At 43.4% G+C, this 144,179-nt stretch overlaps 1 protein-coding gene across 1 annotated transcript; it reads right to left on the reverse strand.

The window, feature by feature from the left end:
• Positions 1-461: 461 nt before the first annotated feature.
• Positions 462-97,762, reverse strand: NAT8L (N-acetyltransferase 8 like). Its single transcript, XM_077477917.1, has 3 exons — positions 97,286-97,762; positions 65,815-65,979; positions 462-15,188 (listed from the first exon to the last, which is right to left on the reverse strand). The coding sequence occupies exons 1-3, from the start codon at positions 97,623-97,625 to the stop codon at positions 14,821-14,823; spliced, it is 873 nt and encodes a 290-aa protein (XP_077334043.1). The 5' UTR covers positions 97,626-97,762; the 3' UTR covers positions 462-14,820.
• Positions 97,763-144,179: the final 46,417 nt, after the last annotated feature.

The following is a 144,179-nucleotide window of genomic DNA, read 5'->3' on the forward strand; positions in this document are numbered from 1 at the left end:
TTGTATTTTTTTGTTCTATATTAAAGATATTATTTTTCTACATTGTGTATTGATGTGCCTAAAAATTCCAAGCTCTTTATGCAATTTTCTACTTCAATCCAATTAGGACATGGCACTTCCTACCATATTGAGTATCCACAGCACCGCTCTGTGATGATATTTTATATGTGGACATTTTCATGATACTATTTATTGATCACCTCTCAATAAATAAGCTGCTTATTGTTGTGTACATAAGCACATTCACAGGCTTTCATGCAGACTTTTCCAGAAAATGCATGACCTCATTCCAAATAACATCTCCCCTTCTCTACAGCAGCAGCGATTAATAGCCTGCAATCTAATTTCAGACAAGCTGGGCACTTAAGTTAAGGCTAAGAAAGGTGGAGGCTAATATTCAGTAGCCATTTCAGCAAAAAAATATATGCTGCTACAGTTGATGCCGAGCAGTGAAAAAAAAGTAACCCAACGCTAAGTTTTATTCACAGAAGACATGCATTTTAGTTCTGCAAACATTAATTTACACATTAGACTGTACAGTCCCAATATTCAGAATCCCACTAGCTCTCATTGAGGAAAAAAAAGGCTTTAAAAAAGTTTTCCTGTTCCTGTTCACAAATGTATCTTTCCAGTAAACATTTCACAAAAATACTTAGTAAAAATATAATTATTTAAACAGCTGTGATATTAAAAACTATTTTTATGGTACTCTTGACATTAAAGGGAATCCATAGTGAAATATTTTTATTGCATATTGGTTTATATCAAATGTTCAAAATATATGTACATTTAAGCTTACAGCTATATATACTATCCCAGTGAACCTGTGTTTAATGATACAGTCCAATAATATCTCTCTCTCTCTCTCTATATATATATATCTCTATCTATCTATCTATCTATCTATCTATCTATCTATCTATCTATCTATCTATCTATATATAATCTCTATATATATATATATATATCTCTATCTCTATATAGATAGATAGAGATATACAGAGATATAGATATATAGACATATAGATATCTCTATATATCCCCCACATTTACTAACAGGTGGAAAGCCACTGTGCTCTTTTTCTTCTTGTCTCAAACCCCTTCTTATACATTATCCAGCAGTTGACATAAACTGGTTGAACTACTAACAGTTGATGCAGTTTGGCTGTCTATTAAACACTTTTGGACATATTCAGTTTAAAAAGAGGCATTGTATTTTTCACATTTAAAAAAGATATTATAAAATATTGTAAGTTACTTTAGATAAAAAAAACAAAATAAACCAGCACTTCATTACAGATTCTCAAATATAGAAAATACATCCATACAGATTCCCTTTAACTAGCTTTCACTTTATTAACTTGTAAAGAAAACAGAAAAACTAAGATGCTGAACTGGCACTTTAACTCAGTCTCTCTAGCGCACTTTTGATAAGAGGGGGTGACAAGTAAATTATATATGAACTATTTAGCTTCCTTACACCTGGCACACATTACAGTTTGTATAGTCTACTAACTTTTGGCTCAATGGTGCTAAAATGAAAAAAATCTTACAACCAAAATTGAAACATGGATACAAAACAGGTATGTACATTCAACATCTCAATCTGCTCAGATCTACTGAACATTTGCAAGTTATACAGTGATAATGCTTGACCTGTTCAGCTGTATTTTAGCTTAATAGACCTATACATGCAATCTGTAATGTGCTTAGCCAGCTTTGCACTTGCATGGGCTCTTGATTTACCATATGTCAATGATAATTATTTAGCACTAGTAATAAACACCATGCACAGAGCTAATATATTTAGCCTTCCCTTCCTCTCTTTGTCATATTTTTTTTAAAGTTGGAGACATACAATCTATCAAAACTTAAGTTATATAAAAAATTTAAATAATACATATTAAGAGTCTAATTAACACAGAATACTACCAAGTCTTGTTTACAGGCTGACTCAGGCCTAGGAAGGATTTCTAAAGCACTGAGCTGCTGTATTTGCAAACTCTAGGCTGTGGCCTACCTCCACTTTATAAGCGGCCTGCCTGTGGACAGAAACTCACAAATAGCTTTTGCAGTAACCTCAACAGAGACAGTCAATCCATTGCGGGATGTCTTTAAAGAACTAGGGCCCACAGCAGTATTCCAAGTTAGGATGAAGAGTACTTACATTTACATTTAAACTATGGCACTCTTAAAGGCCACATTCGCTCAAAATTCTAAACCTATTTTAGGTGGACAAAGTTTGTTTTGAAACTTGTGACTACTTAATTTTTTTCTCGGTACTCCAATGACAAGATATTCTCATTGAAGTCTGCATCCACACTTTCAAACAGTCATTATAAAAGAGAAAGTTTGCCAGTTCATATTCCATAGCACAACATAGCTTACTAACTGTAAGCAATGCAGGTTGTGACATCCTTCTAATGAAAGAAGTGGTTAAGATTGGATTGTCTTGCTAACAATATAATCATAACCATGCTGCATTCTTGGCTGCCACATAAGGAATGTGAAAGGAACAATATCAAAAACCTTCAGTGAAATTGGTAATTGCGCAAATAAAGCCTTACAGCAGTGCTTTTTAAACTTTGGTTGTATACCACCATCAGAACTTTGGCAGTATCTGAGTACACCTGTACTAAGAAATGTTACTCTACACTTATAGTACTAAAACACTGTTCAAACCATAGGTTAATGCAGTTTTCTGATGAGACCTATACCTCTGTCAGCCTTTCTATGAGTTTTCCCTGTGTACCACCTTCCCACCCTACTGTTCAGAGAAGAATTACTACTTAGTATGCTGATTTCCTCAAAATGGCCCTGGAATTCTCATAAGAAAATATATATTTTCTTCTCCTTAAGCCACCATAGTCTATCAAGTGCCCGTCATACATACAGTAACTGATACCAGAGTGTTATTTTTTGTGTTCCACAAGGCAGGACTGCATTTAACCCTGAGTGTGGATGAGTACCACTAGTGGTACGTGTCCCCCACTTTCAAAAACAATGTATTGAAGAGGGAGTCGCGGTCTAAGTAATTATACTTTATCAATTAAAAAAATACTCTAACAATGTTGTAAAATCTATAAACGTATCATTTCCTAGTTTACCCTCGTCTTGGCAGCGTTTGAATCAGCCGAGCAGTACCCAATATTAGGCGTGCCTATATACTGGTGGAACAAGCAATAAACCAACTTTGCAGAAGCTTAAGGGAAGTCATATGGGACCTGCCTTATATATGTCTATTCAGCTTCTGTATAGTACTATAATTTGTATTGATGGATACTTTCATGTAGTGCTCAGTAGAACTATGCCCCCATAGCTATGAATAGAACAAATGGTCTCAGGTCAGCTCCTGCATATAAATCACCGTAAATCTTTTCCTATGGCTCTCTGTAACAAGTAATAGGCCTAATGTAAAGAAACTAGAGAAGAAAAGTATTAGAGGAATTGTATTAAAGCACAGATTTACCATGGAGGATTCAGAAATGAAATTTCCATCTCCTTGGTCTGGGAGTCCATAGAAATTTAGAGGTACTTATAACTGCAGGCAAAGGATCACACGACTTTATTCACCATAGAAAACCCAAAACCAAGTAGTGGTGTATAATATGCAGTATCCCATACCAAATGTTGGTTTGTCTGGAATCATGTCGGTGATTGGTTATTTTCCATAGTTTACTGCACTTTATCTTTGCTTTTTGCCTACTTGCATAATACAGAATGTACAGTTTAATTTACCACATTTCTGAGAAGCACCCTTCTATTTTTAAGGCTTACATTCATTGGGTACTTGGTAATGAAGGCATGCAGAAATATATATTTGTGCAGAGCAATTCAGAACAACCAATCCAATTTTGGTTAACTGTAGTCAGATAACATTTCTCATTGCTGGCTATGAGTTACAGTATATTACATATAGTACTTTGCATTGCCTTATTAAATATGCCTGGTGATGTACAGATTGCATACTGAAAAGTTTAGAGAGAACAGTTTGATTTTAACATAGCCATAAAAGAGATTTACAGACAGGACTTTTATTACCAACAAAAGATGTGCATAGAATGTATCTGAGAGACCGCAAAATGCTTCTTGCCATGACACATTCAACTGAACTTTTCCAAAAAAGGTGTGCTACATTTACAATACTTAGGGGTTTATCTTCGAAATTAAATGGGCGTTCCACTTTAAAACTGACTCCCTGCTTAGAAACCTCTGTGCAGCAATCCCCTTGTTACCTTTCAAGCCTCCTTGTTTTGAAGTAACTGTAACTTCTACGATTTCACAAGTAGATGAAAACTGCTAGCAGAACTCATTTTTTTATATGTTATTTTGATAAATAAGATCAGTTACATGGAATGCTAAATATCAGCATTCGAAATGCCTCAAATAATGACAGCGTGCATAAGGAACTGTAAGAGGGCTTTCTTGAACTTGTAGCTTGTGGAGAAGGAGGTTTTCCTAAAGAGTAATTACATAAGAGAGGTTTAAACAAGGAGTTTATTTTTTGTTTAAAATGGAAAACCCTTAAAAACGACCTTTGGTTTCAGCTCTTTGTTGTTTAATGAGTCACTGTCCCACCAGCTGATATGCACATGGCAACTACCATTTTTTTGCACTAAGAGGCTCTTTTGTAAAGCTAAACTCCATTCAATAGAAATATTAAGGTAACAGTTTAGTTTAACACTTTTTATTTTGTTATATTCTTGCAGCAGATCAGACAAAACTGATATTGAAAGAGTTGTATAGGACAGGTGTTTCCAGTAATAAAACCTGGTAATCGCTGCTTTCTCCAAGACCAGGGCAACTGGTCTCAGTACCAGCCCTGGGAACAATATGGCAGCACTTTCCAAATTTGGTGGATCTGCTCAGTCAATACTCTCCGCCTACATAAGCAAACACCACACAGACCCAAAGGATTATTTAAATTTGGCTCTGTTTAGGTCTGTGGGATAAGACACAGGGCACCTCACAGAACCCCCCTCTTGGTGGCAGGAGATCGACAGATTGTGCAAGGACTTGCTGTGACATTAGTAGGAAGTAAATCCCCAAATTCTGGCCACAGAAGTAAGGCTACTTTCACACTGCTCTTTTGAAAAAACGCGAAAAACGCAACTGTGTTTTTATAACATTTCTGGTGCATTGTGTACGTGTGAAAAAAGAACTTTGCGACTCAAAAACGCAACCGGGGGGGGTTTGATACCCTTTTGATGCATTTTCCATTTATTTCAATGGAGGGGTGTGTTTTTGGTACAGTTTTTTACCACACTAAACAAGTACCAAAAATGCAGCTTGTAGGACTTGCAAAGTGCAAGGGACCTGCAACTGACCAGTGTAAAAGTTCCATATTATCCAATGGTCACGAGTTCTTTAACGCAATAAAACAGAAGAAAAACTGATCAGCGTGTCTTTTTTGTTTGCAGCTGCGCATAGGGAGAGGGAGATTGGAAGAAAGAGAGCCTTGATTCTGGAGTCCAGATTTAAATTGCACATGTAAAGCTTATTTTAATGGTAAGACAGTGACTAATACATACCATTTGCACCATGCAATTACTTCTGCACTTCCTAGTATTTAATAACACCTTGGTTTGATAACAATAGTACATTTTTACAGAAATCTGATTTATAAATCCTGAGAGGTAGAGATGAGCGAAATGCTATGGCAAAAACTTTTCATTATATATATATACACAAACAGCCATCAGAGAAAACAACCCAGAGTCCTAAATCTATACTGTTGCGATGCAAATTCAAGCAACTGTAGTATATTCTGCACAAACAGAAAACACATTACTAGGGGTTAGTGGGTAAAATAGATGAATTCCAGTGAAACAGCTTGTTTCCTTATACTGTTCAATAATTGTCCTCCTTAAAAAGATAAAGTGCAGTATTCCATAACAAAATCAGATTTTTCTATTACGTCTAGATTAAAGCCGCGTACACACGGGCGGACTGTATGGCCAACTTAGTCCGGCGAAACACATTTCAGCGGACAGTCCGCTCGTGTGTGGGCTTCAGCTGACTTTTTCAGTGTGCAGTCTGGCGTACTAAGTATTTCGGAATTTCCGTAATACTGTCCGTCATACTTTGGTTTCAGCGGACAATCTGCTCGTGAGTAGGCTAGTTCGACGGACTAAGAATGGCGCATGCTCAGAAAGGATTTACACGGCGGAAGATTGCATTGCTGTGTATTGGACTTCCTATTTCTAGTCCCATCGTACGTGCTGTACACGTCATCGCGCAAGCTTTCGACGGACTGTTTGGCTATCCGTGTGTGGTCAAGTCCGTTCATTCGAAAGTATGACGGACTGTCCGTCGGATTGTATGACGGACTAAGTAGGCCATACAATCCGCCCGTGTGTACGCGGCTTTAGAGTGCATTCAAATTGGTTGCTATGGATTACAACTCAGTTCTGTTTACATTATTCAATAAGCCTGGTGCGGTTTTGAGATCTTCCTTGGCAAAATTTTTGAAAGATGAACTGTCCACTTTACCATAGCAACCAGCCAGAATCTCTCTTCCATAATCCCAGTTTATCTGTATAGCACATTTCAAAATTGGTGTATACCCAAATAATACCAGCAGTCAGCTGATTTGTGGAAAAACTGCCAGTGCCCAGTCAACCATACTCCCCTATAAAATGTTATACTACAGGTACCAAACGTTTATCATCTTTGTTTTCGGTGCTTTCCCTATCATATTTTTATGGGCTGCATCCCTACACAATTGGTGCATTATTGTGCACCCTTCACCTTACTGTGTTAGTATGTTACTCTTTTTTTTCTGTACCAATAAAATATTTGAACAAGGAAAAACTACCAGTGCCCCTGGGGCTCTGTATATGTGGGGCTATGTATACAGAAACTGCTGTCTGCAGTCTTTTCCATATTATGCACATATAGCTAGGTGGTATTACGATAACATAAGCTCCTCAACTGAGACTGACCCTGAAAAAGCAGGCTGTACTGTTTCTTTGTGACTACTTGCCATGCATTATGCTCATCTCTACAGAGGCAGAATAAAATAAAAAGGCACAACAAAATAAATTGTCAAAATGCACCATATTAAAACAGATAGCAAAACGGGGTGCACATCAGGATAATGATGTAAGGAAAAGTGCTAGCATAGGCCAGGAACTACAAGTTTTTTTTTCTAACTAGTATTATACAATGAACATATCATAACTGCCAATTCGTATTGCATGAATTCATACAGTATTTTTGCTATAGAAGACAAATAATTCTTGTAGACCAATGTTGATAAAATTACAGTCATCTGTGGTCACTATCTGGGAAAGAATCAGATACACATCTGTAAGTAGGGCTCTTGTTTTATTTCAGTGAACATTCAAGAAAATATACACTACAAATAGACCAAATGTAATGGAAACCTGCCAAAAAATAAATAAGTTTTAGATATCATCATCACTTTGACCAGATATCTATTAGCCTGGTCAAGTATAAAAGCAGCTTCTCCGGGGATTCCATGATATTCACAGACCCTGAGGTTTACTCTCATATTATCTTTAACAGCTCCAGCAGTAGACTTTCACAGAGCACCCATTGATGGAGTTAGCTTGTCACACTAAACAATAATGATGCATATATTAGACAAACTAAGGCTGGACATCCACTGTACAATTTTCCTTTAGATTTACCAAAACCATATAATATGAGGTCAAACCTAAACACTCTCAATTTGTATACAGTCAGGCAAGCCCTTTCACTACATAGTTGAAGGTAAATCTAAAGGAAATTGAATAAGAAAATTGTATAATGTACGGCCAGCCTAAGACTAGCAATAAAAGCTTACATTTCAGTTAATTTTCCCGTCCAAGCTAAGCAGGGTGAGTAGAGCAATCTTCTCTGCTGACTATTGTATTCAGATGGCGTTAGTTGTCTCAATACCTGAACAGTGATTACAGGTGCTTGGATGCAGTCACTGTTTGTCTGACAATTTTTTATCTGCCTTCTTCAAATTTGAAATATAATTTTGTCTAGCCATGTGGTACCAACAAGGCCACCCAGATCTTGCATTTCAGATGATTTAGCATAAATTGCCCAAAACTTGAGCCATATGTTGCCAGCATAACCATCTGTAAAAATACTGCTGTAGAAAAGTGTTGATCCCTATGCTGACAGAACGATCAAATATTTGTGTGTGGACACCTTAAAATTCTTAAGGCACCTCGATAGATTCCTGTTGACTACAAGAGGCAGTAGATCTACCATAGGGCACGCCAACATTACCAAATGTATGCCCTATCCACATAGTGTAAATACATAACTGAGAAAATGTCTCAATTTCCACTGCTTGTACTTTCAGTCCCAACCTAGAGGTCAACACCATAATCTCTCTTCCTTTCTTTCATTATTTCTACACCTAAAAGAAAATAAGCCCATTTACTTGTCAGTTGTTTACCAAGAAAATGTTTTTATTTTAGTTTCTTGCTCTGTTATGGCCACCCTGCACTACTAAAGCTCTATAGGTCTGCTTGTGTATAAAATTACTGAGGTGGGAGATCTTTTCATACAAAATTTGCAACATACAACAATTGTGCATGACCCTGATTTGTGCATTTTGACTTTGCAAGTAAGTAAGTTTTCTTCTGTTCACTTAGTGAATGTGGTGAAAATTCACTTTGTAAAGAATACCCAATCAGGTGGAAGGAAATAAAAAAAAGCAAAAATCAGGATTTCTGCTTGAAACATGATTGGATAATTGACATAAGCACAGTTTCTTCACATTTACTAAGCTAAGTAAAATTTCCCTAGCAAGGTGACTATATTGTAAATTAGGGTCCAGGTCTCCAGTAAAATCAGATTTTGGTGTGATTTAGTCAGATTTGGCATTGGGGTTGATTTACTAGAGGCAAATAGAATGTGTTTTTTGCTAAGTGCAAGTTGCACTCTACAGGTGCAGTTGCTCCAGAGCTTAGTAAATGAGGTAAAGCTTCACTTTGCAAAGAACACCCAATCATGTACAAGGAAAATTTTAAAACAGCATTTTTGCTTGCACATGATCGGATGATGGAAGTCAGCAGAGCTTCCCCTCATTTACTAAGCTCTGGAGCAACTGCAGAGTGCACAGTCTTTTTGCCTTTAGTATCAACCCCTTTATCTTGGTCAGTTTGGTTCCAAAGGGTAGCCAAGAACAAGAAATATTTGCAGTCAAATTCCAATATGAGTTGAATAAAAACACTGTATTTTAATATGTCTTAGGAACTCTGGCAATAAGATCTACCTACAATCATAGCTCCCACCACCTCTCTCATGCCATGACCATTACAAACCAATCATAGGATGCTCTGTTCTACTGCTGGATTCTGCAGATTGTAAAAAATCTGCAGATTTCTCTGCTAAAAAAATCCCAAGATACAGAAAAGGCCGATGGGTGGTGTAATGCACTGGAATCCACCAAAAACTAAAATACTACTTTGAATAAATTTTCCCTTTAAATAGAGTTAAAAGAGTATAAAAACATATGTAGATGTAAAACAAAAAAATACCCCAACAACAATTCTGAAGCAAGACTGGCCTACCTACAAAATGTGCTCCTCTCCCAGAAATTGGCTAACATTTTCTACAAAATTCAGTCTGACATTATCAGAATTCACACACATTATAAAAATACTCCTGTCCTTGCTAACATTGTGGCCATATGGTAATAACTGCATCTGAATGAAACCCATCAATATTTTACAAATGCTTTTACAAAACACCCTTTCGTCTTCCACACATAAATGAACATAAACATTGGACAGATGTAAGTGCTTCTGTTATCCGATATGCTACCAGTAACGATGTATACTAGCAGCAACAGCAAGCTGTAATCACGTTGCCAGTATGGAGAAAGAACTGCAGAGCAAGAAAGGCACACACTGTTTTCCCACATGTCTCCTCCTGTCTATTTATACTTCTCAGTGACTAAAAGCAACAAGAAAATACTTTGCCAATTTCTATACACTGTACAAAATCCTTACTTGATAGGACCATCTGTACAACATTATATTGTCATCTGGTGAAATGTAAATATACAATAGGCTGACATCAGTGTATTTACAGATTTAGCAATAATATAGCAATTATTATTGCAATCCAAGCATACACAATTATTCCCGCATTTGCTGGCTGTAGCCCTCCTGTTTCAAGGCAGTACTGAATTGCAAGAGTAGCATTTAACGTACAACTGCAGCGGGCATAGGATGTACTTATAAAGAAAAAGTACTGTGCATACTTAACATTATATATATTTGCCAGCAGAATTTGTGTTCTTTTAATAGCAATTGTTTTGATAGTACATAAGTGTCTTCTGTACATGTAATTTATATATATATATATATACACAATAAACGAACAAAGCATAGACTCAAATATGTAAACGCAGATTATACCCATGTTCAGATAATCCATGCAATGTAAGCAAGAAGGCAAATGACACAGCATTCTGCTATCATATTAAGAAACTCGGCTATACAGTATTAAGCAACATTCAGGATAATAAAAACATGTTAAAGGGCCAATAAACCAAAAAATACAAGTTGTCTTAAAGAAAGAAAAAATAAAAATTTTGAAGAACATTTTCAGATGTTTCCAGAGGTTAGTAAGGCAAGATATTTATAGGTTGCATTTAGGAAGTCTTTACATAATATCTTCAGGCTCTGTATAGTTATGGGATCATTACATTTACATTTGTATGTGCTTCTGAAAGTTGAAACTTAAATTTTTAGTTCAGTGGTCCTTTGACATGGTAGTTTGTTATCTATAAAACCCCATTGTTGAAGACTTTGACAAAACGGATGTGCACAATATATTTGTAACTACCTACACCCTACATGTGCACAGGCAAGCGACCTATAGACTACACTGCAGTGTATTCGTTTACAGTAAACCACAGACATTCACTATTTTCATGGTTTCTTAAGGAAGAACACCATTAAGTATTATGATAAAAAAAAAAAAACATTTTGAGCTCAAGTGTTCAGGATTTGTATGTGTTTTATGATCATCCATTTCTTAATAGAGGAATCCTTCTTTAAGAAGGGCTAGAAGTAATTTTGCTAAAATAATGGTTATGCCCAGAAATTGTTCACCTTTCTGTGTGAACATATTTCGAAATGCTCACAACACAAATCTTAAACAGGGCATGGTTTGGATGTTAAAAAGACAACGTTATCCTTTTAGACATACAAAACAAAAAGCATATGGTGAAACATTAAATTGTAAGGCCTGGTACAATCTGCCGTAAGCCCACCCCCAACTAGAGAATAACACTTTCGCTATTGCTAAACCCTAGTCATTGTGAGCCAAATCATTGAGATAGGGACCATTTAGAGGCTTGCAATTATTTTTATGTATTCATTTTCAAATATGGAACTTCTCCACCTCTTATACCATATGACATTTACTTAAAGACATGCAGATGTTTTTTTTTTCCTGCAGTCATTTTCAAATCTATACAATGTACATCAAGTGAATAAAAAAAAATACCGCCTCCCTCTGTTATAAAAAGGTACAACACCAGCCATGAAAATTAAAGTGTAACTTCAGCCAAACATTTTTTTAAGTGAATTTACCTTTTAAGCTGGTTTCATGGTTTGCTAGTTAATTTTTCCTTATTTGCAAAAAAAAAAAAAAAAAAAAGACAATTTATTAATGGTTTCACACAATATTTTCACAACTTTCAACCAAGATTCACACAGGTTTCTAATTGTATTCAAATGGAAAAGTGTCAATCCTGGGTGGAAGTTGTTTGAATCTTAAATTAAACATTTGTATACCACCATTATTGTGGCCCATAGCCACTTTTTGTTTTGGATTAAGGCTGGTATACCCAGTAGTCAAAACTAAATGTAATAGCAGAGACACATTTAGTAGACATAATCTCAGAAAAAAAAAGAAGAATAAAAACTAAATTTAATTGAATTGTGAAAAAATAAACATTTAACTGATGTATTTGGCTGGATCTAGGTTTTACCCACAAAACAAAAGCCTTTTAAATAGATGTGATAGAACGATTTGGCCATGGACAATTCGCAGCCCCAGTGCCAGCAAAATTTGTAACTTTGTGGTATAAGATAAGATGATGTATACCACATAGTAGTCCCGACATCATGAATTTTTTTTTTCACAAACTGTGATGTGAGCGCTTAGTCCTACTAGTTCACTGTCAACATGCATTGAAGGAATCCGACGTGCACTCGAAAGGCAAATTTTAATTTTAAGGTTCCATTCACACCTGAGCGTATTGATTCACTGCCGTTTTTCTTTTTTTAAGCTTTTTTGCAGCTTTTTAAAAGCGTTTTAGAAGTGTATTACAAGTGTTTTACAGTTTCAGGCATTTTTGTTTAGCTGATAGAAAGCACTAAGGGGAGGAGAGGGAGCGGAAACTAGTTTTTCTGCTCAAGTCAGGAGATTCTATTGAAGTCTATGGGGCCAAAAACGATTGTAATCTGCCAAAAAGAAGCCCATGTACTTTTTTGAGCTTCAGGTGTTTTGCTTTAAGCAACAGAACGCTCAGATGTGAACAGAGGCCATTGAAAGTAGTGTCATTTTGCTTGTTGGGCGTTTTGGAGCTTCAGAGCTGAGCGTTTTTACAAGCTGAAAATTGCTCAGGTGTGAATGGAGCCTAATAAGTGCAGTCCACGTTAACACCCTAGAGCTAGGCCAACACACGTGGAGGATATGCGTCACTGACCCAATTGTTTCCTCCAGCGATGTGCATTTTCTTTTCAAGTCAAATGAAAACAGTCCTTCAAAATGTGGCAAAAAACCAATAACATTTTGTGCAGGTGCTTGAGAATTCTGCTATTACGAGGGCTCTGATAAATTCATTTTGTCCTCCAGGTTTTCAAGCTGGGCTCTAGGAAGTGTGTTTTATCAAAAGCTAGTGATTGACAGTAATCTTTTAGCACATGAAGATGCAAAATATTCTGAAGATTTGCTCATCCTTTTTCTACTTTGTGTTTGTTTTGTTTTTTAATTTTGCAAATCATTTTCCTGCAAGTGTAGGGTGCTTTTGCCCAACCATATAAGCAGATATAATTATGTATCAGTCTCAACATACCCATACAATAATATTTACATGCCTGGGCAAGGAAACCAATTGGGTTAAATGACAGTAACCTTCAGACTGCATTGAAAACAATAGGGATATTTAATGAAATATACTTCAAGGTAATAGCAGCCTAAACATTAAGCTTAATAGAAAACTAATATTTCAGCTTTGGATTGATACTGGATTGTTTAATCACCTGTTGGTTTACATTATTTTTCTGTGACTCCAACTATTACAAGGAAGTCACCTTGTAATACTGGATCCACCATTTATTTCTACTATGGAGAATGCAGTGAGAGGGTTCAGAAACCAGCGCACGTCTTAACTCATTGCCATTTTTTCAAAACCAAAATGTTTCAAGTGGACTTGTCTTTTTGTCCACATTCCAGCCTCCATTTGTGAAAATGCAAGTTGACATTTATTATCTAATATAGTCATTAGCATACTATAATATTGGAATGCATTCTAAAAAAAATTAACTATCAAATACTAAGCAACTTAAATGCTTTAACATATATATAATTTTCAAAAGCATCTTATACTCTTTTTTTTTTTTTTTTACAACTGAATATCTACCCAGTGATTCTTAATCATACAACATGCAAATATTCTATCCCCCAAACAATTTACAAAAATTATACAGTTCAAGACAGAAGCTGCTGACTTGGACAGATTGTTTTGGCAGGCACTGTACGTACATACCATGTACAGAAACATGCCAAATTTGCTTTGCATTGCTACTTGCATTATACAAGTCAGAATTCTGATAGATTTAAAGCAGTTATATTTACAAGGAAGTTTGCACCTCCATTATATATGGTATATACACATTACATAGGGAGTTCATTGGTATTAATACATTCCTTCTCTCCCCTTCCTAAAAAAAAAAAAAAAACATTTTATTTTTCACTGATTGCTTTTGTCAAAGATTTGGTGAAGAGAATACAAATGCATTGCTCCTAACTTCTCTTGTGCTCAGTGACATCAGTATGAGACAAACAATTTGAGGAAATTCTTTTAACACTTTGATGCACATTAAGAATTGTGGATCTTGGATCTGCAAGTCCCCTTGCGATAATGCAAGATCTCTAGCTACATGATATATTACAAATGGGCTCAGTTAGACGTAACGGGAAGTTTGCTGGCTTAGAAAGAGTTTGACATCTCTAGGAAGGTCACAGAAGATTGATGTGCCTAAGTTCATTGAGAGGTTTGGCAGAACAGTTGACACATCTATAAAAGTGCAGCCTCAATGCTTCAGTGGCAGTGCTGTGTGAATGTATAGACACTTCCTCTTCATGCATTGGACCAAGCATTGGTATTCACATTGTCTTGAAAATAGGTTAACTAGAAGATCTATTTATACTACACTCTACTGGTATTTTACATTGCATTCACTCTTGATTTTGGAGCCCATCCCCCTTTCCCATATGTCAATATTTACAATTTTAAAAAAAAGACTACATTTACAGCAGGCCAGAATTTCGGTTCCTGTGCTTTACAATACCTTGCTAGGCTTTACCTAACTGATAGAAGAACCATCCTTATTAGAAAGTTAATACTAGACTTGTGAGAGGGAGGACCACACTGCCTCTATCTTACAAAATCCTTGCAAGGGCCTGTTGTACATTCGCTAAGAAGGAAGAAACCGATTGGAATATGAAGGTGATGACAGGCAAATGATGCTATTTGCCATCACTGCGATAATGTGTTAAGAGAGAATGGAAGCTGAGGTGGGGAAATCAGGCAGGGGTTGAATTTTTTTTCTACTCTTCACGTAGCTGTAGACAGTAGCGGTGGTAGCGAAGCTGAAAGAACATTCTCTCTAGCAATGAATGTGTCATCCCTGGGACAGCATGGTTTTCAATGACACCCACATGCTTGAAACCCAAAGACTCATAGAGCTTGTGAGCTGCAATTTTCACAGCTGTAGTGCCAAGCATGATGGAGGAGTAGTGGTTTAACATGGCAAACTCCAGGACTTTGCGGCCTAAAGCCTTGGCGATTCCCTTCCCACGGTAGTTGGAGTCTACAGACATTCGTCTAAGCTCGACTACGTTGTCTTCTTCATTGCCTCTGGCTGCCACTATTCCAACGACTCTGCTGTCCAAGACTGCCACCCAGAAGCAGGAACCTGTAGAACACAAGTACACGTCAGACAAGTGGTGGTCACTAAAAAGTGTTAGAGAGAATATTAACCATTTTAATATTGCATGAAGGGTGATTTATCACCCCAGCTATGGCCTTCAGGTAGCATTAAATATAACACTTGTATTAGGCCATTACCAATTCCACTATATGCAGCTGTAGGTACTACACAAAGGGGGGTTACACATAAATAGAAAAATTATAGTTTAAACAATTCCATCAAGCATTTTAACATTTGAAAATAAAATCCCAATTAAGAGCAGGAACTACAAGGATTCTGCTAACTAGAAATGCCTCTTCTATGCTCCTGTGATTATGATTTAATTTTGTTACTAAATGCTCACCTTACCTCACTTTAAAGCTCAGCTTTCCCCAACAAAGAGACATTAACCAATTGTGGCACACCCTTTAGCTACTGCAATGGTGGGAGGGCCTCAGAAAAAAAGGAATATCTTGTAAACAGGATTAGGAAGGCACACATAAGAGGATTTTCTGGCTGGCAACCATAACTTTGTAGTACCTACTATGAGATAGACCTTTAAAAATGCTTACAGGTGCACTTTGTATGGAATTATTTAAAATCCGACTCTACTTTTCCAGAAAATTTAATAATGGGAGGTACCACAGGAAAATGGTCAACTTTGCAAAAAAGTGTATTACTTGTATAGGAGGGTTTGTAATGAGAGTTACAGTATGTTGTGCTTTTTTATATCTGCCTGTAGTATATACACATTGAAAATCCTTGGTGCATAGATTGTGTTTCACTGCCTTTCTACTTGAGAGTCTAATGGACAGAGGTAACCAACTATGTGACATCTATTTCAAAGCAAGACAATGTAATTTCAGTGATCTGTGCCATTTGATACAGTGGAGAATGTCCCAACCATGTACTTGACTCTTGTATATGGGATGATCAAATTTCAAGTGTAGCTGATGAAGCAGAGAATCAAAATATGGTGATAAGTGGAGATGTGATATACTGTACATATGCAAAAGTCACTAACAAACTTTAAGTATATTACAGGTAGTCTAAAGCATACTGTCTGCAGATTGAACTGCACCCTAGTATTTAGCAGTATCCATGAGCTTCTTATCTGACGACACTTTTAGGAGGACTAAATACTTCACAATAGCTCTTAAACATTGGTCCTTGGGTACAGAACCGAAAGGAAGGCTATTGGCATTTTCCATATCAATGACTTAGCTTCTTCTACCTTTTCATTTTGCAATTTATTGCAGGGAAACTAGATAGTGGTTGCTATATGTCAACAAATACATTTCTTCTTTCAAACTTTATACATGTGATGCACTTGTTGATTAAAATACAGTGAAAGTTGTTTAATCCATCTGAATGTGATGTTACATGATGGTGACACACTGTTGACAATTTTTATCCACTACAAAAGTCCTAAAATGGACAGCCTTGCTCTGCTTTTGATCTGCTAAAATTATTCCTAAAGACAAGACATTTAGGTGGTGCTTTCCCCACCTTCCTTCCTTCTTGTATTCATACAGAGCTGGCTCAACTCTGAGGACAGCAGCCATCAGCCCCTCACCACATGCTTTTTGTGTATAGACTTTATCTTGATTATGGAAAGTTACAGCTCTACCTGTTGTACACCCTCTTGAGCTGTTCTCGCACATACTCCATGTGCCTGAATACTTTGATCTTCAAGTCCATTTAAGTGCCTGTCCCTCTTGAGGATATGAACTGGATAAAAATGGACAGGTCAAAGTCATTGATTCCTCCTTTCTAAGTCCCACCTTTCTGTGTGATTCCACGTGAATGCTGTTCAACAGTTTAACCCCTTGACGCGGGCACATCGTGGCCCTTTAAAGGGATTTCAGATGCTGGGAGGCGGGGTGGGATTGGTCGGATTTCTGATCATGTGACCACTGTGATTGGCTGTCACAGCAGTTACATGAACGGAAAGTTCCCGAACACAAGTAGAGACCATGAGCTTTCCATTAGCCAGTAACTGTGTCGGGAGCACAAAGGGTGTATGCTCTCAGCAGAGCTCCATGTATATTTTTTGATATAAGCTTTGGGTAAACCTTCCACAAAAGAAACACAGGGTTTTTCATTGCTGACCCTTCCTGAAAATGCTAGTTGTCCCATTGTAATGCTGCCATTCTTGCTTCACAACTGAATAGCTGACCTGAAACAACTATACAAACAAGGCCTTCAAACCTATTTTGAGAAAAGGATTGACTCCTAACTGGACTTTTAAGGCACTCAAATGCGTATAAATAGAAAATTATAAATGTTTTATTAATGGATACATGTAACAGGAATAAGAATAGGCATATGAATTGAAACCGTCAATACAGTAATTTATAGATCTTATATTTTAATTAAGGGGGGGGGGGGGGGGGGTTGGCGGTCAGCAAACTGCTAGGTAACAAGGTCAGAAATTGCAACTTCTGCAAAGTAAAAAAAACAAAAAACGGAGAGATATGAACTAAAATATAAAGTAGCCTGAAAGGCTGTGTACATATATAATTGAAAGTTTAAACACAACATAATATTTGCTGTTACTGCATAAATTAACCAGCAATTACATATCCATCCCCATCACTAAGCACTCTGTTTTGGTATAAATGTTTTTGGGTACACTATTTGGCAAGGATAAAGCAGACACATACCCACATTATGCTTTTTTTTTTTTTTTTTGAATAAAGAAACTTACAAAATGAAAAGCTTGTGAAAGTTTTTGATTTTGCAGTGGTCTTCTGGGCTAAATGACAGTTCATCCAATGACACTTAGAGGGTTGATTTACTAAAGGCAAATAGACTGTTCACTTTGCAAGGGAATTTTCTCTAGCATGAATAGGGTGAAGCTCTGCTGACTTCCATCATCCAATCATGTGCAAAGCTCATTTGTTTACATATGATTGGGCATTCTTTGGCTGTTAAAATTATCAGAACTTGTCTACTTATAAAAGTTAATAGGAATGCAGAAACAGCTTGAAGCAAGTTGATGCAACTTAGAAGTTGTTCAAATGCAGGTCAGAAGTAACTGCACTGTTAAACTCATCTGGGAAGCATTTCAAACTGATCTCAAAGGCTAGTGGAATCCATCTGAAAACAAGCTGCATTTGCCGATGGGACACAAGCCCAAAGCTTGTGGACACAGACCCTTAACCACTTGCTGACCGCCCTATAGTAGTTTTCCTACTACAGGGCGGCAGCTGTGCACCGGATCACATGTATATATATGGGATATATGGGATTTGGCATTCCTGCCTGCAGGTGGCATGTGTGCACCATGGGCACACCGCTTCTGTTATGAATATTCAAAAAGTAACACAAAGATCGAATTAACTGCCATGGGCAACTCAAGCATTTAGTCCTAAATGGAAACACTTTGTGACTGACGTCCACTGTTGGTGGTTTGGAACATGTTTTTTTTAGATGACAAACTAGTGCATGCACATTGCTAAAAAAGACCAGTAAATGTACATGTGCTTCGTTTTTCAAGGTTGGCAGAACAATCATGAAGAATCCCAGGGATCTTTTTAGCTGCTGACATCATTCTTATTAACTTGAATGGGAGCTGAGCACAGACCTCTATTTAGCTGTATCACACCTCTATAAATATCATTCCTCTTCTTTCCACTTCAGTGGCTTCTAAGAAATTCTCCACCAGGAAAGGTCAATTGTCTTAAATATTGATTTTCTTTTTTCTCAGATGCAGCATAAGAGGAAACGAAAAGATGTAAAATATTTTGTGCTGTAGAGCTGGGAAAATGGTGGTAATACCAGAATGTAAAGCAACCATAGCCTAATGCCGCGTACACACGGTCGAACTGTTTGACATACTTAGTCCGTCATACAATCCGACGGACAATCCGGCGTACTTTCCACTGAACGGACTTGACCACACACGGATACCCAAACAGTCCGACGAAAGCTTGCGTGATGACGTACGACGGGACTAGAAATAGGAAGTCCAAGACACAGCAAAGCCCTGTAAATCCTTTCTGGGCATGCGCCATTCTTAGTCCGTCGGACTAGCATACTGACGACCGTATTGTCCGCTGAAACCAAAGTACGACGGAAAGATTTTTGGAAAAACCGAAAATCTTAGTACTCCGGACTGCACGCTGAAAAAGTCCACTGAAGCCCACACACGAGCGGATTGTCCGCTGAAATGTGTTTCAATGGACTAAGTACGTCAAACAGTTCGACCGTGTGTACGCGGCATAAGGGTTGGTCAGTTTTGTACAGGCCATTCGCTGCTCAGCATCCTGTATCCATGTTCAATGTAAGCAGTTTTACTACCATGCACCCGTTTGGAAGAGCCTTTATCATGGCGTTATCTGGGTGGCTGATCATCCAGCTTATAAAAGGATGGACTGTATTAAATTGATCAAGTTACCTTTGATGCAATTTTAGAAATTTTTTTATTTTTTATTTACCAAGCTGTTATTTACACTTTTTGTTCTTCGGTGTAGTTGTTTGGACTGTGTCATTCCTCAAACACCAAAGACATTTGACACTCTTAAGCCCCGTACACATGGGGCGAACATTGGGTGGTATTGGCTGCTTCAATAAAACCGGCGAACATTGAGCCCATGTGTATGGCAGCCAGTCTGACAGAAGCCAGCCAAACGTCCGGCTTCTGTCGAAGGAGCATGACCGATAAAGGTCTGCCAATAGGCATTTGATCAGCGCTCCCAGCCAATGGCTGAGAGTGCTGGCTGCTGTGTTCTAGCAAGAGGGCCATCCACCTGTCAGAACACAATAGCTAAGTGGGAGAGATTGCTGTACTAACATCGGATAGTTATCCGGCTCCTTCTGAGATTATCAGTTTTTTTTTTCATTTAGCCCACTGAGTTGAATGAAAAAAAAAAACCTGCTAGTGTGTACTAGGCTTTAAAGTGACCCTGCTACTATTCTGAAGTTACTCAGCTCAGATATACCAATAAGATTGTGCATACACTATCAACCTTTCCCGCTGAACGTGTTCCATTCCAGAGAAGAGGGTCCCCTGAAGCTTTCACTAATTTCTCTCACAGACCTCTACATATTTACAGAGGACAATAGGGCCACCACCATGATATGGAGGTAAAAAAGGTAGCTGGATGGGAGGTTAGAACAGCCAAGTGGGCTTAGGGTGAGTTGGCATGAATTTCCTTGTCCTCTTCTTTAAACTGTTTACACACTGGCATCAGACTGACAAGAAACTGTTCTCCAGATGTCCAAATATACATACCTCAACTTGCACAGGGTGCTGTTCTGTGTTAGGAGTCATGCCTTCTAAAAAAAAACAACTAGAGTTTTCTCAATGACGGTTGCTAATGCCTCTATAGTTATAATATAGTAAAGTAGAGTCACGAATTGAATTATAAACTAAGACTAAGAAAGACATTTTTTTTAAGTTAAATATGAAAAGGTGTACTTAGAATACCCATTACAACCCATGTGACAAAATTGCTGCTGAGCAGTGATACGTGACACAAAGGAACGATTGATATGAATAGCTATGCACCTCCAGAAGGGCAGCTAAGACAAATGTTTGATATGTTTATTTGAGAGGGATTTTATACACACCATTGCTTTCTATAGTCTCCAAGTTTTTCTCAGATATATAAGGCTTTGAGCCGTATTCCCAATTCATTTCTAAAAGCCTCATGGATATACAGATTACAGAGGCATAATTTAACCATTTCTCCTCTCTCATTTGGCTGAAGACTTCTCACATGCAAGGTAATCTGATAAAAATGCCAGCCATAAGTTACACCTCAGGCACAAAATATCTTGTCATCTACAATAACCACCGGAATTACAGTTGTTAGTTTCATAGTGCCTGGATATGAAATATGGAATCTGGAGGCCTGCTATGATCAAGAAAATTCCTCTTTGAATGGTGCTTTTCAATAAGGCCATGCAATGAGCAATAATGGTCCATAGAGTGCTATAATCCATGGCAAGTAGTCAGATTTAGTCTCTTAGCCACTTCAGCCCCGGAAGAATTCACCCCCTTCCTAACCAGGCCATTTTTTGCGATACAGCTGCGTCGCTTTAAATGACAATTGCGCAATTGTGCGACATTGTAACCAAAAAAATTTGTCCCTTTTTCCCCACAAATAGAGCTGTATTTTGGTGGTATTTGATCACCTCTAGAGTTTTTATTTTTTGCGCTATAAACAAAAAAAAGAGCAAAAATTTAGAAAAAAAAAAAACACACACACACAATATTTTGTACTTTTTGCTATAATATCCCCAATTTAAAAAAAAACAACACTTTTTCCACAGTTTAGGCCAATATGTATTCTTCTACATATTTTTGGTTACAAAAAAAATAAATCGCAATAATTGTATATCAGTTGGTTTGCTGGAAATGTATAGCGTCTACAAAATAGGGGATAGATTATTGTCATTTTTATTATTATTAGTATTTTTTTTTACTAGTAATGGCAGTGATCAGCAATTTTTATCGTGACTGCGACATTGTTGCGGACATATTGGACACTTTTTTGGGACCAGTGACATTTATACAGCGATCGGAGCTAAAAATAGCCACAGATTACTATATAAATGCCATAGGCGGGGAATGGGTTAACACTAGGGGGCGATCAAGGTGTTAAATGTGTTCCCTATGTGTTCTAACTGTGGGGGGAATGGGACTGACTAGGGGAGGAGAACGATCAGTGTTCCCCTGAGAGAACCAGGATTTTTTGTTTACACACACAGATCCCGGTTCTTGCTCTGTCATGAGCAATCGCTGGTGCTGAGCACGCACATCGGCTCTGGGGAAACGCTGCAGCGTGCGCCTGCTAGAGCGTCTTAAAGAGCCGACGTACAGCTACCATGGCTTGCACAGGGGAGCCAACCTGCCGGAGTATAACTGTGGTGGCTGATCACGAAGCAGTTAATTAATCACTTGCCCACTGGGCACTTAAACCCCCTTCCTAACCAGACCAATTTTCAGCTTTCGGTGCACTCACATTTTGAATGACAATTACTCATTCATGCAACACTGTACCCATATCAAATTTTTGTCCTTTTTTCCACACAACTAGAGCTTTCTTTTGGTGTTTTGGTATTAAAAACCATAATGCAGAGTAGTCTATTCCAGGCTGCCTAGAAGAGGAGACCCACAAAATATTTATTAATTAGATTACTTGATATTTTAACAGTCCATGTCTTAGTCTAACAGCTAAGACACCTAAGCTAGGTGACCTAGAGAAATCAGTTTTAATATTTTGTGCTTAAAGCAAATCCTCACCCTTAAAACAATCAGCCCTCCTCCCCACTCTTCTTCCAATCCCCTAGACAAATATGGCACTTTTTTCCCTTTATTTCCTTTTTTTTTTTGCCTTTTTTTAACAAAAAGTCTGCAGTCTGCAGGCATCACCCCGGTACCATTTTTTAGAGCCGATGGTTGGCTTTTTTGTAAACTACTGATGCTGCTAATTAACTGCTTGGCTGTTATTACAAGCAGAGGGAGGGGACTTCCTGCCTCCTTCCGTGGCTCGCCGGGGCTCTACCGTCCCCCTGGGAACAGTGCCAGAATTGGCTTTGATAGGGTCTCTGATGTATTAACCTGGAAGCTACATGACATCACTTGGTTTACTGAAGACTTAAAGGTGCCAGATTTAAAAAATAACAGCATTCAAAACAGCCAAACTTGCAGTTTTGAATGCTTTTAAATGCAAAGGAGGGATTTGGGGGCTTAGACCCCAGAGCCCTTCATAAAGAGTACCTGTCACTGCCTATTACTGTCACAAGGGCTGTTTACATTTATTGCTGTCACAAGCAAAGTGATCCGAAATAAAAATATGAAAGGGACAGTGTAAAAAAACAAAAAATGTAATTAAATAAGAAAAAAGATTTTTAAGCTCCATCATCCCTCCTTGCTCACACGCAGATGCAAACGCATATGCAAGTCATTTTAAAGTGTTGCCTATGGAGATTTGTCAGTACTGTAGTTTGTCGCCATTCCACGTATTTTAAACACTTCAACCCCAAAAGTATTTACCCCCTTCCTGACCAGAGCACTTTTTGTGATTTTGCACTGTGTCACTTTAACTAACAAATGCGTGGTCATGCGACTTTCTTTTGGTGGCATTTGATCACCCCTGCTATTTTTTTTTTTTTTGCGCTATGAAAAAAAAAAAAAATAAAAAAAATAAAAAAAAATGGGCTAACTTTACTGTTTTTTGTTTTTTTCTAATTCGTGAAAGTGTATTTGAATGACTGCTGCTGAAATACAGTGTGACATAAAATATTACAATAATTGCCATTTTATTCTCTACGGTCTCTGCTAAATTATATGTATAACATTTGGGGTTTCTAAGTAATTTTCTAGCAAAAAATACAGATTTTAACTTGTAAGCAACAAGTGTCAGAAAAAAGGCTGAGGCATGAAGGGGTTAACCTTACTAAAAACCTCATGGGCAAGCCGCCTTTAAGGCCTCAGTAGAATGCAGATATATATGGAGATATGTTGCTCATGCATCCCAATACAAGAACAGTTTCACATCTCAAAAGCTGAACGGCCTGCTCACCAGCCTACTGTTGGAATCTCTGGTGATTGGCTGTAACCTCAGGAAAAAATGAAAATGCTGCAAATTACTTTTTTGTATTTTCATATTCAAGTAGCAGTTGTAGCATTTATGTTCTTTTAAATGTTTTACAGACACTTCTTAGTTGCTAGAAAAATGTCTGTTTATATAGCTCAAGCTGAAATTTACACAAGTGAATAACTTATCATAGTGACTCATCCTATAAACTGATCCCTCCTTTAGACAGGTCTGTACAAAATTTTAGTCAGACACAGAGAGTCTGAAAGGAAACAGCTTCTGCTATATTCTCTCTATAGAAAACCTATAGTGCTGTGGAAATGATGTTCCATGAGTGCACCTTGTATTAAATGTATGAAACTTCCCCAATACATTTTCTGTTCTACCAGTGTTGGCCAGAGCCATGCTTGCCCAGGAAACATTGTAAAGTTAACTTAGCAAATACAAAAGACTGCCCTGCTCTTGATAATGCATAGGTCTGCCAACTACTCAGGCCTAGGTTACCATGAGATGGGGCGGTGAAGTTTACCAGTGAAGTGAAAACTCTGTGCAATTGAAACCTATTTGTTGTCAGCTATTAGCTAACTCTTTCACCTAAGTAGATTTAAGGAGTTCAAAGTTTTCCTTTAAACATCTGCCCCAAGTGCCAGAAACATGCATAAAACATACCAGAAAATTAAGAAATATAAAATGCAAAGAGCCATACGATTTCTGTTGCAATAAAATCTTATTTTTTTACCTCTTTTCTACCATTCACATGGTCAGCCTATTTTGAAATTTTGGCAGGAGGATAATAGGAATTTTATAGAATTTAGGATTGCAGCTTTTAAAATGATTTTTTTTATTTTTTTGCATTTTGGACTCATTATATTGGTGTTCAGGCTGTCTTAATAAACCTACTTTGGGGGATGCTTGTTTGGGGTTTCCGTCATTAATCTAGTTTACTTTGTAATCACTTTTTGCAGCTCCTCACCTGGGGGAGTTATTTCTTCCATGCTTCCTTCTCTGGGGAAATTAAAGGCAGCAATTTAGCTTTTAACTGAAAGCTCAAAAATGATTTCCTGGTTTAGCTATCATTCTCTGCTAATAAGAATATGGCTAACAATTTCATTAGCAGTACTGCATGCTGTGTTCACAAGTTCTTAACCCCTCCGACACTTTTCTGGTTACCAGATTTCTCCTCCTGCTTCAGAAGGGGAGGCCGTTTCTACATCTCAGTTACCCAGACTATCTGCATGAGAAATCAGTTTAGATCTTCTCTGAGTGTAATAGCAGTATAGATTACTGCAGCGGTCTCAAATGATTTAGGTTGGAGAGCAGAGCTGAATTTTCAAGGGCCCGTGTATGCCTGCAGCAGCTTTTTCTACAGAAAGAGTACTGAAACCCTAGCATTTAGATACATCAGGCTGTTTATGTTATGAAAACTGATACTTCCGTTAATTAATAAATGAAGTGTTGGTAAGGCAACATGAAAATGGCTAAGCCCACAGTATATTTGTGGTAGGTTCACATTAACAGAGAAGCACAGCTGCAGTCATATATTATAAAATGAGCATAGCTGAGGTTTCCATATCTACAATCTGGTTAGAAATTAACAGGCACATTAAGATCAGTAGTTGGGAATGTATAATCTACATCTTATTGCTCCCTAAATTAGTACATAAGATTTCCTGTACAGGTCACTACCTTCACTAAGCAGCATTTGCATCTACACTGAGGGCATGCTATGACCTCAATGCAGTAACAAAAACACAGTCTACTCTGTGACAAAAAACATACACTATTTATTGGTCCCTCATGGCTCTGTTGTACATGGCTAGAGTTAGATCTGAGTTTCCCCACAAAAAATGTTTGGGCAAATACAAGGATACAGCTTGCGATTTCAAAATTTGCAAAATAAGCACTTGTGAGTTTATCCAATAATTTTTTGGTCATGTTTCCTGGTCTCCATAGGGGTGTTACAGGTGTGTGTCCTTTGCCTACATACTTTGTACTTCAATGTGTTCCTCATTCTCCATTCAGAAAGTTGGGAGGTATTTAATGGTACCCACCACCTTTTTTTTTGTGTGCATTTTCAGTCTGAATTTATTTCTGGAAATCTAAACAGCAAGAAAATGATGTATTTTGCAGATACAAATTGGCGCTGATGTTTTGAAAATTCATAAAACACAGTATCTTGTTGCTAATCTTTGTTCAAGGTCATGTGAAGACTGTGCTTATGTATGGTAAATTAAATGCCTCTCTTATATATTTTTTATATGTGTTATTGGCAACAAAGTCTTAAAAATAGTCTGCATATCAGAATGTCATGTCTTAGCTCAGGAAAAGATAGCATAGGTACAGAAGACAATGTGTAGTATTAAAAGGCCGAAGAGTATAGGTGACAACTGGTGGAGTATTCTGGCGGTGGAATGTAGGTTGTACAGGTGACAGCTACTTAATGTGGTTGTAAAGTCAAAATAGGTTTTACTTTATTGCATTCTCTGCATTAGGGTAAAAGAAAAATGTCCAAATACTTGTATGGGCCTTCCCCTCTCTTGATGCATCACTGTACTCATCTGCAATGGCGCTCTTTCCTCTTTTCACAGGACACAGAGGCTCCTGCTGCTACCAATCAAATACTGGGGGGTTCAAGCCACGCTGTGTGTGTGTATGTGTCTATGGAAGCAGCCTGGCTCGGAAGCTTGCCTGCATGAGTGCACCATAGCAGCCGGCTTGCTATGGGGGCACTCAAAAAACAGGGGGTGCAGAGAGTGCTGGCAGGGGACTCCAGAAGAGGAGATAAAAGAGCAGGTAGGTATAACTTTTTATTTTATTTTATGAAAATTTGTAACCACTTTAAGTTTGCAGGTAGCAGAAAGTACAGGTTACCTTTTCCTATAACAGCTCTTTAGGTGTACAGGTGAAAGATGAGCGTTTATATCTGGTGGTGTACACAGGCTGCAAAAGGTAGGCATTACAGATGGCAGCTGCTCAGGTGTACAGTAGGTAGAATGCAGGCAGTATAGGTTACAACAGGTCTGGTGTACGGGTGGCAGAAAATGGGCAGAACAGGTGGTAGTTGGTGGGGTAATTGGGTGTTAGAATGTAGGCAGTACAGGTAACAGCTGGAGAGGTGTACAAGTGGAAGATTTTAGGCAGTACAGGTGATAGGTAGTAGGTCTACAGGTGGCAGCATGTAGGCTGTACATGTATTAGCTAGCTGAGTGTACAGGTTGTAAAATGTAGGCAGTACAGGTGATAGCTGATCAGATGTACAGATAGAAGAATGTAGGCAGTACAGGTGACAAATAATTGGATGTGCATGGGGTAAAAGTAGGCAGTACATACAGGGCCGCTGATAAGGCAGTACAGCCAGCCCTCCAGTAGGGGGCCCGAGCCTCATCAGTCCAAAAGGGGGCCCGGACAAGTGCAGGAGAGGAGAGCTGGCTGTTCTGCCTTGTGACTCCTGTGCTTTATCCCTATGTTCTACTTACTTGCCTACAGTGCCTTTGTTTAGCAAGCTGTCCCATGCTGGCTTTATTCTCGGGCTGCATCCTGATTTTAGTGCAGCAGGGACAGCTGCACACTGTCTCTCTGCTTCTGCCTTGAAATCATTACACTGCCCGTGTTCTGTGGGTCCTTAAACTCCCCCTCCCCTCCCCCTGTGATTAGCAGCGTCATCTTGCAAAGAAGAAAGATTGATGGTAAGAAGTTCTCTGCCTGATGAGTCCTGAGCTCTGCTCTCCTGACCTCTACTCCGTGCTCTGTGAATTGTGGCTGTAGGGTTTTAATGTTGTAGTGCTTCTAATGGAAAGGGGTGACTGAGGAAGGGGGGGGGGTGAAGCTGCAGAAAGTTCAGAATTCCAGCTGACAAATATCTCCACCAGCCACAATGCACCAGCTATTTCTATATGCCACTCCTGAGGCCCCATTCACACTTAGCATAGCGAGAACACATGTTCCTGCATTTATTTTGACTTTTTTTTGTTTTGTTTTTTAGATTGTTTATACATAGGGCAGCCCATTCACTTGAATGGGCACCCTATATTTGACAAACGCACCATAAAAGTTCTAGAACATTTTCAGGCATGCAGCTTTGCAAGTTTGTCACATGACAAAATGCAAGCTGTTTTTGGGGTGCCATTAACAATTAACGGCACCACAAGCACTATGCGAGATTGCAGTGCATTTCTAAAATGCATGCAAAGCATGCGTTTCCCTTACCCTTTGTCACACGGTCAGGAAATACAAAGTGGAAATGCAGCCTAAGAACTCTTTCACATGGTTGGCTGAGCCGTGGATTTATCACCACCCCTAGCTGCACATCCAAATCCTAACAATACCGTCAGACAGGGCTGTACACATTATGTAGTTGCAATGTTTTACTACACAGCAGTGGCATTTTAACACAGGCTGCAGAGTTTGACAGGCAGCACCACCTATCAAACTTCCCATTGAATTCAATGGGGCCACTTTGCAACTGCAAGCCAAACACTTGGCTCACAGTTGCAGCCAAGAGTTGCTCACAGTTGCAGCCAGTCTCACAAAGAAAAATTACCATTCAGCAATTAAAAAAAATTATAAAAAAATACAGATGTCAGGAGGCAGTAGTAGCAAGGGTATAATTTCTGCCATGGCTGCAAAACGGCATTGCTACCATCGCATTTTAGCAAAAATTTTATTTGATAATTTTTTTTTTTGGGGGGGGGGGGGCCCTGTCAGGTAGGCTGTATGGGGCCCTGTAATTTCTAACAGCAGCCCTGAGTACATATGATAAATGGTGGAGTGTACAGGTGGCAGATTGTAGACAGTACAGGAGACAGCTAGTGGAGTGTACAGGTGGCAGATGATAGACAGTAGAGGGGACAGCAGGTGCAGTGTGCAGGTGGCAGAATGTGGGCAGCACAGGTGACTGCTGGTCAGGTATACAGTACTAGTGGAAAAGTGTAGGCATTACAGGTGGTAGCCAGTAGAGTGTACATGTGGAAGATTGTAGGCAGTACAGGAGACAGCTGATAGGGTGTATAAGTAGAAGATTGTAAGAAGTACAGAAGACATCTGGTGAGGTGTACGGGTGAAAGATTGTAGGCAGTGTAGAGACAGCTGGTGGGATGCACAGTTTGCAGAATGTAGGCAGTACCGATGACAGTTGGTGGGGTGTATAGGTGGCAGAATGCAGGCAGTAGAAGTAATAGTTGGGTAGGTATATAGATGGCAGAAGGGAGGCAGCACATAGGTGACAGCTTGTTAATGATACAGTTGACAGAATGTAGGCAGTACAGGTAATAGCTGGCGGGGTGTACAGGTGGCAGTATACAGACAATACAGAATACAGTCATGTGTACTGTGGGAGGAATGCAGTCAGAACGGATGATAGCAGTCTTGGCGTTCAGGTGGTAGAATGTAGGCAGTACAGATGTTATCATCTTGGTGGACAGAGTGTGGAGAACAGAAAATTAGCACAAAAACGAGGATGCTGGCCATAGTGACCATTTAGACCATCTTGTTTCATTTTCCCACAGAATGAACGGTAAAATCTGGTTGGTCACTACAGACAACTCCACTTCTGTTCTTTTCTTCAGTATTAACAAATTAGCTTTAGTGCACCTTGTTTAGGTGGCAATATGATAAATTTTGAAGCTGTAGCATTTTTGTAGTATGGGAGAGTGTATTTTATGAGGACAATTAAAAGAAAAACAGAGTACAGATCACAAAACATGGTGAGGATATGGAGCATGAAAGGTCAGGTAATCTGTACAAGATTAGGTGCAGAATACCGATCACTGAATGTGAAGACTGCAGGTCAAACACTGAACAATACAGGAGGGAAAGAAGTACAGTCACATGTGAAGGGAACAATAGGTGAAAGAATACTAACTGCAGGGGAGTACAGTTTATAAAGCAATAAAAGTAAAAGTGACCATTCAATCCATTAACAAAAAGTATGTGGAATTTTATTGATACATTTTAATGAAAACCCTGTGGCAAAACAAATTAAGTACAACTGTATTAGCACGATCCCCTATAACAAGAAAAACGTATGTAAATTGCTTAACTAGGCTGTCAATCCTGGCTGATGAATTTATGGTTTGCATCTACTATGTATAAATATATAAATATAATGTAAAAATACAATATAAAAAAGATATCCCTGTGCGACTCTCAATCTCCTACTGTGAAAATGTTAAGGGGCTGCTATCACTAATAGTCCATCCTACATACTACATACTACATACTACATCAAATGACATATAATAAATACAAAATAGTGAAGCTTTCCACTTGTCCAACAAATCAATTACAATATATTAATAAAAAACACAAAAGTATATAAAGAATAATCTATAAACTATTAAAATGCTATTTTATACTGTGTATACAAGATTCATAAAGAAACCACACTTTATGTGGCTGCTTTGTGAATTTTGATTATACAGCATAAAAGTAGCATTATATAGCATATATTTTTCTATTTTTATTTTTTATTGTATTAATGGATTGTAATTGATTTGATGGATAAATGGAGTACTTCACTATTTTGTATTTATTAAATGTAAAAAAGGCAGTTAACTTCTAGAAGACTTTAACTTCAACTGTCTCCCAATTGCTGTTCTATGTTGTCACCCTATCACACACACCCCAATGGAGACACAGCTGTGTCATCACATATAGCACAGGCCTGGTCTACCATTAATTAATTGTGTTCAGCCAATGCTAGAACAAGTGCATGAAGACAGGAAGAAGCAGAAAAAGGCTGGAGCTGAGATGCATAAAAAAAAAAAATGTAAACAAGTGAAAACAAGTGATGAAAGAAAAAAGATGCCACTTGTTTCTAATACACAATGCTATGGCAAGCTAAAGGTCACTCAATTAAGGTTCACATCTACGTCAATGTAAGGGGGCACTGCATTTTGAAATTACATTAGACACTTTATTTTGGCACTATAAAGCAATACTTTAACATACTGAACTGAAAAGAAAACTGGAAATGAAGTGGCCAACTTCACAATCCCCAATGTAGAAAGTGGACATCAAAGACAGCAGATCACAATGTGGTCAATGCAAGCTGCAGAATGTGAGGGGTTTAATGAACAAGCCTGGCAGCACTGATCACACAACATTGGGAGTAAAAGAATGTGGGGAGTAGAGAGAAAAAAAAACAATGTTGACAGGAAAGCGGCACACTTATCAGCAGAGAATACCGATACTCCTTCAAAATAAATATAATTTTGTAACATATTTGTCCTTGGGGGTTAGATCATGGCCTTTGACATGTTTAGAGTTTGTAAAAATTCAATGAAAGACAAACTTTATTATTAATTATCCAAGAAGGGATAAGAAGGGAACAGGCATAGGGTTAGAATGAAGGTGAACACCACAAAGAAGAGAATGGAGGACAATGGAATGTGCACATAGCAGCTGCTATAAAAACATAGATGTAAACCCTCCTAACTGAGCGATATGTAGCTTGCTAAAACACTGCAAATAATAAACACATGCCTTTAGTTAAATAAAATACTTATTTTCATCCTTTTTTGCATTTCACTGTTGCTGATCCAATGCATCCTCTTGGTCGACATTTTCAGACTTCATGCACTTCAGCGATGGCTGCATGGGATTTCTCAGGGCGGGTTTCCTGATGTCCACATAATGTGCATTTAAATGGCCACTTGTGGTCTCTATCAAAAGCCTGTGTGACAGGGTGATAACACAGGAGCATAATTGGGAGTGAGGTACAGAGCATTATTGCCCTAGAACAGGAAATACCTGAAAATAAATCTTAATGGCCAGATCACCAGGTATTTTCATGAAAGCTGCAGATTTTTAAACATTAAAAATACTTCTAAAGTTACATTAAAGTGTAGGTTAATGCAAATCCCCCCTCCTTTAAAGAGCCTGCAAGTACAGAAAAAATATGTGTTGATCTGCAAAAAAAATGCACTGTATGTTCTCAGCCTTGTCCTTTTTTATGGGCTAAATGGTGTCAGCCCTGTCTAGTTTCTTTTTTTAAAGTACTTATTCATAGTGACTCTTTGAAGCATAATATCTAGCCCCCCCCCCCAATGATGGAGAAGTTGTAATGGTGACATTGTTCAAGAGATTTTTCTTGATAGGTAAATCTAATAGGTAACCATGTTGCCTGCAAGGGAAGCAAGGATATAGACTTACTTTGTTTTACTCTGGTTTGTTTACTGTTCTTTAATAATGTGACAAATGGGTTTTGTTGACTATGAGGCATGTTTCAGGATATTTTCTCCTTCTAATACTGGTACACTTGTATTTTGTTTTAAAAAAAATCTACATAGTGGATGGATTACTGAGATATATTCTTATGTTCTTCTTTGTACATAACTTGTATGCCTCTTCTGTTTCTTTCCAAAAATAAGTTTAAAAAAATAAATAAAAATAAAGTACTTAATCATGCCCACCGTCTTAAAGCCCTAATTTGGCCCTACTTCACCTGTGGGTCACAGGAGTACACTTAGTTATGCGCTCCTGTGAACAGTCATATCAGTGATATCTGGCCAAGAGCCAGAGCCAGCTGCTCCCTGCACAGCCTGTCACTCCAGTGAGTGCTGGAGGGGCAGAGCAGAGAGACAGTGACAAACAGTCACTGGCACTCCACTCACTAAAGACCAAGGACTGAGTGATCAGAAATCTTTGATCGTTCAGCTCTCAATCTTAAGAGACACATCGGACCAATGCTGCATCCACCTAGGTGAGGGGTAATTATTGGCACAAAGTTTAACCCAGAAATGCAAACAATGTAGAAGAATAAAAGAGGAACCAGTCCATGGGAAATGTATACACAAATTCATGGAAGTTGGCTCATACTATCAGAGTCCATTATTATATGACAAATTCCATATCTAGTCTGAGTGTAGCCCACTGAGGCAGCTCTGTGTAGAAGCAAGAAGTAGCTCTCTAGGAAGCACAGGGAGAAGCACAGGTGCCTTCTAAGTGTAGCTGTAAGACAATATTTATTTAAAAATGTAAGAAAAACGACTCACAAATGTAGCATAACAACAAGCATGTAGCTCATGACACTGGATAGGATGGTCCTCAGCAGCATGGTCCAGGGGATCCACAAAAGACGTGCTCATCTGTCAGGTGTTGCTGGATACCAACGCTTCCTGGTCCCTAGAATGTACTGGCAGAGCAGGGATGACATCACTTCCTGGATGCGGTATGAGCAGGGCTCAAGTCCTGTGGGAACGCATGGGAACGGAGTTCCTGTACTTTTTCCACAACAGGAACTCAGTTCCCATTAGCAGCCGCGTCCTGCAAGACTTTGAAGTATGCAAGCTGTGTGGCAGGTGCTACACCAGCAGCCGCCGACACAGCTCGCAATAGTAAGTGCCGCACACCAGGGGTGGACTGACCATTCAGGCATTGCCAGTAGGGGGCCCCATGACAGCTTCCTCTTCGATCTACCTGTCAATCACAGTTAGCTGATGGGTAGATCAGGTCCCTGCTGCTAAGAGACTGTATTTAGTCAGACCTCTCGTGATGCGCTCCTCTCCGCCGGCCCCTCCTGATTTTCTGTCTGCTCACCCCCCCCCCCCCCCAGTCTCCTGCATACTTGCTCTGTGTGTCCCGCTGAATTCTCCCCTCCTCTGTCTTCAGTGCCATATGATGAGAGAACCCAGAGGAGGAGCACAGCTATTCTGCTCACAGGACATGCAGGGAGAGAGCTGAGGGAGGAACATCAGTTTGGGGTGGTGAGCTGAGCACAATACCTGGCAAAGTTTAATGCCAGGAGGGAAGTTTATGTGGAAATATGTGAAGGGGCGGAATAGCAGCGAGTGTGTGTTGGAGCCCTGCAGAGTTTGCAGCCCCCCAAGCTAACATACATCTCCTAAGAAGGAACACATCACTATCTCCCCAAGCATTCTGTCCAGATAATGTGCAGTTAATTTATGACCTTTCCGTTTAACCCTGTGTTATCCAAACTCTGTTCAATGAAAAGTGTAAACTCATCAAAAACACTCTATATACAAAATAACATTCCCCAATAAAGATCAGAACATGATGTTCACATTTTCATGGAAGCACAATTGAATGAATGCTGATCATTCAGAGAATTGCCGTATTTATGTTTATAGAGGATTGTTTTTTTTTTTTTTTTATGTACTAACAGTTAAGCTTCATACACACAATACGAAAAATTGGATGAAAAATACCACTTTTGAAGTGTTCGTGCATATGAGCGTATAATTTTTTTTTGTGGGGGAATGGATCTAGGGTGGGAGTTCCCACTCTTTTTTTCCCCAGGACTTGACCCCTGGGTATGAGGATGTGGCAGCGACACGTTTGCAAAGCATGAGCTTCTTCTGCAGGCATTCACCCCCACTCTGCCAGTGCATTCCAAGGACCAGGAAGCGCCGGCCTCCAGTGACACCTGACAGATGATCACATCCTTTGTGGATCCCCCAGACCATGCTGCTGAGGACCATTCTATCTAGTGCCATGAGCTACATGCTTGTTTCAATGCTACATTTGTGAGTAGTTCTTACTTTTTTAAAATAAATACTGTTTTACAGTTACACTTAGAAGGCACCTGTACTTCTCCCTGTGCATCCACATAGGTAAGTATAATTTTTTTATTTTTTTAACTCCATACTTCTTTAAAATGGTTGTAAAGTCAGAAGGTTTCTTTTATCTTAATGCATTCATTCTATGCATTAAGACAGAAAGCCTTCCGTGTACAGCAGCCCCCTCAGCTTCTTGAGCCCATCTCGATCCAACGATGTTGAACGAGGGACTTGGCTGTCCGGGACTCTCCCTCCTCATTGGCTGAGACAACGAAGCACCATTGGCTCCCACTGCTGTCAGTCAAAGCCAGTGAGCCAATGAGGAGAGAGGGGGCGGGGCCGGCCATGGCTCCATGTCTGAATGGACACATGGAGCTGCAGCTTGGCATGGGTGCCCCCGTAGCAAGCTACACGCTGTGGGGTACTCAACAGGTAGAGGTTAGGAGTGCCAAAGAGGGACCCGAAAAGAGGAGGATCTGGGCAAACCACTGCACAGAGCAGGTAAGTATGACATGTTTGTTATTTTGAAACAAAAAAAAAAACAAGACTTTAGTATCACTATAGGCCCACCATACCACTTGGTCTAAATTGGGGATTGGCAACCCGTCGGTTGCAGTCTACCTGACAATCGCAGGCAGGTCACAGGTAGACGGTGAACAGGTCCCTGCGCCGCCGACCACCGCCTTCTGGGTGTTGGTCCTTCTCTGTCCTCCCAGCCTCCTTCCGCTGGAACCTTCTAGGTGTCGGTTCTCTCTCTCGCTCCCTCCCCAGCCTCCTCCGCCACTGTCATCAGTGAACAGAGGAGAGCAGAAGGCAGCACAGCTCAGTGCGGAGAGCTGGAGGAGGAGCTGGCCAAATTAACTTTTCAAGTTAACCTGGAGGTAATTGGTTGCTAGGACACAGGGCGGTTCCGAGCAACCAGACAACAGATTGTTAATATGAAAAGTCAATCTGCCAGCTCCGGTTCCCGCCCTCCATCTAGAACTGTGCTGCCCTGTCCTGCTATCCGCTGTGTACACAGGTAAGACACTGCTGCTATAGGAGTAAGGGGGGGGGGGGCAGAGGACACTACTGTGTGTGTGTGTTGCGGGGAGGGGGGTGGTGATGGGAAGGCAGGGCCACCCCCATAGCAGTGTCTTCTACCGCCCTTCACTTCAACCCTCTGAACTCTGCATTCTGAGTGCAACGCACTCCTGAACCCTGCATCCTGAGTGCAACGCACTCCTGAACCCTGCATCCTGAGTGCAACACACTCCTGAACCCTGCATCCCGGGCACAGTGCACTCCTGAACCCTGCATCCCGGGCGCAGCGCACTCCTGAACCCTGCATCGCGATCGCAACGCACTCCTGAACCCTGCATCCCGAGCGCAACGCACTCCTGAACCCTGCATCCCAAACGCAACGCACTCCTGAACACTGCATTGAGTGCAACGCACTCCTTAACCCTGCATTGAGTGCAACGCATTCCTTAACCCTGCATTCGGAACACAGCACACTCCTGAACCCTGCATCCTGAGTGCAACGCACTCCTGAACCCTGCATCCTGAGTGCAACACACTCCTGAACCCTGCATCCTGAGTGCAACGCACTCCTGAACCCTGCATCCTGAGAGTAACGCACTCCTGAACCCTGCATCCTGAGAGTAACGCACTCCTGATAAGCACAGATACTACCTGATAAGAACAGATACTACACTTGATCTTAGCCAAAGGTTCTCACAGCTCCCTGAGCAGAGAGCTGGTGACTGTCAGTCACTAGCTCTCTGCTCTGAGCCCCCCCCCCGCACCCATTGGCGCACTGGGCATTGGAGGGGGAAGCTCGCTGAGAGGCTGAGCCGGTTCCAGATGTGGGCAGATCCCAACTTAATTGTTGCATTCTTGCCAGAGCCTGGACTGGCTCTGCCTGTTGAAAATGGGTCACATGAGTGCAGAACAAACTTTGGCTGTACTTTGAAGCATATGTCATAGTTCAGGGATTGAGTTTACATCTACATTAAGTGAAATCCACCGTTCTAAATGAGCTAATCCAGGAAAAGATACGCTTTTGCCTCTGAAACTCACTTTGCTCTGGAATGTCATTCCTCATTTTACATTTCTGACTTTACTAACCTTGTTCCTACAATACCAGGTACATATCTTCCAGGTAAGGCTTTGAACGTGAAGATGTGTGTGTATATGATACCTTTTCTACTTTGTGGATGTGATAGCAGCAAAAGATAAGTATTTTGATCAAGCTGTCAGTGAGTGCAATTGCCTTGCAGTGCTTAAAGCCATATCTCAGCAGCACTGGCAGAAAGTGTCACCCAGCCTGCAGACCGCTTTATTGTAACCTGTGAGCTTTATGTGCAAAACATCCGGATAACATGCACTCTATTATCTTCTTCCACATCTCCCAGCTCCTCTCCGACATTTGAAATGTTTGGCCATTGATGACAGCAATGAACTTTTCAACCACTGTTTTATCCTTTGCTGCAGTTACAGAAGCAAAATGAAAGAGAATTTCCAGGAAAACTAAAAGTTCCATAATCTTTTAACTGTATTTAAAACAAAAAATTTTATATTTTGCAACACACTAGCCCTTAGATGTGGTGGCCGTATTTATTTTCCTGCTTTTTTCTCCATTATCCTGCAAATAACACACTTCATGACCCTAGGTGGCTACAGTCACTCCTCCAGTGTATCTATGGAGGGAGCCATGGTTGTCACACAAGCAGCTTCCATATTTCAGGATTAGTAAGCTGCAATATATTAAAAGAAGTTTACAAATAATACCGTGCTGTCAAAGAGCAGCTGCTAGCACCGCAAATGACAGTTGCAAAGTGGTGTGTATAAAATATATAATGGTGCAGCGCTAATATCATTTAAAAAGAAATCAAATTAAAAATAAATATATATATATATATATATATATATATAATCTAAACTAAATAAAAACCCATAATAACAGTGTTATGAAATAAAATAAATAAAAAAGTCCACTTAGTGACTAGAAAGTGTTGCTAGATGAATATCTTAAAGTGCATAAATCTTGCTGATGAAAATGTTGATTATTGAACCATCACTTAAAGTGCATAGTGCATGAAGATTGAAAACAGAGCACCGCTACCGATAATACTGAGGCTTACTGGAGTGTATGGATTCAATAGGACATACGCCCCATGAATCATTCAGGCTTTGTCTGTGTTTAATCACCAATAATCGTAGCACCTCAGCAGATACAGACCATTGAAATTGGACAGGTGTCGATCCCACACTCTTCACTATAACCACAGTCATCGCGGGGAAAAGGAGGCTCCAATGATATATATCGTGGTGTGGATTCATGCATAAATGGCCAAAGAGGAACAAAAAGCGCACATAGCGTGAATCCACATAACAAAAGAGATTTATTCGTAAAAAATGAATGGTTACACTCACATTTTCAGAAGTTAAATCATGCGCTTGTCTATCCAATAAGGTGATTGGGAACAGTAGGCTCGATCCGACGTGTTTCATCTATGAAGATATCGTCTGGGGTATTATGTGGATTCAAGCTATGTGCGCTTTTTATTCCTTTTTGGCCATTTATGCATGAATCCATGCCACAATATAAACATCGACAAAGCCTGAATGATTCATCTAGCAAACACTTTCTAGTCGCTAAGTGGACTTTTTTTTTATTTATTTTATTTCATAACACTATTGTTTTTTGGACTTTACAGTTTATTTGCTTCACTGCATTTGCACTTTTCAATTTTTGTATTTTTACAGTTTCATATTTGGTCTATTTGTAACTTTGGAATTTTTGCACTTGGACATAGATTTTTCACTATTACTGTGTTCTCATCTATTATGGGTTTTTATTTAGTTTAGATTACCTATTATATAAAAAAAAAAAATATATATATATATATATATATATATATATATATATATATATATATATATATATATTTATTTTAGGGGTGTGGAATTTAATCGCTGCATCGGTGTATCGCGATTCGGGGGTCCCCGATGCGACATCGATGCATGCGACCTGAAAAATCTATGTCGGGTGACGTCATCCCGACTTGCCCCGCCCTTCCCGGAAGAGCGATCTGAGCGTTTTTGTCAAAATGCCTTTTTTTAATAAATACAATGATCATCCATTAAGTGGTCACCTCTGTGTGTGTGTTTTTTTTTTAAATATATGCAGCTTTAACCCCCCTAGCGGTAATCCCGAGTCTGGCTCGGGGTAGGAATATACTGATAGGAGCGGTAACCCCGAGCCAGACTCAGGATGGCTTCGCTCAATGCAGGGGAGGACACAGGGAGAGTTACTCACCTTGTCCCCTGGATCCAGCGATGTCCGCCGCGCTGTGTGATCGAGCCGTCCTCCGCTCGATTCACAGTGCCGAATGCCGCCGAGCTCCGTTCCCTGCGGCGTTACGGCGCACGGGAGCGGAGAACGGCGGCAAATTCAAAAAAATAAAAACACACAAAACACACACAGCACATACAGATTACAGTGCTGTATTAAAAAATACACACCCCCTTTGTCCCTAGTGGTCTGTGCAATGCCCTGCATGCACTTTTATATTATAAATACTGTTTTTTACTGCCTGGAATTTGGAGATTGTCCATAGCAACCAAAAAGTGTCAATTTTTCAGTGTTTTTGGATTTGATTACATTATTGAATAGTTTTTATTATTCTTTATTATATTATAAACTTTATCATACCCGGGATGTCTGCTAGACTCTGGTTTGAACAGATTTAAGAGCGTTATTCCTAAGAATTACAGGACTACAAAATAAAAGCCAGATTTCCGTGCAAAATAATTGTACAGCTTTCAGCACCTAATTCCAGACTGAATCATACCGCCAGGGAGGTTAAACCTCGTTTTTTAGTGTGTGTATATAACTGTATACACCGCTCATGTGACTGCTCAGTCCGGCCAGCCCCTCTCCTCTCACGTCTCTCCTTGCGTCAGCCCCACCCGCCTCTCTTCTAATCTGATAGCTACAGTCGGTGGGCGGGGCTGAGAACACCCACTGACCTGACGAGAGACGTGAGCCGGAGAGACGAGAAAGGCAGAACGAGGAGAGCAGACAGCAGTCACATGAACGACTTATACAGTTATACACACACACATTAAAGCGGAGGTCCACCCTAAAATGGACCTCCGCTCATCGGAATCCCCCCCCCCCCTCCGGCGCAAACAATCGGCACCTTTCAGGGGGGAGGGGGGTGCAGTTACCTGGATAATCCAGGTAACTGCACCCACTTCCGGGCTAGCTCTCTGCGGAACGGGGCGTACGTTACGCCCCCGTTCCGCAAGCGCCCGCCCCCTTCAGCAAGTGCCCCGCTGCCTGCTGGGAAACACACAGCTCCCAGAGGCAGCGGGGACCGTCCGGATTGCGCCGCGCGGCTCGCGCATGCGCAGTAGGGAACAGGGAAATGAAGCCGAAAGGCTCCATTTCCTGATTCCCATACCCAAGATGGCGGCGGGACCCGGCAGCCGAGCGATCGATCGGCTTCGGGTGCCGACATCGCGGGCGCGCTGGACAGGTAAGTGTCACTATTTAAAAGTCAGCAGCTGCAGTATTTGTAGCTGCTGGCTTTTAAAAAAAAAAAAAAAAAAACGCGGAGTCCCGGTGGACTCCCGCTTTAAGAAGCGAGGTATGAACAGCTGCATATATTTTAGAATGTACATACAGCGGTGGGCACTTAATGGATTATAATTGCATTTATCACCAGTCTCACCACACAGGTATTTTTTAGCAGAAGTATGTAGAGTACAAGTATGTTTGTACTCTACATACACTGGCTCCTACACGTGCTCTGTGATGACATTTACCTGGCCCCCCTCGTTTGCACATTCCACTGTGTTAACTCCTAGTGGGCTGAAAGGTACAAACGAGGGGGGGGGCGAGTAAATGTCATCACAGAGACAGTACAGGGAACCTCCCAGCAGCCGGGTGTGTGTGAATTCCTGTACCCTGTAGTGCATCAGATTAGTGCACTTAGTAAATCGGAGTTCCAGCCGTTTTTTCGTTCATTAAAAGTCAGCAGCTACAAAGTGTAGCTGCTGACTTTTAATAATCGCATTCACCTGTCCCATGGTCCATCGATGTGGCCGCATGGAGCATCGCTCCTCTCCCCCTCCTCTCCTCGGAGCCACCATATCTACTGTGGGCAGTGACACACACCCATGACAGCTTACGGCCGGGAGCGCACTGCGCTCTGCCACTGGCCAGACAATGGTCCCAGAAGATCGCTGGCAGAGAGGACCCGCCCAGTAATTTTTTTGTTTATTAAAAGTCAGCAGCTACAAAAAAAGTGTATCTTCTGACTTTTAATAAAAAGATACTCACCTGTGATGTGTCCCAGAAGATTGCAGAGGAAGGGCCGCCTAGGTGGCCCAAGCGGAAGTGGGAGCATGTCAGTAATCGTGATGCATCGCGGAATTGAATCGTGAGACCAGTGAAGATGCGCACCCCTGATACACACACACACACACACACACACACACACACACACACACACACACACACACACACACACACACACACACACACACACACACACACACACACACACACACACACACACACACACACACACACACACACACACACACACACACTTTTTTTTTTGTTTTGTTTTTTAAATGATACAAGCTGCAATATATTACCTTTTAGTTCTTGGATATAGTTATTTTTTAGGTACTGTTACTTCTTACAGTAAATACCAAGGCAGCATAATATCAAACATATATGTAGTACATATTTACTTATGTTTTCTCCCTTCCTCCCTCTGCACGTACAGAAAAATACCTGTTAATCTGTCAGAAATAAACTCCTGTGGGTTTACAACACAGCATTTTTATGGACTAAATGGTGCCAGCCCTTCCCAACTATCTTTTGCTAATTAATTCATCCTACTGCCTTCATCTCTAAAGTACAGACATTAATTGACCTATAGTCCCAGGATAAAGAACAGGAAGGGATAAATACAATATTTGAGATAACACAGGAAGTGTGCAGAAGATACAGGAGAGCTTGGAATTACAGTCAAAATCAACAGGTATTTATTTTTATTTTTTTAAACAGACGTAACAAAATGCTTAAAGGGGTGTATTTAACAAAATCATAAACCTACCTACTTGCACTTTCTGTTTTACTTATATAAGATGTGCATTGATAATGAAGTTGTATTGTGTCATTTGTCGTTCTGTATGTACAGTCTATAGTATAGTTCACATTCTGATGTCAGCTGTTTCATTTTGTGTTCAAACATGAGGCGTGCAGCATGACACTGCATTGGTTAATACATGACCTCTGTCTGTAGTCTAAGAACTGACACTTCCTATGAAGAAACTATCTATCCCACAATACCTGGGTTTCTCAGTTTGTGTGGGAGAGAGCTAACCAATCATTAGATACACTATATTACCAAAAGTATTGGGACACCTGCCAACTTTAACCACTTAAGGACCGCCGCATGCCATTGTACGTCATCACAATGGCATGTACATGTACGTGCTTGCCTTCCAGCGGGTGGGGGGTCCGATTGGACCCTCTCCCGCTGGATGTGGCGGTCCGTTTCGCTGCAGGAGCGATCCGGGATGACCGTTGGTTTCTGGCCATCGCCTCTCGATCGCTCCTGGCGAATGAGAAGCTTCCTCCCACTGTGTATAGTAAACACAGGCAGGGAGGAAGTGATGTCATTCTCCTCGGGCGGTCTTATTGACCGGACTACGAGAAGAAGTGAAAGTGTGCACCAACACTACACTAACATGTAGGCACACATAGGTACACAAACCCATGATCGCTGCATTAGTGTCGCTAGGTAGCTAGTTATTTTTTTAGGTTCACTGCCAGGTTTTTATAGCGCTGGGTACCCCGATATACTATCCAATAATGGTTTTAACCCCCTGATTGCCCCTAGTTAACCCTTTCACCCCCTTTTGCCAGTGTCACTAAGCAATCGTTTTTCTGATCGCTGCATTAGTGTCACTGGTGCCGCTAAGTAGCTAGTTATTTTTTTAGGTTCACCGCCAGGTTTTTATAGCGCTAGGTACCCCGATATACTACCCAATAATGGTTTTAACCCCCTGATTGCCCCTAGTTAACCCTTAACCAGCGATCACAGTATAAGTGTCACTGGTGACGCTGGTTAGCCAGTTAGTTATTTAGGTTCCCCGTCAGGTTTTTATATAGCGCCAGGGACCCCCATATACTACCTAATAAAAATTTGAACCCCCTGATTGCCCCTAGTTAACCCTTTCACCAGTGATCACCGTATAAGTGTTACGGGTGACTCTGGTTAGTTTGCTTTTTATAGCATCAGGGCACCCACCATTTATTACCCAATAAAGGTTTAACCCCCTGATCACCCGGCGGGTGATATCAATTAGGTTTTAGGGTCAGGGTCTGCGTCGCCCCAGGCAGCGCTAGGTTAGTGCCAGTACCGCTAACACCCACGTGCAAAGCATAAACCTCCCGTAGTGGTATAGAATCTGAACAGATCAATATCTGATCTGATCAGATCTATACTAGCATCCCCAGAAGTTTAGGGTTCCAAAAAAACGCATTGTAAGCAGGATCAGCCCAGATATCTGCTAGCACCTGCGTTTTACCCCTCTGCCCAGCCCACCCAAGTGCAGTATCGATTGATCACTGTCACTTACAAAACACTAAACACATAACTGCAGCGATCGCAGAGTCAGGCCTGATCCCTGCGATCGTTAACAGTTTTTTTTGTAGGGTTTTATATTTAAATCCGGAAGGCAGTGCTTGGTTTTCGTGGGCCCCTGACGTGGCTAGGCTCCCAAAAAGGCCCCCACATGTGGTATCCCCGTACTCGGGAGAAGCAGCAGAATTTATTTTGGGGTGTAATTTGACTTATGCCCATAGCATGTGTGAGCAATATATCATTTAGTGACAACTTTGTGCAAAAAAAAAAAAATTGTAATATTCCTGCAACTTGTGGCAAAATCTAAAATATTTCATGGACTCAACATGCCTCTCAGTAAATAGCTTAGGGTGTCTACTTTCCAAAATGGGGTCATTTGGGGGGGGGGGGGGTTTGTGTTATTTTGGCATTTTATGGCCTTCGAAACTGTAATAGGTAGTGAGGAGTGAAATCAAAAATTTGCACCCTTAGAAATCCTGAAGGCAGTGATTGGTTTTCGGGGTGCCGTACGCGGCTAGACTCCCAAAAAGTCCCACATATGTGGTATTCCCGTACTCAGGAGAAGCAGCAGAATATATTTTGGGGTGCAATTCCACATATAACTATGGCATGTGTGAGCAATATATCATTTAGTGACAACTTTTTGTAAACTTTTTTTTTGTGTCATTATTCAGTCGCTTGGGACAAAAAAAAATAAAAAAAAATATTCAATGGGCTCAACATGCCCCTCCGAATTTCCTTGGGGTGTCTACTTTCCAAAATGGGGTCATTTGGGGGGGGGGGGTTGTACTGCCCTGCCATTTTAGCACCTCAAGAAATGAGATAGGCAGTTGTAAATTAAAAGCTGTGTAAATTCCAGAAAATGTACTCTAGTTTGTAGACGCTATAACTTTTGCGCAAACCAATAAATATACGCTTATTGACATTTTTTTTACTAAAGACATGTGGCTGAATAAATTTTGCCCTAAATGTATGATTAAAATTGAGTTTATTCGATTTTTCTTATAACGAAAAGTAGAAAATATATTTTTTTCTCAAAATTTTCGGTCTTTTTCCATTTATATTGCAAAAAATAAAAATTGCAGAGGCAATCAAATACCATCAAAAGAAAGCTCTATTTGTGGGAAGAAAAGGACGCAAATTTCGTTTGGGTACAACATTGCATGACCGCACAATTACCAGTTAAAGCAGTGCAATGCGAAATTGTAAAAAGACCTCTGGTCCTTAGGCTGACAATTGGTCCGGGGCTGAAGTGGTTAATGGCATCCCAGTCTTAGTCGGTAGGGTTCAATATTGAGTTTGCACACAGTTTGCACCTATACAGCTTCTACTCTTCTGGAAAGGCTGTCCACAAGGTTTAGGAGTGAGTCTATGGGAATGTTTGACCATTCCTCCAGAAGTGCATTTGTGAGGCCAGGCACTGATGTTGGATGAGAAGGCCTGGCTCCCAGGCTTCACTCTAATTCAGCCCAAAGGTGTTTTGTCGGTTTGAGGTCGGGAATCTGTGCAGGCCAGTCAAGTTTTTTCACCCCAAACTCGCTTATCCATGTCTTTATGGACCTTGCTTTATGCACTGGTGCACAGTTATGTTGGGACAGGAAAGGGCCATCCCCAAGCTGTTCCCACAAAGTTGGGAGCATGAAATTGTCCAAAATGTCTTGGTATGCTGACATCTTAAGAGTTCCCTTCACTGGAACTAAGGGGCCAAGCCCAACCCCTGAAAAAAAACAACCCCACACCAAAATCTCCCCCTTCACCAAATGATTTGGACCAATGTACCAAGAAAGATCCATAAAGACATGCATAAACAAATTTCGGGTGGAACAACTTGACTTGCCTGTACAGAGTCCTGATCTCAACCCAACAGAACACCTTTGGAATTAATTCGAGTGGAGACTGCAAGCCAGGCCTTCTGGTCCACATCAGTGCCTGACCTCACAAATGTGCTTCTGGAAGAATGGTCAAACATTCCCATAGACACACTCCTAAACCTTGTGGACAGCCTTTCTAGAAGAGTTGAAGCTAATATAGCTGCAAAGGGTGGGCCAACTCAATATTGAACCCTACAAACTAAGACTGGGATGCCATTAAAATTCACGTGCATATAAAGGAAGGTGTCCCAATACTTTTGGTAATTTAGTGTAAGTTGTATCTGATTATATGCATTCTCTTCTCCAAAGCCTTCCAAAGTACACAGAGATCAGATGTTTTTTATTATCTTCCAGGAGTGAGGGAGTATGGATCCAACCTCACACAGAGCAGAGAGCTCAGTGTAATCCGACACCTGAACAGCAGGAATAATAAGCGGGGTGCAATATTTTACAAGCTCCTGTTTAAAAAAATAAAAATAAAATAATAATAATTCACATTTATTATTTTTCAATTAAAGGGGAACTTCACCTTTAAAGATCACTGAGGAATTGCGCTGGCTGTTATGTGGTTAGACGACATTTTATTCTAAATAAAAGAAGGGTATTGGGTAGAACAGAAGGAGCCTGTGGGTATCCGGTCATATTCATTCACAAACCTTAGGGCAGCATTATCTTTAAAGAGGGATTCCGCCCAAAAAAAAATATTAAAAGCCAGCAGCTATAAATACTACAGCTGCTGACTTTTAATAAATGGAAACTCACCTGTCCCGGGTTCCAGTGATGCCGGCAGCCGAGGCCGATCGGGCCTCGGCTGCTGCCGCCGCCATTCGAGGTGAGGGAATCAGGAAGTAAAGCGAATCGGCTTCACTTCCCGATTCCCTACTGCGCATGCGCGAGCCGCGCCGCGCAAGGGGAATGGTCCGCGCTGTCACTGGGACCCGTGTGTGTCCCAGCAGACAGCGCGGCAGGGCAGGAAATGGCGTAGACTCCCGTGGGAGTCTATGCCCGGAAGTGGGTGAAAATACCTGTCTTTGACAGGTATCTCCACCCCCCTCCCCCCTGAAAGGTGTCAATTGTGACACCGGAGGGGGGGGGGTTCCGATCAGTGGAGGTTCCACTTTAGGGTGGAATCCCGCTTTAAATACGCCGCTGCATGTAGAGAATGTTGCATTATCTCTATATACACCACTGCCTGAAGGGAATGTTTTACATAAAGGTTTATAAACTACACCAGAAATTAGAAGAGGGCAGATGGGACATACAGTTCAACATGCTTACTCTCATATACGAGAGCAGAGGACCATCATAACGCACAGTGACATCTCTTTCCATCCCGCTGTCAATGGTAAATCTCACAGATCTGCATAAATAAGTGTGCTACACTCTAATTATTATGGCCTATGTCATTTTGTCACACAAATGACTTCCACTATTATGCAGACACGAGTGCCTATTATCGCAGATGCGCTGCATGACTTTATGAAACATGAAAGGTCATTATGCTAGGGGAAAACATTATTCATGACTTTACCATGAGTCAAACAAAATGCTTTAGATTAAAGAGGACATGCCTCTTTCTGGAAAACATAATGCTGAAAATGAGGAAGATAGTGAAAGTGCACACTGCTGAATATATACTGATTGGCTAAGGCAGAGGAAGTTATCCACTCACCCGCCTCTCCACCTCAGCTAATCAGGAAGCCTTGTATTAATTAATAAAATGCAAAGCTTTCTGTGAATGGCTGAGCAGCCGGTTTGATTTTGTTACGGGAACAGGATGGGAAGTCTGTGTACCACTACTGTAACACAGAGCTGTATACTCAATGTAGGTAATGCTATATACAATTTATACAGCACCAACAGCAACCACATGTATTAGTAATGAAAACAGTTAGCTTGGGCCAGCTTGACCTAAAGAAACTGTTTACTCTGGTCCGGTCTCATCCTCTCCCCAGCAGCCAGCTTCAGGGGAAAGGAAAGATCACCGACAATGGTTGAAATGCCTGTGCAGTGATGTTATTTACTATGGGGTATCCGTTGTTGGCTGTCCCTCTTCTCCTCTGAAGCCACCGCTGCTAGCCAATCACGTGACCAGACCAAAGCACACTGAAAATAGGTAAGTATACGCTTCTTCCTCTTACAGGGAAGCTAGAATAGCCGTTAGAAGTGGTGGAAGCAGTTTTAGGCTTATTTAGATATAGACTGGAATTCCACTTTAACCACTATCCTACTGGGCACTTTCACCCCCTTCCTGCCCAGGCCAATTTACAGCTTTCAGCGCTGTCGCAATTTGAGTGACAATTGCGCAGTCATGCAACACTGTACCCAAACAAAATTTGTATAATGTTTCTTTAGACAGATTGCTGACTAAATACCACCAAAAGAAAGCTCATTGTTTTTGTTTGTTTAGCAACAAAAAACAAAACAAAACAGAAAATGTTGAAAAAAAAAGTTTCTTACTTTCTGTTATAAAATGTTGTAAATAAGTGATTTTTCCTCCTTCATTGATATGCACTGATGAGGCACTAATACTGTATGCAGCACTGATGATGATCAGTGCCCTGATTATCTGTGCAGATCTGCCCTTTGAGGAAATGCCACTGATCGGCTCTCCTCTCCTCATGCACTGTCAGCGTGAGGACAGGAATGCCGATAACCAGCATTTTCTTGTCTAGCCATATGCTCTTTACCCGCGCTGTGTCCCAGGAACAGAGCACACCACCAACCACTGTGCCGAGAAAGGGAGGATGTCATATGACATCCTCCCAGAAAGAATTCCGCCCGGCCATCATTTGACCATATGATGGGCGGGAAGCAGTTAAATTGAAACCTGGTGTTAGGCTACCAGCTATGCTGTTGATTCTACTTCTTTCCTGTATGATAAATTTTACAGACAGATCATAGCAAAAATAAAGCCTAGTACATGTTATGAGTTTTTTTTTTTTTTTTCCCATTTAACCCAGCGGTCTGAACGAAAAAACTGAAGAGCTCAGGAGGAGCAGCTGTACTATGTGATGTTAGTACATCAATCTCCCCAGCTGAGCTATTGTGTCCTAACAGGGGGACGCCGGGGGAAGAAAACAAACAAAGCCACCACATCTAAGGTGTAATATATTACATTATTTTCTTAGGTTTAAATATGCTTTAATATCTAGAGTACTTTTGTGGATGAAGTAATTCTAGTCAGACGATTAGAATCTCCTCCTCCCCTCTTCCCACCACTGAACATGCGTCATGGGTCATCTATCTGTTCTATAACCACAAGAAAAGAGACATTTAAAATACAGAATATATGTCAAAAGTAACTTGTATAGTATTCTTCCAGACAGATGCTTGTAAAATCACTATTGGCCAGCCTCCCTTCCCCTTTTTACCAATGTATACCTTAAGGCAGGGGTGCCCAACCAGTGGCCCGGGGGCCACGTGTAGCCCACGGAGCACTCTGATGTGGCCCACGACCTCCTGCTCTGGGATGGAATAGAATAGAATACGGTTATTAAAGCTCAGTTCAGGGGCGGACTGACCCTTTGGCCACTCGAGCACTGCCCGAGGGCCCCCGGGCCACTAGGGGGCCCCCATCAGGGTTGCCAGCATCAGTAAAACCAGGGACAGTATGTAAAATTCTGTGGGTTTTTTTTTTTTACATCCGTCTCTGAATTGTCCCTTACCGACATCCTTTTGGTCTAAAAATCCTGAGATTATAGCTGCCCCACCACTCCAGTGCCTTCTCAGCCAATAGAAACATTTCTGTGTATACTGTGTGTACATGTATGTGTATACTGTGTGATGGTATACTGTGTGGCCCCATAATCTGATTGCCTGGGGGCCCCATGAGTTGTCAGTCCACCCCTGGCTCAGTTTATGACTAAAATCACAGTGTATATATGGGCACATCTGTCCTGCGGGGTTACCTGCATTGAGCCATAGACTTCTGTTATTACCTCTGAGTTTGGTGAGATTTCTCAAAGTGCACCACACCTTCAGAATATAATAGAAGTCTATTGCAAAGTGCAGGAAAGCCAAAGGTACACTGCGAGGCACCTGCGATGCGGGAAGACTGCAGTACATCAGTGTGGAAACAGCCTTGGGCCCCTTTCACACAGTCAGTCTGACCCAATTGGACCCTCCCTTTACCTCTAAGGAGTGGCAGATGTAAACCAACTTGTGTCCTACCTCCAGTCCGATTCGCAAAAAAAAAAAGTTTAGTGGGCCGTGTCTATGCAGAGCAGACAGGGACCTGCCATCTGCCTGCTCTGCTCATTGTGGCTCATTGTGGCCTGCGACCGGTTACCAAGTTACTTAAGTGGCCCTCGTGCTTCAAAAGTTTGGGTGGCCCTGCCTTAAGGAATATTGAAACAAAATAACAAAAAATATATTTTGCTGGGCAATCGGAATCCTATTCCATCATCTGCATTTGCCTCTGTATTTGATAAAACAAAGGCTGCTCATTAAAGAATGGAATTCAATTTTCACCAACTCGGGCAGAGACACATTTAAAAGAACAATTTACCATAAATTGTGTTAAACAGACAGTGCGGGTTATTTACTAAAGGCAAATCCACTTTGCACTAAAGTGCACTTGGAAGTAAAGTCACTGTAGATCTGAGGGGGACATGCAAGGAAAAAAAAAAAAAAAACAGCATTTTAGCTTGATAAAATCAGCAGAGCTTCCACTCATATCTACAGTGACTGCACTTCTAAGTGCACTTGTAGTGCAAAATGGATTTGCCTTTAGTAAATAACCCCCAGTATGTACAGTATGATTTCCCATTTCCTATATTAGGATTAGTCTACTCGGACACAGAAAAATATCGACATGGTGGATAAAGCTCGACTTTTAAATGGCGTGGCACTGGGCAAAGTAAAAAAATGTGGTTGGTAATAAATGCTGAACAATTACATAATTCTGGGTACCAAGAATAGATCTTTTTATATTTCGTATTCACATAGTCACTGCTGTTAGTGTTATTGCTTTTAAACAGATTTAGACATATATTTACAGTGTGTGTGTGTATATGTTTTATATGTATTGTGCGTGATCCCTCCAGATCACTGTGCTTGCAAGGGGAATTAATAGTAACCTCTTATTACAGCTTGGGGGAGATTTATTTAAACTGTTGCACACAGAAACTGGTGCAGATGTGCATAGTAACCATTTAGCTTATACATTTTATTGTCAAAGCTTAATTGAACAACCTGAAGTTAGAAGCCAATTGGGCGCTATGCACAACTCCATCAAATTCTGTGTGCACTGGTATAAGAAAATGAATGCTCCCCTTACTTACGCACTACATTCACTTTTATACCTACGACCACTAGAGGGAGTACCTACAATACTGAATATGAAATGCAACAATCAAAATATGGAACAGCTTTTAAAAATGTGAGAATTAATAAGCTGTTAGAATGACGCAAAATATGTTCTTACTGAGACACGACAGCCCTTTCAACAGAAAAACTGGTGGCATCTAAGAAGTTCTAGAGGGGACATCTCTTGATTGAATGCAAGTATTAGAGCAGTATTAAACATTTGCAGGTTTATATTTCGTTTTTACCTGGAGTTCTGCTCTACTTGCTCCCCAGTGCCTGCAGTTACAGAGGAGAGGGGAAGTGTGTTGTAAAGTCTACTTACTGCTTGTTAAGAATATGTAAATATTTGAAGATGCATAGCCTAGTCATGGTTTGTCTTAACCCCCTGCAAACCACCTAACACATGTGAGCGTAAGAAAAGTGGGCTTTAACGCCAAGTCACTGCATATACAAGCCCATGGCAGCCTAAGATTGTGTGCTGAGAGCATGCTCACTGTGCACTCCCAGTACACTGACCAAGCTGTCACCAAAAACTCTCACCCATAGCTTCCCAGACTAGCTCCTGATCATGTGATCGTTGTGAGAACCAATCACCACACCATTAAGGGGTTAAAGGTTAAGATATAACTTAAGCTCCGGCTTATAGTTAGATTTAGGGGATAAGTTAGGGGCTGTGTTTAGGGGGTTCATTTTAAGGTTAGTGTCCCGGATTAGGTTGAAGATAACAGTAGATTACTTTTCAGGTTTAATACCCTGTTATTGTAGGTGTATAATTTGCTTTCTTTTGTTTCTGACATTTCAAGCTGCCAACACTGCAAATAACTTACTGAGTGAGTCTGATTTCTGCTGGGTGATATCTTTTATCTGGAGGCCTTGAAAGATAGATGTTAGCATGTGAATCACCTCCCCAGCACACAGCAATCTAAAAATGCATTTTCTTTCAACCCTTAGTTGTAGACTTTAAAGAGAACCCGCTGAGAGTAGTATTTTGGCAGCTTATTTTGAAAAGTGAAGGCTTTGAAGCTAACATTCCGATCCTGGTACCACTAACTGGACAAGTACTTGAGACAGCAAGTCAAATATTTCATACTTCACATGCTGAGTGCTTGTTCCACAAGGTTGTAAAGCCAGGATCAAGATGACAACCCAGGAGGCCAGACATTTAAAGAGTAATGCAGCGATTCCAATCTTCATATTCCTCTCCTTTATAGGATCCCTTTAATTTGAGTCACTGGGGATTATTTCTCCCTAAACCCCCTTGTGTTCCAGAGCACGGTATTTGTTTTGGTGATGTCTCACACATTATATCTTTTGCTAGGTAGGTTTTGTAGTCCACCCTAACTTATATATGGTTTTAATTTCCCATGGCAGATAGGGCTTTAATTTGGTAGCAAATATTTGTAGCGCTGACTCCTGACGAGCATGCACTATATGTTTTTGAAAATTAATATTCCTGAAACCACAGTTGGGTTTTAGGGCTAATTTTACAAAATTATGATTTCAGTACCAGTCCAGCTGGGTTGCACTGGTTTCTCCTTGGCCGCAGGTGTCGCTGTCACCACCGGCAAGTGGTTGAACGCATTTTTGCTGGGTGTATTGAGTGCCACGTTTTCTCAGAACCAGCCCAGTGGGAGTGTTCTCCTGCTGTGCATTCTGGGAGGTGGTATTTAAGGTGCTGGTATCACATGTTACGGGGGTTCTGTGCCAGAGGATTTTCTGACCAGCCCCCATGGTCCTCCAGGCCTGGGATGCGGTTCCATGCATTTCCAAGTCCTGGGGCTGGATAGCCCAAGGTGAAGCAACTGCAGGGACAGGCCTGAATGGATGTCGAGGCCTTGTGATTCAAGGGTGGTCTGGTGCCGTCTCATCTAAGGAAAGGCCCAGCAACTGGAGAAGCATCCAGGGGAAGACTCTTCAGGAGAAGGCTATGCACAAGGCTGGCTTCTCTGAAGGAGCCTGGAGGCTCAGTTGAAGGACACTTCATGGATCCACACTCATACAGTATCGCCGGACCGGCTGAGAGATACTGGTACCGTATGATAGCTCTATAAGTTTGTCTATGTCCCTCAGTTACGCTCAAGTCTGTGGCAGAGACCTTTCCTCAAGTATTTTACACTCAAGTCTGTGGCAGAGACTTTACTTAACACCCTACCGGCTGCTGGGCCTAGTGAGAGGAGGTCTATCGGGGGGGTTGTGAAAATCCAGCTGTGAAAAGATTATTCTCTGGATTCCTTCTATAAAGACTTTCCATTTTTGACAGTCCAAAGTACCTGAACTTCCTCCTAACTCTCTACCCTAAACTGAGAGATCGTGTTCTTATTCCAAATGCATAACCCAAAAGAAAGATCCAGTGTCAGTTTCTGCATTTCTTTGGGCCATCTACCACGGGAAACCCTAGACGGAGACAAGGTCAAGAAGGTAACGGTAAGCCCAATAAAACCAGAAGCTCCTTTGGTGGTCAGTGCTACATATAATTTTCCTATTTTTGTATTGAGAATAAAATGTTAGAATTTTTCTGTACACCCCCTATATTTAACACAAAATATAAAACAAAAAAGTGTGCCGATTAAAATATTATATTAGTTTGACTTTTATGTAACCTAGCGGAATGGTAAAGCTCAGAGTGCACCTATGCTATTTACTTTAGGAGAACCTTAATCCCTTTTGATGCTACATTGTGCCACCCTCTGGGTTATCTCAGGTTATTAATGTGACATTAAAAAGATTAAGTCGGGTTGATGTCCCTACATTGCAGATGTACATACTATGCCGTAGTATATTCTTTACATTCTCGTCTACAGCTTGCTACTCAGGATCAATCTGTCGAAGCATCAAATGAAATCAGCTCCTGAGCTCAGTGCTGAATGGCGGCTGTCAATGAAAGTAGGTGGCTCCAGCCGAACCCTCACCAGGAGCCATTGATTTTCATTGCTGTTTAAAACAGTGTCTGGACAAACAGCTATTCTCTCAGTGCCTTTAAGGCTTGGTTCACACCTATGCACGTGGCTGCAGCTGCGGGAATCACAGCGATTCCTTCATCCGCAACCACCCACAGTGAGAATGCACATGGCTGCCATTCATGTAAAATCACAGTGCATGTGCAGGAACTGCAAGGAAATCGCATGGTCATTACTATGCCATTTATTGTGCTTTGAAAAAAGTATGTGCACCTTTTTCTGCAGGAAATGCAAGCATGGCAGCCCACTGAAATTAATGGGCCACACTGTCAGCGTAGTCACGCCACGCAAAAATGCAGAGATGTAAACCTAGTGTTAAACATGCAAGTCACCAGTGCTGTTATAAAAGTTGTACTCTAGGTACACTGTATATAAAAAGACACAAAGTAATGCAGCTTTGTATTTATTAAAATATCATTAAATTTATTTTTTTCAGATGCAAGCAGTGCAAGTATCGGAATTGAAGTTGGTATTAACAACTTGCAATCCCCTAAACTGCAACACTGGGAGGGGGAGAAGCTGCACAATAGCCAATCTGGTGTGCTGGGGTGCCCATGTCACCAACCAGTCATGCCCTGTGGGAGGGAAAAGACCTAGTGGTATTACTTAACTGCAATAAAGAAAAGTCAGGTCTCCTGTCCCGACCGAGAGGGCTGTACTATATAGTTTTGCTGTGTAAACCTCATAATTGGATGAACAGATATTCAAATCTTTTGGCAGGTAAAAGCAGTTCCTGTATAGTATAGGTTTCATTTGTGTATTTAGCAGTTTGCCTGGAGGTCAGCGTTAAACAAGCGGTGTTGGGACTGTGCCTGCTGTGGTAAGCACTAGTCTGATAAGTTCCATCTTGATCCACTCAGAATGTGATGAGTGAGAAAGAAAATGGCTATCATAGGTGTGTGAATCAATGACAATCCTTTCAGCTTACAGCAACATCTATAAAACAGAGTACACTCACTATATAGAGGAAAGATCATTGTTTTTACAGGGACAGTAGACCTGTTTGGTTTAGGAGCCGTAGAATGTGGAGTGTGTGTAGATAACATGGCCTACTCCTGGTTACATGCCAGGTTACTAGAAATAAACACTTATACTATGTATCATAGTGGCTGGAATGCACAGACCTCTGTGAATCTAAATGGAGAAGCAACAATGTTACCCTAGCATGCTCTTTTAATTTGTACAAGAGAGACCTCCTGTTGGAAGGCAACATGATTTATTTCATAATACAAGAGGTGGTTGAAATATGAACTATGGCTAGACCAAGCCTCCACATTCTTGGGGGTTGTCTGGAATGTGACAAGTTGCACATCAAAGCTTTGTAACATATCAGAATCTTGATCTGAAAGAAGAAGTCAGGCCCGCTATCAAGGCTGAACAAAAGCTTGGCTCCTGACCGACTGGTGTCATAACGCTCTGCAAGAGAGCTTCAAAGAAGGCCATGGCTGCCAGGATGATTGATGAAGGTGGGTTACAAAGATCAAAGTATCAACAGGCAGTGAAGATGACCCGGGGCACATAGACATGATACATAGACAATGCTGCCCCTAGAGGCCAATACAGCAGGACAGACAGGAATACAGTAAAACCTTGGATTGTGAACATAATTTGTTCCAGAAACATGCTTGTATTCCAAAGGATTTGTATATCAAAGCAATTTTCCCAGAACACATAATGGAAACTCAGATGATTCATTCCACAACCATTTATTCATAAGTTCTTCAGTTTATAGTCCATATAAAAAGATTATAGCAATGTGATTATAAAATGTCCATCCACAAATTAAAGCATCCACAAGGGGATTAGAAGCAAAATACAGCAAGAGCTACAGTGTATAAAAGAGAAGAGAGGCGCCTCTAAGTGTAGCAACATGGTTATATTTAATGAAGGTACAAAATTTAGCAACTCACATGGTTGACGATTAAAAGAAGGACACCTAAGTATGCCGGCATCCCGGGTAAAGCTGTCCGGATAGAACTTCCTCCGCACTGCCGGCTCTCACCGCTGTCAGTTTGCAATCATGACCAGGAAGACTACCCTGCAGTAGAGCTATCTGAAAGCGAGGCTTGAAGCGCTCATGAAGCGCAGAGAGGAAGAGATGACATTGATCTATGTGGACAGCTTTACTCCAGATGCCTGCATACTTAAATGTGCCTTTTTTAATCATAAACCATGTGGGCTGCTAAATGTTGTACCTTCATTAAATGTAACTATATTGCTACACTGAGAGGTGCCTCTCTTCTCTTTTATACTCAGACTTTATCAAGGCAAACTTTATTTAAAAAATTGCTTGCTTTGCAAAACACTCTCAAACCAAGTTACTCTCAATCCAAGGTTTTACTGTATAATATATTGAGGAGGACTGCTCCTGGAATACTTTAATTCGTCAAAAGTCTAGATGGGCTGGCAATGGGGTTGAGTCTGGACGGTGTATGACTGAAGTTAAAGGGCTGACTGAGACAGAGAGCTCTCTCTGTTACCATCTTGAGCCCAGCTGATGAGACCGGGTCTAGGGGACAACCTTGCAATAAGTACCTTTGATGTTCTTTTGTTATATGCTCTATAGTATTTTCATGTTAGCATATTCCTATTTTCTTGGGAAATAAATAAGACGTTGTTTTATTAAGTAGTGGGTTTGTTTTCATAGCTAATCTTATATTATTGTGCTATCAACAGTAACATTATCAGAATTTTAATAGACTAGCTAACTATAGGAATAGACAAATTAATACATATATTTAATATAGGGAATCCATAACCACCCTCGATTAATATTTATTTTAAAAGTTATTTCAATTGGCACCCCAGAAGGCATGTGGAATTTATTTCTGCACAGAACCCAAACCCTAATGCATTTTTGTCTTGAGTCCCTATAAGTTAAGGAATCATCTACATCTAGAACTGAAAGCCTTCTCTACTGTGGACAAGATTTGCGCTGGTTCGTGAACTCTGAAGTGCTGCTTGAGTGGCCCTGAATGTTCTCTAAAATATTTCATCAGTGAGCGGACACGCAAAACCTGGTGAAATTTTTGACTGGTATATGTGTACGTGTTAATGTTTATTGTATAGTTCATTCAAATTGTTTTAGGCCTGTGTAGCTGGTTAAGTGCGCCGGCGAGTGAGGGGCTGATCACCCTTGGTTATCTGATGTAGCCTGCAGATTGACAGGATAAACCACACATCTCTGTGGAGAAAGTGGGAGAAATCGATTTTTCTTTATTTATTTTTTATTAATTTGTTTATTTATTTATTTTCCCCACGTGAGAGTGAAATAGCTCTCTGTTCCAATAGAAGTTCAATGTGGCCTGTGTTCTGAGATAATAGGGCTAAAGTTAGTGGTAATAGTAAAGCACTGATTAAGAGTGTGCTCTGCCTTGTGTGATGTAGAACTACAAGTAAAAGTTAACTTTTAAACAGCTTTCATCTGTGTGCATTGTCTAAGCAGCTGCTGTGTATAGACTAATTGAGCAACTCCAGTGTAGACTAATTAGAAACATCAATGAAGGTCATTGAAGATTTTCTTAAAAAAACATGCCTGTGTTAAATTTAACACTATGCCAGAAAACACTTTAACACACTAATTGAATAATCTTTTGAAAAAATGTAATTTTCATAATGATGAGACAAAACAAAAGTCTTTGAAAAAAGGCAGGAAAATGAAGATGGCCAATGTTGTATGCATGTTATTGAAAATGAAAGACATTGCTATAGCGAAGTAAGAAGGCCAATGGTGTACTGAGAGAAAGCAATCATTGGAGCAGGTGCAAAGTGTAACTAAGAATATATTAACAATGGTTGCAAAGGCAGATGCAAATGTTTGTGATCACATTGAACAATTAGTGATTGAGAAAGGTGTATTGGAACAGAAAATGAATAAATTAGAGGAATCGTGTAAACAAAGAGAAAGTTGTATTGCCTCTTTGAATTAGAGAGTGGCTGAGAATGAGTATTTATAGTACTGCTTAGGAAGGAATTACATGAAGCCCAGTCTGCCATGGAGTTCTCCTCCGCACATGCTCAGTGCTTAGCAAAGATAGAGGCTCTGGAACAACATGTAGAAAAGCCAAATGCTAGTGTTGCTGCAAGTGATGTTGCTATGGTGGGAATCAATGTTGGAGATCTGAATGAGGAATATTTAAATAAAAGTGCGGTAACTGCGCTTGAAATTGATTCAGGAGTTGAACTAGTGGAGACTTCTGACAAGTCCATTGCTAGTGACTCCTCAGACAATGGAAGTGTAAAGTCTGTTGATTCCGATCATAGTAATGTTATGCAGCAATGTGAGTCTCCATCGCCATATGCTGAGAGAAGGGCCTATGCAGGGAGACCAGCTCCCAAATGCTTTGTTTGTAAAAGGGGGGGGGGGGGGGTCACATAGCTCACTACCCGAAAACAACTCCAAGGCATTATGAAGTTTATTCTGTGAGATGGGGTAGCAATCCAAGGCATAGAGGCCACAGTAATCAAACTCATTTTCCCTTTAAAGACCCAAATGCTGAGACTGTAAACCGAAAATAGTCATTTAAGACAGAAAAGGCATCACCATGTAGAACAGTTGCATAAACTCAAGATGAAAGTAGTTACATGTTCATTCAAAAATAGCACTGGGTGAAACAATGTTAGCAGCCCTTAGTGAGCTGCATGGATGGTAAGAATTTTCCGGCTAATGTCTCTTTGCTATGAATAAGGTTTAGATGTGAGTTTCAGAGATTTGCCCTTCATGTTTGGAATATTATAGAGGACCTTGATATATTTTTAATATTTTCAAGTATAAGCCTCTGGATTGTTATTTATTTTAAAATACTGTTATGATTATTATGGGTTTTTTTTCTTCCTCTTATTTGTAATTTTTTTTGTTATTTGTTTATTCCTTTATTTTATTTTTGTTTTGTTCAGGTGGAAAAATTGTTAGGTTTAGTCCACCTGAAAGGGGGGTCATTGGCTATGCCCTCAATTAGCAGCTGAATATATTTTGTTTAAGACAAGAGTTGGTAGGAAGCCATTCTAGCCGCTGGAGTTAGTAGTTTTTTCAGCGTTTTTTATTTTCATTCAGGTGGAAAAAGTTCGAAAGGTTTAGGCTTTGTCCACCTGAAAAGGAGAGTTAGTGCATAGGTCTTAAGGCACAGATAAATGCATTGGTTTTTTTTTGTGTTTAACCACTTGCTTACTGGGCACTTAAACCCCCCTCAGTCCCAGACCAATTTTCAGCTTTCAGCGCTGATGCACTTTGAGTGACAATTGCGCGGTCATACAACACTGTACCCAAATAAAATTTTTATCATTTTTTTTCCCACAAATAGAGCTTTCTTTTGGTGGTATTTAGTTACAGCTCGGAGTTTTATTTTTTGCTAAACAAACAAAAAAAGATGCAAAAAAAAAAAAAAAATATCATGTTTTAATAGTTTGTTATAAAATTTTGCAAACGGGTCATTTTTCTCCTTCATTGAAGTGCGCTGATTAGGCGGCACTGATAGGCTGCATTGGTGGGCACTGATGGGCTGCATTGGTGGGCACTGATAGGCTGCACTGGTGGGCACTGATAGGCATAGTTAAGGCGGCACTAATAGGCACAGATAAGGCGGCACCGATGGGCACAGATAAGGCGGCACTGATGGGCAAAGATGGGCACAGATAAGATGGCACGGATGGGTGGCACGGATAAGTGGCACGGATGGGTGGCACGGATGGGCACTGATAGGTACCACAGATAGATGGGACTGATGGGCACTGATAGGTGGCACTGATAGGTGGCTCTGATAGGTGGCACTGCTGGGCACTGATGGGCGGCACTGCTGGGCACTGATGGGCGGCACTGCTGGGCGGCACTGGGGTGCAGCACCTTTGAGGCAGATTTTGGGTGGCACTGTGGGTGGCACTGCTGGGTGGCACTGTGGGTGGCACTGTGGGCACTGCTGGGTGGCACTGTGGGCACTATGGGCACTGCTGGGTGGCACTGACAGGGGGGCACTTACTTTATTTCAGGATGGCACTGCGGGTGGCAGGTGGGCACTGGCAGGGGGCAGGTGTCCGCTTGAATTGTTGGCCGTGATCGGGACTGATGTCCCGAACACGGCCGCCGGCGATCGGCTTTTTTTTTTTCTCCTCGCGCTGTCAGCGCGAGGAGGAATACTAGCCGATTACCGGCTCCGTTTTATCACATGATCAGCTGTCATTGGCTGACAGCTGATCACGTGATAAGGGGTCGGGATCGACCCCTTACACGGATCGGTGATCAGGCGAGTCTCACGGACTCGCCGATCACAGAGCGCGCCCCTCAGGGGGCGCGCAGGCCGCTCGTAACCGGGACGACGTCAATAGACGTAGTCCCGGCAATCTAGGTCCGCGCTAATGCCGTCATTTGGCAATAGCGCGGATCTGTAGTGGTTAAAATTACGTTTTTGAGAAGCAACATTCATGTTCATTTTTTATTTTTTTGTTCTTACCATGGGGATCCATTTTAGAGTGGGTTCAGCCTAAAAAAGCATGGTTGTTTTGATAATTTGTTTAGAGTTGTAGAAAGCAGGAATACTAAGTTCCTGGGTTCCAAGGAGGGAACTATAAGTAAACATAGCAAGCGAGCAGATATTGTGCATAAGAACTTGATTCTGCTCTTGATTTTCACTTCCAGAGTCCTGGTGGAGCGAGATTGGAGGAGAGGTTTCTGGAACAGAGATGAAAGATGTTCATCTCTTGGCAGTGTGTCTGTGCCATACCACACCGCAAATTTGTTCTGATAAACATTCAGGGGAGAAGGGACAAATAAAAAGGTTCAGATTAATACTTGCAATATAAGGTTTCTTTTTCTTATGGACAATTTAGTACTAATGCTGAATCTAAAAGACTGTGCCCATCAACAAGACTTGTGAAACATTTTGCTGGAGTCTCTCCTGTCATTTATGGATGCAAACATACTGTGAATACAAGTGCAATGGGCTGGAGGATGGGGAAGGAATATAACCTATCCAATCCTTCAGAACAAGAAATGTAAAATCAGTTTTTTTTTGTTGGAGGGAGAAATTGAAAGAAGTAAATCATGTTTTTAATGTGGGACATGTATTGACATAACTGAATTAATATAGTGCAGGTCCACCAAGTTTCCTTTCACCCATGGTGGAAGGAAAGAAAATGGAGTCATCTATGGGCCGCTGTAGAATAGAAGCTTCAGGAGGAAGCCTTCTGGAGCAAGGAATAAGGTAAGTATTCCACCTTATTCCACCACCCCAAGACTTTAAAGCTGAATCCACTTTTTAGACCATGTTACATGTTTACACTCATATTTAGGGTGTAATTTGGTTGCAAGCCGACCCCCCACCTTCCCCCTGACAGTGTGCAGGGGTTCTTCCCCATGGCAGCTGTCACTTTAGACTTTTGTGCAGCTGTGCACAGCAGCGGTTGTAATCCTTTGCAGATTCATTTTTAAAAAAAATTGGAAATGCACGTATATTTTTTTTTCTGCAAACATGGCTGCATTTGTTTTGGCAAAAGGTAGTGTTAGCCTTTAACAAGCATTTAACCCTTCCATTTAGGGAGGATAGAAGGGTTGTGGCACTACAAGGCTTTTGTTATTTCTGGTGCCTGGAGCTTGGCTTTAAGAGTACATTTCTATTCACTATATCCTCCACAGCAACAATGAACTGTCCAATGAGCTTGAAGAAACTGTCATCTGTAAACAATTTTTAATTTCAGGAATGTTTACAAACAAAAAACAAATTCCTGGACTTTGCTTTGGTCACGCTCATGTATGCTCCTGCATCAGTAAAAACTCACGAACACCTTCCTAGTGTCTTTAAATGTTTACTTAATATAACCTTTCAATCTGTCACTGTGTATCACATGACTTACAATGAGATTAATCAGTACCTTTATATTTTTGTGTAAAGTTCAAACAGTGCTGAGATATTAAACCAATGTACTTTCTGAACCTGTCTGGGTTTGGTATGCCAATCAATCAACCCTATATGTCTCTGACCCAGAAACGGATCCAGGGGGGCAACGGGGCAGATGCCCTCTCCAAGAAATTAGTGATTAGCAGGCCAGTCAGTGAATGAGTGAGCGGGCCTGTGTGCATGCGTGTTAACGAGCGAACAGGCCAGTCAGCGGGGGTCAGCAGGTGACAGAGAGCCTGAGCGGGCAGGTCGGCAGATGAGTGGGGGGGGGGTCACCAGGTGAGTGTGTTGGCCAGACAACGAGTGAGGGGGCGGGCTGGTCTGTAGGTGAGCAGAGAGACTGGCCAGTCAGTAAGCCGGTGGGTGGGGAGCAGAGAGATTACATCATCTCTCACCACCCGCCCTGCATCACTGCAGTTCCCCGCCTCACTGTACAGCCACGGGCAGCAGAGAGATTACAACATCTTTTGGCTGCCTGCCTTCACTCTGTCGTTGGCCTTCTAAGGTGCAGATTGTCAATCAGCAACATGTGGCAGGTGACGTGGCAAGTGTAATCCGCAATGTGTGGTAGGTGACGTGGCAAGTGTAATCCGCAATGTGTGGCAGGTGACATGGCAAGTGATAATCAGCAACATGTGACAGGTGACGTGGCAAGTGACAATTAGCATCTGGTAGCAGGCAAGTGACAATCCGCACCTTGTGGCAGGGACGTGGCAAGTGACATGCTGCATCTGAAGGCAGGTCGACGTGGAAACTGACACACTCAGGGCTCTTACTGATTCTGCATTATGGTGAGTTGAACCACGTCATTTTATATTCCAATGTAATAATAGAAATAATGCGTTTCACTCATCCTGACACCATAACAACCATGGTGCAGTGATGATGAAAGTGCCAACACCAGCCATTGCCCCGATAAATTGGCCGCAATAAAAAGTTTTTTCTGGCAGTGCCCCTCCCGAGACTAGACTCTGGATCCGCTCCTGCTCTGACCCCAACACATCACAATCCAAACACTCAAACCCAAACAGCCTTAAAATACCACTTAACTATTAAAGTGTATGTAAACGCTAACAGTAAATTCCTCTTGTTTGCTTCCTTATGGTCTGTTAAATATACCCTTTCGGCAAATGCAAAATATATATACCGTATATACTCGAGTATAGGCCGACCCGAATATAAGCCGAGGCCCCCAATTTACCCCCAAAAAAACTGGCAAACTTATTGACTCGTGTATAAGCCGAGGGTGAGACATGCCTGTCCATCCCTGTGTGTGTGTCCGTCCATCCCTGTGTGTCCGTCCATCCCTGTGTGTCCGTCCATCCCTGTGTGTCCGTCCATCCATCCCTGTGTGTGTGTGTCCATCCATCCATCCCTGTGTGTGTGTGTCTCCATCCATCCATCCATCCATCCCTGTGTGTGTGTGTCTCCATCCATCCATCCCTGTGTGTGTGTCTCCATCCATCCATCCATCCCTGTGTGTGTGTGTATCCATCCATCCCTGTGTGTGTGTGTGTGTCTCCATCCATCCGTGTGTGTGTGTGTGTGTGTGTGTGTGTGTGTGTGTGTCCAGCCTACCTGTGTCCCGAGCCTTTGTCCCGAGCCTCCGTCCCGTGCCTTGCCTCCTTGCCTCCGTCCCGTGCCTTGCCTCCGTCCCGTGTCGTGCCTTGCCTTGCCTCCGTCCCGTCCCGTGCCTTGCCTTGCCTTGCCTCCGTCCCGTGCCCTCTTCGTCGGCCATTGTAAAATTCAAAAGCCGCGCCTCCGCCTTCGCCTGTGATAGGCGGAACACTGAATTTCCCAGCAGCCTGTGTTCCGCCTATCACGGACATCGTATCATCCTCGTCCGTAGTACGAGGATGATACGATGTCCGTGATAGGCGGAACACAGGCTGCTGGGAAATTCAGTGTTCCGCCTATCACAGGCGAAGGCGGAGCCGGAGGCGCGGCTTTTGAATTATAGAATGGCCGCTGTCTGTCTGCTCGACACGCTGATCGAGCGGGCAGACAGCGATGACTCGAGTATAAGCCGAGGGGGGCACTTTCAGCCTCAAAAAAGAGGCTGAAAATCTCGGCTTATACTCGAGTATATACGGTATGTATCTGTGCAAATGATAACACTGCTCAAGTATAGTTTAGTCACTCTAGGACAGGAAGCGAGTTAATGGCAGGATTACAGGTTAAAATAGAGGAAAACTGATCTGAGAAATGAAAACGAATGCAGCTATTACATCTATGGACCGGTAGCTGCAATACTATCAGTTTTTGGGTTTAGATACACTTTAAAGGGTTTAAAGTACATGCATTTCCCCTGGAAAAGACAATTATGTTTGCAAAAGTTTAAGGCAGAAGAAGAGGGGTGCCAGCAATAATGTAAATGGACACAGTCTCAGAAATGATGATGCTGCAAAGAATTAAGACAAACAAAAGACAGCTCATTCTGGAAAAATACTGTTCAATATGTTGCCAAGAGCTGACATCTACTTGACAGCACTTGATCATTTTTATAGACAGGACAAAGAAAAAGAAATTAAAGGTTTAAAGATTTTTTTTTTAGGCAGATAAATACAAAATATCCTGTATGAATTTTATGTAGTCTTCTGTGCAGTCAGCAGGTGGAGATCTAGTCCTATTTTCACATGATTAGCTGTGTAGGCAGGCCATAGACAATGAATTTCTTTTCTGCAACCACAGGTTACACAAAAGAAATTTGCAGGATTCCCCCATCAACACAGACAGTGCTGACAGGAGAATCCCCCCCCCCCCCCCCCCGCCGAGACACAGTGATTATTGCAAGTAAATCCGGCAGGCTGGCTGTACCCAAGTTGATAGATTTGATCGATCAACTTGGTACATTGAGCCTGCCCTTACAGGGTTCAAATCTCTGACATTTCCTGATGTCTTAAGCTTTCAGTTGTGCAAAAAAGAGGCTCATTGTTTACAGAGCTCAAGCTGAATGAGTTAGATGCTGGCTGCCTCTGATGTAATGCCTTTTTTAACCAACCCAAAATGCTCTGGGATTTCCTTTAGGAACAATTTATACATACAAAAGCAAACCCCAATGCTAGCATAACCTTAGTTTTACAAGCAATTATTTACTGTAACAGCTCTTCCTTCAGCTTGTGTATTTTCCTGCATGTGGCTCAAGAAGAAGAGACTCATTTGATAGTAAAATATTAAAGTGGATGTAAACCTGATTCATGAAATCTGACCTGGGCACATATATCTGTAGTGTTTACTCATCTCCCTCCAAGGCACTAAGTCCTGTGTCTTTCTGCCATTTTGTTCCTCTGTTATCAGTAGGATAACTTCTGACAAGCTCTCCGAGATGAGAGATAAAATCAGCCTGAAATTTGTGTTGGGGTGGGTGCTATAAATAGATTAACAGAGAGCTTGTCTTGTCACAGCACAGCTCTGCACATTCCTTCCTTCTGCCTATTTTTGAGGGGGTTGTGTGCCTTTCCTCCAATCAGCTCACACACAGTGTATGCCAAGACACCACTCCTACTGTTAAATGAGGAAGTAAAAATGCTAACACACTGAGAATTCTAAAGAATATAGCAAGACAGCAGATATACACGTAAAAAAACTTACATAGGAAGATTTGTTTCATCCCTGTGTCATCATCTGAGGCTGTTCAATTCACTGGGTATAGGAGAGGGTTTACATACACTTTAAAGGGCAAGTTCACCTTTACCAAAAAACTGCCTATGCAGATAAGGAACGTCTGTAGATAAAAAAAAAACTGTACAGCTCTGACTAAAGTTGAATATTTCTCTTGCTAAAGGTGTAGGCCATTTACGTACCTCCTGAAGTCTGACTGAAATACTCTGAGGACATTGCTAGGACTTTGCTAAGTGTTATCTGTTATGGTTTGGTTCTGCCAATGTCTATGTGTATCATTACAGTCTACATTTATCCATGAATGTTTGTCTACAAGTGGCAGTGTGTATCCTTTTAATAAGGCTACTGAACCCAAAAGTAAATCCTAATATTTTTAGAATTTACAAAAATATGAATGACATAATACATACAATTAAACAAATATTAAAAACATGGTAATATAAATAACTGTGTACAGCCTTGAGACCAATATAAAAGAAACATGCCTACCTTTACCATGCATTGCTCTTCCTAGAAATATCATCTTCAATAGCTTAATCTTCAAAGTCAGATATACATTTAAAAAGCATAACCACAAAAGCAGGATTGGTATTTCTACCCTAGACAAAGCAGCATGCATGGATATTTCTTAGCTTATTAAGTGGGAATCTATGATTTTTAATATTTATCTGGCTGAGAAGCCTTTGATTTTATTACCTTCTCCAAACCCTGGGTCGTATACCAGTTCCAAGATGATATCACCCATAGTGAAGCTGTACAGGTGCTTTAATCCTCCAAAAAAAAACTTATACAGCCGAGGGATCAGAGGATGGGCCGATTTCAGCTGGAGGCTTCTCATCCAGTTAAGCGTTGAGGTTACAGATTTCCAAATAAAAGGTCAGTCCTCCAAAACGAATATTTCAGTTTGGGGTTGAACCACCCAACAGCTCCTTATATCTCTTGTAGACTTCAACAGTGATGTTCTATGGCTGAGTTCCCAGTTCTAATGGTTTTAGCTGGTGGGTCTCACTGGGCTGAAGGAATGTTGGGGAGGTTTTACACCCAAAGAATCGAGAGGGTGGTTCATCTCACCGTCTTCCACTTCCAGTTGAAATCATATATTTATATTTTTTGGCTGGACCGACCTTTTAAAAGAATTAATAAATAGTAGGACAGTGCCATTTTCAGCAATCATCTGAAGCAAGAATTAAATGTCTTGTTTAGTGGTTGATATGTGAGGGGGGTTTAGCAGGGGGAAATCCCTTGAAGGGGTTATACTCACCTGGCTGTTTCATGTAATATTTCTCAATATCAGACATGTCCGTGCGTAGAGTACCCTCCAGATGATTGAGGATAATTTTCCTACTGTAGTAGTACCTCATGCCCAACAGAAAGATGGGCATACAGCACGCCAGCATCAAGGAGTTGGTCACAACAAAGCATATTACTATGGAGATAAGGAAGAAAAATAAACGATACCTGTCAGAAAAGAGAATTTAGTGTTGATTTCGGAATAGAAAAACCCAAACAACAAGAATCAGAACATATTAGCTATCAGACAAAATATACACAATCAATAACGTATCAATAAAAAAAGGGAGAACATTTATTTTAACAGCAACTTCCCCCTTTGGCTCCATTTTGTGTGGAGTAAAGCAAGATCAAATTTTTTTCATTTTTTTTTACTCCTTCTCCTGTCAAAATGTTTGCTTTGGATCATGTAGGAAAGCTTAAGAAACTGTCAGGTTATTATTGCTGTCTATAACCCCATTGATGAGACTTCCCCTCGCTTCCTGTTGGACCTATCAGACAAGTAGTGAGGAGAAACCTTCTATACAAATCGTTTTTGCAGAAGTTGAACTTTAGGGCCTATTTACACCAACCTAGTCTGCAGTAGTATGTTAAATGGACACTTAAAGTGGTTGTAAAGTAATTTTTTTTTTTTTAAATAACAAACATGTTATACTTACCTCCACTGTGCAGCTCGGTGCGCTGTGTCATTGGATGTGATTGACAGCAGCGCGAGCCAATGGCTTCAATCCATCCACTCTAGCCAATCAGCGGCCAAGCTGAGCGGTGAAGAGGATGTGAGAGGGGTCAGGTAAGTAAAACAGGGGGGCTGGCACTATCAGATGTTTTTTCACCTTCATGCATAGAATGCATAAAGGTGAAAAAATATATACCTTTACAACCCCTTTAAGGTGCGTTGTATTAGGGCAACATTCATTTGAATGAGCTGCTCAATGCACCACCAAAATTGTGCATGCGCTCTTAGGCTGGCCATACATGAGTTGAATCTCGGCTGGTTCAGCACGGACCGTCCGAGATTCAAACTATTAATGAGTAGGCTGAATGTACCAAGTTGATCGATCAACTTGGGTACAACCAGCCTGCCAGATTCTCTGACAATTATAGCTAGCGGCTGCTTTAGTTACTAGCAATAATCACCGTCATCTCCCGGTGGGGGTGACTTCCCCCTCCTGCCCACCAGGAGAAGACAATGGCTGATTCCCTTGTCAGCACTGCCTGTGTTTATGAGGGAATCATGCAAATTTCTTTTTGCAGGAAAGAAATTTGCACCATGTATAGCCTGCCTGGAAGCACAACGCACCACTCTGTAATGCACATTTATCAGCAAGGTGCATGAGAGTGGCATTCAGAATGACCATGGCACCAAATAACACCAATGAATGTAACGTGCATTGCCATGCTTCATAGTTCCCAACATTTTGAGATGGGAATGAGGGACACCTGCTAGCAAACTTATATAGACATAGAACACGCCCCTTTCCACACCCCCTTAAAAAGGTGAATTAACCAAAAAAAAAGTTCATTAAATCCACAAGGGCTTTTTCACCACTACTATTCCTTTTATATTGGCTTTTTAAATGTACAAATGCAACAATTTAGGATTTGGATGAAAGGTTTATTACTGGGAAACACTTTTTGAAAGATAAAAAGTGGATTTTATATACAACTATATAGATCAGACCAAAATGAGGGACAATGAGGGGGAAAGAGGAACAGAGGGACATTGTTCTAAATCAGGGACAGTTGGGAACTATGATGCCTTCTGGCAACATTTTAGTGTGAATAGGCCCTGGTGCTCTCTGACTGCAGTGGTAACATATCCTCCTACCTTCAGTATGGCTGTGGCAAGATGATCTTGGCTGTTCACAAATACCATCACCCTACATATTTACCTTAAGAATCCAATAGAGAGAGCATAATATATAACTGCTGCCCTGTGGTGAGTTTTTGATAGGAATATATGGAAAATGCACTGTAGCTCAAGTGAAAAACCATGCTGTGCCTGTCACAGCCATGCTGTGAGTTGAGGAAGATCTATACACTTGAGTCCTAGACTAAAAAACCCAGTGGAGCAACAAATTCTGCCATTTTCCACCCAGTATAGAGATGTATGCACAGTCTTGCACAGAATTCTGCTTTTAACTGGTTTTGCTGTCTCAGGTTAAAGTGTGAGGTTCTCTTGTAAAAACAACCCCCTCCTGCTAATGCTAATGCAGTCCTTGTTCTTCCATCAGGAGACCAAACCCTGGGCGATCTGTGTCAGAGCTTACATTTGGTAAGTTTGCTCCTCATGGGACAGTGTCTGGGTCTGGCAACTGGCTGCCCACGGAATGATAAGGTGGGAGGAGAGCAACAAAGTTAAATCTGTAGCCAAGTAGCAGTTCTTACAGGAGAACCTGTCATATAGTTAAACAGGCTAGTTTAATTACCAGAATTTATGGGTACTTAAAGTAGAGCTAAGGGCAAAACGTATTTCTTTTTTTCCCCCCTGATTCTGGATATAGCAAGGGAGGGTTATAACCTTTTGTCTGTTTTTTTTCCACCATCTGTGTCTCATTTTGTAGATTTCCCTTCACTTCCTCTCCCATAGCCAAACAGGAAGTGGGTTCTAATTCCTCCCCACTCTATCCAAAATGGAAAAGAAAGTTTTGCCTTTAGTTATACTTTAATAACACCACTGCGCTCAGCAGAAAATGTTTACATACTGCTGGTGGCAATGTTTTATTTTACTGCAGTCTATATTAAAATTCCATTGTAAAGTGTAAACAATGAGGGTGCCAGCAAAATGCAAACATTTACCTTTGGGCAGAATGGATAACGGAAGGGCTTGCAAAATAGCACAGAACCAAGCTATGAAATAAAGACATAATACAATAAAACATACTGTAAAACACAACAAACGCAAGGTAACCCATAGCAAACAAACAAACAGGAGACTTTTAGTTTTCAAGCTGTGCTATAAAAGTGTCACCTGGAATCTGATTGGCCATTAAAGTAAACCTGTGCCCAGACTAAACACACTAAAGCATTTGCCTATTCTAACTAAGCAGAAAACACAGTTTAAGAAGAGCAAACACTGACTGATGTAGCTATTGTCATTGTGGAGTAATTAATATTCATAATTCACAACAGAGACATTAAAGTGGTTCTACAGGTAAAAAAAAAAAAACATGTGGTCCCCCCCCCCAATACTTACTGAGCCCCATTTCCATCTCAATCCAGCAATGTGCATGAAAGCTTTGGCTCTCCAGGTACTCTCCCTCCTCCTGGCTAAGACAGCAGCGGGAGCCATTCGCTGTCATTCACAGCCAGTGAGCCAAAGAGAAGGGAGAGGGGGCGTGTCAAGCTGGGGCTCTTTGTGTGAATGAACACAGAGCCGCAGCTCGGAAACGACCCTGCTTGGGTGCCCTGATTTCAAACTGTTTGCTATGGGAGCACTCAGCAGGAGGGAAGGGCCAGGAGCACTAGTGGGGGACCTGAGAAGAGGAGGATCGGGGCTGCTCTGTGCAAAACCACTGCACAGAGCAGCTGTGTATGACAGGTTTATTATTTTTAAACAAACAAGAAAAAAAGAAGCCCTTAATATCACAAAATAAAAATAAAAATCACAGCTACTCATTATTTTCTATGGAAGCATAATCTTGGCAGCCTGCCAGCCTTAAAAATGCACACAGCATGCAAAGAGAGGTTGGGTACTGCTTATTAGGAATATGTAAATACGCTGATAAAAGTAAAACCTTCCCTTGCAGTGGGACCGGGCGAGGTTAAAGCGGGAGTCCACCGGGACTCCGCGTTTTTTTTTTTTTTTTTAAAAGCCAGCAGCTACAAATACTGCAGCTGCTGACTTTTAAATAGTGACACTTACCTGTCCAGCGCGCCCGCGATGTCGGCACCCGAAGCCGCTCGCTCGTGCCGCCGCCATCTTGGGTATGGGAATCAGGAAATGGAGCCTTTCGGCTTCATTTCCCGGTTCCCTACTGCGCATGCGCGAGCCGCGCGGCGCAATCCGGACGGTCCCCGCTGCCTCTGGGAGCTGTGCGTTTCCCAGCAGGCAGCGGGGCACTTGCTAATGGGGGCGGGCGCTTGCGGAAAGGGGCGTAACGTACGCCCCTTTCCGCAGAGAGCTAGCCCGGAAGTGGGTGCAGTTACCTGGATTATCCAGGTAACTGCACCCCCCTCCCCCCTGAAAGGTGCCGATTGTGGCGCCGGAGGGGGGGGGATTCCGATGAGCGGAGGTCCATTTTAGGGTGGACCTCCGCTTTAAATGCTCCCTTATGTATAGGGCAGGGGTCTCCAAACTATGACCCTCCAGTTGTTCAGGAAGTACAACTATTGCCCTATAGTTGTTCAGGAACTACAATTCCCATCATGCCTAGTCATGTCTGAATTTCAGAGTTTTTTAACAGCTCATGGGACGTGTAGTTCCACAACAGCTGCAGGGCCGTAGTTTGGAGATCCCCTGGTCTAGGGGATGGGAAAATAATTTTTACTTACCTGATCTAATGCTGGCATGGAGGAGCCTGCAGGAACAGAGGATGGGGTAGGACACAAGTAAAACTGCTCTTTCATGTCCATAAACAAGCATATAACTCTTGCAGTGCTGGTGCATCCCCACTGCAAGAGAGGGTTTATATTTTACCTGGGGTTCGGCTTTATTATCCATAGTCTGGGTACAGCTGCTCTATAAAGATTTGGAAAACTGCAGAACTAAAGATGTATACCAATTTCCCTCTTTTGTGAATTTGAGCTTCAATATCATGCAAAACATTTGCAGGCCCCTGCAAGTCAAAACAGAAAGCCTCAAGAAAAAAAAAAAAAAAAAAAAAAAAAAAACCCTGCATAAAAGCAAGCCTTTATAAATGCAAAATGAAATGCAATACTCTAGAAATACATTTTTATTCAAATTTCACAACAGCTGGTTTATTCATAACTACAGCATATTTTATTTTTATTTACATGCTGAAAAGGTTGAAGAGCCCTCCGGCATATTATTCCTAGAGGCTCGGATGGGGAGCGTTGTGCACATTGATTCCCTGGTCAAGAGAATTTTATTATTAGTATTTAATATTTTTAGGTTGAAGCATAGGTAAATTAAAAAAAAATTTCTCTTTTTCTGGAAAACATATTTATTTTTACCGTGTAAAGTCCGATCCAATCAAGATGCCAAAACATAACATTTAGGCAACTCAGTTTTACCTTCATACAAGAAACTAAAAATGTAGGTTTTTTTTTAGGAAAAATACCTTCCAACTGAAAACTGTAGAGTGTCTGGCCATCCCCTTTAGTGCCCTTTCATTTGAACTTTCCCATTGGGTCTGCCTGTCCGTTTTTCAGGTGGACCCAAACAGATCCCCCATTCTTCTCTATGGAGCGATGGGTGTAAACAGACATGTGTCCGTTTACACTCGCCAACATCCAATACGATCTGATCTGCTAAAAACAGACAGATGGGGATCAGTTTGCCTTGTGTCCAGTGGATCGGATTGGATGGCAGTCAGGTGTTAATGCACATGGGGTCCGTTTACATCCGATTGCCGATAGGAGAGCAGGCTGTGCCAGCTCTGCATAAGCAGGGTGGATATGGCCCTATCATCTGACTGCTCAGTGGGGATCAGAGGACAGATTCCACTGCTGAGCACGTGGATCGCAGCCAAAGTCTGCCACGTATAAAATGACCCTAAGCCCTAGTTTACACCAGTGCAGCTTTGAAATCACACTACATCCGTGTAATTTCAAAGCTGGCGATCAGTGTAGTTTTGATTTTCCATTTCCTTGCGGCTTGAGACTTCGTTTAACAGAAGTCAATGCAAGTCACAATGAAATCGCAAAAAAATAGTGCAGGGACCTTTTAAAGTTGCTGCAACAATATGAACTGCCAGCAATGAGGTGTAACTTGTCATGTGATTTTTTTGAACTGTCAAATTGCACTGGTGAAACAGGGCTAAAGCTTAAAGTGGATGTAAATTAATTAAGGCTTGCACAGTATAGGATTTCATGTCATCTGTGCCCAGTCTTGCCACAAAGAGTTAATCCAGCTCTGAGCAGTCCTCTTATCTTTTTTCATTAAGATAAAAACTGACACACAGAGAAATAGGAGTCAGTTCTTCCCCTTGGCTGTGAATGACAGGTGATTTACATATCTCATGCACTAGTGTAAGAGCCATTTCACACAGGGATGACTCAGATCCGACTTCAGGTCGCCCCTAGTCGCCTCAGGTCGGACAACATTTAAAAATCAATGTAAGTGAATGAGAGCCGTCTTCAGAAAAGGTTCCTGTACTACTTCAATCCGACTTGTAGGCGACTGGTACCCATTGATTTCAATGGAGGTCACCTACAAGTCGGATCTCCGTCTATACGGAGGCGACTGACAGAATTATCAGCTCTCAAGAGGGAACTCCACACCAAATTGATGAAAAAATTTGGCGTGGGTTCCCCCACCGAGAGCATACCAGGCCCTTAGGTCTGGTATGGATTCTAAGGGGAACGCCCTACGCCGAAAAGACGGCGTGGGGTCCCCCCCCCCAGATCCATACCACACCCTTATCCGAGCACGCTACCCGGCCGGCCAGGAAAGGGGGTGGGGACGAACGAGCGCCCCCCCTTCTGAGGCCGCGTGCCCTCAACATGGGGGGTGCCTTGGGGAAGAGGGGGCCGCGAGGCCCCCCACCCCAAAGCACCTTGTCCCCATGTTGATGAGGGCAAGGGCCTCTTTCCGACAACCCTGGCCTTTGGTTGTCAGGGTCTGCGGGCGGGGGGCTTATCGGAATCCGGGAGCCCCCTTTAATAAGGGGGCCCCGGATCCCAGCCCCTTACCCTATGTGAATGAGTATGGGGTACAATGTACCCCTACCCATTCACCTGTGAAAAAAATGTTAAAAAAAAAAAAAAAAAAAAAACACAACACAGGCTTAAAATAGTTTATTGCACAGCTCCGGGGGTCTTCCGTCTTCGGGGGTCTTCTCGCCGGACTCCTCCGCTATCTTCTGCTAGCTCTTTTACTAGCGGAGGAGCCCGGCTTTCTTCTTCATCGCCGCCCTCTTGTCCCCCTCTTCGGTTCTTCTTGCCGGGCCACTGCTTCTTCTAGCTCTTTTACTAGCGGTGGCCCGGTCTTCTGTCGCCGCCGCCGCCTTCCGTTCTTCTGGAGATGTTGACTCAACGCTCTCTCCAGCCGCAATGCCAGGGACGCGGTGCGTGGCAACTTATATAGGGACAAGGGGCGGGGTCACCGGTTGATGTCACATGGTGACCCCGCCCCCTTACGATGTCACAGTCCCAGCATCCTCCGGGACTGTGACATCGTAAGGGGCGGGGTCACCATGTGACATCAACCGGTGACCCTGCCCTTTGTCCCTATATAAGTCGCCACGCACCGCGTCCCTGGCATTGCGGCCGGAGAGAGCGTCGAGTCAACATCTCCAGAAGAAGAAGAAAAACGGAAGGCAGCGGCGGCGACAGAAGACCGGGCCACCGCTAGAAAAAGAGCTGGAAGAAGCGGTGGCCCGGCAAGAAGAACCGAAGAGGGGGACAAGACCCCCGAAGTCGGAAGAAGAGGGCGGCGACAAAGAAGAAAGCCGGGCTCCTCCGCTAGTAAAAGCTAGCAGAAGATAGCGGAGGAGTCCGGCGAGAAGACCCCCGAAGACGGAAGACCCCCGGAGCTGTGCAATAAACTATTTTAACCCTGTGTTGTGTTTTTTTTTTTTACATTTTCTTTTCACAGGTGAATGGGTAGGGGTACATTGTACCCCATACTCATTCACATAGGGTGAGGGGCCGGGATCCGGATTCTGATAAGCCCCCCGCCCGCAGACCCCGACAACCAACGGTCAGGCTTGTCAGGAAGAGGCCCTTGTCCTCATCAACATGGGGACAAGGTGCTTTGGGGTGGGGGGGCCGCGCAGCCCCCCCTTCCCCAAGGCACCCCCCATGTTGAGGGCACGCGACTCAGGAGGGGAGGGCCCTCGCTCGTCCCCACCCCCTTTCCTGGCCGGCCGGGTAGCGTGCTTGGATAAGGGTCTGGTATGGATCTGGTATGGATCTTTTTCGGCGTATGGGTTCCCCTTAGAATCCATACCAGACCTAAGGGCCTGGTATGCTCTCGGAGGGGGAACCCACGCCAATTTTTTTTTCATAAATTTGGTGTCGAGTTTCCCCTTCAGAGCTCATTCTCTGATTGGCCACGGCATAAGTCGCCTGGCCTGGGGCGACTTAAAGTCGTGTTATAAGTCGCCCCAGGTCGTGTCTAAGTCGTGTTCAAGACGTCTCCAAGTTGCCTCACTAAGTCGTCCTGGAAGTCGTGTCGCCCCTGTTTGAACCGGCCCTAAGAGAGGCATTCTGTGTACTTCAGATGCCCTTCTCCTTTCTTCTCCAGCTCTCCCAGGATTGGCTGCTCTACACCTCAGCATGATTGGGCATGCTGAAGTCACGTGGTGACTTTTCTGGGTTTTGATGTTAGTGATCATAGCAGAAGTTCAGTGTAAGAAATACCAGGAGAAAATGTATGTTGACAAGGGGAGTGTAGAGATGGGCGGGGAGTCTACTGACATCACAACTCCACCCACCGAGCTCCAGACAACAGACCCACCCACAGAATCTGCAGTTTTTCGGGTCTCATGACAGGTAAGGATACATGCAGGAGGCATCCTTATATCCATCTATAAAATCTCCTTATAGATAACCACTATGGCAGTAGTTTAGAAAGAATGAGTGTAGGTTTAAAGCCACTTAAATTCCAGGTTTGCCTATTTTTTAATTGTACATTAGTACAACATGGACCAATGTAACTATGCATGTGTCATAACTGGAAGATTCCTATGAAAGCTGAAAATTATTGCAGTTGGCATCTATACTACTGTGATCATCACAGGCTTCTAGGTTCTGTGTCGAGCAGCTGCCCTTCTGCTTAGTGAACAGAGGAGATAATTTGCTCGGTATGGGGACCATTCAGAGAACACTCTGCATTTTCCCAATAAATGCAAAACATTCTCCGATTGAACGAGGTGGAGCTTGTCATGTCATTGCCCCGCCTGTCCACCTCATTCAATCAGAGAATGCTGTGCATTCATTGAGAAAATGCAGTGTTCCCTGAATGGTGCCAATGCTGAGCGAGTGTTCTCTAAGCAGCAGAGCAGAGGCTCAGCATGGGACCCAGAGGCTAGCTCTGATTGCTCTAGTGGCAGTGCCTAGTACAGTGGCTTCCAGTTTCCATGGGGATGTCACAGACATACTTACATTGGTCAAAGAGGCTAATGTAACTATGGAAAACAGGTTTAATATTTTGTCATTTACCACTAAAATCATTATCAAGAAAACAACTGACTAATACTCATAAGTCAATGCATATACATTGCCTGCATTATTGGAGCCCTCTGTAGCCCTCTGTAGCCCTCATTTTCCCTTAAATGCAATGAAGCCACTAGATGCCCATTCATCTTTGTCGTCCACATCTGTGTTTAACAGCAGACATTAGACACATACAACCTACACCCTGCAGACCTAACCTTCTGTCATCATCAGCTTTGTACAGCCAACACTTTAATCTAGAAAAACTGAAACCAAACTGATACAATGGTGATCCCCATAAGAGTACATTTTGATGCCTCAAAAAGTAATTTTAAAATAAACCTGGTATAAACTGTAACAATTTGATAAAGCATGCATAGATCACCTGTAGTGAAAACCAAATGACAAAATGATCATTACATGCAGAGATATAGGCAGCCAATGTTATATGCAAAAACCCATGTAAGGGCCCATTCACACCATATGTGTTGTGCTGTGTTGGGCAGCCTTACCTGACGCAGACCCAATGCACCAAGTAATCTGCCTGGTATGTGCTTTGGTGTGCGCTGAGAAAAGACAGACAGGTTGCATTTTCTGTGCCATTACCGGAATAGAGGTGAATAAAATGCAAATTTGTGACATTTCGATGAAAAAAAATTAAAAAATAAAAAGTTAAGTTACAAGACACCACCGCTACGCAATTTACACAAGTGGGCATTATAGGAAGCATAACATAACTGCTACTGTAAATGGGCCCTAAAAGTTGAGCTTGGCCCAGCTGTTCCCATCTCCCAAACCTACTTTGAGGGAGTTTAACCTATAATTAAAGTAGGCAACTTGAAGATTGGGGAGCAGGAAGGGGCAGGGCTAAACTTGACTTCTGGAGGAGTCAAGATTTGCATAAACATTTATCTGCATATATCTCTGTCTATACATTTTTTATTTTTTTGCCTTCAGTCTGCTCAGCATAATTTCTTGAGTCTTGCCAGGCTTACTTTCAAGCACAACTATAGTCAATACTTAGCAATAAAAAATCTGGAAGAGGTCTTTTATTTTTGTTTCTGTAGCCATAACTTCCTGTGTGGTCACCATGACTGGAAGCAAGTAAAATCTCTTCAAAAGGGGGTACGCACAGTAATAAAATATTGTTTTAAAAATAGTAAAAGTAAATCTTGGACTTCTGTGACCCTAATCGAGGATATTTTACCTTCTGTGCAGTCACCAGGACTGGAAGTTAAATCCCCAACGGGGACACAAAAAAACAATAAAAAATAAAAAAACCGACTGAGGTTAAAAAACCTTTCCTGCTCTGTCCAAAACTAGAAAATATGTATTTGCTGCAGTTGAGCTATCAGCCAGTTCAAAAATGTATTTCTAATTTAAATCGGATGCAGTATCTTCAGAAGACATGGGCAACTGCTACTCAAGGCCCTGTAAATCGGGCCCTGTTATAGTAAGTCCCCATCTAGAGTACAGAGCTGTGATTTGCAGATTGCACTGAAAGCAAACATCCAGCATTTTATCCCCAGAAGCATGAAATCATAACTTCTTGCATAATCACTGTATATTTTAAATATCTACTGTACCTTATTTTCAAACCTGTGTTACAATCTTACATTATTGCATGTACAATTTTCTGTGGGCCTGGTATGGGCAGAACTTCGGTAAACGTCAACTAAACACTAAAGAGCTGTTACCGGAATGCATTCTATGCATTAAGGTAAAAACAAATGTTCCTCTCCCGCCACCCTCAAAACACTTAGCTGGTACCTCTCGCTTGATCCAGCGCTGTGCCCATCTACAACTTCGCTGTTCTCTCTTCCTGGATTCACTGGCATCACTGAAAGCAGTGGGAGGCATTGGTATCCTTCTGCTGACAGTCAAATCTTGTCAGGAGGGTGTGGGGCATGGCCAAGCTATGCTATGCATGTCTATGGACACACACAGCCCAGGTCAGGAGGACACGGGTGCCCCCTATAGCACACTTCTTGCTGAGGGGGCACTGGGAGAAGAGTAGGAGCTTACTTATGGCAACAAGAAAAATTTGGAAAAGATGGAAGGTCACAGCACTGTGAAGAAACATGACTGGGGAATAATTGAGTACAATAGAGAAAACGACGATTGACAGAATTATTTTATATATAGAGTAGGAAATATGAAAATGGTTAATCAATGGTCTAGAGGGAAAATTTCAGGATCAGTCAAGTGGGAAATTGCATCTAGGGGGGGGAAAAAAATGGGCCATTTCCATTAATGTCCCTGAAAACAAATAGTTACATATTCTAGGATTGTTATGAGACCCTGCTAGCGTGCAGATTTGGCTCTTCAGTCCTATATTTTTTATTACGCTTGTGTAGTATGCAATACACTGAGCAGTGTTGAGTTGGTAAGTGCAGTAATTCCGAAGAAACAAAAGTCAAACACAATACAGATCTGACTACAGTACAGATACTAATCATTTAACTACTTACCTGCTTAACGACCACTCGGATTTACGACCAGCTCTCCCCACCTGAACGACGTGCTATAAATCATTGTATTGTACAGAATTTGTGTTCTGTACTTATACAAATTAACCACTTACAGACCGGAAGATTTAGCTGCTTAATGACCAGGCCATTTTTTGCGATACTCACTGCGTCAATTTAACTGACAATTGCGCGGTCATGCGACGTTGTACCAAAACAAAATTGACATCCTTTTTTTTCCCCACAAATAGAGCTTTTTTTTGGTGGTATTTGATCACCTCTAAGGTTTTTATTTTTTGAGCTATACATTTTGAAATATACTATATTTTTACTTTTTGCTATAATAAATATCCCCAAAAATGTGTTTTTAAAAATAAATCTGTTCATCAGTTTAGGCTGATATATATTCTTTTATATATTTTTGGTAAAAAAATAAATAAATAAATAAATAAATCGCAACAAGCGTATATTGATTGGTTTGCGCAACAGTTATACTGTATACAAACTATGGTTTGCGCAACAGTTATACTGTATACAAACTATGGAAAACATTTATGGCATTTTTATTATTATTCTATTTTCTAGTAATGGCGGTGATCTGTGATTTTTAGCAGTACTGCAACATTTGCGGCAGACACTTTTGACACATCTTTTGGACCACTGACATTTATACAGCGATCACAGCTATAAAAAATGCACTGGTTACTGTGTAAATGTCACTGTCAGGTAAGGGGTTAACACGAGGGGGCGATCAAGGGGTTAAATTAGAACTGCCAGTCTATTCCAAAACAAAAAAACTTAAACCCTTTTGAATACACATTGAACAATCCAGCACTCCACACTGCCTGAAGACATCTGGAGGCTTTTATCACTGTCTGTGTCCCTGCTGGAGAGAATTCCCCAAGTGGAAATCACATAGAAGAGAAGTGTTGATCAAGTACAAAATAATACTAATCACTGCACATGGTATAAATAGGGCCTAAAAAAATGGCACATGGAAGGGCAACACATGTCAAAAAGCAGCAAACAAAAATTTCCAGCTTACTTGCCAGCCAGCAATACACTGAATTACCCTGTCTAACAGTTCACATAAAACAAGGGGATGGCAAACACATGAGCAAGCTGCAGGGGCACCCCAGTATATCTGCACTCCTAACTCTATAGAGAACCTTCACTGCCATTGTGCTCTTGCTGAGTGTCCGGTGCATTCCTACACCTTTAAGGAGGGATGGGCTCACTCCAAGACTACCTGCCCTTAATCTATCCATTATTATATGTACTGTATTACCAAAAGTATTGGGACACCTGCCTTTATTTTTTTTATTGAACTGGCTCACCCTTTAGGCTTAATGTGCACAGGACGTTTTTACAACCTCTCCTGAATGATTTAACTTGACAGATAAAACCCCACATTTAAAAATGTCTGTTTTGCCGCGTTTGCGTTTATAGGCTTTTGAAAAAAATATATATATTTTTTTTCATAATAGCCAAAAACAAAAAACGCCTATAAACGAAACGCAGCTAAACGGCGGTACTGAATTTATCGGCGTTTGGCGTCTGAAACACCAGGAACTTCGGCGTCTGAACAAATTTTTTTGCCTTCAAAGAAAAGCCTCTAAACGCAACTGTCTAAAAATGACATTAAAAGAACCTGTGTACATGTACACATAAGATAACATTGGATGAGTTCAGGGGCCGGTGAAAAAAGCAGCCAACTGCCTCTGAACGTCCTTTTACCAGCAGCAGTGTACATGAGGCCACAGCTATAATGTCAACACTTCTGGAAGAATGGTCAAACATTCCCATAGACACACTCCTAAACCTTGTGGACAGCCTTCCCGGGAAGAGTTGAAGCTGTTATAGCTGCAAAGGGTGGGCCGACTCAATATTGAACCCTACGGACCGAGATTGAGATGCCATTAAAGTTCATGTGCGTGTAAAGGCAGGTGTCCCAATACTTTTGGTAATATAGTCTATGTGCCCCAACTTTGGAGGCTCTCAAAATGTATACAGTTAGGACTGTGGATAATAATGGGGTTCCGGGACGTGGTCTCTGCAGCTTACACATGTATTTGCAAACGTGTGCAAACTAAACCCTTTGTTTTAACACAAAATGTTGGATAGGGTAATTTGGTTTGTTGCAGGGGGGCTGGCAAGTGAGCTGGAATTTTTTGTTTGTTGTTTCCTACAAAATGTAAACCATATGAATAAACGCTGACCATTGTCAGCCCTCTTGTTTTTTTTTTTGTTTTTTTTTCCCTCAACCCCAGTACTATCACTGCTGTCCAATGCTGTAATCCAGAGGCATTATCTGCATAGAGCTTCCTCCAAACCTTACTGATAAAATAAATAATGTCTCATTAAAATGGCCATGGGTGTATAAAGGTAATGAGGAAATTAGACTGTAAGTTCCTTTGGGGTGAAAGAACAGAACTTCTCTAAAGAACTGCATATTACAGCTAGAAAAAGATAATGGTTCCTCTTATATAGGGAATCGCCACAGGCAACTTTTGATAACTGCTGGTCAGCAGCACCAACAATTCTCAACAACTGTTGATAAAGACGCATTAGTCATGGTCCCAATCTTTGCAGCAGTAGAAGTATATCCAATTTGATCATGCTGTGTTGCTAGTCCTACTCGTTAATGGGATGAGTGGTAAACAGAAAAAATAAATAAAAGGTCGTTAAAATAGAAATGTAAGCATCTTGAGCTGGATCAATACAGCGCAGAACTGATTAGTCAGAAACACTGGTGCATTAGATACTAGGATCTACTGTATGCATAACCTAGGGATATCACATTTTAAACACTCGTGAATGAGTACATAGTATTTAGGGCAGCATTAGTCGCTTAGCGTTTCTGCCTTACAGCATTGGGGTCCCATGTTATTTGCATGATCTCCCTGTGCTTCCATGGGGTTTCTTCCATATACTCTTGTTTCTTCCCACACGCTAAAGACATGCTTGGTAGGTTAATTGGCTCCTGTCTAAACTGGCCCAAGTATGTGTTTGTACAGTTGTGCTCATAAGTTTACATATCCTGGCAGAATTTATGATTTCTTGGCCATTTTTCTGAGAATATGAATAACACAAAAACTTTTTTCACTCATGTTTAGTGTTTGGCTGAAGTCATGTATTATCAATCAACTGTGTTTACTCTTTTTAAAATCATAAGAAACTACAGAAACTGCCCAAATGACCCTACTCAAAAGTTTACACACCCCAGTTCTTAATACCGTGTATTGCACCCTTTAACATCAATGACAGCTTGAAGTATTTTGTGGTATTTGTGGATGAGGCTCTTTATCTTCTCAGATGGTAAAGCTGCCCATTCCTCTTGGCAAAAAGCCTCCAGCTCCTGGAAATTCTTGGGCTGTCTTGCATGAACTGCATGTTTGAATGCAAATGTTCCTCCAGTATTATTTGATAACATACTGCCATTCATTTTGGCCAAATTTCCTGTGCTTTTGTAGCTCACACATCCCTAACACATCAGCGATCCAGCTCCGTGTTTCACAGTAGGAATGGTGCACCATTCATCATAGGCCTTGTTGACTCCTCTCCAAATGTAGTGTTTATGGTTGTGGCCAAAAAGCTCAATTTTGGTCTCATCGTTCCAAATGACTTTGTGCCAGGAGGTTTGAGGCTTGTCTCTCTGTGCTGTTTGGCGTATTGTAAGTGGGATACTTTGTGGCATTTGCATAGTAATGGCTTTCTTCTGGCGACTGGACCATGCAGCCCATCTTTCTACGAGTGCCTCCTTATTGTGAATCTTGAAACAGCCACACCACATGAGTTTAAAATGGTTGTAAACCCTTACAAACCACTTTGACCTACAGGTAAGCCTAGATTAAGGCTTACCTGTAGGTCCAAGAAATGTAGGTTTAGGAGATATTTACCAAAAGACAGGCACCGCTGTCTACGGCGCATGCTCCGTAGACAGCAGCACGCAGGCGCACTGAGTATGCCGCTGCTAATGGCGATATGCCGTTAGTGGCGGCTCCCGTGACGTCATCGCTGCTCCTGCGCTGTGAGTGGCCGGAGCAGCGATACCCAGGAGGAAGATGGATGCTCCGTGCTACAGGGGACAGCAGTGACATCGCTGGCTCCTGTGTCAGGTAAGTGACACATAATGGGCTACTATGCACATAGTAGCCCATTATGCTTTACCTTTGCAGGGAGACAAAGAGGAAGTAAACCCATCAGGGTTTACTTCCTCTTTAAACACTGCCGATTGGCATTCTCAATTCCTTGGATATTTTTTTTATATCCCTTTTATACAGTTCAACTACCTTTCTCAAAGATCCTTTGAAAATACTTTTGCTTTCCCCATGACTCAGAATCCAGAAACCTCAGTGCAGAACTGGATGAAAAATGCAGGGGCTGGCAGGAGTGCAGAAACTCTGACCTTTTATACTCACACACTAATTACAAGCAAACAGATCACAAGTGAGGATGGTTAGCCATTCCAACCCCTTTGTGTCAACTTGTGTACATGTTATCAGGCTAAAATCACCAGGGTTTCTAAACTTTTGATCAGAATCATTTGGGTAAATTCTGCTGTCATTATGATTTAAAAAGAGTAAACACCGTTGATTGATAATAAATGGCTTTAGCAAACAGAAAATTGTTTGCGTTATCATTCATATTCTCTGAAAAATGGCCAAGAAATCATAAATTCTGCCAGGGTATGTAACTTATGAGCACAACTGTATGTATATGAGGTAGGGGGCCTTAGTTTGTAAGCTCCTTGGGGGGGCAGGAATGGATGTGAATGTACAATATGTAAAGTGCTGTGTAAACTGTCAGCCCTATATAAATACCTGGAATAAATGATAAACTGCCATTCTGGCTTTAAGGGATAAACATAATACTGGAGAATAGATTGGCTGCATATTGCAAGTCTTAGCCCTTGTACACACGTTTCGGACATTCCTACGGAAAATGTCCGATCGGACCGTGTTGTCGGATAATCCGACCGTGTGTGTGAGCTTCATCTGACTTTTTCTGTCGGAATGTCCGACCAAAAAAGTTTGAGAGCTGGATACAAAAATTTTCCCACAACATGATCCGATCGGACAAAGTCCGATAGTTTGTAGAGAATTCCGATCGGACAAAGTGCCATGCATGCTCAGATTAAATTCCTAGACCAAAGCTATTGGCTACTAGCCTGAATGTAGTCCCGTCGTAACTAAATAACGTCGTCACGTTCCGAACGATCGGATTTTCTGACAACTTTGTCGGACCGTGTGTATGCAACACCAGTTTCGGACAAAATCCGTTGGAAAAAAAAAAATCAGACGGATTTTTTAGTCCACACCTATGTGTTGACATCCAATGCAACGTGCAGTGCAACACAGGTTGACATGCATATTAATTCCATTACAATGATTTCCATGGGAAACACATCAGAGGGAAAAGTGCATGTGTGTAATCCCATTTATAACATTGACCTATGGACATTCAGAGAGTTCCCTAATTTCCTGTCTGGTAAAACATTTGCCAGCAATGGGAGTGTAAGGCCCCTTCTACATTTCATGGGCTCTGGTGGAGTGCGCCTGCTCAGCGGGGAATCTATCCGCTGATCACCGCTGAGCAGGCGGATTGCTGGCCCATGTCCGCTTTGCTTATGCAGAGCAGACACAGACACAGCCCACTCTTCTCTATAGGTGTCGGATGTAAATGGACAGCCTGTCCATTTACTACCAACTGCCATCCAAGCCGATCCGCTAGATGGATGGGGAGCGGATCCCCAGCTGTCTGTTTTTAGCAGTTCGGATATCGGAGGGTGTCAAAATATGTCCGTTGACACCCACCACTCCAGAGGAGACTGAAATGTCCGATCAGGTCTGCCTGAAAAACTGACAGGCGGCTCAATTGGTCCACTAGTGTGAAGGGGCCTAAAAGTGAAAGTAAATCTCTGTAAGAACCAATTCACACTAGTGCTGTGAATGGCGTTTTTTCGCTCTGTAAGACACCAGTCACCACACTAAAACAATTGTTTTCTGTGGATCCTATACAAGCAGCCTGTAGCTGTGCTGCAGTGATCTGTGATAAAATGCAGACATCCGGCCCTGGTAATTATCACATGTAAAGACAATGGCGTCACCTTTCGAGCTATACAATGTGGCGGGGATGTGCAAAATTTAAGTCCACCCCCGCCCCTCCTGCCTTTCAGCCAATTGGTCCTTGAAAGTTCAGGATCACCTCACTGACCAATAGGCATGTCTGGATCTATTGATGGTTCTAACATGCTGGTTCCACCTAGTCTACAGTCTCAGCTTAGTCATGTTTCATCACAAGCTCAGTTGGTGTCAGGTTTATGGGTACAATTAGTACTACACTAGACATGTAATCCATGTGTCAAAGAATGACCCCCTGTGCCAAAGAATGATAAGAGCTCAACAATGTGATGAGAATCCATATTATGCTGAAAGACTTCTATAAAGGAAGATTAACATTAATAAGAACAAAATAATGGAAGCAATCATTTAGGGGTGTTCAGTAAAACATTAGTGAATGATTTGCTTTCTGGCTTCTTGGCTTATTCTATGGCTTATCCGGTGGTAAGATCTTCCCAGTTATTCCCATGCTAAAACCATTGTGAGGCCAGGAAAGGGAGTGCTCAGCTTTCTGCACTGTTCTGCATTATGAAGTGAAAATAAATCTGAGAGCCATCTGTGTTAGGCACCTGTATCTCAAAACTAATTGTAGCTAAAAATTAACTGTTCTGGGCACCTGTAGTGCTAAAACTACCTGTGCTGAGCACCTGTAGCTGAAAACTACCTGTCGGGCTCTTGTAGATGAAAACTACCGGTGCCAGGCTCTTGTAAGTGAAAACTATGGGCTCCAGTAGCTGAAAACTACCCGTGCCGGGCTCTTGTAAGTGAAAACTACCCGTGCCAGGCTCCAGTAGCTGAAAACTACATGTGCCGGGCTCCAGTAGCTGAAAACTACATGTGCCGGGCTCCAGTAGCTGAAAACTACATGTGCCGGGCTCCAGTAGCTGAAAATAGATGTATTGGATTCAAACTGCTGGCATCTGTCCAGAACTGAAAGCGTCAAAAAAGAAAAAAAAAAGAAAAAAAAAGACACAATCTGAAATCTGTCATACCCTGCAAAATTCCTTGAATTCCCTGAGTCAGCAGCCTAGACTCAGATATTGTAGATCTTTGCTATAAGCCATCGATGGGAAACATTTAACTTTGGAATCAACACCTACTGTAGACCATGACATGTGCAACTGAATTTTCTCACTGGCCCATGCAAAGAGCTTTATCCAAAATCAAAACATTTCAAAGATTTAACACTGATATCAATTCTGATTGGTTGCCAAGGATTACTGCACTTTACCAAGTAGAAAACTTTACCAACTCATAGTTACATGGTTAGTAAGGTTGAATAAAGACACCAGTCCATCCAGTTCAACCTGAGTGAGTGTGGGTGTGTGCCAACAATTGTCCCTGTCCCTATACATTGTGTCTCATTAAGATGCTCATCCTTTTTTTTTATTGTTTATTTTAGGTACCCATATATCGCTGTCAATTTACGCAGCGCTCCACACATAAATCCCACACTCACATTGGTCCCTACCCTCAAGAAGCCCACAATCCAAGGTCCCCAACTCACATTCATATACCGTATATACTCGAGTATAGGCCGACCCGAATATAAGCCGAGGCCCCCAATTTACCCCCAAAAAAACTGGCAAACTTATTGACTCGTGTATAAGCCGAGGGTGAGACATGCCTGTCCATCCCTGTGTGTGTGTCCGTCCATCCCTGTGTGTCCGTCCATCCCTGTGTGTCCGTCCATCCCTGTGTGTCCGTCCATCCATCCCTGTGTGTGTGTGTGTCCATCCATCCATCCATCCCTGTGTGTGTGTGTCTCCATCCATCCATCCATCCATCCCTGTGTGTGTGTGTCTCCATCCATCCATCCATCCATCCCTGTGTGTGTGTGTGTCTCCATCCATCCATCCATCCATCCCTGTGTGTGTGTGTGTCTCCATCCATCCGTGTGTGTGTGTGTGTGTGTGTGTGTGTGTGTGTGTGTGTGTGTGTGTGTGTGTGTCCAGCCTACCTGTGTCCCGAGCCTTTGTCCCGAGCCTCCGTCCCGTGTCGTGCCTTGCCTTCGTCCCGTCCCGTCCCGTCCCGTGCCGTGCCTTGCCTTGCCTTGCCTCCGTCCCGTGCCCTCTTCGTCGGCGGCCATTGTAAAATTCAAAAGCCGCGCCTTCTCCTTCGCCTGTGATAGGCGGAACACTGAATTTCCCAGCAGCCTGTGTTCCGCCTATCACGGACGTCGTATCATCCTCGTCCGTAGTACGAGGATGATACGACGTCCGTGATAGGCGGAACACAGGCTGCTGGGAAATTCAGTGTTCCGCCTATCACAGGCGAAGGCGGAGCCGGAGGCGCGGCTTTTGAATCATAGAATGGCCGCTGTCTGTCTGCTCGACACGCTGATCGAGCGGGCAGACAGCGATGACTCGAGTATAAGCCGAGGGGGGCACTTTCAGCCTCAAAAAAGAGGCTGAAAATCTCGGCTTATACTCGAGTATATACGGTACTAAGGCCAATTATTTGGACAGAAGCCAATTAACCTACCAGCATGTCTTTGGAGTGTGGGAGGAAACCAGAGTACCCGGAGGAAACCTACACAGGCACAGCGAGAACATGCAAACTCCAGGCAGGTAGTGTCATGGTTGGTTTTTGAACCAGCGACTCTTTTTACTGCTATATGAAAATGCTACCCACTACACCACTGTACCGCCCAACTCAACATACACTATATTATCAAAAGTATTGGAACGTCCGCCTTTACACACATTAACTTTAATGGCATCCCAGTCTGTAGGGTTCAATATTGAGCCAGCCCACTCTTTGCAGCTATAACATCTTCAACTCTTCTGGAAAGCCTGTCTATGGGAATGTTTGACCATTCTCCCAGAAGTGCATTTTATGAGGTCAGGTACTGATGTTGGACGAGAAGATCTGGCTCGCATTCTCCTCGCTAATTCATCCTAAAGGTGTTCTAACAGGTTGAGGCCAGGACTCTGTGCAGGCCAGACAAGTTCCTCCACCCTAAACTAGCTCATCCATGTTTTTATGGACCTTGCTTTGCACACTGGTGCACAGTTATGTTGGAACAGGAAGGGGCCATCCCCAAACTGTTTCCACAAAGTTGGGAGCATGAAATTGCCCAAAATGTCTTGGTATTCTGACGCCTTAAGAATTCCCTTCACTGGAACTAAGGGGCCAAGCCCAATCCCTGAAAAACAACCCCGCACCATAATCCCCCTCCACCAATTGATTTAGACCAGAGAACAAAACAAGGTCCATAAAGACATGGATAAGGGAGTTTGGGTTGGAGGAACTTTTTTTTTTCCTTGCTTCCTTCAGCCCACTAATTAAGGGGTGTGGTTAATTGGTCACAGGTGCCTGAGGCCTATATAACCTTCTGTAGAACTCATTGTGAGCTTGCTCATCTTCGAGCTTGCTGGAACTTAAACCAAGTTGAACTGGACTAAGTGGCGATTTAAAAAACGAGAGTTGAAAACAAGCCGTTGTAATAGGGGTCAAGTACCTGTGTAGGGCGAGTGTGTACCTGTGTATTGTAAGTACATAGGTGCTGCGAGTGCACGTGGGCTGTATTGAGTATTAGTGTCAGGTAGTACCTGTGTATTGTGAGTACCTGAGTGTTGTCTGAGTAGTGTGTGTGTGTTTGCATGTAGGTCTGCGAGTGCCTGTGTATTGTCTTGTTGAGTATTAGTGTCAGAAAGCGAGTTGTTAGGTAATTTGGACAGTGTATAATCCCCAATCCTCATTAAATTAGTAGGTCCTATGCCCGGTGGGTGTGGAGATGCGACTCGGTGTATATCTTGCAGCATGTATGCGTTCCCTGATCATCCGATCGAGGGTGAATACTGCTGTGCAAAATGTAAGCACATTGTTTTCCTGGAAGCCCAGGTTCTGAATCTGGGTAAGCAACTGTCAGCACTAAGAAGTCCCTCCATACTAAAGGAGAGCCAGGAACACACACAGCAGATGCCGTCAGGGGCTAGCACAGAAGCGGGTGGAGACAAAGAGGTGCAGGCACTAGGAAAGAGTAGATGGGTGACCGTCAGGAATGGTAGAGAGGGAAGTGCCAGGGAGACCGATCCAGGGCTGAAGCATGCCAAGAAGTATGCTCCATTGAATGACATTGGTGAAACCAGTCAGGGAACAGCACTGCTGGAGTTAAGGGACTCTCCTAGCTGCTAGGGGAAGCACTCCTTCATTGAGAGTGTGGGGGGGGGGGGGGCGAAGGGAAAGGAAAGACAGATTTTGGTGGTAGGGGACTCAATTCTTAGAAGGACAGAGGGCAATCTGTAACAAAGACCTGAAGCGCCAAACTGTATGTTGTCTACCGGGTGCTTGGGATTAGCACATTGTGGATATTTTGGACAGATTACTGGGAGGGGCTGGGGGAAGATCCAGCTGCCATGGTGCATGTTGGCACAAATGACAAAGTCAGAGGCAGAGGGAGTGTCATAAAGAACGATTTTAGGGACTTGGGAGTTAAATTGAGGAAGAGGACCTCCAAGGTAGTATTCTCAGGAATACTACTGGTATATTAAGCCACACCAGAAAGGTAGAGGGAGATTAGGGAAGTAAACAATTGGCTGAAGAGATGATGAAGTAAGGAGGGGGTTTAGGTTCCTGGAGGACTGGGTCGACTTCAGTCCATCACTATAGAAGGGATGGACTGCGCCTAATGAGGAGGGTGCAGCTCAGCTGGGAGTAAAGATGTCTGAAAAGTTAGATTTTTTTTTTAACTAGGCGAAGGGGAGGGGCCCCAGAGGTAGAGATAGTTGGCGCGGAACATATTCCAGAGGGTAGTATTGGGGGCATTAGTGGTAGGTTGACTAAGGCACATAAACCCAAGGTAAGTATAGTAACAAGTCTAGTTGAAATCTCGGAACACCCAATAAGAGGATAGTATGCAACCGGTCTAAACTACGTGGCATGTTCACCAATGCCAGGAGCCTGGCGGACAAGATGGGTGAGCTAGAGATATTGTTGTACAAGGAGGATTTGGATTCTGTGGGAATTTCAGAGACCTGGTTCAAAAGTTCTCATGATTGGCTGGCAACCATTCAAGGGTATGCCCTTTATCGCATGGATGGGGAGGGGTATGCCTATATAGCAAGAATAACGTACAAGTGAATGTGAAAGATGACATCACTAAGGGAGCTAGGGAGGAGGTGGAATCCTTATGGGAAGAGCTCCAAAGGGATGAAGCTAAGGGGAAAACATTACTGAGAGTATGTTATAGGCCCCCTAACCTGAAGGAGGAGGGGGGAGACGGATCTCCTATCACAAGTTGGATTAGCAGCAAGGATGGGAAGTGTTATCATAACGGGGGATTTTAATTATCCAGACAGACTGGGCGGAGGGAACCACGCATTCGTCTAAGGCTCGCCAGTTCCTAAGCGTCTTGCAGGACAATTTCATGGTTCAACAATACAGACCTGATCACCAATGTGGAAATATACAGCGATCACAAGTCAATTGGCTTCAGTATAAATCACACAAATAGGAAACATAAAGGGGAATACAAAGACACTGAATTTCAAAAGAGCCAACTTCCCTAAAACACAAACCTTGTTAGAATGCATGACTTGGGATAAAACCTTAGGAACCAAGAACACGTAGGAGAGATGGGTTTGCTTTAAGAGCATATTAAATAAGGGCATTAGCCAATGCATCCAATTGGGTAATACATTATAAAGAACGAACAAAAGTCCTGGATAGCTTAACTCCAATGTAATAATGCATATAAAAGCAAAGGAGAAGGCCTTCAAAAAATACATGGTTGAGGGACCATCATCAATATTCAGACTTTATAAAGAATGCAACAAGAAATGTAAGGGTGCAATTAGGGCAACTAAGATAAAACACGAAAGACACATAGCGGAGGAAAGCAAAATAAATCCCAAGAAATTGTTTACGTATGTAAATAGTAAAAAAGGAGGACAGACCATATTGGCCCCATAAAGAATGAAGAAGGACATCTGGTTACAAAGGATGGGGAGATGGCGAAGGCATTGAATTTATTCTTCTCCTCAATCTTCATGAGGGAATCAGGGGGCTTCAGTAACCAATACTGTAGTGTTTATCCTTATGACGCATCACAGGAAGCACCTCCATGGTTAAGAGAGGACAAAATTAAAATTAGACTTGGGAAACTTAAAATTAATAAATCAGCGGGAACAGATGGATTGCATCTGAGGGTACTTAGGGAACTCAGTCAAGTAATTGCCAGACCATTGTTCCTAATTTTTGCTGACAGTCTACTGACTGGAATGGTACAAGCTTATTGGAGAAAAGCCAATGTAGCACCAATATTTAAAAAGGGCCCAAAATATATCCCTGGGAATTACAGACCAGTTAGCCTAACATCAAGCAAGCTCTTGGAGGGGGATGATAAGGGACTATATACAAGATTTTAGTAATGAGAATGGCATCATTAGCAGTAATCAGCATGGATTCACAAAGAATCATTCTTACCAAACCAATCTATTAACCTTCTATGAGGTGGAGGGGAGTTGCCATCTAGATAAAGGAAGGCCCGTAGATGTTGTGTATCTGGATTTTGCAAAAGCATTTGACAAAGTTTCATAGTTAGTAAGGTTGAATAAAGACATCACTCCATCCAGTTCAACCTGATTGTATGTCTACAATTGTCCCTATCCCTTGCACACTCACATCAGTCCCTACCCTCAAGGAGCCCACAATCCAAGGTCCCCATTCATATACTAGGGCCAATTTTGGACAGAAGCCAATTAACCTACATGCATGTCTTTTGATGGTGGGAGGAAACCAGAGTAGCCGGAGGAAACCCACGCAGGCACAGGGAGAACATGCAAACTCCAGGCAGGTAGTGTTGTGGTTGGGATTTGAACCAGCAACCTTCTTACTGTTAGGCAAGAGTGCTAACCACTACACCCCTGTGCTGCCAGCTCCCCATAAACGTTTACTGTACAAAATAAGTTCCGTTGGCATGGACCATAGGGTGAGTACATGGATTGAAAACTGGCTACAAGGGCGAGTTCAGAGGGTGGTGATAAGTGGGGAGTATTCGGAATGGTCAGAGGTGGGTACTGGGGTCCCCCTGGGTTCTGTGCTGGGACCAATCCTATTTATTTTGTTCATGAACGGCCTGGAGGATGGAGGAAACAGTTCAATCTCTGTATTTGCGCACCTAGAGTATACTGTCCAGTTCTGGGCACCAGTCCTCAGGAAGGACTACTGGAAATGGAGTGAGTACAAAGAAGGGCAACAAAACTAATAATGGGGTCTGGAGGATGCCAGTTATGAGGAAAGATTGCGAGGCTTGAACTTATTCTCTCTGGAGACGCTTGAGAGGGGATACGGTTTCAATTTATAAATACCATACTGGTGACCCCACAATAGGGACAAAACTTTTTCATGCAAGGAAGTTTAACAAGACACGTGGCCACTCATTAAAATTAGAAGAAAAGAGGTTTAACCTTAAACTTTGTAGAGCAGGGATGTGCAATTAGCAGACCTCCAGCTGTTGCAGAACTACAAGTCCCATGAGGCATAGCAAGACTCTGACATCCACAAGCATGACACCCAGAGGCAGAGGCATGATGGGACTTGTAGTTCTGCAACAGCTGGAGGTCCGCTAATTGGATATCCCTGATGTAGAGGGTTCTTTACTGTAAGAGCGGCAAGAATGTGGAATTCCCTTCCACGGGCGGTGGTCTCAGCAGGGGGCATCGATAGTTTCAAAAAAATATTAGATAAGCACCTGAACGGCCGCAACATACAGGAATATACAATACTGACATATAATCATACACAGGGGTTGGACTTGTGTCTTTTTTTAACCTCACCTACTATGTAATTGAATGGCTTGCAAAGAGTCCTGACCTTAACCTGTTAGAGCATCTTTGGGATGAATTAGAGCGGAGACTGCGAGCCAGGCCTTCTCGTCCAACTTCAGTGTTTGACTTCATAAATATGCTTCTAGAACAGGGATATGCAATTAGTGGACCTCCAGCTGTTGCAGAACTACAAATCCCATGAGGCATAGCAAGACTGACAGCCACAAGCATGACACCCAGAGGCATGATGGGATATGTAGTTTTGCAACAGCTGGAGGTCCGCTAATTGCATATCCCTGTTCTAGAAGAATGGTCAAACATTCCCATAGAGACACTGCTAAATCCTGTGGACAGCCTTCCCAGAAGAGTTGAAGCTGTTATAACTGTAAAGGTTGGGCCAACTCAATATTGAACCCTACGGACTAAGACTGGGATGCCTTGAAAGTTCATGTACGTGTAAAGGCAGGTGTACCAATACTTTTGGTAATATAGTGTATGTGCTCCAACTTTGGAGGCTCTCAAAATGTACACAGTTAGGACTGCGGATAATAATGTTGTGCCGGGACGTGGCCTAGTGTATTTGCTGGCATGCCTGTGTTTAAGACTTTTTACTTATATAAGGACTATACCATTTGTTCTCTTTAAGGAAGAACGATCTGTCATTAACCAGGGACGGCAAGAGCAGTGCATGATTCCTCGATCTGATGGAGTCCCGCATGTCGTATCTGCCGAGGTGCGAAAGATACTGCTTTTGTGCATCTGCATTGTATTACAGCATGAAGGGTGGGAGAAGGGGCGAGGCCCCAGCAGGCTTGAAGTCTCATTGGCCTACATTCCATTCTGTAACTAGGTAACTGTTTCAGGAGATGGGGCTTGCAGGCTTGACGCTTCATTCTGCTTCGCTATCACATTGCTGGGGCTAAAGACTGCATCTGCTGCACATTATCACGCCCAGATAACTGAATTTCCTGACTGCTGCATCAGAAGGGGGGAAACCTAGATTACACTGCAGTGTTACTGCAAGGTACCCTCCCGGTCACTGCAGAACATGCTGGGATAGCCTCTGTACTCCCAGTAACCATTCTCCTATATGAAGGGGCTAGGAAAAAAATAAAAAAAAGGAAGAGAGGATGGCAGGAAAGTGGCAAAATGCTGTGCCAATGCTGTGAAGTCCTTATGACTATGAGAAACTTCCGGGGGGCACACCCCCTGGCACCACCTTTGCATATCCCTGAGGTCATCAGGATTTATTCAGTACTGCTATGCAAAGGGCAATGAGGATGCGAAAAACAGCAGTGATAACCAGAAACGCCTTGCGATGCACTACACTAAAATGTGATTGGTCGATACCAGCTATGGCACTAATTTCACTTCACACTTCTTTATTACATAAACGCAATAGTCTACTGCCAACCAACCATTACAGAAGCGATGAAGGACCACGGCCAATCAGGTCCCTTCTGGTGCCCTCCAGCTCTGGCAAACCTCTAATTCCCAGCATGCCCTGCGTAATAGAGGGCACTAGGTTACCCAATCTGCAATCTGACTGGTTGACATGAAATTTGCAGCCGACAGGCATCAGCCAGTCATGCCCAGCCCTGATCCCCACTGCAGTGCCTGGGACTCTCTGAACTTAGGAGTGCTGCTGTTATTAAGAGCAAAGTGCACTCATTCATAGCACAGAGGTGCTGATTTATCCATTTAGAGCTGAATGCTTGCAGCAGATGGCTGCTGAGTGTTTGCAGCAGGTAATCAAACAAATGTGCTTTAGCCCCCATTCGCATTGACGCAATTTGACAGGTCAAATCACAACCTGATTGCCGGCAATAGGAGCGTCCCAATTGGTGCAACGCCGCATCGATTTCCAAAAGTAATTCCTGCACTACATTTGGTGACTTCAATAGACATCTGTGCATGAACCTACACAGATGTCGCACCGATTGACTGAAATGTGGCTTTGAAATCGTGCAAGTTCAGATAAAGTTGCACAATTTCAAAGCTGTGCTCAGTGTGAATGAGGGCTAAAGCTCACCATACATGCTACAATCTGGCTATACAGTCTCTCTTTCTATGATCACCTTGAAGCTTACCACACATATTGAAATCTGATTGCACAATCACCTTAAAAATCTACCAACAAGTATGTAATATAAAGGCCTACCTGGTTGTAAGCAGATTGATTGGATACTGTCGGTAGGTCCAAATATTACATAGCTTTGGTAGATTTTAAGTTGATTTTACAGAGATTGTATGGTAAATTGCAACACGCATGGTGAGCCTTAAGCTGATTGTACGGTCTCCTTTAGATCTCCCAACAACTACGTAGTGCAAGGGTCTGCCTAGCTGGATACAATAGGTAGGTCCTCATATTACATAGTTTTGGTACATCTAATGCTGACTCTACAAGGATTATATGATCAGATTGTAACATGTTAGGTGACCCATAGATTTACCAAATGTAACGTGAGGACCTACCTAAACTATCCAATCAATCTGTATACAACCAGGCAGGCCCTCATTGGTAGTTCTAAAAGATAATCTGACCATACAATCTTTGTGCAATCAACTTTACCAAATCTAGGGAATACAAGGGCCTATCTCAACTATCCAATCTCTATTTGATCAGACAGGCCCTTGTACTACACAGTTGTTGGTAGGTCTAAAGGAGGTTATATAGTCAGATTTTACCATGTGTGGTGAGCCTTAAGCATAGTACACACTGAGTTTTTTTTTTTTTTTTTCAATCCAGCAGCCTAAATGAAAAAAAAAAGCTGAAGAGCTCAATAGGAAATCATGTACTAACAATCTGATGTTAGTACAGCGATCTCCCTTGCTGAGTTATTGTGCTCTGATGAGGAGGACAACCCCCTGCCCCAGCCAGAACCCTCCGGTCAGCACTCACAGCCATTGGTGGTGATTGGATGCCGATCGGCAGACCTTTTTTGGTCATGCCCCTTTGATAGAAGCCGGACCAGCTGCCGTACACATGGGCCGAATGTCGGCTATTTTCTATTAAACCGGCTGATATCATCCGATATTTGGCCTGAGTGTACGGGGCTTTAGAGTCATCATACACATTATAATCTGACCATACATTCTCTGTACAATCAACTTTAGATTTACAAAAAAACGGTAAAATGTAACATGGGGACATAACTAATGTACGAAATTTGTATCAGACACAGTCTTGTACCACACATTTGTAAAAAGACTAATATAGTATATAATTTAGCAACACTTGCACTTTTGTATCACTTTCACTGTGGATTTTGTATTGCTATAATTTTTACTTTTCCATTTTTTGACACGTATTTAGTCATTTTTGCACGTTTGAGCACTTAATAGTGCGAGGGTCCATTTTTCACATTTTAATATAGTATATACTTCGGTTATCTGTAAACTGTATGAATGTTTTCTATATTTGGAAAACAAAATAAATAAATTGAATGTTAAAATTAAAGTTTGTAAATGTTACAGTGTTGCCAAACCAAGTGATCAGAGCAATGATAAACCCCAATAAAAACATCCTAATATAAAACATTCTAATCATTTCACAGGCGGTTCAACTTTTCCTTGTGACACCGGAGATCTGATATAGAGAAGACCTCCTTCCAGGAGAGCCGTACTGCAGCATTGTCTCTTCCATCAGAGGGATAGGTGTGATCCAGTACTGCACCACCAGAGGTACCCCAGCTTAACCGTACATGACTAGAACTTCCCAAGTGCCCTACATATAGTACGTACGATTAAGGGCTCATTTACACTGCAACCCCCGCGTTCACTGTGCGGTCCTACGGACACATTTGCAGTGCATTTCTTGCCTTTTTTTCTAACTGCATATTCTGGTGCAAAAAATGCAGCATGCTGTACTTTATTTTAAGCGCACATAACACCGCAATAATGTAATTCCAGGCTTATCAAAATACATTCATTTTTCTTTCATATGCGTTCAAAAAAGCGTTCGCTTGCATATGGTGCAAATGAGCCTTATGCCAGCAAAACAATCGAGTACTGTCCATGATATAAATTTTTTTTTTTTGCATTAATTGTTACATTTTCAGGACAAGCCTTTGGGGTGTTGGCAGAGAACACCCTGAATTCTTGTCCTGCAAATGTAACTGTTAGCACAAATAAAAGAAAGTATCACAGACAGTACTTATTTTATTATTTTGTTGCAAGTGCACCGATACGGCTGCAATCCCCCCCCCCCCCCCCCCAAGCGTGATTAACCCAGCACAACTTTCCAGATAACCCAATGGGACGCTCTGCTCACTGCAGCAGCCCTGAAAGTGAGAACAGACCAGATCTAACTGGTTCATACCCAGGCAATCTGATACCGTAATGCTCATTCTCGGTATTCAGGACGCATTAAACCGCTGAAAAGTGACAAATGATTTGGAGGTTCTGCTATTCTCGATCAGTGCGCCGCCAGTTCTGCATAGCAGCTGAAGTCACTGACACACACACACCCCCTTCACACGGTCATGCAGAGAGCTCACAGATGATCATTTCACATCCCTTGCAGCATCCTTGCTGTTCTTTTTAGCAGAGTACAGGAGGATGAGTCCCAAGATCTGGGCCAAGACACTATCTGCATGGACTGTGCATGTTCTCCCTGTGCTTGCATGGGCTTTCTCCAGGTACTCCGGTTTCTTCCCACACTCCAGAGACATACTGGGGGGTTGACTGTCTAAATCGACCGTTGTCTGTATGGGAGGTGTGAACTTAGATTGTAAGCTCCTGAGGGCAGGGACTGATGTGAATGTGCAATATGTAAAGTTCTGCATACATTTTTGACATTATATAAATGCCTGTAATAAAGGATTAGCTCCCAAAGGGGTACTGCACTTTGCTCAATGCCCCAGATCCTGCTACAAGTACGTGAATAAGTTAGTTTGTATACCTGATACACATACTGCAATCAGCTTGTACAATTTCTGTTGGATTGTATAGACAACTGAATGTCTATGGAAGCAATTACGATATACCCCCTGTATGTCAGATTGTACAGACATCTCAATGTCTATGGAAGCTATTGAGATACAACTCTTTGGATGAATAGTACAGAAAACTCAGTTCTAGGGAAACAATTAAGATACAACCCTTTCCGCCTGAATTGTGCAGAAACCCCAATGTCTATGGAAGTGATTGAGATGTAACTCTTTGGTTGGATTGTACAGCCATTGTAATGTCTATGGAAGCAATTGAGATACAATTCTTAAGATTTTACAGAAATCTCAAGGTCTATGGAAATTATTGAGATACAACTCTTTGGTTGGGTTGTACAGAGAGCTCTATGTCTATGGAAGCAATTAGGACTGCTTAGGCTAATTTGGGGGAGTGGGATAACTTTACCAGATGTGTTTGATCCAATTGTACAACTAATAATGAAAAATCTGGATGTAAATGGAGCCATCCCATCTTTTTTTATGGTTACCATTTTTTCCACCCAACTCTTCCTGCAATCATTCATGGTGAGATGGAAAAGACTGCAGTAGGTGACCACACTAATGCAGTCCTCCAGTGAACCTGAATTGGGGGGGGCTGCTGATTGGACGCTGGTGGCATCCGATGACAGCGGGCAAGCATGTGACCCAGCAAAGTGTACCCTTCCCTGAGTGACAGCATGGTGCCACCCATCCTCTATAAACCAGACACTGTCATCCTGCCATAGCACACTGGAAGGGATGGGGGGGGGGGGGGCCTGTACTGCAGTCAGCAGAGGTGCAATAAATTAATGAATGGATGGGTCAGCATCATCAGAGCCATCATGGCCATCCTTGGCATCTGTTACTTACTTGTGAGCACTGCATAGACGCACTGGAGCACCGGCTGGTACTTTAACCCCCTAAAGGCCGAGCTGGGGATCCTCTCTTTAATCCCTTCGTAGAATATTCTCCTGGCCACCTCCTGGTCCGAGGCTTGGAATTCACGAATATACAGCTGCTGCTCCTTGATGCCATCCTCGGCCCTGGAGCCAGGGGGCGCCAGAGAGGAGGTGCTGCTGCAGCTGGGCAAAGGGGGCCACATCTGGGCCGGGGGGACAATCAGGGGGTCCTTCTGGGGCGCCGCTATGGAGCTGGGATCGTCTGCCAGGATTCCCGTCTCACAAACCATCTTTGGAGGCAGAAAATGCATGCAGATGGGGGGTGCGGAGGGGGTGCCGAGGCTGCACAGGGCGGGTGGCAGGAGCTGCAGAGTGGGGATTGGGATGGAGAGCTGGGCTGGCTGGGGACGGTGTGCACTGAGCGCCCGGGAAGCGGTAAAGAATGTGCTCTGCATGTTACACCACTATTTATATTGCAGCAAAGCCGGTACACTGTGCGAGCACCGAGCTTCCAGGGCCCTAGCACCGACCACATTGGCTGCCAGAGCCCTCCATGTGATGCCTGGGAGGAACCATCACCCCAGCTTACACCCCCCATCCAGGCGATGACAAGGGACGAGCATGACGCTGCAGGTGGAGCCCGGGACCGAGCTGTCACATTACTCAGCGGGGGGATAGGAGAGAATAGTGGACCATCACCCGGCATATGACAATGCAGCCAGTCATTATTCACTGCACGGAGGGCTGAAGTGCACACAAATTCTATTAATTACCGCACACTCTTTATAGTTACACTCACTGCAGGGAGGGCAGAAGTGAACCTAGAGCCAATACCATCTACCTGCGACCAATGCCATCTATCTGCAACTAATGTCCGACCGTGTGTACAGGGCATTATAGTTATACTCACTGTAGTGGGCAGAAGTACACCTAGGGCCAATATCATCTACCTGCACATACATACAAGTATTAAATACTACCCTCTCCTCTACATTGCTTCATTACAATTATATTCACTGCTGGGATGGCTGAAGTGCACATATCGAGTTATATTAATAACTGCAAACTCTTTATAATTATACTCACTGCAGGCAGGACCAGTGCTACCACTAGGCAAACTAGGCAGTCACCTAGGGCGCCCGGCCACTGATGTTCCTACTCTCTGCAGTCTCAGCATCAGCAGGCAGCCGCCGCTCCGTTCGCAAATAGTGTCAGAGGAGCAGCTTTGACAGAGGACTGTGCCTGTGTCCAGACTCCCGAATGAATGGAAGCAAGCAAACATTTATTGATGGGCGCTGGTAGGGTTGCATTTGATGGGCGCTGGTAGGGTTGCATTTGATGGGCGTTGGTAGGCTGCATTTGATGGGCGCTGGTGAGGCTGCATTTGATGGGCGCTGGTATGTTGCATTTGATGGGCGCTGGTATGCTGCATTTGATGGGCGCTGGTAGGCTGCATTTGATGGGCGCTGGTGGGCTGCATTTGATGGGCGCTGGTGGGCTGCATTTGATGGTGCTTCATTAAAAAGGTGGGTTATACTTGGGCAGGGCACATATCCCGTTATATTAATTACCGCACTCTTTATAGTTATACTCACTGCAGGGAGGGCAGAAGTGCACCTAGGGCCAATATCATCTACCTGCACATACATACAATTTGTATTAAATACTGCCCACATGACCTCATCATAATTATAGTCACTGCATGGAGGGCTGAAGTGCACACACTAGTTATATTAATAACCACACACTCTTTATAATTATACTCACTGCAAGGAGGGCAGAAGTGCGCCTAGGGCCAATATCATCTCCCTGCACACACATACAGGTATTAAATACCGCCCTCTACATTGCTTCATTATACTTATATTCACTGCCCGGACGGCTGAAGTGCACATATCCAGTTATATTAATTACCGCACACTTTGGCCTGATTTACACCTAAGCCAGTTGCAGTTTACATATTCCAGGTGCATTTTGCATTTTTCAGTACACATTTTTGATCCATTGAAGTCTATGGAACCAAACACCAGAAAAAAAGTCCCTGGCCCTTTCCATAAAATGCACAGATGTGAACTACATCCATAGGAAACCATGTTACATAGACGGTAGTGTGTTTCTGCAAAACTGAAAACGCACTAAAAAAATGCATAGGTGTGAATCCAGCCTAAGTGATCTTTTACTTGCCCTGCACTGAATATAATTATAATGAGGCCATGAACTGGGCAGTATTTAATAGAACTTGTATGTTCAGTATGCCTTCCCTGCAGTGACGTATAATCATATGGCTGCATATAGTTTCATGTGCAGGATGATGATAGTGGCCCTAGGTGCACTTCTGCCCTCTCTGCAGTGAATATAATTATAATGAGCCCATGTATTGGGCAGTAATTAATACAACTTGTATATATTTGCAGGTAGATGATATTGGCACTAGGTGCACTTCTGCCCTCCCTACAGAGAATTATATTCCTATGGTTTCATATACTGTACTGTCATGTGCAGGATGATGATAATGTCCCTAAGTGCACTTCTGCCCTCAACGCAGTGAGTATAATTATAAAGAGTTAATTTATTGTGTGGTAATTAATATAACTGGTATGCGCACTTCAGCCCTCCATGAAGTGAATATAATTATAATGAGGCCATGTAGTGGGCAGTATTTAACCACTTGCTTACTGGGCACTTAAACCCCTCTCCTGACCAGACCAATTTTCAGCTTTCAGTGCTGTCGCACTTTGAGTGACAATTGCGCTGTCATGCTACACCTTACTCAAATTACATTTTTATAATTTTTTTCACACAAACATTTCTTCTGGTGGTATTTAATCACAGCTGGGGTTTTTATTTGAATTTTTTATTACAAACAAAAATAGACAATTTAAAAAAAAAAAACACGTCTAATAGTTAGTTATAAAATTTTGCAAACGGGTAATTTTTCTGCTTCATTGATATTCGCTGATGAGGCTGCACTGATGGGCACTGATAGGCTGCCCTGATGGGCACTGATGGGCTGCACTGATGGGCACAGATAAGGCGACACTGATGGACACTGATAAGATGGCACTGATAGGAACAGATAAGATGACACTGATGGGCACTGATAAGAAGGCAGTGGGTGGCACTGATAGATGTCACTGATGGGCACTAATATGTGGCACTGATGGGCAATTGTAGGTGGCACTGATGGGCACTTGTAGGTGGCACAGATGGGCACTGGTAGGTGGCACTGTGGGCACTGGTAAGTGATATTGATATTGATAGGCAGCACTGGTGATGACACACTCTGGGCACTGATAGGTGGCACTGATAGGGGGAACTGTGGGAACTGATAGGTGGTACTGTGGGCACTGATGGATGTCATTGGGGGCACTGGTAGGCACTGGTAGGTAGCACTGGTGGGCACTGGTAGGTGAGGCTAGTGGGCACAAAAGCCTCTCCATGATCGGGACCGATGTCCCTCTCGCAGCCGCCGGCGTTTGGCTTTTTTTAGCGTGAGGAGAAAAAATAGCCGATTACCAGCTCTGTTTAGGTCACATGATCAGCTCTCATTGGCTGACAGCTGATCACGTGGTAAGGGGTCGGGATCGACCCCTTACTCAGATCTGTGATCAGACGAGTTTCATAGACTTGCAGATCACAGAGCGCGCCACGTGCGCCCCGCAGGGGCCGTGTAGGCCACTCATGGACATCCTCCTGGCAAATTAAAGAGGAAGTAAACCCATCAGGGTTTACTTCCTCTTTGATTCCCTGCAAAGGTAAAGCATAATGGGCTACTATGCATCGCATAATAGTCCATTATGTGTCACTTACCTGACACAGGAGCCAGCGTTGTCACCGCTGTCCTCTTGTGTACGGAGCCTCCATCTTCTCAGTGAGTCTCGCTGCTCCGGCGCTGTCATTCGACGAAGCCGCGATAACGTCACTCCTGCGCAATGCGCATGGGAGCCGCCACTCGCGGCATATCGCTGTTGACAGCGGCGTGCTCAGTGCGCCTGCGTGCCACTGTCTATGACGCATGCGCCGTAGACAGCGGTGACTGTGTTTTGCCAAATATCTCCTAAACCGTGTAGGTTTAGGAGATATTTCTTGGACCTACAGGTAAGCCTTAATCTAGGCTTACCTGTAGGTCAAAGTGGTTTGTAAGGGGTTACAACCACTTTAAGTCCTTGCTGTAGCCGTCTTTCGGCAAGTAGTTAATACAACTTTTATGTGTGTTGTGCACGTCTGCACTCCGTGCAGTGAATTAATATAATCATATGACTCAGGGCTGTCTTTAGGGCAGGGCCAAAGGGCCCAGTCATTGTTGTCTGACCCAAAGCAGCTGCCCCTTGAGCCTACACTGCCTGAAAATAGTTGACAAGTGGAAAATGTTTGCCCAGGGTCCAATCAATATTAACCACTTGAGATTCGCGCTATAGTCAAATGACGGCTACAGCGCGGATCTTGAATGCCGGGACTACGTCTATTGACGTCGTCCCCTTTAAGGGCTCCCCGCGCGCTCCCGGGAGCGCGCATCGGGGAAAATCTGTGTTGGCCGTGTCCCCTGGACACAGCCAATCACAGATCGCTGTAAACGGCCAATCACAGCGGCCGTTTACAGCGGGATCGCTGCCTCCAATGGGTGATGATCTCAAATGTAAACAAATGAGATCATCACCCATTGCCGAATCTGTCTCCTCACACAGAGATAGCGTGTGAGGAGAGAGATACCGTGAGTTAAAAAAAAGTGTTTTGTGCCATCTGTGCCCGCCAGTGCCCATATCTACCCTGCCAGTGCCCATCTCTACCCCGCCAGTGCCCACCAGTGCCCACCTGTGCCATCTGTGCAACGTCAGTGCCCATCTGTGCACCGCCAGTGCCAATCTGTGCCCATCTGTACCAATCGGTGCCCATCTGTGCCACCTCAGCAGTGCCCATCTGTGCCGCCTCAGTGCCCATCTGTGCCGTCTCAGCAGTGCCCATCTGTGCCGCCTCAGCAGTGCCCATCTGTGCCCATCTGCTGCCTCATCAGTGCACATCTGCAATAAATCTGCACATCTGTGCAATAAATCAGTGCCCATCTGTGCCGACCCATCAGTGCCCATCTGTGCTGACTCAGCAGTGCCCATCTGTGCCGACTCAGCAGTGCCCATCTGTGCCGACTCAGCAGTGCCCATCTGTGCCCATCTGCCGCCTCATCAGTGCACATCTGTGCAATAAATCAGTGCACATCTGTGCCGACCCATCAGTGCCCATTTGTGCCGCCTCAACAGCGCCCATCTGTGCCACCTCAAAAGCACCCATCTGTGCCACCTCAAAAGCACCCATCTGTGCCACCTCAAAAGCACCCATCTGTGCCACCTAAACAGTGCACATCTGTACAATCAGTGCACATCTGTGCCGACTCATCAGTGCCCATCTGTGCCACCTCTGTGCTGCTTCAACAGTACACATCTGTGCCACCTCATCAGTGCACATCTGTGCCACCTCATCAGTGCCCATCAGTGCAGGCTTAACCAGCAACCATGGCTAAACGAGTCTTTTCCGCCGAGGAGGCGTACCAAATTCTTTCCACGGCCGACGAGAGCAACGGGGAGCTCTCCTCTTCAGATTCCTTTTCAGATTCTGAAGCCGACAAATTATGAGCCAGTCCTCAGCAGTGAAACACTGACTGAATCCGAGGAGGAAGATATCTGGCCCATCAAACGAAGGTGTTCTAGTGAGGCAGTGCTGTCCACCAGCACCGAAGTGCCGTCCACCAGCACCGCAGTGCCGTCCACCAGCACCGCAGTGCCGTCCACCAGCACCGCAGTGCCGTCCACCAGCACCGCAGTGCCGTCCACCAGCACCGCAGTGCCCCGGCAAGAAAAGCCAAGTACCAGTGGGGTGTCATCTCAGCCCCAAAGGGTTAGGAGCCATGCCGGCCTTCCCTATGCCCTTCAGAACCCCTTGTAGCTTCCTCCTAATTCAGGAGAGGCCAATGTTCCCCCTTTCACTGCCCAGCCAGGAGTCCAGGTGGACACGGAGAATTTTACCCCAATAGATTTTTTTAATTTAATTTTTACGGAGGATAAGTTGTCGTCAATTGTGGCCCAGTGCAACCTGTATGCACAACAATTTATTTTGAAAAATCCGACATCTTATTATGCCCGTCCCTACGAATGGAGAGACCTAACGGTGGAGGAGTTCAAGGTTTTTTTAGGCCTTACATTTAACATGGGACTCAACAAAAAAAATCAATTGCGTACCTATTAGTCAACCCACCCCCTCCACCACACACCGCTCTTCTCCGCGGTAATGCCCAGAACCAGGTATCAGATGATCCTGAGGTTCTTACATTTCAGCGACAATTCCCAGTGCCTTCCACAAAATGATCCAAATTACGACAGGCTTTACAAAATTCGACCAATACTTCATTATTTTTCAGAAATATTCCCCAAATTGTTTACCCCGGACCAACACATATGTGTGGATGAGTCCCTTATTAAATTTAGCAGCAGGCTTAAAATGAAGCAATTTATGCCCAGCAAAAGGGCCCGCTATGGGGTGAAGGTCTACAAATTATGCGACCGAGCCACAGGGTACACATATTCATTCATAGTGTACGAAGGGAAGGACACCCAGCTGCAGCCCCCTAATTGTCCGGACTACTTGGGATCCAGCGGAAAAGTTGTTTGGGACCTCATATACCCCCTATTGGATAAAGGCTACCACCTGTATGTAGATAACTTCTACACATCTCTGCCCCTGTTTCACAACCTTCACCGGAAGAAGACGCCAGCATGTGGCACCGTAAAAAGGAATTGGAAGGGCTTTCCTCAAAGTCTTGTGAATAAGAAGCTGTGAAAAGGAGAAACCGCAAGTCTGAGAAACAAGGAGGTTCTGGCAGTGAAGTGGAGGGACAGAAGGGATGTGTATATGTTGTCTTCTATCCACAATGATACCTTCGTGGAAATCCCCAGAAGGAATGGCCCCGTAAAGAAACCAAAATGCATTTATGAATACAATTTGTTCATGGGGGGAGTCGACTTCAACGACCAAATGATGGAACCATATCTTGTCACAAGACGGACATACCATTGGTACAAAAAAGTAGCAATTTATTTTTTTCAATTGGCCATTTACAATTTCTATGTCATTTACCGCAACTCCACCCAAAACCCCAAACGTTTCTTTGGCTACCAGGAGGAAGTTTTCACTGCCCTTATTTTCCCCAAACGGCCCACCAGAAAATATCCGATCAGATGTTATTAGACGACTCTCCGAGCGCCACTTTCCCGATAAAATACCTTCCAAACCAACAGGCCAAAGACGTCAAAAAAGATGTAAGGTGTGTACCAAAGCAGGAGTCAGAAGAGACACATCTTATTATTGTGCACAATGTCCTTCCCAACCAGGCCTCTGCATAGGTGACTGTTTTCGGCGTTACCATACTTCAATAAATTTTTAGTGAAGTATGGTAAACATAATCCTCAGTTCCTGCCTTCATACACCTTCACACCCCTTATGCCACTGCCTGCTCTGTAACTGACCCTGGCTTATTATTTGACCACTCTTATGCCTGCCGATTCTGTACATACCGCTGCCTGATCTGGAACTGACCCTGGACTGTTATTCGACCATGCTTCTGCCTAACGATTCTGTACATATCTCTGCCTGATCTGGAACTGACCTTGGACTAGTTGACCACGATATTTGCCTGCCTCTTGGACTGATCTTGTATTCTGCAACTGGACTAGTGGGATTCAACACGGGGTCTCACATATGTGAGGGGCTCCAGTATAGTTTTTCTGGAAGAAGAAAACAATTTTCTTTGTTTTCTTATTCCTAGATTAGGGTCTGGAGACTCGGAGGCTTCAAAGAGATTTGGGAGGGAGAAGCCTCTACCCCTATCCCCATTCTGTCCCGAACGAGGCTCTACTTCTGTCTGCTGCCTGTAGGACTTACTGCCGTCATGCCGCACTGACCACACCACAAGGACCTGCCTACTACCAGGACCAATATTTTTGGCACTGCTGACATCTCTGCACTGACCCTGGACTGTAATATGGACAGTATCCCTGCCTGCTGCCTGAAAAACTGTGTTCGCTGTTGCTGACCAAGTCCCTGCCTGCTGCCTGGACCAGTGATATCCTCCTGTGGACAACTGCGCTTCTAAAACCACAGGTAATCTTTTCTTTACCCTTTGCTCAGCATAATGTTTTTCGGGGTGTAATTCTTGGTATGTGCAGGCTATGTGTCCCTGGAACGCCGACGGTGTTCCTTGCATGTTGCGCCTCTGTATGTGGCCAGGCTGTGTAAACGTCTCACACATGTGGTATCGCCATACTCAGGAGGAGTAGAAGAATGTATTTTGGGGTGTTATTTTTGCTATGTAAATGCTATGCATTGGAAATATCTTATAAACGGACAACTTTGTGTAAAAAAAAAATGCGTTTTCATTTTTTTCCACATTTTCCAAAAACTTCTGGAAAAAAATGAACCATTGAAAAGACTCATTATGCCTCATAGATTATACGTTGGGGTGTTAGCTTTCCAAAATGGGGTCATTTTCTGGACGTTTCCATTGCCCTGGTGTTCCAGGGCCTTCAAAACTGTAATAGGTGGTTGAGAAATGAAATGTGTAATTTATGCTCCTAATTTATGCTACTTCAAAATTAGGCCTCTGTATGTGGTCAGGCTGTGTAAAAGTCTCACACATGTGGTATCGTTATACTCAGGAGGAGTAGGAGAATGTATTTTGGGGTGCCATTTTTGCTATGTAAATGCTATGTGTTGGAAATATCTTATAAATGGACAACTTTGTGTAAAAAAAAAAAATGCGTTTTCATTTCTTTCCACATTTTCCGAAAACTACAAGTCCCATCATGCCATTGCCTTTGGGAGTCTCTCTCTTAACTGTCAGCCTTGCAATGCCTCATGGGACTTTTAGTTTTTAAACAGCTGGAGGGCCACCAGTTTGAGACCTCTGACCTAGGGCCATTATCATCACCCAGCCTATGGCACAATCACATGACATTATAATAATAGTTCACTGCAGGGAGGGCAGAAGTGAACCTAGTGCCAATATCATCACCCTGCCCATACTGTTCATACCAGTTATATTAAATGATTATAATTATATTCACTGCATGGAGGGCAGAGGTGAACATTGTGCCATCATCATCACCTGGCACATGACATGGAGTCATTGTAATTAGATTGACACATTGCACAGAGGGTAGAAGTGCATATTCTGCCATTAAAACCCTGCACATGGCACTACATGGAGTCATTATATTTCGATGTTATCATATTAATGGTTCACTACACATAGAGAGCAGAGGAGTGCCATTCACCACCCTGCACATAAATATCAGTTATATGTAATTACCGCACACTATATTGACTCATTATAACTATATACATTCATTGAACAGAGAGCAGAAGAGCGCTCTATAACATTAGCACCACTCTGCTGTCTTCATATTACACTACATGTAGTCATTATAACGATATACAATATATTAATGATTCACTGCACGGTGAGCAAAAGTGAACATTGTGTCATTATCATTACAGGCACATTCATACTTGTTTTATCAATTATCACACAGCATCATTCATAGGGTACAGAGGGTAGACCTGCTAAGGATCACATTGTACTAGTGCTACATGCAGTCCTTGTATTTCCATTAAAGACCACACACAGGGCAGGAGTGCACATTGGCCATCATTACCTTGTGCATACTTACCAGTTATATTATTTACCACACAGAATCATTCCTGGAGTACAAGGGGAGACCTATACTGGATTACATTGTACTTTATTCAATGCCTACACATGGTTGCTCATAGGGCAGAAGAATATTAGGGCAGAGTCACTCTGCAAATTACATGGTACCATAACAATTCTATATACGCATTCATTGGGCACTGTGAACAGAATAATATTCGTACAGGTTCACACTGCACAGTGCACTGCATGTGGTCATTATAATTACAGTAATTACTGCACAGAGGGCGCAAGAGCACATTGTGCCATTATCACCCTTAACATACAGTAGCCCTTTATAATAATCGTTGCACTGAATCTTTCATGGAGCACAGAGGGAGAAGTGTACACGATCACAATGCACTGCATGCAATCATTAGAATTACAATAATGCCTGAACATGGGGCACAGAGGCCATGAGGATTATTATTGTAGGATCATTCTGCAATACATGAAGGTATTCTAATTATATTAATGACTACACAGAAGGCAGAACAATATTGTTGTAGGATGACTCTACAGTCTACACATTACACTGCATGTGGTCATTATAATTATATTGAGTGATTGCACATGTGGCATAGGGCACTGATGTACTTTACAGCATGAGACTGCCCATTACACTGCATGCAGTCATATAATAAATTACATATTAATGACTACAAATACTCACTGCAGAGGGGCCATAGAAGGCAGAAGAGCACATTATGATATTATCATCCAACACATAAATATAGAATTATTTAAGACGCAGAGGGGGCAGACATGCATGGGATCATACTGCACAACATGCAGCCATCATAATTACAATAATGACTGAGGGTAGAGAAGTAGACTCACTCTGCAAGTTACTCTACACACATAAATAAATATATATATATATATACAGTATCTCAAAAAAGTGAGTACGCCCCTCACATTTTTGTAAATATGTTATTATATCTTTTCATGTGACAACACTGAAGAAATGACACTTTGCCACAATGTAATTATATTCTGTACTCCTACTTCTAGACCTTTCAGCTGCCTTTGACACGGTTGACCACCCTCTCCTCCTCAAAAAACTTTACTCCCTTGGTATCAGTGACTGTGCTCTTCAGTGGCTCTCATCCTACCTATCCCAATGCACCTTTCAGTGTCACTTACAATTCTACTTCCTCCACTCCTCTTCCCTTCTCCGTCGGAGTCCCCCAAGGTTCTGTTCTTGGGCCTCTTTTATTTTCAATCTACACCTCTTCCCTTGGCCAGCTGATAGCCTCTCATGGCTTTCAATATAATTTCTACGCTGATGACACACAAATCTATCTCTCCACCCCTCAACTCACTCCATCAGTCTCCTCACGCATCTCTTACTAACAGACATATCTGTATGGATGTCACACCACTTCCTCAAACTCAACTTGTCCAAAACCGAACTTATAATATTTCCTCCCCCACGTGCCTCTTCCCCTGACTTATCTGTCAAGAGCAATGGCACAACCATCCACCCATCCCCACATGTCAGGGTGCTAGGTGTTATCCTGGACTCTGAACTCTCCTTTCAGCCCCACATCCAATTACTTTCCAAAGCTTGCCGCCTCAACCTCCGCAACATCTCCAAGCTACTTCCCTTTCTAACCAATGAAACCACAAAGCTCCTGATTCACTCCCTGGTTATCTCTCGCCTTGACTACTGCAACTCCCTCCTCATTGGCTCACCTTTAAATAGACTATCTCCCCTTCAGTCCATCATGAATGCTGCTGCCAGACTCGTCCACCTTACAAACCGCACAGTGTCTGCTACCCCTCTCTGCCAATCCTTCCATTGGTTGCCACTTGCCCAACAAATTAAATTTAAAATACTAACATTAAGTTACAAAGCCATCCACAACTCTGCCCCCAGCTACATCACTAGCCTAGTCTGAAAATACCAACCTAATCACCCTCTTCGTCCTCCCAGGACCTCCTGCTCTCTAGCTCCTTCATCACCTCCTCCTATATCCGCCTACAGGACTTCTCCCGAGCCTCGCCCATCCTCTGGAATTCGTTATCCAAATCTATCAGACTGTCTCCAAATTTATCCACTTTTAGGCGATCTCTGAAAACTTTCCTCTTCAGAGAAGCCTACCCTGCCTCCATCTAACAACTGCACTATTTTCTCCATTAGCTCATCCCCCACAGCTATTACCCTTTTGTATAACTTGACCCTCCCTCCTAGATTGGAAACTCTAACGAGCAGGGCGCTCTGATTCTCCCCTGTATTGAAATTGTACTGTCTGCCCTTATGTTGTAAAGCGCTTTGTAAACTGTCGGCGCTATATAAATCCTGTATAATAATAATAATTATTATTATTATTATCATATAATATATATATATATATATATATATATATATATATATATATATATATATATATATATATATATATACACACACACACACACAAAAGTCCCTCACAATTTTGTAAATATGTTATTATATCTTTTCATGTGACAACACTGAAAAAATGACACTTTGCCAAAATGTAAAGTAGTGAGTGTACAGCTTGTATAACAGTGTAAATTTGCTGCGCTCTCAAAATAACTCAACACACAGACACAGTCTAAATCACTGGCAACAAAAGTGAGTACACCCCCCCTAAGTGAAAATGTCCAAAATGGGCCCAATTACCCATTTTCCCTCCCTGGTGTCATGTGACTCGTTAGTGTTACAAGGTCTCAGGTGTGAATGGGGAGCAGATGTATTAAATTTGGTATTATCACTCTCATTCTCTCATACTAGTCACTGATCCGGTCTCTGAGGATCTGAATAAAAAAATATTTGTTTCTACATAAAGATGGCCTAAGCTATAAGAAGATTGCCAAGACCCTGAAACTGCTGCAGCACGGTGACCAAGACCATACAGCAGTTTAACAGGACAGGTTCCACTCAGAACAGGCTTCGCCATGGTCGACCAAAGAATTTGAGTGCACGTGCTCAGCATCATATCCAGAGGTTGTCATTGGGAAATAGATGTATGAGTGCTGCCAGCATTGATGCAGAAGTTGAAGGGGTGGGGGTCAGCCTGTCAGTGCTCAGACCATATGCCGCACACTGGCCCAATAATGGTATTATTAGTGTAGGGCCCGACCCCTATAGGCCTAATGGTGATCTCCAGAGTCAAGGGGAGCTGACATCCTTCTTGGTAGAGTGGGTTACAAGGCATGGTGGTTGTAATACAAGCTGAAGTGATGGACGCCAGACACTTTTTGAATGCAAAGAGATTTATTGTCTCTTGAACGAGAATTGTGGGAAAGAGGGTTAGGACCAGGACACCTTTAAGTAGATGCCATTATAATTGGCAGTCTCTGAGACTTCTATAGGTAGACAGCCATACAGTGGAAGACCTCCAGCCGGACACTACTTCTGTATGGGTAGGACCACTTTCTCCTATGGCAACAAATCTTGTAACAGTCACTAACGTTACTTGTACTTAACTATTGGTAACACAGAATAGTTCTCCTTGCACGCTACAGTTGCTCACTGTAGGTCTTCACTCACTGAGCTCCCAGTCTCTCATTAGACTCTCAGGCCCAATCGCCACTGGATCCCCTGAGCTCTTCCATTACTCAGTATCTTTCTCAAGGGTCACCCCTGCTTCCCTGCTGGGTTCCTGGCTTAGCACTCACAGATACTCCTCAAACGTCACCCCTGTGGCCCGCTAGGTCGCTGGCTTGGCACTCACGGATGCTCCTCAAGTGTCACCTTTTCTTTCCTGTTGGGTCCCTTGGCACTTGCTGAAGTTTTCCCACTTCTTCACTGTCCCCAGCTGGTGAGAAGACTGCTCTGGTATTGACTTCAGCTTACTCGCAATGGTCTCCGATAACAGGGTGGATGGTCCCTTAGTGGCGACAGCTTCCCCTTTACCTCCGACCTCAACTAATTCCCCATCCAGCTGAACTGTTATTCTTGCTTGGGTTCCTGCAGTCACAACCCTGCGCTGCTTCTCCTGCTTCTGGATAGGCCCTCAGGCTTCCAGCCTAGCAGCCCAGGGCAGCATAACGCACGTCCACCCAGACAGCCATCCAGGTGGCACAGAACCCCCGATCACCTGGCTCCACCCAAATAAATAGGCCCTCCCAGCTTGCTAAGCCCTTTTCTATCTAATGTCACCAGCATAATGCCACCTAGCGACAAAAGAGGGAAGGTGCAGCAAGTCCAGAACTAGAGCGGAATCAGTGGATCTATTAACAATTAACCAGGGCAACTACTGCCTGGCAAACTAAATGTACTTAGCAAACCTGCCTAAACACCAGGGTGTTACATCAGTAACAGATTACTAAGGTAATTTACTGACTTCAATCGCAGATTCACAGTGTAAGGTTGTCAATTGACTCTGGCTCCTCAAAAGGCCCTCTCCAAAGCTTAAAATGTGTTGGACCACTGGCAGGAGTGTTTTGGAGAGAAATATGCATCTGGTGGACTCTGGTGTGGGAAGAATGATGTGGCAGTGTAATGGTCACACAGAGGTCTGTCAAAGAAGGCAGTGGGCATTCGGGTACCATAAGGCTCCTCTCCTTATTCTTGCAGTGCACTGGGCCATTATTATGTAGAGTGCTGCAGTGCACAATATGGTCCTGGTGATTGGGTGAGCCGCAGCTACACGGACTCAATAAATGAAAGGGTTGGATGAGAAGGAAATCGTGAGGTCAATGGCCCTCCTCTCCACCTTCAACCCCTTAAGAAATCTGTGAATGGGGCCTAAGTCAAGTAGGTTACTATACAGCAAGGTAGCCAGAAGACAGGATCTGGAAGACAGTGGCAATTACTGAAGTAGCAGTGACTACTACAGCGATTTCCAGCTTCCACAGGGATCCATATTTATAGTGGTCCTAGCTATGCAATAAAATCAATACCTGGAATTAAGCTATATTGATTTTCTGCAGATGGGGTACAGGGAGAAGACAGATATGATTGATGATCAATGACTAAATGGACTCACAGCACATGGGTAGAGAAGGCAGATGAACATTTTATTTCTCTATAACTCTACTGAACATAGGTGTGCACAGCCCTATTGCATTAGGGTGTGCACCCCAAAGCTCAAACACACATGACTGCAGCCTCAGATGCACTGGACAGTGAATGAATAGGAAGTGCTCTGTGCTGAGAAGCTTCCTGTTCATTCACAAACTAAAGAATAGTAAACACAGTTTACTGTGCTTCAGTTATGAATGAACATAGTGAGTGAGTGTGTTCATGTAGAAATAGAAGGCTCTGGTAAATTACACAGTTGCTAGCCCCTTCCCCCACTCTGTGGGCGGGGGGGGGGGGTGTTAATGGGGTAATCTGCACTGCACGTAGTGTTTATAGTATGCCCAGGAACATCTGGGACACCCCCCGCACACGCCTATGCTACTGAATGATGTGTTCAACACATACTGAATGCAATGCAGCACAGAGGGCAGATCTCTTCACATGGATCATACAAGACTTGACAGCGGATTACTGAAGGACAGTGTTGTACTTTAAGCTTCATGCAAATCTACAAGTATACTATTGACTCGCTGTGTATCATTGCATGTGGACCGGAGAGGGCATAAGAGACGAACATTACGACAATGTCACACTCAGCATTATGCTACTTGCAGTAAAAAATTTGATTATTGACTTGGTGCACATAGATCATATTGGGTATGGAAGAAGAATATTGCAGGACCAATGACAAATTATATACTAATACTGCACTATCACGATAGAGGGAACAGCTGAACCACAAATCACGCTTTAGCTACACCTCTAATTTAAAGGCACAGTCTTTGTTTTTGTAAAATAAAATAAAAATAATACATGCTCCCATATTGCAAAAAGAAAAAAAGTACATTTAGTTATTTCCTACTTTGGAGTCTGCAAAGTATAGCAACCATGATCAGTGGCTTGTAGGTTCAATGCACAGGTTCCTGCAGACTAGTCCTCAAGCCCAGGTCCATACAGAGGTATGGACCTTCTGTTGTAGAACTGGAGGAAATATCAATAGCCCACTTGTGCACCATTGAGAACTTGATGTCCCACCACTGCAATGACAAATTGGACTTGTACCTATCCCCCGCCTTTTGTTTAAATGTTTTCCCCCTTTAGCTGCTACATCCCCTACTACGCAATGGTGGTCATTGGTGTGAACAATGTTAATGTTAATATCAATGTAAATAGCGAAAAGCTAGGCACGTGCCTGTTTTTTTTTATCTTTGGGTGTTCATAATGATTTTTCTTCTTTTTGATGTTTGGTTTTATGTATTATCCTAAAGTGCATTAGACTGACACACTAACGTAATGTTTTGCTAATGTAGACGATATCACCTCTCATGAGGATGACCCCAATTCTCCTTTTCAGCATTTAAACATGCCTATGTGTTTAGGAACAGGGTGCTACATTATACTAAGAAGTTTGTGCTCCCTTGATTGCTATTAACATTTTGGAGTGTCACGGGACCCTAAATCCCTCTCCTGTTCAAGTTCTTCAGCAATAAATTCTAAAAAGACAGCACCTAGCCTGAGCCTTTATTGTCGGTGTGCATGGAACTATGCTTGTGGAAGCCTCGGTACTAGGAAGGTAGATCTGGGTATATTTTCAGCGGTTCCTCTGGAGGTAAGTGCGAAATTAGTTATGTGGTCCTAAGTCTTGTGGACTCCATGACCTTCATTGGAAAGATAGTCAAAATTAATTATTGTCAGTAGAGGTAGGATTAAGCCAGTATTACTGCAGTAAAGGTAGAGGTTAGACTTTAGGCTGGGCTGAGTGTCAGGAAGGAGAGAATTACTATCATGAAATAGAACATTAACTGGATATCACACAGATGTCACACTGGGAGCAGCACTGTGTCCCAATTGACAGCAATGGGACTGCCTGCATGGGGATGCACAAAACACTTGTGCATCCCTATGTGGGTAAACACAGCCCTCCATTGGGGTATGCTTATGTCTCCTCTGTGTGAACGAGGCTTTAGGGAAAACTTGTATTACACTTTATTTTGTATACACAGGGCCGGTGCCAGCATAAGGCAGCCAAGGTGGCCGTCTGAGGGTGCCAGGAGGGGGGGGGGGCGCCAAAGGCAGAGGTTCCCCACTCGGTCCTTATACTAGCGCTGGCGGCCAGCCCTGCTCGCACCTGTACACCACTTAACAGATACTGACATTCAGGTGGTGCCGCATACCCCCAGCCTTGCGCCGTTAACTATAGCCACTCGCCTCTCCTGACTCTAGTCCTGGTGCTACTACAATCTGGTTATACAATCTCTGTACAATTTCCTTTAGATTTACCAAAACTATATAATAGGAGGACCCACCTGAACAATGTATTCAATTTGTATCAGGCATGCTCTTGCACTATATAGCTGATGGTTGATCCAAAGTAGATTGTAGAATCAGATTGTACAGTGTATGGCCTCCCCGAAGGAAAAAGTAGGAAAGTGGGTGGAAATAAAAGAAGAGGTGGTATTTTAATGAGGACGGTGTGGTCTAGAGAGGTAAAACACGCTCTATTCTGTGATGCAGTAAGGCAATGCATGATGGGACATGAAGTTTCTTGCAAATTCTGAACAGGGAGGTGCAGACTCAAAGCTGGACTAGGTATGGGAGAGATGAGCACGTTGGGATGGCATGGGCAGAAAGACATTAGAAAAAGCTTCTGTTTATTACTAAAATTCTGCCTGAAAATGTGAACTTAGCTTTTAACTATAATAAAAACCCCTAGATGCATCAATAGTACCCCACTGGCTGAGAACTCATGTCCTTGAGCCTTGATCACTGGAAATGAACTTCTCAAGCTGTATCCTGCAAATTATCACAAGACATTAGATCAGCCAAATCCTGACAAATGACAAATAAACAGAATGCAGCTTCAGCAAATGTCACTAGAGCACTCAAGATGATGTAGCTGCTATCTAAGGCTTACTGCTGTGCCCCCACATGTACATAACACATCCCGACTCAACACTTCATTTACAAAAATAAATCTATCGTCTGGATGCTGAATTCTCTTGTTATGGTAAGTGTCTTTTATAAAAAAAAAAAAAATCCACTTTCGGAAAGAAAAATGAAAAACCTCTACAAGGTCTCAACACTGCTGATTTGTAGGAGTGTCCTGCTAAGTACTCCCTGGATTAGATCTTTTACAATGGCGGTTGAGCAACTGCTGTGCAGCCCGTACCTCATGCAGACTGAACACCTGGTTTCAGGGCTGCCATTAGAAATCACAGGCCCTCATAAGCCTACCCGAGGGGCCCCCCACCCGACCACCCCTCATCATAGCCTGAAGGCCGCCAGCGTAGAAGAAGGAGGCGGCGTGCACTTGGCACCGTGGAGAAATTTGGGTATAGCAAAATTGTGCTAACAGTGGGAGGGGTTTACATTTTTTACAAATCACAGGGGTCAAAAGTATGTAGCATACAGAGTGCAAGTGTCTGGAGCATGTAACATATAGAGTTTAGGTATCAAGTGTAAATAATGTATAACAGTACAGAGGTCAGGAGTATGTAATATACAGAGTCCAAGGGTCATTGCCAGTAATGTACATAGTTCAGGGGTGAGGAGTATGTATAGTACAGTGTGCAGGGGTCAGAAGTGGATAATGTACATAATCAGGAGTGTGCAATTTACATAGTGAAGGAGTTAGAATTTGTTAATATACATAATTTAGGGGGTCAGGAGTGGATAATGCATAGATTGCAGAGGGGGCAATAGTGCATAATGTACATAGTACAGGGGTCAGGGGTGGGTAATGTACATAGTACAGGGGTCAGGGGGGGTAATGTACATAGTTCAGGGGTCAGGAGTGGATAATATACAAGATTCAGGGGTCAAGAGTGCAAGGGTTAGGTGGGGGTATTACAAAGGCAAAGGATGCAAAGGCAGCAGATGGGGGTGTACACACATGGCAGCTGCAATTCTCTGCATTGTGGCACACCAAATATTATCCCCTCTGTCATGGCTGCAGCCATTGATCAGTGTATTCTGATAGCAGCGGGAACTGTTGTCAGAATATAAAGTCCTGGCAGGGAGTATTCCTCCATCCATCTCGCTTGTGTGGATGGAGGAATAGGTTATTTTTTTCTACTGTCCGAACGTAAAAAAATATATATATATTTTCCTAGCCTTAGATGGTCTCACACTGCAGATATATGACTATATGGCTAAAGGCACAGAAAGTGTGCTGATATTTATAAGAAGAAATACAAGACAAAGGGATAATATTCCAGGTTACTGCTTAAGTACAATGTACAATTAACATTTCTAGATGTTCCCTATAAGATAACAAAGCTTCATTTTTGAGTTGAGATCTACTGTAGACTCTTCATTCACAGATTCCTGTCAATGAAAGACGGGGCCCTAAGGGCAGCGCTCCGCACAGCTGTGTCAGTTTTGAGATGTTACAACGGACAAGGAGAGTAGGTGGGTTGCTCACCGGAAATTACAGTGGTGTATGTACCTCTGAAGAAGTCCCACTTGAAATTTGGAATATGTGTGGAATCTGAATGTCGGCCAGTCCCCTGGTGAAGTCACCTGGGCATGACGCTATGTGTCGGGATTGAGCGATAGGTAAAACCGGAAGTGATGCAGGAGTACGAACTCACTGCTCTGGGATTGTTTGTGAGTTCTTTTTTTTAAAGTGAGTGCATCAGCTAAATTTTACTTTTAATAAATCCTTTATCATACGTCATTACACTCTTGGCCTGGGAACCTCAGACAACTTCTGTCTAGGAGAGCAAAAGACTGATGCCGCGTACACACTACCAAACTCTCCAGCTGAAAAGGTCAGACGGAATCATTCTGTCAGATATTACGATCATGTGGGGGCTTCATCTGACTTTTTTCTTCAAAAATCCTGATGGACCTAGAATTAGAACATGTTTTAAATCTGTCCAACGGAATCAATTTCTATTGGGAAAACCATTCGTCTTTATGCTGATCTGACAGACCAAATACAACGCTAGGGCAGATATTGGCTACTGGCTATTGAACTTCCTTTTCTAGTCCCATCGTACGTCATCACGTTCAAAACAAACGGACTTTGGTCTGTTCTTGTGTGGGCAAGTCCGTTTGGACGGAAGTCCATCATAACTCCGTCGAAAGTCCGTCGGAACTCCGTCGGGAAGACCGTGGGACCATTTCTGACGGAAAGTCCAGTCATGTGTATGCGGCATAAGAGTAAAAGTAATGGTGCAGCGCTAGTAACAATTTTAAATTTAAATAGGAGATCTAAGGAGCATAGATACACATGTAAATGTATCAAAGTTAAAATAATTGTGAAGATGTCAAACTAACAATATAATATGCAATATTGAAATATTATTGATATCAGGCGATTAAACCAATGTACAAGAAAGGAAGCTCCAAGGTATATAAAACGTCATGTGGATTCAAACATATAGGGGGCCAAAAAGGAATGAAAAACGCACATAGCATGAATCCGCATAATGCAAAATGTATTATTAACCACTTGCCGACCGCCGCACGACGATGTACGTCGACAGAATGGCACGGGCAGGCATAAGGGCTTACATGTACGTCCTTGCCTGCCCGCCAGTCGGGGGCCCGATCGGGCCCCCGCCCGGTGCCTGCGGCGGTCGGTATTCGTTCGGGAGCGATCCCGGACGAGGGGACAGCCATTCATTCATGGCCACCCCCTCGCGATCGCTCCCGACGAATGAAAATGTCCCGTGACATCACTTCCTCTCCTGTAATGTAAACACAGGAGAGGAAGTGATGTATTCTCTCCTCCGTGTCGGTATTTTTCGTTCCGGCACCGAGGAGAGAGCATCGGTGAGTTGCACAAGCACTACACTACACAGTAGAACATGCCAGGCACACTCACACCCCCCCTTTACCCCCCGATCACCCCCCAATTACCCCTGCCCCCCCCAGTCACAGTGACACCAATTGCATTTTTTTTTTTTTTCATTGGTGTCATTTGTGACTGTAATAACTGTTAGGGCAGTTAGGGTTAGCCCCCTTTAGTTCTAATGTGCCCCCCTAACCCCCCCAATAAAGGTTTAACCCCGTAATCACCCCCCCTCGCCAGTGTCACTAAGGCTGGGTTCACATTGCAGCGGTTTATGAGAACGAATGTGATTCGCACCGCACTGCAGTGCAAATCACATCCGATCTCTGTGCGATTCGAGTTCAGCCATACAGATAGTATGGCTGAATTCGTGTCGCACCCGCCGCACCCGCCGCAAACTCGCACGGGACCCTTTTTTTGGTCCGCAGCAGAATCGGATCGCATGGGTGTTCACACCATGCGATCCGAGTTTGCAGATCGCACTGCGATATGCGAACTGATCTGGGGGTGTCATTAACATTTCACTGACACTCCCAGCAGTTCGCATAGGGCAGTGTGAACTGCCGCCGGGAGGCATGCGATGCGGGAACCCGCCGCGGATTCATGGCGTTCCCGCATCGCTCCAGTGTGAACCCAGCCTAATAAGCGATAATTTTTCTGATCGCTGTATTAGTGTCACAGGTGACGCTAGTTAGGCAGGTAGGTATTTAGGTTCGCCGCAGCTTTTTATAGCGCCAGGGACCCCCATATACTACCGCATAAAGCCCCCTGATTTCCCCCTAGTTAACCCTTTCACCAGTGATCACCATATAACTGTTACAGGTGACGCTGGTTGGTTAGTTATTTTTTTATAGTTTCAGGGCACCCGCCATTTATTACCTAATAAAGGTTTAACCCCCTGATCACCCGGCGGGTGTCATTTGTGACTGTAATAACTGTTAGGGCAGTTAGGGTTAGCCCCCTTTAGTTCTAAGGTACCCCCCTAACCCCCCCAATAAAGGTTTAACCCCGTGATCACCCCCCGTCGCCAGTGTCACTAAGGCTGGGTTCACATTGCAGCGGTTTATGAGAACGGATGTGATTCGCACCGCACTGCAGTGCAAATCACATCCGATCTCTGTGCGATTCGAGTTCAGCCATACAGATAGTATGGCTGAATTCGTGTCGCACCCGCCGCACCCGCCGCAAACTCGCACGGGACCCTTTTTTTGGTCCGCAGCAGAATCGGATCGCATGGGTGTTCACACCATGCGATCCGAGTTTGCAGATCGCACTGCGATATGCGAACTGATCTGGGGGTGTCATTAACATTTCACTGACACTCCCAGCAGTTCGCATAGGGCAGTGTGAACTGCCGCCGGGAGGCATGTGATGCGGGAACCCGCCGCGCATTCGTGGCGTTCCCACATCGCTCCAGTGTGAACCCAGCCTAATAAGCGATCGTTTTTCTGATCACTGTATTAGTGTCACAGGTGACGCTAGTTAGGCAGGTAGGTATTTAGGTTCGCCGCAGCTTTTTATAGCGCCAGGGACCCCCATATACTACCGCATAAAGCCCCCTGATTGCCCCCTAGTTAACCCTTTCACCAGTGATCACCATATAACTGTTACAGGTGACGCTGATTGGTTAGTTATTTTTTTTATAGTTTCAGGGCACCCGCCATTTATTACCTAGTCTCACTAGTGTACCCCTAAATTTAGGGGTGTCTACTTTCCAAAATGGGGTCATTTGGGGGGGGGTTTGTGCCATCTTGGCATTTTATGGCCTTCAAAACTGTAACGCCCTTAGAAAGCCTGAAGGCGGTGCTTGGTTTTCGGGGCCCTGTACGCGGCTAGGCTCCCAAAAAGTCCCACATATGTGGTATCCCCGTACTCAGGAGAAGCAGCAGAATTTATTTTGGGGTGTCATTTCACATATGCCCATGGCATGCGTGAGCAATATATCATTTAGTGACAACTTTGTGAAAAAAAAAAAAAAGTTTGTAATTTTCCCGCAACTTGTGGCAAAATATAAAATATTCCATGGACTCAACATGCCTCTCAGCAAATAGCTTGGGGTGTCTACTTTCTAAAATGGGGTCATTTGTGGGGGTTTTGTGCCATCTTGGCATTTTATGGCCTTCAAAACTGTAATAGGTAGTGAGGAGTGAAGTCAAATATTTACGCCCTTAGAAAACCTGAAGGCGGTTCTTGGTTTTCGGGGCCCCGTACGCGGCTAGGCTCCCAAAAAGTCCCACATATGTGGTATCCCCGTACTCAGGAGAAGCAGCAGAATTTATTTTGGGGTGTCATTTCACATATGCCCATAGCATGTGTGAGCAATATATCATTTAGTGACAACTTTGTGAAAAAAAAATAAAAAAAAATTAAAGTTTGTAATTTTCCCGCAACTTGTGGCAAAATATAAAATATTCCATGGACTCAAAATGCCTCTCAGCAAATAGCTTGGGGTGTCTACTTTCTAAAATAGGGTCATTTGTGGGTGTTTTGTGCCATCTTGGCATTTTATGGCCTTCAAAACTGTAATAGGTAGTGAGAAGTGAAATCAAAAATTTACGCCCTTAGAAAGCCTGAAGGCGGTGCTTGGTTTTCGGGGCCCCGTACGCGGCTAGGCTCCCAAAAAGTCCCACATATGTGGTATCCCCGTACTCAGGAGAAGCAGCAGAATTTATTTTGGGGTGTCATTTCACATATGCCCATAGTATGTGTGAGCAATATATCATTTAGTGACAACTTTGTGTAAAAAAAAAAAAATATTTTATTTTTTGTCATTATTCAATCGCTTGAGGCAAAAAAATAAAATATTCAATGGGCTCAACATGCCACTTATCAATTTCCTTAGGGTGTCTACTTTCCAAAATGGGGTCATTTGGGGGGGTTTTGTACTGCCCTGCCATTTTAGCACCTCAAGAAATGAGATAGGCAGTCGTAAACTAAAAGCTGCGTAAATTCCAGAAAACGTACCTTAGTTTGTAGATGTGACAACTTTTGCGCAAACCAATAAATATACAATTATTGACTTTTTTTTTACCAAAGACATGTGGCTGAATACATTTTGGCCTAAATGTATGACTAAAATTGAGTTTATTGGAATTTTCTAATAACAAAAAGTAGAAAATATTTTTTTTTCAAAATTTGCGGTCTTTTTACGTTTATATCGCAAAAAATAAAAATCGCAGAGGCAATCAAATACCATCAAAAGAAAGCTCTATTTGTGGGAAGAAAAGGACACAAATTTTGTTTGGGTACAACATTGCATGACCGCGCAATTACCAGTTAAAGCAGCGCAGTGCCAAATTGTAAAAAGACCTCTGGTCATTTACCAGCAAAATGGTCCGGTCTGAAGGTGGTTAAAAATTAAAGGTTTACACTCACATTTTGGAAGAGATAAAACAAGCGCTTATTAATCGATAAAATGACGCAATACAAACAGAAAGCTCGACCCGCCACGTTTCATCCACAAAGATATCGTCTGGGGTAGATGAAATGCTTCGGATCGAGCCTGCTGTTCCATCATGTTGCATAATTTTATTGATTAACCACCTTCAGACCGGACCATTTTGCTGGTAAATGACCAGAGGTCTTTTTACAATTTGGCACTGCGCTGCTTTAACTGGTAATTGCGCGGTCATGCAATGTTGTACCCAAACAAAATTTGCGTCCTTTTCTTCCCACAAATAGAGCTTTCTTTTGATGGTATTTGATTGCCTCTGCGATTTTTATTTTTTGCGATATAAACGTAAAAAGACCGCAAATTTTGAAAAAAAATGATATTTTCTACTTTTTATTATTAGAAAAATCCAATAAACTCAATTTTAGTCATACATTTAGGCCAAAATGTATTCAGCCACATGTCTTTGGTAAAAAAAAAGTCAATAATTGTATATTTATTGGTTTGCGCAAAAGTTGTCACATCTACAAACTAAGGTACGTTTTCTGGAATTTACGCAGCTTTTAGTTTACGACTGCCTATCTCATTTCTTGAGGTGCTAAAATGGCAGGGCAGTACAAAACCCCCCCAAATGACCCCATTTTGGAAAGTAGACACCCTGAGGAAATTGATAAGTGGCATGTTGAGCCCATTGAATATTTTATTTTTTTGCCTCAAGCGATTGAATAATGACAAAAAAATTTTTTTTTTTTTTTTTACACAAAGTTGTCACTAAATGATATATTGCTCACACATGCTACGGGCATATGTGAAATGACACCCCAAAATAAATTCTGCTGCTTCTCCTGAGTACGGGGATACCACATATGTGGGACTTTTTGGGAGCCTAGCCGCGTACGGGGCCCCGAAAACCAAGCACCGCCTTCAGGCTTTCTAAGGGCGTAAATTTTTGATTTCACGCCTCACTACCTATTACAGTTTTGAAGGCCATAAAATGCCAAGATGGCACAAAACCCCCACAAATGACCCCATTTTAGAAAGTAGACACCCCAAGCTATTTGCTGAGAGGCATTTTGAGTCCATGGAATATTTTATATTTTGCCACAAGTTGCGGGAAAATTACAAACTTTTTTTTTTTTTTTTTTTTCACAAAGTTGTCACTAAATGATATATTGCTCACGCATGCCATGGGCATATGTGAAATGACACCCCAAAATAAATTCTGCTGCTTCTCCTGAGTACGGGGATACCACATATGTGGGACTTTTTGGGAGCCTAGCCGCGTACGGGGCCCCGAAAACCAAGCACCGCCTTCAGGCTTTCTAAGGGCGTTACAGTTTTGAAGGCCATAAAATGCCAAGATGGCACAAACCCCCCCCAAATGACCCCATTTTGGAAAGTAGACACCCCTAAATTTAGGGGTACACTAGTGAGACTAGGTAATAAATGGCGGGTGCCCTGAAACTATAAAAAAAATAACTAACCAATCAGCGTCACCTGTAACAGTTATATGGTGATCACTGGTGAAAGGGTTAACTAGGGGGCAATCAGGGGGCTTTATGCGGTAGTATATGGGGGTCCCTGGCGCTATAAAAAGCTGCGGCGAACCTAAATACCTACCTGCCTAACTAGCGTCACCTGTGACACTAATACAGCGATCAGAAAAACGATCGCTTATTAGGCTGGGTTCACACTGGAGCGATGCGGGAACGCCACGAATCGGCGGCGGGTTCCCGCATCGCATGCCTCCCGGCGGCAGTTCACACTGCCCTATGCGAACTGCTGGGAGTGTCAGTGAAATGTTAATGACACCCCCAGATCAGTTCGCATATCGCAGTGCGATCTGCAAACTCGGATCGCATGGTGTGAACACCCATGCGATCCGATTCTGCTGCGGACCAAAAAAAGGGTCCCGTGCGAGTTTGCGGCGGGTGCGGCGGGTGCGACACGAATTCAGCCATACTATCTGTATGGCTGAACTCGAATCGCACAGAGATCGGATGTGATTTGCACTGCAGTGCGGTGCGAATCACATCCGTTCTCATAAACCGCTGCAGTGTGAACCCAGCCTTAGTGACACTGGCGACGGGGGGTGATCACGGGGTTAAACCTTTATTGGGGGGGTTAGGGGGGTACCTTAGAACTAAAGGGGGCTAACCCTAACTGCCCTAACAGTTATTACAGTCACAAATGACACCCGCCGGGTGATCAGGGGGTTAAACCTTTATTAGGTAATAAATGGCGGGTGCCCTGAAACTATAAAAAAAATAACTAACCAACCAGCGTCACCTGTAACAGTTATATGGTGATCACTGGTGAAAGGGTTAACTAGGGGGCAATCAGGGGGCTTTATGCGGTAGTATATGGGGGTCCCTGGCGCTATAAAAAGCTGCGGCGAACCTAAATACCTACCTGCCTAACTAGCGTCACCTGTGACACTAATACGGCGATCAGAAAAATGATCGCTTATTAGGCTGGGTTCACACTGGAGCGATGCGGAAACGCCACGAATCCGCGACGGGTTCCCGCATCGCATGCCTCCCGGCGGCAGTTCACACTGCCCTATGCGAACTGCTGGGAGTGTCAGTGAAATGTTACTGACACCCCCAGATCAGTTCGCATATCGCAGTGCGATCTGCAAACTCGGATCGCATGGTGTGAACACCCATGCGATCCGATTCTGCTGCGGGCCAAAAAAAGGGTCCCGTGCGAATTTGCGGCAGGTGCGGCGGGTGCGGCGAATGGCTGAACTTGAATCGCACAGAGATCGGATGTGATTTGCACTGCAGTGCGGTGCGAATCACATTCGTTCTCATAAACCGCTGCAATGTGAACCCTGCCTTAGTGACACTGGCGACGGGGGGTGATCACGGGGTTAAACCTTTATTGGGGGGGTTAGGGGGGCACATTAGAACTAAAGGGGGCTAACCCTAACTGCCCTAACAGTTATTACAGTCACAAATGACACCAATGCAAAAAAAAAAAAAAAAAAAAGCAATTGGTGTCACTGTGACTGGGGGGGCAGGGGTAATTGGGGGGTGATCGGGGGGTAAAGGGGGGGTGTGAGTGTGCCTGGCATGTTCTACTGTGTAGTGTAGTGCTTGTGCAACTCACCGATGCTCTCTCCTCGGTGCCGGAACGAAAACTACCGACACGGAGGAGAGAATACATCACTTCCTCTCCTGTGTTTACATTACAGGAGAGGAAGTGATGTCACCGGACATTTTCATTTGCCGGGAGCGATCGCGAGGGGGTGGCCATGAATGAATGGCCGTCCCCTCGTCCGGGATCGCTCCCGAACGAATACCGACCGCCGCAGGCATCGGGCGGGGGCCCGATCGGGCCCCCGACCCGCGGGAGGCAAGGGACGTACATGTAAGCCCTTATGCCTGCCCGTGCCATTCTGCCGACGTACATCGGCGTGCGGCGGTCGGCAAGTGGTTAATGAGGGCTTGTTTTACCCCTTCCAAAATTTAAGTGTAAACCTTTCATTTTTAATAATAAATTTAGCGTTATGCGGATTCACACTATGTGCGCTTTTTATTCCTTTTTGGCCCTATATGTTTGAATCCACATGACGTTTTATACACCTTGGAGCTTCCTTTCTTGTTGACTGGTGGTCCTTGTGAGAAGATTATTTTATCCAATTGTATCAACGCCTATATCTATCCAGGCTCTACTATTTTTGGTGAAGAATCACCGACAAGTCTGTTTGATTCATAGGGCGTATGTCCTATTGAATCCATACTTTCCAGTAAGCCTCAGTGTTATTGGTGGAGGTGCTCCATCTCCCTTTTTTCATGCACGTTCGGCAGGGGGCTTGAAAATTACCATTTGGAGTGCCAGGATATTTTTGGGACATTTCCATTTCATCAAACACTCTTTCTCACTCAGTGGACTTTTTCCTTTATTCATTTTTTCTATTATTGCTTTTGAGTTTATAATAAGTTGTTCACTGCATTTTATGTGTATGGTTGAATATTGGTTGAATCACCTGATATCACTGTATTTTATATGTATTGTATACATTGGTTTAATCACCTGATATCAATATTTCAATATTGCATATTATATTGTTTGTTTGATATCTTCACAATTGTTTTAACTTTCATACATTTAGATGTGTATCAGGTTATCTATGCACCTTAGATCATCATCACATTTAAATTTCAAATTGTTACTAGAGCTGCAACATTACTTTTTTACTTTTAGAGCCCATTCACACAGGGGCAACTCCTGATCCGACTGCAGGTCGCCCCTAGTCGCCTCAGGTCGCCTCAGGTCGGACAACATTTAAAAAGCAATGTAAGTGAATGAGAGCCGTGTTAATGCACGCTACTGAAGTCGCTCCGACTTCAAAAAAGGTTCCTGTACTACTTCTATCCGACTTGTAGGCGACCGGTACCCATTGATTTCAATGGAGGTCGCCTCCAAGTCGGATCTCCGTCTATACGGAGGCGACTTTGACAGAATTATCAGCTCTCAAGAGGGAACTCCACGGCAAATTTCTGAAAAAAATTTGGCGTGGGTTCCCCCTCCGAGAGCATACCAGGCCCTTAGGTCTGGTATGGATTCTAAGGGGAACCCCCTACGCCGAAAAAACGGCGTGGGGGTCCCCCCCAGATCCACACCAGACCCTTATCCGAGCACGCTACCCGGCCGGCCAGGAAGGGGGGTGGGGACGAGCGGGCGGCCCCCCCCCTCCTGAGCCGTACCAGGCCGCGTGCCCTCAACATGGGGGGTGCCTTGGGGGAGGGGGGGCCCCCCCACCCCAAAGCACCTTGTCCCCATGTTGATGAGGACAAGGGCCTCTTCCCGACAACCCTGGCCGTTGGTTGTCGGGGTCTGCGGGCAGGGGGCTTATCGGAATCCGGGAGCCCCCTTTAATAAGGGGGCCCCCGGATACCGGCCCCCCACCCTATGTGAATGAGTATGGGGTACAATGTACCCCTACCCATTCACCTGTGAAATAAAGTACAATAAAACACACAACACAGAGAAAAAGTATTTTATTGCACAGCCGGGGGTCTTCCGTCTTCGGGGGTCTTCTCGCCGGACTCCTCCGCTATGTGTGTGTAGCTCTTTTGCCAGCGGAGGAGTCCGGCTTTCTTCCTCCCCGCCGCCGGCCTCTTCTCCCGACTTCGGGGGTCTTGTCCCCCTCTTCGGTTCTTCTGCCGGGCCACCGCGCCTGGTCCGGTGGCCCGGTCTTCTGTCGCCGTCTTCCGTTCTTCTGTCGCCGCCTTCGGTTCTTCTGCCGGGCCACCGCGCCTTCTTATAGCTCTTTTACAGGCGGTGGCCCGGTCTTCCGTCGCCGCCGCCGCCGCCGCCGCCTTCCGTTCTTCTCCTTCTTCTTCTCCTGGAGATGTTGACTCGACGAGCTCTCCGGCCACAATGCCAGGGACGCGCTCCGCTGCCTCTTATATAGGGACAATGGGGCGGTGTCACATGGGTTGATGTCACATGGGTTGGTCACATGGGTTGATGTCACATGGTAAGGGGGCGGGGTCACCATGTGACATCAACCCATGTGACCAACCCATGTGACATCAACCCATGTGACACCGCCCCATTGTCCCTATATAAGAGGCAGCGGAGCGCGTCCCTGGCATTGTGGCCGGAGAGCTCGTCGAGTCAACATCTCCAGGAGAAGAAGAAGGAGAAGAACGGAAGGCGGCGGCGGCGACGGAAGACCGGGCCACCGCCTGTAAAAGAGCTATAAGAAGGCGCGGTGGCCCGGCAGAAGAACCGAAGGCGGCGACAGAAGAACGGAAGACGGCGACAGAAGACCGGGCCACCGGACCAGGCGCGGTGGCCCGGCAGAAGAACCGAAGAGGGGGACAAGACCCCCGAAGTCGGGAGAAGAGGCCGGCGGCGGGGAGGAAGAAAGCCGGACTCCTCCGCTGGCAAAAGAGCTACACACACATAGCGGAGGAGTCCGGCGAGAAGACCCCCGAAGACGGAAGACCCCCGGCTGTGCAATAAAATACTTTTTCTCTGTGTTGTGTGTTTTATTGTACTTTATTTCACAGGTGAATGGGTAGGGGTACATTGTACCCCATACTCATTCACATAGGGTGGGGGGCCGGTATCCGGGGGCCCCCTTATTAAAGGGGGCTCCCGGATTCCGATAAGCCCCCCGCCCGCAGACCCCGACAACCAACGGCCAGGGTTGTCGGGAAGAGGCCCTTGTCCTCATCAACATGGGGACAAGGTGCTTTGGGGTGGGGGGGCCGCACGCCCCCCTCCCCCAAGGCACCCCCCCATGTTGAGGGCACGCGGCCTGGTACGGCTCAGGAGGGGGGGGCCGCCCGCTCGTCCCCACCCCCTTTCCTGGCCGGCCGGGTAGCGTGCTCGGATAAGGGTCTGGTGTGGATCTGGGGGGGACCCCCACGCCGTTTTTTCGGCGTAGGGGGTTCCCCTTGGAATCCATACCAGACCTAAGGGCCTGGTATGCTCTCGGAGGGGGAACCCACGCCAAATTTTTTTCAGAAATTTGCCGTGGAGTTTCCCCTTGAGCTCATTCTCTGCTTGGCCGCGGCAAAAGTCGCCTGGCCTGGGGCGACTTGTAAGTCGTCCCAAGTCGCGCTTGAAGTCATCACAAGTCGTTTTGAAGTCGTCCCAAGTCGCCGCTGTCAAGTCGTGTCCAAGTAGCCTGATCAAGTCGCCTACAAGTCGTGTTGCCCCTGTGTGAATGGGCTCTTACTCTTTGCAATTGTCATTTGCGGTGCTGCCAGCTCCCCCCCCCTCCCTTTTTTTTGGGCAGCGTGGTATTTAGCACATTTTTTTCAGAGGAAAAGACTTATGCCCTATACACACGGTCGGACATTCCGACCACAAAATCCGTCTGATTTTTTCCGACGGATTTTGGCTGAAACTTGTGTTGCATACACATGGTCGGACAAAGTTGTTGGAAAATCCGATCATTCTGAACGCAGTGACGTTCGTTGCGTACGACGGGACTACGTAGAGGCCAGTAGCCAATAGCTTTCATCTCGTAATTTATTCTGAGCATGCGTGGCACATTGTCCGTCGGAATTCTCTACAAACGATTGGAAAAAGTACGATCGGATTTTGTTGTCGGAAAATTTTAGATCCAGCTCTCAAACTTTTTTTCTGAATTTCCGAAGGAAAAAGTCTGATAGAGCCCACACACGACCGGATTTTCTGACAACATAATCCGATCGGACAGTTTCCAATGGAATTTCTGACCGCGTGTACAGGGCATGAGAACAAGAATCACAGACGGGCGGCGGCGGCGACAGAAGACCGGGCCACCGCCTGTAAAAGAGCTATAAGAAGGCGCGGTGGCCCGGCAGAAGAACCGAAGAGGGGGACAAGACCCCCGAAGTCGGAAGAAGAGGCCGCGGCGACGAAGAAGAATGCTGGGCTCCTCCGCTAGTAAAAGAGCTACAAGAAGATAGCGGAGGAGTCCGGCGAGAAGACCCCCGAAGACGGAAGACGCCCGGAGCTGTGCAATAAAATATTTTAACCCTGTGTTGTGTTTTTTTGTACTTTTTTTCACAGGTGAATGGGTAGGGGTACATTGTACCCCATACTCATTCACATAGGGTGGGGGGCCGGTATCCGGGGCCCCCTTATTAAAGGGGGCTCCCGGATTCCGATAAGCCCCCCGCCCGCAGACCCCGACAACCAACGGCCAGGGTTGTCGGGAAGAGGCCCTTGTCCTCATCAACATGGGGACAAGGTGCTTTGGGGTGGGGGGGCCGCACGCCCCCCCTCCCCCAAGGCACCCCCCCATGTTGAGGGCATGCGGCCTGGTACGGCTCAGGAGAGGGGGGCCGCCCGCTCGTCCCCACCCCCTTTCCTGGCCGGCCGGGTAGCGTGCTCGGATAAGGGTCTGGTGTGGATCTGGGGGGGGGCCCCCACGCCGTTTTTTCGGCGTAGGGGGTTCCCCTTGGAATCCATACCAGACCTAAGGGCCTGGTATGCTCTCGGAGGGGGGAACCCACACCAATTTTTTTTCAGATTACATAAGGGCGTGGTTTATGAGAAGTGGGAGGGGCCAAAACGATGGGCGGGGTCATGATGGGCGGGGTCTGCCCCCCCCCCATCCAAAAACGTCACCAGTCGCCACTGATAGCTGGTAAGCCTTAAATTTATGTGATGGTGGATTCACAGTGTTCTTTGAATATAGAAGATTCCTCAGGCCGCGTACACACGCGGGGACTGTTCGCCCAACTTTGTCCGTCAAACAGTTTCGGCAAACAGTCCGCTCAAAATTAGCATGGACGGACATGGCCACACACGACGAACGAACAGTTTGCTGAAACCGTGCGCGATGACGTGAACGGCACGTACGACGGGACGAAAAATACGACGTCCTATACACTGCATTATAACTTTCGGCGTGTAAATCCTTTCTGAGCATGCGCGGAACTTAGTTTGACGAACAAGCCTACACACGGGCGGACTGTTCGCTCAAACAAGGTTTCAGCGGACAGTTTTACGGAATTTCCGAAAAACCTTGTTCGTCAAACTGTCCGCTGAAACTGTCCGCTGAAAGCCCACACACGAGCGGACTGTCCGCCCAAACACTGTTCAGCGGACAAAGTTGGGCGAACAGTCCGCCCGTGTGTACGCGGCCTCACAGGGTGTTTTCATCATTCGCTCCCCGTTGGGAAGTATTATGGAAGAGACTTTCATTTTTATATTCATTCAAATTTTTTCATTTTCTATTTAAGTTTATACATTTTTTGGTCGTATTTGTTGGTTCATTTACCATTTTTTATATATATTCTATGATATTCACATATTCGCTAATTTGGTTGCCTCTGTATCACTCAATAGGATATTTTTGTTTGTCACTACATAGGATTAATTTGTTTATTGCATTTAACTGCATTTGAATTTTTGTTCACTTTTTATTAGCTCATCATTATAGGGTTTTCCATTTTGTTAATATAATTCACAGGGTCATCTTTTTATTAGATCATATTAATTTGTCTTTTTACTAGCGCAGCTTCTTTTTTGTTTCTTACATTATTACACTATCTGGGATCTTTCTTTTACTTCTATCACTGATATCAAGGCGAGCATATAGGAGGCTTTATTCATCATAAGAAACCACCGGTCAGACCTGCTGAGAGGGACCCCGAGAGGACCCTCGGAGGCAGTTAAAAGTATCTGGCTTTGTTCTATGCTATTACCTTACAGCAGTAAGGTGAGAGGCTAGTGCACACTGAGGTGTCATCGCGTTGGATTGACTAGGCATCGGCCTTTTACTCACTGTTCTTGGTTAAGGGATTCATCACTTATCCATCATCCTTTGATTGACTTAGTTATTACTCTTCGATTGTTATCTGTGCCTAGGGTGGCACATGGGACATTTGACTTCACAACGTGTTTACTTACCTGTCTTTTTTGCACCTTATGATTTTACTTATTTATTGTAAAGTTTATGTTCATTGTGTTTGTATTTACTTGTTTTATTGTGGGATTATTTACACATCGATGCTATTTGCACTTGCACTTTAAACATAAGATTTTTATTTAGCTTTATTTAGATTTTTATTTAGCAATTATTTAGCAATTATCGCCAGTCACACCATTTATTTATTTTTTTTCACTTCAGCCATTCCATTCAAGGGTCTTACTGGATTTTGAGCGTTGATGACCTTATATAATCCTATATTATATTTCTGATGTTCATATCATATATGCACAGTGTGGAGGTGAAAGTAGTAGAGGATCGGTTGTTTGCTTCACACAATTATTCACTGGTAGATTTCTGTTGTTTCAGTGACTTCTTCACATTGGAATTTATGGTGCACGGTGAAACTTTATGACAGAAGGTGAAGGACAGTGAAATTTGATGATAAAATCAGGATTGGACACCATTTATTGATTGTTGCTATTTGTTTTTTGAATATTTGTGCACATCATGAGGCATTGATTTACAGCTCACAGTTTATGAATGTGTGTTTTTAGTGATTCACAGATATAATTATAAGGCATTTATGCACATAGGTGGTAAGTACTCATCTTTTATCTTTATTGTTTTTCTTCTCAACCAGCATTCAGTGGTACCCTAGGGTTCCTTCTGAGGTCGCTATGGGCTCCTCAATATCTGCCTCTCAGATAAGTAACCACTAACATCCATGGTGCATTATTTCCAATAACCACTAAAGTAAGGTATATTCTTCTTGCTGGCCACCAATGTAAGGGGGCATACTGACCAACAATTTTTGTTTCATTCGTCCTACTGACCACCATTGTAGTTGGCCCATCTAACCACTGACCGTTAGTATAATTGGCCCTTGTATCCACTGACCATCAGTATAATTGGTCCTTCTATCCACTGAGCACCAGTATAATTGGCCCGTCTGACAAGTCTGACAAGTCAACCCGTGCAAATAATGGTTGACTTATGACTGAAGAAATCGCATAAAGTGACAAATGCCAAAAAAAAAAGGGGGGGGGGGGAGTGAATATGTGCAAGTGTCCTATGTGGTAAAGAATAGTATCAGCTAAATACTATCATCGAACACAACAGAATATTAAATCCAAAGCAGAACAAAATAGAAAAAAACACATACATTAATCTTGGTGTTAGGGGAAAGGAAAGAACCTTCTAAAAAATATATATATAATCCGAACAAAAGAAGGGGGTGTGCATAATGTTTTAGACTTAGTAAATGACCGCCAGTGTAAAGGGGTCTTTCCCCCTCCCCAGTGACTTTCCTGGACTGTGCAGGATGGACACAAATAAAAAAGGTGGTCCTTCTGCACTTTAAGGGGACATTTGTTCACTAATCACCAATGAAAGGGATAATTTCTGCACTGATCACCAACATAAGGAGCATTTCTGCACTGGAAAATCTGGCCGGAACAGGTTAATAGGTACACTAGGCTCTCAAATAATTAGGTAATAAATATAGTATCGTTCGTCCTAGAAGGTGCTATATAAGAACATAAAAGCCAATATGTGTTTGAAGAATAATGAGGAGCCCTCACAGCTGTACCGTAATAATATTTTGAGTAAAAATCATGTGAATGTTCAGAAAATTTCAATAGTTTAAAACATAATTCCCAATGCGATTTTGTAAGGTTAGCAAAGTTGCATAAAGTGGCAGTGCTGGATATAAAGAAGGTCCATGCAGGTAACTACTACATCATATAGTGATTTAAATAATATATATAAAACAGTCGACAAGATATATAGTGATTCCCAATGCGATTTGTTCAAACTAATAAAGTCGCATAAAAGTGCTAGTGCCAGACAGAGAATAGATCTGTGAAAATATCTATTACATCCAAATATGAAAATATAATGTGCAAAAAAACAGTCACTAACTAAATAAAACAATGGTGCAAATAATGGTTGACTTGTGACTGAAGAAATCGCATAAAGTGACAAATGCCAAAAAAAAAAGGGGGGGGGGGGGAGTGAATATGTGCAAGTGTCCTATGTGGTAATGAATAGTATCAGCTAAATACTATCATCGAACACAACAGAATATTAAATCCAAAGCAGAACAAAATAGAAAAAAACACATACATTAATCTTGGTGTTAGGGGAAAGGAAAGAACCTTCTAAAAAATATATATAAATCCGAACAAAAGAAGGGGGTGTGCATAATGTTTTAGACTTAGTAAATACAAAAAAATTGAGCAATAATCTTTGTTAAAAATGTCCATTCAACTTGTGCGACACCCGATAGCGATTATCTCAAAAATCGCATATAACGAAGCAATCGCATACAGTGCTGGTGGTTTAAATATCTGTGCACTACAAAATAACAGCTTAAGCGGTGGTGGTAATAGTGATGGTGAATGTATCCCACGTGGTCCTGTGTGATCGAAATATGGGTGTCCCCTTACCTTACGGCTGTAAGGTAACAGCGTATGATATATATGTCCTCAGGGTTCCTGATGATCGTTATCCTTCGAGGTCCTGTTCCTATGTCCCCGGGTCGTGGCGTCTCCTGCCGTCTCCTGCCTATTCTGCCGTACTGGACTCTTTATGTGGTCGCTCAGCAGTACTTCAGCGTGGGGGGGGGGGGGTACCTCAGCGGTGGGTGTTTATGTAAGGGGTTAAACACATAAGGAAGGGAGCCCCATAGTGTAATAGTTTTTCCAACAATATTGAAGTTTATTCATAAAAACGGATTGAATACTCACAAACAGATAGGTTTCTTATATGAGATATAAACGAGCCTCGAGCTCGATTGCGTCACTTCCGGTAGCGTCCCGACGCGTGTTCGTCACGGTCACGTGACTTCATCAGGGGATGCCTAGTGCTCAGGGAAGTGTCTTTAAATAGAGACATTAATTTGCTTATTTGGCGGCCATTTTGGGGGAGAACCGGAAGTGTCCCGGCGGCCATTTTGCGGTGTACATGGTCGCCGGAAGTACACGTGTTTTTTGCCTTCGACTAGACCAACTATAGTTTTAAAGCCCAACTCCAGGAAATAGATAAAATCTACCTTTGTAGTGGGACCCCCACCTTGCAAGGGTTAACTGCTTGTTCAGTCTTTGGGTATAGGGATAAAAAATAATACTTACCTTATTTCACACTCCAACAGGGTTCCTCCAGCGATGTAATTGGTCCTATGAAGCTCCTTTTTAAAGTGCTCCTATCTGCGGTCGCACTTGTGCACCTTGTACAATGCAGGGTTAATAGCATAATTATAGCATAGATCATTTCATCTTCGACATTTTTTATATTATCTCTACTTCAGTTTCTCCTCCAAACTGAACATTACAATTATCACCAGTCAGAAGCCGACATCATTTTGTGAAGTACAAATCTGTGTGCCCATTTTTGTGACCTGGCTCTTGAAGTAGAATTTTGGGAAAAAAACTAACCTTAAAAATACTCCCTCTCTCCCCCCTCCTAACACCTACAGTGGTGTGAAAAAGTGTTTGCCCCCTTCCTCATTTCCTGTTCCTTTGCATGTTTGTCACACTTAAGTGTTTCGGAACATCAAACCAATTTAAACAATAGTCAAGGACAACACAAGTAAACATAAAATGCAATTTGTAAATGAAGCTGTTTATTATTAAAGGTGAAAAAAAATCCAAACCATCATGGCCCTGTGTGAAAAAGTGATTGCCCCCCTTGTTAAAACATACTATAACTGTGGTTGTCCACACCTGAGTTCAATTTCTCTAGCCACACCCAGGCCTGATTATTGCCACACCTGTTCACAATCAAGGCATCACTTAAATAGGAGCTGCTTGACACAGTAAGGTCCACCAGAAGATCCTTAAAAGCTACACATCATGCCGAGACCCAAAGAAATTCAGGAACAATTGAGAAAGAAAGTAATTGAGATCTATCAGTCTGGAAAGGGTTATAAAGCCATTTCCAAAGCTTTGGGAATCCAGCGAACCACAGTGAGAGCCATTATCCACAAATGGCGAAGACATGGAACAGTGGTGAACCTTCCCAGGAGTGGCCGGCCGCCCAAAATTACCCCAAGAGCGCAGCGACGACTCATCCAAGAGGTCACAAAAGACCCCACAACAACGTCCAAGGAACTGCAGGCCTCACTTGCCTCAGTTAAGGTCAGCGTTCATGCCTCCACCATCAGGAAAAGACTGGGCAAAAATGGCCTGCATGGCAGAGTTCCAAGGAGAAAACCACTGCTGAGCAAAAAGAACATCAAAGCTCGTCTCAATTTCTCCACAACACATCTTGATGATCCCCAAGACTTTTGGGACAACATTCTGTGGACCGATGAGACAAAAGTGGAACTCTTTGGAAGGTGTGTGTCCAAGTATATCTGGCGTAGAAGGAACACTGCATTTCATAAAAAGAACATTATACCAACCAGTGGCGGCCCGCCCATAGGGGGCGCCCGGGCGCCGCCCCCCCTCTCCCTAGGTGTAAAAAAAAAAAAAAGTAAAAAAAAAAAAAAAAAAAAAAAAAGTTAAAAAAAAAGTAAAAAAAAAAAACGGGCCCTTTAAGACATTTAAAAAAAAAAAAAAAAAATGTCATTTAACAATTTAACATAGTGTACTGTGGCGCCGGTCACAGTGCACTATGAGAAGCGCCACGTCCATGCAATCACAAGATTGCATTCATGGCGCTTCATTTGCGGGTTAAAAACCCGCCTTGCGGCGCACAGCAGAACGCCGACTAGCTTCCGCCCGTAAAATCACTGTGATTCTACGGGCGGGAGCATTGTCACTCTTAGACAGGCAGTCACTTCCGGCTTTCGGCTGCTTCACGAAACCCGGAAGTGACGTAGGCAGCTCCGTTCCTTAGCCCGAGCGGAGCTGCCAGACAGTGAGAGGTGAGTCACCGCATAAAGGCTTTCTAGCCTCTACTTTGTGGAGAATGTTCGTGCATTTAGCTGAATGAATGCAAAAAGCTTTCACAGCCAGAAAGGTTTCCCCAGGCCAGGCGACTTTTGCCGTGGCCAATCAGAGAATGAGCTCTGAAGGGGGAACTCCACGCCAAATTTCTGAAAAAAAATTTGACGTGGGTTCCCCCTCCGAGAGCATACCAGGCCCTTAGGTCTGGTATGGATTCCAAGGGGAACCCCCTACGCCGAAAAAACGGCGTGGGGTTCCCCCCCAGATCCACACCAGACCCTTATCCGAGCACGCTACCTGGCCGGCCAGGAAAGGGGGTGGGGACGAGCGGGCGCCCCCCCCCTCCTGAGCCGTACCAGGCCGCGTGCCCTCAACATGGGGGGGTGCCTTGGGGGAGGGGGGGCGTGCGGCCCCCCCACCCCAAAGCACCTTGTCCCCATGTTGATGAGGACAAGGGCCTCTTCCCGACAACCCTGGCCGTTGGTTGTCGGGGTCTGCGGGCGGGGGGCTTATCGGAATCCGGGAGCCCCCTTTAATAAGGGGGCCCCCGGATACCGGCCCCCCACCCTATGTGAATGAGTATGGGGTACAATGTACCCCTACCCATTCACCTGTGAAAAAAAGTACAAAAAAAAAAACACAACACAGGGTTAAAATATTTTATTGCACAGCTCCGGGGGTCTTCCGTCTTCAGGGGTCTTCTCGCCGGACTCCTCCGCTATCTTCTTGTAGCTCTTTTACTAGCGGAGGAGTCCGGCTTTCTTCCTCGCCGCCGGCCTCTTCTCCCGACTTCGGGGGTCTTCTCCTCCTCCTCCTCCTCCTCCTCCTCCTCCTCCCCTCCCCCAAGGCACCCCCCCCATGTTGAGGGCACGCGGCCTGGTACGGCTCAGGAGGGGGGGGGGCCGCCTGCTCGTCCCCACCCCCTTTCCTGGCCGGCCGGGTAGCGTGCTCGGATAAGGGTCTGGTGTGGATCTGGGGGGGAACCCCACGCCGTTTTTTCGGCGTAGGGGGTTCCCCTTGGAATCCATACCAGACCCAAGGGCCTGGTATGCTCTCGGAGGGGGAACCCACGTCAAATTTTTTTTCCGATTACATAAGGGGCGTGTTTTATGAGAAGTGGGAGGGGCCAAAATGGTGGGCGGGGTCATGATGGGCGGGGTCTGGCGCCCCCCCATCCAAAAACTTCACCAGCCGCCACTGATACCAACAGTAAAATATGGTGGTGGTAGTGTGATGGTCTGGGGCTGTTTTGCTGCTTCAGGACCTGGAAGACTTGCCGTGATAAAAGGAACTATGAATTCTGCTGTCTACCAAGAGATCCTGAAGGAGAATGTCCGACCATCTGTTCGTGTACTCAAGCTGAAACGAACTTGGGTTCTGCAGCAGGACAATGATCCTAAACACACCAGCAAGTCCACCACCGAATGGCTGAAGAAAAACAAAATGAAGACTTTGGAGTGGCCTAGCCAAAGTCCTGACCTGAATCCTATTGAGATGTTGTGGTATGACCTTAAAAAGGCCGATCATGCTCGAAAACCCTCTAATGTAACTGAATTAGGACAATTCTGCAAAGATGAGTGGGCCAAAATTCCTCCAGGACGCTGTAAATGCCTCATTGCACGTTATCGCAAACGCTTGGTTGCAGTTGTTGCTGCTAAGGGTGGCCCAACCAGTTATTAGGTTTAGGGGGCAATCACTTTTTCACACAGGGCCATGATTGTTTGGATTTTTTTTCACCTTTAATAATAAACACCTTCATTTACAAATTGCATTTTGTGTTTACTTGTGTTGTCCTTGACTATTGTTTAAATTGGTTTGATGTTCCGAAACACTTAAGTGTGACAAACATGCAAAGGAACAGGAAATGAGGAAGGGGGCAAACACTTTTTCACACCACTGTATGTTGACCTGTGTAAGAATGTGTCTATGTGTCTACACTTACCTATTTTCAGGGGGAGGGGATCCAACATCACACACTGCACAGGACAGAGCTGAGTGTAATCTGAGACCTGAGTGGGGGAAATGAACATATATCTCCTCTACACAGTCTCTTATGGAAACATGCACAGCTGAGGCTGTCAATCACTGGCTGTGTGCGGGAGGAGGGGCAGGATATTTCCTGATACTGTCAGAAGTGACTCCATTACATGTGTGGTCTTGCAAGGGGCTGTCAATCAGGCTAATGTGGGATGGGTGGATGTGGCATTGTGAAAGAAACAGAGGAAGCCAATGCAATGTACTACATAGCCACCCATACAAACTGGCTTATTCTTAGGACCTGAACTCCAGTAATGAGCTGTTATTGATACTTACCTTGGTCTAGTTTGGCGCACTGTAAGTATGCATTACTCATCTTATGGACCATTGAGGAAGCTGGGAATCAAAGTAGTAGTCAGTGCTACTACAGCATGGGTGCTCAATATGTGGCCCTCCAGCTGTTACAAGACTACAAATCCCATCATGCCTCTGCGTATGGGATTTATGCTTATAAATGTCAGCCTTGCAATGCCTCATGGGACTTTTGCAACAGCTGGAGGGCCACAGGTTGAGCACTCATGTACTACAGTGAGAGCTCCACTGCACAATGGCCACAGAGAGTTGCTCACTCAAGGTGTTCTCTGACTAAAGGAATTGGAGAGAAGGGGCGGTGACGTTGCAATATCCACCTCATCCAATCACAGAATGCCTTGTATTCATTGAAAACTATAGAAGGTGCTCTACAAAAGGCAGTGGTGCTAAGTAAGCTCCCTCTCCCAGACAGTGAGCAGACTGGAATTCGCTCACGTAGAACCTGGAACACTGTTTTTTACTGTAGTACCACCTACTAATACAGGGATTTCCAGCAGCCCATCAAGTATGAGATATACAGTATCTCACAAAAGTAAGTGCACCCCTCACATTTTTGTAACTCTTTTGTTATATCTTTTCATGTGACAACGCTGAAGAAATGACACTTTGCTACAATGTAAAGTAGTGAGTGTACAGCTTGTATAACTGTGTAAATTATTATTATTTATTATTATTATTCAGGATTTATATAGCGCCAACAGTTTGTGCAGCGCTTTACAATATGAGGGCAGACAGTACACTTACAATACAAATCAATACAGGAGGGATCAGAGGGCCCTGCTCGTTAGAGCTTACAATCTAGAAGGGAGGGTCAAGTTGAAACAAAAGGTTTTAACTGTGGGGGAATGAGCTGATGGAGAAAATGAAAATACAGTTGTTAGGTGTGGGTGGGGTAGGCTTCTCTGAAGAGAAGTGTTTTCAGGGATCGTCTAAAAGCTAATAAAGTAGGAGATAGGCGGACAGATTGGGGTAGGGCATTCCATAGGATTGGGGAGGCTTTGGAAAAGTCCTGGAGGCGAGTATGGGAGGAGGTGATGAGGGAGCTAGAGAGCAATTTGCTGTCTCTTCAAAATAATTCAACACACAGCCATTAATATCTATGAGAACATCACCTTCAGTTTGAGGATGCCTCACAGACACACAATAGGGTTTAGGTCTGAAGCCATGCCTGGCCAGCCCAACATCTTTATCCTCAGCTTCTTTAGCAAGTCAGTGGTCACCTTGGAGGTGTGTTTGGGGTTGTTATCATGCTGGAATACTGCCCTGCGGCCCAGTCTCTGAAGGGAGGGTATCATGCTTTGCTTCAGTATGTCACAGTACATGTTGGCATTCATGGTTCCCTCAATGAACTGTAGCTCCCCAGTGCCGGCAGCACTCATGCAGCCCCAGACCATGACACTCCCACCACCATGCTTGACTGTAGGCAAGACACTTGTCTTTGTACACTTCACCTGGTTGCCACCACACACACTTGACACAATCTGAACCAAATAAGTTTATCTTGGCCTCATCAGACCACATGGTTCAAGTAATCTTTGTCTTCAGCAAACTGTTTTTGGGCTTTCTTGTGCATCATCTTTAGAAGAGGCTTCCTTCTTGGACGACAGCCATGCAGATCAATTTGATGCAGCGTGCAGTATATGGTCTGAGCACTAACAGGCTGACCTCCCACCCCTTCAACCTCTGCTGTAATGCTGACAGCACTCATACATCTATTTCCCAAAGACAACCTCTGGATATGACGCTGAGCACGTGCACTCAACTTCTTTGGTCGACCATGGTGAGGCCTGTTATGAGTGGAACTTGTCCTGTTAAACCGCTGTATGGTCTTGGCCGCCATGCTGCAGCTCAGTTTCAGGGTCTTGCCAATCTTCTTCTAGCTCTAGGCCATCTTTATGTAGAGCAACAATTCTTTTTTTTCAGATCCTCAGAGAGTTCTTTGCCATGAGGTGCCATGTTGAACTTCCAGTGACCAGTATGAGAGAGTGAGAGCGATAACACCAAATTTAACACACCTGCTCCCAAATCACACCCGAGACCTTGTAACACTAACAAGTGACATGACACCAGGGAGGGAAAATGGCTAATTGGACCCAATTTGGACATTTTCACTTAGGGGTGTACTCACTTTTGTTGCAGTGGTTTAGACATTAATGGCTGCGTGTTGTGTTATTTTTTAGGGGACAGCAAATTTACACTGTTATACAAGCTGTACACTCACTACTTTACATTGTAGCAAAGTGTAATTTCTTCAGCGTTGTCACATGAAAAGATATAATAAAATATTTACAAAAATGTGAGGGGTGTACTTACTTTTGTGAGATACTGTATATACTTAAATTGTGTCAGGCTGAGTATGCAATGCAGATCATTCCTGGAGTTCAGCTCTTAAGAATCAGCCAGTTTGTGTGGGTGGCTGTGTAATGCATTACATCGGCTTCCTCTGTTTCATTCACAATATGCCACATTTCCCCTCGTAATAGCTTGTGCACTGACTGACAGATGCTTGCGAGACGGACCACACTGCGCTTCAATGTAATCTATTTTTATGCCGTGCCCAGGAGATGAAGGGGCCATTTATATACATTAGGTATAGCTGTCGAAAGATTGGAGCTCTTATCAGTGGCACAGATGTCTGTGCTTGAGCACCGTCGCACAATGCGAGCCTGCGGGCCAGGAAGGCGAGCTGGAGGACATGTGACGCTGCAGCTTGCGGCAGCCTCGTCCTGGAGGAAGCTGAATCACAGTGAAAGCAGCTCCCTCTCATTCATGTTTCCCAATGATAACAGCCATATCTTAATGCTGCAGTGCACGCATCCTGAACTCCTCGCCACCGCTTATGGACGCATCCCCATCTGGAATGGATTCATTTATATCCTTCAGTTATTAGAAGGGGACCTAGAAACACACAGAGGACGCTAAGCTTCAGTTATCAATCTACTTGAAATGGAAACTTTATCTTCTGCGCCGAAACTACCAATCAGATTTCAGTTCTCAGGTTCCTGCTGTTATTGTCCAGTTCAGGTTGGGCTCAAATGTTTGTAGTTGGACAGCACAGTTCATATTGCAGACACATAAATGAGGCTTTCACTATATTGCCAAAAGTATTGGGACACCTGCCTTTTACATGCACAAGAAATTTAATGGCACCCCAGTCTTAGTCCGTAGGGTTCAATATTGAGTTGGCCCACCCTTTGCAACTATAGCAGCTTCAACTCTTGTGGGAAGGCTGTTCCCAAGGTTTAGGAGTGAGTCTATGGGAATGTTTGACCATTCTTCCAGAAGCGCATTTGTGAGGTCAGGCAATGATGTGGACAAGAAGGCCTGGATCGCAGTCTCCACTCTAATTCATCTCAAGGGTGTTCTATCGGGTTGAGGTCAGGATTCTGTGCATGCCAGTCAAGTTCCTCCACCCCAAACTCACTCATCCATGTCTTTATGGACTTTGCTTTGTGAACTGGTGCACAGTCATTTTGGAACAGGAAAGGGCCATCCCCAAACTATTCCCACAAAGTTGGGAGCATGAAATAATCCAAAATGTCTTGGTATGGTGACATCTTAAGAGTTCCCTTCACTGGAACTAAGGGGCCAAGTCCAATGCCTAAAGAACAACCCCGCACCATAATTCCCCCCCCCCCCCCCCACCAAATGATTTGGACCAGAGAAGAAAGCAAAGTCCATAAAGACATGGATGAGCGAGTTTGGGGTGGAGGAACTTGACTGGCTGCACAGAGTCCTGACCTCAACTGGATAGAACAGCTTTGGGATAAATTAGAGAGAAGACTGCAAGCCAGGGCTTCTCATCCAACATCAGTGCCTGACCTCACAAATGCACTTCTGGAAAAATGGTCAAACATCCCCATAGACACACTCCTAAGCCTTGTGGACAGCCTTCCCAGAAGAGTTGAAGCTGTTATAGCTGCAGTGGGTGTGCCAACTCAATATTGAACCCTACGGACTAAGTCTGGGATGCCATTAAAGTTTATGTACGTGTAAAGGCAGGCATCCCAATACTTCTGGTAATATAGTGTATTTCCAATGGATATTTCATTGCTATATGCTATTGCTGAGTCAGATTAGGATATACAGGGACGGCCAAGGAAATATCTTTTAAGGGCTCATTGTTAAATCAGCAAAAATTATTTTAAATCATGGCTATGTAATAACCTTCAATGATTTTACTTTCTTCATCAAATCTGAACTCTGGGAGCAAAAACTTTCCTTCAATAGCCCCAATGGATATAAATCCACTTTATGTAGCCCAAATGCCTCTGCAGTGCAAACCTTGTTAAAGTAGTAGTGACATCATCACTGTGCTATACATTGCCTGTGCAGAGAGCGGAGCCCAGCAGGCCCCTCCCACTAAAGGCTGCCTGCAGAGAACTACAGGAGGGGGAGGAGACAAGACCAGTCATCCTGCACAAGGAAAGAGAGCAGCAGTAACCAGTCTTAATACAGAAAACCCTGTATCACACTGAATTAGTGCACAGATCTCGAATAAGTACACATGGCACACCGGGATTCAAGAAAGAGTACACATGAGGAATGGATTTAGACAATACTTGGTTATCCTGGAGTTTAGCTTTAAAGTGGTCCTGGCATCAGATATATACTTTTGTATGTTACATGCATGCCAAATAATATGTAAGCGTTCCATGTACAGGTATTTATTACATCTCACAGAGATCAGGGTGTTCCCTCAGACAATGGGTTCATCTGATTTTCTCCCCAGAAGGATCTAGCCATATTTGTTCAGGCATCATTCAGGGTCACCATCTACCTCCTGTGCTAAGATGTCGGCACATTAATCCTGGTTGCCTTACAGTAGCCTTCATGTTTCTGGCTATATTTAAACATGTTGTCCTACAAAGAGTCCTTCAGGTGCCTTTTGGCAAACTCCAGACTGGCTGTCATGTGCCTTTTACTGAGGAGTGGCTTCCGTCTGGCCAATCCACTATACAGGCCTGATTGGTGGAGTGCTGCAGAGATGGTTGTTGTTCTGGAAGGTTCTCCTCTCTCCACAGAGAAACGCTGGAGCTCTGTCAGAGTGGCCATCGGGTTCTTGGTCACCTCCCTGACTAAGGCCCTTCTCCCCCGATCGCTCAGTTTGGTCGTGCAGCCCGCTCTAGGGAGAGTCCTGGTGGTTCCAAACTTCTTCCATTTAGGGATGATGGAGGCCACTGTTCTCATTGGGACCTTCAATGCCGCAGAAAGTTTTCTATACCCTTCCCCGGATCTGTGCCTCTATACAATCTTGCCTCGGAGGTCTACAGACAATTCCTTGGACTTCATGGCTTGGTTTGTGCTCTGACATCCTCTGTTAACTCTGGGATCTTATATAGACAGGTGTGTACCTTTCCAAATCATGTCCAGTCAACTGAATTTACCACAGGTGGACTCCAATCAAGTTGTAGAAACATCTCAAGGATGATCAGTGGAAACAGGATACACCTGAGCTCAATTTTGAGTGTCATGGCAAAGGCTGTGAATACTTATGTACATGTGATTTTTTTTTTTTTTTTTTTTTAATAAATTTGCAAATATTTCAAACAAACATCTTTCACATTGTCATTATGGGATGTTATTACTAGAACCTAGAGAAAATTATTTTAATAAATAATAATAATTGAATAATTTAATCAAATTGGAATAAGGTTGAACAGAACAAAATGTGGAAAAAGTGAGGCACTGTGAATAGTTTCCAGATGTACTGTTTACAGCAACAATATTTTTCACTGCTTATTGTTAAAATACATCCCCCCCCAACTTTCCAAAATTGCAGCCCCCCCCCCCCCCCCACACACACACCCATACCCCAATTGGACTATTTTTTATTTTTTTATACCTTTATTCTTGTTGCCTTGCAGTACTTTGGGGATTCTGGGGAATGACCTGCAAGTTTGCTGGTTTACCTGTCTCTATTTTATCTTCAGGCGACCGGCTGTCTCTATGTGGTCATCAGGGGCTGGCTGTCTCTATGGGTTCATCAGGGGATGGGTGTTTCTATGTGGTCATCAGGGGGCTTGCTTGGCTCTCTGTATGTGGTCATCAGGATCTGGATGTTTCTATGTGATCTTTGGGGGGCTGGCTGTCTGTAAGTGGTCATCAGGGGGCTGGCTTGGCTGTCTCTATGTGGCCAACGGGGGTTGACTGTCTCTATGTGGTCATCTGGAGCTGTCTGTCTCTAAGTGGTAATCGGGCTGTCTTGCCTGTCTTTATGTGGTCTTGAGGGGGCTGACTGTCTCTAAGTAGTCATCAGGGGCCTGGCTGTGCTGTTTCTATGTGGTCATCAGGGGGCTGGTTTGGCTCTCTC

Source organism: Lithobates pipiens, unplaced genomic scaffold (assembly GCF_037356315.1).
Source record: "Lithobates pipiens isolate NorthernLeopardFrog02 unplaced genomic scaffold, aLitPip1_a1.2 Scaffold_13, whole genome shotgun sequence".
NCBI classification, from domain to species: domain Eukaryota; kingdom Metazoa; phylum Chordata; class Amphibia; order Anura; family Ranidae; genus Lithobates; species Lithobates pipiens.

Coding starts and splice junctions, on each gene's coding strand:
- NAT8L (XM_077477917.1), bottom strand. CDS start 97,625: ATGCATTTTCTGCCTCCAAAGATGGTTTGTGAGACGGGAATCCTGGCA. Junction 65,980..97,285: donor CGTCTATGCAGTGCTCACAA/GTAAGTAACAGA, acceptor TTATCTCCATAG/TAATATGCTTTGTTGTGACC. Junction 15,189..65,814: donor ATATTACATGAAACAGCCAG/GTGAGTATAACC, acceptor TGTGTTCTACAG/GTTCCTGCTTCTGGGTGGCA.